This window comes from Sphaerodactylus townsendi, linkage group LG11 (genome assembly GCF_021028975.2).
Source record: "Sphaerodactylus townsendi isolate TG3544 linkage group LG11, MPM_Stown_v2.3, whole genome shotgun sequence".
NCBI classification, from domain to species: domain Eukaryota; kingdom Metazoa; phylum Chordata; class Lepidosauria; order Squamata; family Sphaerodactylidae; genus Sphaerodactylus; species Sphaerodactylus townsendi.
The window spans coordinates 46,610,173-46,754,351 of NC_059435.1; the positions used below are offsets into that span (position 1 = coordinate 46,610,173).

The 144,179-nt window shown below is 47.5% G+C and overlaps 3 protein-coding genes across 4 annotated transcripts; all 3 read right to left on the bottom strand.

Annotated features, from left to right (window-relative positions):
- Positions 1-9,902: 9,902 nt before the first annotated feature.
- On the bottom strand, positions 9,903-12,553 carry ARL4A (ADP ribosylation factor like GTPase 4A). Its single transcript, XM_048511448.1, has one exon. It carries the CDS (start codon positions 12,302-12,304, stop codon positions 11,702-11,704), a length of 603 nt encoding a protein of 200 aa, XP_048367405.1. The 5' UTR covers positions 12,305-12,553; the 3' UTR covers positions 9,903-11,701.
- Positions 12,554-27,157: 14,604 nt separating this feature from the next.
- Positions 27,158-72,793, bottom strand: SCIN (scinderin). 2 transcript variants are annotated; one of them, XM_048511409.1, is made up of 16 exons: positions 72,520-72,793; positions 69,923-70,077; positions 67,238-67,399; positions 64,079-64,228; positions 49,512-49,604; positions 46,556-46,688; positions 45,051-45,139; positions 42,408-42,623; positions 40,988-41,109; positions 40,309-40,399; positions 37,165-37,335; positions 36,261-36,438; positions 35,887-36,008; positions 33,202-33,279; positions 31,610-31,670; positions 27,158-29,973 (listed from the first exon to the last, which is right to left on the bottom strand). In XM_048511409.1, the coding sequence occupies exons 1-16, from the start codon at positions 72,710-72,712 to the stop codon at positions 29,840-29,842; spliced, it is 2,148 nt and encodes a 715-aa protein (XP_048367366.1). In that variant the 5' UTR covers positions 72,713-72,793; the 3' UTR covers positions 27,158-29,839. The 2 variants fall into 2 exon arrangements, with proteins under 2 accessions (XP_048367366.1, XP_048367365.1); XM_048511408.1 differs by having other exon boundaries at positions 37,165-37,338.
- Positions 72,794-85,260: 12,467 nt separating this feature from the next.
- Positions 85,261-115,091, bottom strand: LOC125441300. Its single transcript, XM_048511821.1, has 6 exons — positions 115,043-115,091; positions 112,268-112,741; positions 106,532-106,616; positions 104,964-105,103; positions 102,577-102,657; positions 85,261-85,691 (listed from the first exon to the last, which is right to left on the bottom strand). The coding sequence occupies exons 2-6, from the start codon at positions 112,718-112,720 to the stop codon at positions 85,404-85,406; spliced, it is 1,047 nt and encodes a 348-aa protein (XP_048367778.1). The 5' UTR covers positions 112,721-112,741; positions 115,043-115,091; the 3' UTR covers positions 85,261-85,403.
- Between the last annotated feature and the right edge of the window lie 29,088 nt (positions 115,092-144,179).

Below are 144,179 nucleotides of genomic sequence, written 5' to 3' on the forward strand. Positions count from 1 at the left end.
GTTTAATGCTGCTGCTGGGTTCGTTGTGGTTGGTGGGGTTACTGTGTTATGCTCCTGTTCGTTTGGCTGAGCAACTGAATAGAGTCTACTTTTAATAAGGGTGTGTTAGGAATTGGTTTAAAAAGGTCAAATTAAATTTCAGCAAAGGCCTTGAATTCCTCCCTAACCAGGCTACTGCTAGGCATTTAAGAGGCAAGGCTATTTGTCAAACCATAATTAGCACAGATTAATTGTAAAACTTCCAAATGTGGGGTTAGAAGACAATGTTACAGATATCGCGGACACCCCACCCCCCCAAAAAAGTGGGTTCTAGATCAAATCAAGACTGAACTGTCTCTAGGGACTAAAATGACTAAACTGAGGCTGTCGTATTTGGTCACATAATGGTAGATTCTGCACAGCACAAAAATAACAGGCTGAGGAAGGAAAATATCCCATTCTGGGGAAGAACTTTGCAAAAAGTCTCTTCCCCCAAATGGGCTCGTTTTGTTACATTTATTTGTTATATTTATTTCAACACAGGTTTTACAAAAATTGCCAAACTAGCAATCTTTCTGCAAAATCCTGAGTTTTAAATGCTTCCTGCTTGCCTGTGCGAACTATGGCAGCAGGAAGCATCCAATTTCCCCCTTCTATCCACCAAATGGTGGTCGCCATGTTCAGATGGGGAGATTCTTGGGTGTGGGGAAGAATCTCTTGCTGTTCACCATTCAAAGGTCCCAAGCATGGGGATGGGGAAGGAAAATACTTTCTTTTCTTGCCTGGCTACTGTGTTGCCACAGAGGTCCCCTAGAGCTACACATGCATCCTGGGAACGAAAAGAACGTGTCTCTGTGTGAAGAAGCTGCAGCATTTGCTGCTGCTTCCTGAATGGGTAAGTTTTTTCATGTGTGAAGGGGGAGAGGGGAAAATGGGGTCATTCATAACGAGTTACACTAATTATGAATGAACTGTGCAGAATGCACCAATGAGTAGACAAGAGTCACTGGAAAAGACAATAAATGCTAGGAAAGGATGAAGGCAGCAGGAAAAGAGGAAGACCCAACATGAGATGGATTGACTCTTTAAAGCAAGCCATGGCTTTCAGTTTGCAAAACCTGAGCAAGGCTCTGAACAGAATCTTTTGAAGGACATTGATTCATAAGATTGCCATGTCAGAAGCAACCTGAAGGCACTTAACACGCACAACTGTAAAACAGAACATTCTAGAGTCCTCTCCGAGCTTGAAAACAATTGTAGGCAATAAATAATGCTTTAAGCTGTTCTATAGTTCTATTTTTCAGAAGGGAGCTCCTGAAATCTTAAAAAGCAATTAGGAGAGCTCACTGCAGAACAGCAGGAAAATAATACTGTTCCATTACACTTTTTAAAAGGTTTTCAAATTCCACCTTGAAGACAGTTTCAATTAAACCTTAGATAGATTTTGGAATAAAAAGTCACTAATTCTTTTTTTAAAAAACTGGGGGAAAATTAGATGCATTTTTACAAAACAAAAACTCAACTGGGGGAGGTTTGACAAAAAGATTTCAGAGTGAAAGGAAGCGAAGTACCTAACTTCCCTTAAGTTTGGCAAAGGGACAAATGTGAGAAGGCAATGTAGCAGGGCCGGGGAAGAAAGGCATAAAAAGAGGTGGGAGAGATTTTCTTCCCACCTATGCAGAGGCCTGCTCCAAAGTTGCCTTCCACCTCCCTGATCTCTGGGCAAGGTGGTGCAATGAAGAGGCTTTGAAAGGCCCTTTTCACTGCTGGAGTAGCGCCTGCAAAGATGCCTACAGGTGCTGGCACCAGGCAGGGCTCTGTTGCTCAGGTTGCCCTTCCTCCAGCTGTTGATGAGACCCAGGAGGAGGAGGAGCCTGAGCTGTATTTCAGGGTGAGCTTGGGGGGGACTAAAGTGCTCCAGTTCTGCAGCTCACCCCAAGGACTGAGAGGATGCTAGAGGAGAGACTAGGTGGCTCTTTCCTGGCTCCTCCAGAGTCCAGAAGGCCTTCTTAGGAGAGACAGAGGTAGTGCAAGAGAAAGAGATGAAAGTGCTGCTATTTCAACCCCTTCTCCCTTCAGTATCTCTTTCTGAGCTCCCTTGACACAATGTGCCTCTCCCAAGCTCCTCACAGGTGATGGTTCCATGGGTGCTGGAAACTGCTAGTCAGTGTGGATGCCCCTACACCACTGTAGTATGGAAGCACAGTGCCAACTGTATAGGGCTCAGATCAGGTGAGGGAGAAACCTGGCTCATCTCTTGACTACAAGACTCAGGAATTACTAGGCTGTGCTTCTTTGGGGAAGAAGCTGATGGGATGGTCATGCAGCTGCCAGGTAGCTAAGAGGCAAGTCATTCTGTGACTCTCTGGTGCTCTGCTCAAATGGTCTTCTATAGGGAAGGGATGCAAAGCATCTCTGATGCTTGGAGAGGTTGCTACTAAGGTTTCTGGGGTGGAAAACTCTATACAGACACTCTATACAGACACTCATTTTCTTTAGTTGAAAACATGGGCTTCTGCAGGCTGCATCAGGATACCTATCTCGGTACACTGTCCCAGCTTGCACCATATTGAGTAGGAACATGTTGTCCTCATTTGTACAGTTGTCCTGTACTCATGAGAGAAGTGCGTACTTCATACCTGACATTTGGACGTGCCCTCAGATGCATCTTGTGTATCTCTTGCTGACTGCCCACTAGTGGCAACCTGTTGATATGCTGGGTGTTAATAAGGAAACTAACATGAAGTCACGTAAGAGTCACCAGGCTAGCTATCATCCGTCTCTGCTCCACACTTAAGGTTCTCAACAAGGTGCCCGCAGCAGACAACACCTCTGCCACCACAGCGAAATAGTTAGCAGCGTGGGTAGGCAGGGCTTTCTTCATTGGCTTCATGGTGACCAATGGAAGCCCAAAAGTAGGGTAGCAGCATAGGCATTGGTCCTCAGGTGCATTTACTGTGTGGCCCACCTTTTCCACCTTAAGGGTGCCTTGGGCCTGGGATGTACAGAAAATTCCAGGCTGGATGCCAAGACGAGTGATTTCCATCACCTCCAGAAACACCGGCATCTCACAAGACATTCTCACACAGTGTGAAGGATACTCATCAGCTGCATGAGGAGCTGGTGCTGACTGGCATCCCTGAGGACTGCCTGATCTGCAATGTAAGCACTGCTGGAACTCCACCAACACTAAACTTGAGTACCTGGTGGCGCATAAGAGAGCCCTGACCACCTTGATCTCACCAGCCAAGACAAGTGTGTGACTATCAGACTGTTGAGGTCCTTAAGCCCTTTTAAGGGCTATACACAGTTGTATTGTTGAAGGCTTTCACGGCTAGATTCAACTGGTTCTGGTGGGTTTTCCGAGTTGTGTGGCCGTGGTCACATCTTTGTCAACCACATCTTTGCATAATAAGTTCCACCCAAACACTTACTGATTGGTTCCCCATCCTGGAACATGGACAATATATACCCCAAACATTTCCTTCTCTCTGGACACAGTGTGTAACAGACTTCCCTCTGTGACACACCTCTGAAGATGCCAGCCACAGATGCAGGCGAAACATTAGTAACAAGATCCACCAGACCATGGCCACACAGCCCGGAAAACCCACCACAACCAGTATACACAGTTGCTTTCATCTAACACAACAACATTGGCTCTGGTCATTCCCATGATCCAAAAAGCTTGTAAGAAAATGGTCACATTTCTGGAGCTGACTGCAGACAGTGAGACTTGTTTCCAGCACTGGGTCCACTGGTGCAAAGAATGGAAAATGGCATTGAGACCCTGCCTTCAGCATCTCACCCAGAAAAAGGTGTACATGTGGGTGCCAATGTGTGACCCACATATCAAGGGCAGGGTTGCTGATCATGCTGACCAACTCATTTGCTGGAGAGAAGTGCTCTTCTGGGGCATTGAGTACATACAACCTAACAGGGACATGTTGGCATGAATAGAGAAAACAAGAGGCCAATAGCAGATTTTGTGCTAGGCAGTACCCCCTCCTGCAGAAACCATTTGAGAGGATGAGACACATAAGATGATATAATTGCTGAAATTGCAAAGGAATACCTTGTAGAGCCCTACAAATCACAGACCTCCAATCCACTGAGCTACTGGGCCAGGAAAAAAGACAGTATGACTGGCCATCTCTGCTGTGGTCCAGAGGGTTCTCTCGTGCTCCCTGATGAGCATGCAGAGTGAGCAATTTTCGCCCACGCAGAGCACACTGTTAGCCCACATTGCTCACACCTGCTCCCCTGGGTTCAACTTGTTTTTTTGGACTTGCAGAAGTCCCCACCCCCCAATGCATGAAATTGTTCTGCTAGGATCCTGTGGATTGCCCTTGGTTTTAGGGTTTTTAAAAAAATCTGCTGCAATTTTCTGGCTTGACATTGGTTCTGTTGGGCTTTCCATGCTCCTGCTAAACTAAGCTCCTGTTAAACACTGGGGCAGTTTGTCTTGCAAAAGTACCATTCCTCACCCAAGTTTGTTCTTCTGGGATTCTCTGGTTTGACATTATTTACATTGGTTCTATTAGGCTTTCCACATTGGCTTTTGGTTCTTCTGCAATTCATGGCTTCCAGTTTGGTTCTGTTGGGCTTGTGTGAGATGGGAAGCATTAACCTTACCCCATATGTCCCGAGACTGCCTTACCCCATATGTCCCGAGTCGTTCTTTCCGTTCGACAGAGGCAAATTTACTGGTGGTCCCTTGTCCCTCTAGGATGCGGCTAGCCTCCACCCGGGCCAGGGCTTTTACAGACCTGGCCCCTGCCTGGTGGAACGCTCCTCCTCCAGCTGTTAGGGCCCTGCGAGACCTTGGGGAATTCCGTAGGGCCTGTAAAACCGAGCTGTTCCACCGGGCTTTTGGGGAGGCTGGCTGCTGAGTGCGCCCCTCTCTGTTGCCCTATGTGTAATCGGCTTATCTTAAAATCTGCCAGTCCCCTCCTGGGGTTTTACCGGATGTCATCCACCTAATTTATTAATTATGGAAAGGTTATTGCTGCTACTGTTTTTATTGTATTTATTGTTTTAATTGGGATTATTCTATTGTTTTAGTTGCAATGTATTGTGTCTGGTTGCCTGTAAACCACCCTGAGCCCTTTGGGGGTAGGGCAGTCTAATAAATAAATAACAAATAATAATAATTAATAATAATAATGTTGGTCACTTTCTTGTCCTGTGGCTGCTGCAGGCATGCCTCTGCTTTTGCTGTGAAGAAAAAAGGCTGTCCTCTCCCATTGGAAACAATAGAGGATTGATGGGGGGGTGCACCTTCTTCAGGAGCCATATAAATTGGACCCCTTGACCCAAATCTTCTTGAAACTTCGGAGTTCTGTCAACACCTGCGGCTTAAAAAGCAGTCCCCCCAGACTCCCGGATAACTCCCTCATAGGTATAAACAGCTTAATAAATTCAGGTTCCCAAATAAAACCCCAATCAAATACCACAGTGGAATTGAACATACTGATATTTTTCACATCCAGTATACCTGAATCCAAAAAAATACTGTTTTTTATGCACAGCCCTAGTGGCAACTTAAAAGACTTACATGTTCCAGTGTGAGCTTTCCTGAGTCAGAGCTCATTTCTTGAAATGCAATGGAGAGAAGATAATTTTCTTTTCATTGCACCCAAGGAAGTGAGCTCTCTCAGGAAAGCTCATGCTGGAATGTCTCTAGAACTGCCACTGAACTTTTGTTTCATTTTGCTACAATGTACTAACAGCTACCCCTCTACACATAGACACAAGGCAGACTTGTGAAAGAAGCTTTACTATATTTTGATGCGTACTGCCCTGCATGCAAATGCCGATATTCCAGCTTTGCAGGCGTCAGTGCTTCAGAAATAAACACCCCTGCCACTGTGATGCAATTAAACTGAAGCACACAGCATTCTATAGATAACCTGTCTACTTATTTTATTGGAGAACCATATGAATAGCAAGTTAAGTGCAAGCCCAACCCACATTTTGAACTGCGAGGAGATGCTAAATTTGACAGATATTTTGAACATTTGACACAAGGTCATGTGACAAGATGGTGTAAAAATGCCAGCAGATGATTCGTAGCAAGGCTCCCTAAGGCTAACAGTGATAGTGCTCATCTGATGTTAGCAACAGCAAGGTATTTTTAGAAGCAGCCCTATTGTATGCAAGCTTAAAATACTCTATCTTGCCAGTGCTTTTCAGATAAGCTAATTAGAAACAGAACTTTTGTTGGCAAGTTTACCTAGAAGAGAAGTTACAAAGATTCCCTCCTGCAACAGTGAAACATACCTAACATAGAGCTATGTTTTCCCTCAAACAGACTGGAAAAACTTGGCAAATAAACAGCATTTGAACTACTACATCTCATAGAACAATGCCAGTGTTGTTATGGTAAGAGCTAGAATGATAAAAACAAAACGAACAGTTTCAGGAAGCCTGGAAATAACCCCAAAGAGGCACATGGAGAAACTGAAGTCAAGTTTTAAAAGGTGAAGAGGGGAAAAGAGGTGGCAAGATCCATAAAGGCTGATCACGTGGTCTCAATTCAACAGCAGAAGGGTATGCATCTGATAGAGGTGATTCCAATGCTGCCAAACTTAACAGGAACAAGCAATAAAGCAATTTTACAGTGCAATCCTGAATAAAATCTAAGTCAACTGGAATAATACTAATTAGAACTGCACTCTTAGTTGCTGTGATCATCTATGCACCAGTTGCATAAAAATGGTGTAAATTAATAATGAAAAAGATGGTATGGGCGTGGGGGGAAGAGTTGGCACCAGGAAATAGACAATGGCATTTTAGGAACAGACTACGCTAACAGCTAAGTCCTTATTTTAGAACCTGTGTTTTCTAAAAACAAGAGACCACCATGAATATCTTTTTTTAAAAATGTATGAGTGAACAATACTTTGCTGAATGCTTAAAAATCAGCATTTTGAAGTCAGCGATGTATCCATACATTGTTCATCCTCCATCCAGCCTTATTTTTGATCAAGAAATTCTGACTTTTCACGCACACCTTGAACCCCATTTATACAACCACTGCTTTAACCTCAGACCTACAATAGCAGTTCATCATGTTTCTTCTACTACAATGTAACCTTTGTTTTAAAAAGTTATTGCCATCAAGTGGCTCTTTGATAATACCAAGACCCCAGAATCTTCAAGTACACACAATATTTTTGCTACTACTGGTGCACATTTTTCCACACCCTAAGTGACCGGTGAAGTTCTGAACAGTCAATTGAAAACTAAATTACTACTTTAATTCTCTAAAAGCTTGGAAAAACATTCATAACCCTTTTTAGTTAAATTACCCTTCTGAACTCATTACAGAACACATCCTCCTCAGATTTACCCCTGCATATGTTTACTCCTGCAGACAGAATGCACTATACATTTTCCTGTGTTCAATATTTTTTCCACTGCATTGATGCAGCCTGTGAATCATCCTGAATTACACCCTCCATATGCTACTCCTAACAGGAGACAGACAGCACCCTAACAAGGATTAAGCAACTGAAAAAAAAAGTAGGCATGCTTGCCTATAGTCAGGCTTTTGCCCTGATCCCATGAATCAAGGTTCATGCCCCTAAACTTGCAAAGCATATTCTACATATGGACAAACACACTAGTGAACCCATCTAGCCATGTGTATTTGACTCTTCCAGGTTGACCTGTATACAGTTCATATAGGCTTCGCCTATTTCTGTTAATCCATAGTTTACACAGTTACTGCACTATCCTATCCAGAGTTACTTCCACTTAAACCCACTGAAATGAATGGGAGTACTAGAGTAACTTTCCTTAGGATTGACTATAAGTGTTAATATATGTGGTGAGAATGCACTCCTAAAGACACATCAATCTGAAGAGGCTGAACAGCTAACAATGAGAATTTTCCACAGAATTTTATAAATGTAGATTAATCAGTGAAAAGGAACAGAAAAGGACTGAATGTTTGGAACACCTTAATGTTTACTGAAATCAAATACCTGCAAGTAACTAAAGCATAAGATGCTTAAATGAGTTTACTCATTGCCATCATTATCATTAGCCTTTTCAGCGCAACAAGGTGTCTGTTTGTCAAATCCTTCTCTAACAAAAAAGTAGCCAGACATTTCCACTGAAGCACAGACTACCAATTTTTCTTGAGAAAGTATCTAAATCCCCGGGGAATATCTACACACCTGAGTTTCCTGAACACCCACCCCACACTTGGGACAGATATCAAGAAGAAACTCTGCAGTTCTAATGTTCTCTACAGGTGTTTACAAGAGTTTGAAAAGCAGAGGACATTCCCAACTTCACTGCTACAATGCAAACCTAAATTAGACATCCAGTAGAGCATGCACACCAGAGTGCATTATTTCTTACACCTGTGCTACACAGTTCTGACCATAAAGTGTTTGTGTGTTAGTACATCTGTAGCAATACAAACTCCATTAAAACACAAATATTCCACAGAGTACAGTATATGAGACTATCAAGAGACGTATATGAAATGTACTGAGATCTTACAAAGGTTGGTAAGCCTAATGGCATGCATAATATACTGCTTTCAAAAAGAAAATTCATCACTTTCTCTTCATAACCACTCAGGACTATGACTCTTTTCTTCCTTTTCATGACCATTTTACTGGAAGGTTTTTACCAGCTCCCAAGTCTCCCTGATTTTGGGTGAAGCAGTTTTACTAGAAAGCAACTACCATCTGCTGCACACTTATCTCACCAGCAATGGAAAGCTAAATTGTTTTCCATAATACGACAACCCATTTTTGGGTGGTATTAGACAGACAAGGAACATGGACTATCAAACTCCTTCTCTGCAACTTACTGCTTAAGAAGATTCACTTTCACTAAAACACTGAAATGGAGGGCTAAGAATGGAAAGTCAGCACTCAGCAGACTGGCTCTCTCTAGATCAGCTACATTCAATCTTCCAACACAGAATTCCACTGCCTAGTTCAGGGTTTCCCAACCTGCTGCCCAGGAGCACCATGGCACCTGCCAACACTTTTTCTGAAGCCCCTCAAGTGTTTTAGGAAGCAGGCGGCCAGGTAGAGTTTTTGCCCAGCAAGACTTCTGAATAGCTATTGAAGATTTGGCTGTACAGCAGTCACTACCACAGCACAGGGATTTATACCATGTTATTGAAGTTAAGCTATGGCAAACATTTTTGTGACTGGCTCCACCTTCTGCAGCAGGCACTTTGTTGCTGAGCTCATGGCATAATTCCAGCACGCCTACAGAATCAAAAAGAGTTGGGGACCCGTAACCTAGGTGTTCAAAAATTTATTTTTATGACATGGATTGCATTTGAAGAGTCTTTGCTATAGAGAGCAAAAACACTCCTTGAAATATTTCCATGGGCTCAAGCACATGTTTCAAACAGCAACAGAAACAGTCAAAATTAAACCACTTAAGAGCTCATGACAAATGCAGAGCTATTCAGAGCAAACCTAAGTACTCCTCCCCCACACCTCACCATTTACTATCAAGGAAATGTTTTAAAAGCCCAGCAAAAAAAGATGACAGTGATAGCATCACACGGTCACCTAAATATCACTGTTTCTAGTCTTACGTTTATCTCTGGTAAATCAAGAGTACACAATTAAATGCTATCTGTTATCAGTGGCACAGCATGCAATGGAGCACAAACCGGAACTACTGTTGTAGAACAATATATTCTACAAATGAAAAGAGTAATACTTTGCATTGGATTGTGTGTTTCAGGCCTCAGAATACAAAAGTGGTTATAAAGACAACCAAGATACACAGAACTGTTGTCATGCATGGACAACACTGGATGAAACATTCACAAACAAGAGGTTTTTAAACTAAATATTCACAGCCACCATCACATAAAGTAGACATAAATGATTTGAACCATACGCAGATTCTGGTCAAACATACAGAACATAATGCAAGTTGTCATTAAGTCTTTAATGAGATACCTGTGATTCATAACATTGTCACATTTACAAATCTCACATGAAAAAGGGTTCAGTTTCATGCAGACAATTCTGATAAAAAGCAGGATGTGCACATAGTAAAATGTTTTATCCATTTTGATTTGATGACACATTTGGAATTGGGTTTGAGGTTTAAAGAAGTTATCCACATTTCTATAAATATAAACATTAAGTGACTTTCAATGTCACTAGTGCAGGTACATATAACCAACATACAAAAGCTCCATTGGAAGCTACTTTAATTCTTTCAAAAAGGACCAGGATTTCATCTTTTTTTAAAAAAAGCTGTCACTTTCAGTATTTGAAAACACTAAAGTGCATTTTTGGTTACCTTCTAAGCAGTTTCTGGCTATAAAATTTGATTTTATACAAGTATCAATAAGTTTATTTACTGACATTCAGAGCTGTAGTTATCTCCTCCATAACTGAGAACGCAGACATTTTATCAGTTGTGCCAAGAGAAGGAAATCTTGTTCCCATGTCAGAGATCTCTCATTTTAAAGTGGAATTATCCTAATAACATTTCACAGCACCAGTAGAGAGAGGCTTTGAATTAGCCCTTTAACCTGCTACCCAAACTGCCTAAAGAACTGTTTCTTTAAAAAATGTGTACCAGTAAGAAAAAGAACCTCTTTCTATCTTACACTGTCCCACCCAGTTAACACTGTTTGCTTGACTGTAAACAAGCTTAAAGCATAATTCGAGCAGACACAGGCCCTCTTTAACTTTTGTGTTTTTTTCCACAGTGTCAAAATATTTCAAGTGTACAAAGCTTCAATACATTCTAAAAGTACTGCAAGAATATTAAAAAGAAAGCTGGCAGAACTGGGCACATGGAACTTGCGCATGTTCTACTGAATGTAGCTTTATTTTCAATTACTGACCATCAAATTTTATTGCCATCAATTTCATTTAAAGGTAATATTGCACCGTCAGAATCCTGAAACCCAAGTCCCTTATGGTAATAATTTAGTTTTGCCTTTAATAGTTCAAGGTTTTCTTGGACAGCAAACTTCGCCTCCTAGAACAACCAAGTATGGTTCAAACCCAGACTAGCACTGCATAACGAATCAATGCACGGCTACTTCTCTTTTTAAGAAAAACAAAAATAACCCTACACACTAAGACATGCTATATTATCAGGAAACTCATCCATGCTCTTACATATTCCAAACTTTTCCATCTATTAAGCTTCTGATAACATAACCACCACAATATCGATAGCTCAAATCATCAGAGTGCAAAGTGATATTTTAAGAGGACCAGTCTAAACGCATACCATACAGCCCAACCTTTCATTAAAGAACCCTCCACATTCACAGCTTCCATGTTATGTTAAGGGGTACTATTTTAAAGCTGCATATCTTCATCTACTACACTCCATTTATACAAGCAGTAGTTTGAAAACACCTATATGCCTTAAATGCAATTTCCTTGCAAAGGCACTCTCAAACATATGACTACACCACCGTCGTTTTATTTGGCTATTAAGAGATCCAGGTCACATTTACGCACCCATCTGTTTCCTGATCGTTACCTAACAAGGGAGTTTTTGTTTCTTAAAAAAAAGAGAGAGGAAAAGTTGTAGTGCCGAAGAACTCGCGGGGGAACCAGCGGCCTGTGTCCACAAAGCTTTCCACCAGGCTGGCTGTTCATCAGTTAAGCTGTACAGGATCCAGACAAGCAGGCCAGGCGCTGCAAACGGTTCTAATGAAATGCTGACAAGGAGCTACCCTCACAGCCCCAGCGGCTCATCTCTTTCTCTTCTGCTGCCTCAGCATCTTTCTTCGCTTAATTATCATATCGTGCAGTTTCTCCAGGCCTTCCTTGAGGCCGTCCCCAATGATGGCACAGGTGGGCTGCAGGTGCCAGGGCGTGGAGGCGCTCAGCTCCCCGGTGGCCAGCATCTTCTCCATCTCGGCGAGCGACAGCGAGTGCCTCAAGTCCTGCTTGTTGGCCACGATGAGCACGGGCACCCCTTGGTTCTCCGAGATCCGCGTGATCTTGTGCAGCTCCGTCTTGGCTTCCTCCATCCTCTCCACGTCCACCGAGTCCACCACGAAGACGATGCCGTCCGTGCAGCGCGTGTAGGACTTCCACAGCGGCCGCAGCTTCTCCTGGCCGCCGACGTCCCAGAAGTGGAAGGTCACCGTCTTGTGGTTGCCCAGCGTCACCTTGATCTTCTCCGTGTTGAAGCCTTTGGTGGGCACCGTGTTGACGAACTCGTTGAACTGCAGGCGGTAGAGCACCGTGGTCTTGCCGGCGCAGTCCAGCCCCAGGATCACGATGTGGAAGCACTGGAAGGGAGGAAGGCTCGACAGCAGCGGCGTCTGCTCCGACAGCCCATTCCCCATCGCAGGGGAGGGGCCCCGGGCGAGCAGGGGGCACCAGACGCCCGCCTGCCGCCGCCTCAAGCTGTCGCCCGCTGCGGCTACCGGCCTCGCGCTCCCGGTCACGATCCCTTCCTGGCCACGAGACGAGCGCGGGGTCTGGCGCAGGGGGAGGGGAGAAGCTCGCCGAGAGGCGCCTTCGCTCAAGTCCCGAAAACGCCGCAGCACGAAGCGCCACAGCCTCTGGCCCGGCCGCGCCTCCGCCCTCTCCCCTAACTCCGCGCTCCTCCCGCCCCTTTCACGCAACGGCGGCACACATTGGGCAGCGATAGCTGCGGTGGGCGGGGCATATGTGGGCAACGGGGAAAAAGAGAAGAGGGCGGGCCCAAGCCGAGCAGTTCGCTTTCCTTATTGGCTCCGACCACAGCCGCGCGACAGCCAGCCGGCGGCCTAAGTCCTTTCACTATTGGTCAGCGCGGAGCTGGTAGAAGGCGGGAGGAAGGGAAACGCGGCTCTATTCGGGACCCAACCCCTCTAGACCCTGCTCCCTTTAAGCCGCAAAGGACGTTGGTTCTTCTCGTTTGGGGAGATTCCCCGCCCCACAGATCCAGCCCTTTTTCTGGCGGGATACAACTAGTACAGTGGCAGTCTCCGTCCAGCGCCCCCTAGCAGAAGCCCTAATTTGAAGGCATAAAGCCCATTGGCCGTTTCTTTTCCGCTCTTCCGCGATTTTCCGCCACTCCTCCCAACTGTAACCATGGGAACGATACCCAGAAAAGTCCCTTTTTAATCGTCGTTCCCTCCCTCCTCCCCCGGGGGAAGAAAGGAACTCGCATTTATCAAACGACTCCACTGAAGAAAGCTGATCTCGTAACGTTTCGGACCATTTAACGTTACGCATTCACGTGGCGGCAGGACGTCATCATAACGGGAAAGCCTTCCTATTGGCCCCTGCACGCCCTCGTTTCCCAGCAACCTAATTCAAATGACGCCGGCAAGGTTCTCGGGTTCATAGGCCGCAGTTGAGGAGCCGCCCTGCTCCGCCCTCACGAGGCTGCAACGTGGCTCAGTAGGCACGCCCACCCTGCAACTCCACGGCTCGGCTCCTGCGGCACGCGCGCTGGCCATGCTGAGTACTAAGTCACGTGGTTGGCAGCTTGTCAGTCGTTCAGTACAACTGAAACCGTTCGTTTGTCTCGGCCCTTTTTAGCTGGGACTGCTTCTCTCTGTAGTTCTGTAGGGCATTTTATATTTTCTTCAAAAATGGCCAACCCACTCTTTCCCTCTTGAAAAAACCGTAGTCGGAAAAACTGCTGAAACGTGATAATAACTTGCGAGGTCAAATCCGAAGAGGCAGTATTCAACAGGTGAATGTTCCCCAACCTTGACAAGGCCTCCCCTGCTAAGTTTCCTCCTATTAATCCATTTTACGAGCAGAAGTTATTCCCAAAACAGTTTCCAACCTCTGGTACTGATTAGCAGAAGAGGAAAAGGGAGTAATTGTGATACTGCCTTTGTCCCATCTGTAGAACTTGTTTGTATTGCTGCAATCCTAAATGTTTGTACTTTTCAACAGAACCTATGAACCATGGCTCTATTTTCTAAAGTATCCCAGCAATGTTGCAGCTAAATTCAAGTACTTGCAGAGAAAAAAGATTCTTGGGGTGTAAGCTTTTGAAAGCTAAGGTGTTACTGCAGATCAACAGGGTGATCCTTTGAAACTACTTTTAGTATTAATGTGTTTTTACTAGTTTAGCTGTTGCAGCGTTTGCTTCTAGCATCTTGTGTTCGCTTTCAGAATTTTTGAAATGCTTATGGACCAATTGGGGGGGGGGGGGGGCAACACATCTTCACAGACCAGCGCAGCCTTACACTGTCACGTTTGCCCCTTGCACCCCTGCTGGTGGAGAGGGCAACAGCAGCGAACTTGGAAGTTGGGGTCGCTGCAGAGCTGCACCAGTGTGTGATTGGACGCTGGTGTGGGAGGGATGCTGGTAGGGGAAGGACAGGGCAGATTGTTCCTGGGGGTGGAGCTGATGTAAGTCAGCTTTCACCCTGGCTTTGCAGGCAGGTATCTCATGGCCCTTTTGGGTGGCATAAGTCCATGGAGCCCTATGGAGGACTTTCTAGCAATGTTTTTTTAAACTGTATTTTTTGCCTTCCCATGGTGCCGGAAAACTCTCTGGAAGTGTGGGGCAGCACAATAGTGGCGCCATCCCCAGCTGCCACAGACTGGATGATTGGGCTGTCTGTCTTTTCTCTATGATTCTGTGACTCTAACTGATCAGTCAAAAAACCTGTGATTGCAGTATTCATTTTCTAAAGCCACCCAAGTACCTTCTTAACTTTGTGGAACTTTGGACCTGTGTGTCATTTCACTACACTATGGACACTCCTAAATACGCAAAACAAACTAATCAGGGCATCCTTGTCAATGGGGCAGTTCAATGTTTATGACTCAAACTCGTACTCTGCTTAAGAACTGACTCGTGTCACTGTCTTTTTAGATGTTTCTTTTTTATTTATTTCGATACAAGTATTTCTACACAGATAACAATGTTTGTGTCATTCGCTATACTGAGTTCAGCAGTCTTCAGGGCCTACTAAAGTGTTTAGAAACTTTCTAAACTAAAGTGTTTAGAAACTTGAAACTGGGCTTGCAGCATTTTTATCTCCCACAGTGAGTTCATCTCCTCCCTGTTCTTTGGCTCTGCTTTTAACAGGCATACCAAACAGCAAGCTAACTGCAGAACCTGGGTGTGAAGATGGTCCTTGAGGAATTTGGCTCCCCTAAACTTGATGATTCTTCCATCAGGGATTTATGAAGTCATGTTAGAACAGGAAAAATGTGATGCTGTTGTGACATCTAGCATGGGGGATGGGGCAGTTGGATCTCAGCTCTTTAACTGAGACAAGTATCTGAGCTCTGGTGGGAAGAATCCAGGTCAGCCCCTGAAAAGAGTGCTTGCCATCTAGAGTAGCAGCAAATGACCAGGAAAGGATTACAGGGACCTACAGAACAGCTTTCAAGGGATGAAGTAACATGGTGTGAAGTAACATGGAGGAACATAAAACTCTGAGGAGTCCTTAGGAAGCAAATGCCAGTCCTGTAGATACAAGGACACAATTATTGGACCTGTGATGAAGCAAGGTCTCTAACCCCAGAGGGGATTCTTAAGCTTGTATCATTCTCCTCCATTTACTCCTCACAACAACCCTGTGAGGTAGGTTCAGCTGAGAGAGTATGATTGGCTCAAGTTCACCCAGCAAACTTTCATGGCACGAGTGGAGATTAGAACTGTGGTCTCACAGTCACTAGTCTGGCATAACAACCCTGTGAGGTAGGCTAGACTGTGAGGTAGGTTAGACTCAGGCAGAGTGAGGTAGGTTAGGCAGAGAGTGACTGGCCCAGGGTCACCCAGCAAGCTCCCATTCCATATGTTGGGATTTGAACCCGGATCTCACAGGCTCTAGTCTGACACTCTTAACCACTATATCACACTAACATCAGAGGTATTAAGTGACCAGTACAGCATCCAGCCAGTTTATGCTGCATAGAGATAGATCTGGTTTTCCTAGTCTCAGTCCTGGAAAAGAGACTGCTTGTGGAATAAAACATGGTAACTGTGCATTCACAGTAACTTTACTGCTTGGTTTATTTTTGTTTAGATGAACCTTACAACTTCATGCAGAGCCAAATCTCTTATCAATAACATTTAGAATACCAATAATAGGAGCAGAAATTTGTTACACAAATGCCAAATTCTTAGAAAGTGCAAAATGACTTTGATATTATCATAAAAGAACACAATGCATATAAATGTGATTTAATCCATTTTAAGTCAAATATTTCTTAGAATGAATCCATTTGGATTGTAGTGTTTTTTAAAAAGCATTATATGCCTGGCCTGCAAGGTTTTACAGAGGATTTTTAAAATTACATTTGAAGTAATACGAAGAAAGCAGATTTTAATCACCTGTAAAATGCCTGTTGAATCCTGTGATCCTTCCCATATTTCCTGAATTGTTTTGGTTTTGGAAGTATTGGTGGTAGAAATCTAATATTTTCTTCAGAAAGAACAATATTTATGAGTGGAAGAAGATGGAAGAGCTTAATATTATTGTTAAAAAGATTTTCTCTTGATGGGATTAATTAATTAACATTGCAATCCAATCCACAGTTTAAACCAACTGGCTGCTGATGGGATTGCTCCCAAATCTCTCTTCAATGGCAGAGTCTAGAGGTCTTTGGGTGTAATTAATCTATAGTGGCATACTGCTTCATATTCAGAATACTTCTCTCTACTGCACTAACAGAAATTCAAAATATCGCATGGCAGACTATATGAATGACTTCTACCAGGCAGCCTGGACAGGAATGGCCAAAATGAATATATAATTCAAAATTTTGTTCTGCTGACTGAATGCTGTCTTTTTATGTCCTTTTAGTCCTTTTTCTTTTTTGTGTATGGTGATTAAGTAGAAGAAGACTTTATTTATAGTCAATGACCAGATATTGGTGATTAAGTAAAGACAGCTTTGTATCTGCAGAGTAAATTATATTCATTTGTATTTGCTTCAGTGATAAGCAAATGATAAATTTCTGAATTATTAGGAAGGACTCCGCAACAACATATACTTACTTCTGCGACTGGTGTCTCAAGAACAGTTGATATGCTGTCTATCAAACATGCCTGCAGCCCCAGGGATTATTCTAATCTACTGTCTGTGATTATTCATTGGTTTTCCTTGGCTACAGGGATGCATTTTCTAATTTAAACTGCTTTGAGTATGCCATTGAGAGATCTTTCTTTTGGTACTTCTTTGCTTGGTTGCTGTGGACAGCAATAACCTTCTTCCTAATATTCAGGCCCAAAACTTCTGATTTAACAATAAATTTAGCTTTCTGTCTAGTTAATATCACCTAGGCTGTTTAAATCTTTACTATCATTTCACGTTCATCTGTCAAGCAAAGCCAGTCTTCTTCAATATACTTAAGAATGTAACCTCTATTGAAGATTGTGTTGCAAATCTCTTAATCAATATCTTATGTAACCTGAAATGATGTAAGATTTTAGCTAATAACTACATGCAGTTTATATTATAGATAAATTGGGTTTCCCAACTCCTTGGGAAATACCTGAAGACTTCGGGGTAGATTCTGGAGAGGGCAAGGTTCAAAGAGGGAAGGGACCTCAGCAGGGTATGATGCCATAGAGTCAACTTTCCAAAGTAGTTGTGTGTTTTTTCCAGGAGAACTAATCTTTGTCATCTGGAAAAGAGTTGTAATCCTGGAAGATCTCTAGCTGCCATCTGGAGGCTGGCAGCCCTATATAGGACATAGTCCACATAGTGTGTGTCAACCTGTGTCTGTTTTACAGTCCTGTAAGATAGCTAGGTCCTAACTTCTGTGGCCTGATCTCAGCAGAAGCTACGCGGGGTCAGCCCTGGTTAGTACTTGGGTTGGAAACCAAAGTACCAAGGAAGTTGAGTGTTGCTGAGCAGAGGCAGGTAATGGCAAGCTACCTCTTCTGGATTGCCTTTAAACCCTTCAGGGTTGCCATAAATCAGTTGTAATTTGGGGGCACTTTCCACCACCAAGACAGCTATAGAGAACAGAGAAATCATACCATCCTCACATTCTCGCATAAACAGGCTGAAGAGCAGGGAGGCATTTCTGCTAATTGATAAGGAAACTGCTTGCCAAATCACAGCCAAAAAAGCAATACTTTTGTTTTACATTTTTGGCCTCACATGTGGCGAGACATAGTGATATACAGAAATCACTTATACATAGTTTACATGCTGTTCTGTTTACAGATGATGATGTTGTATGTCCTAAAAGTAAGATCTCTGGTGGGCAAATGGTTCAGGGCAATTAAACTGCATAGCAACAAGTCCCCTCCATGTCTCTAATTACTATATAAACTGCTGGTAATTAGGTGGTAGTTGAAAGAATCACACCATCAGCTGGCTAACATTCAATCAAATAAAACAAACGTCCAGTGGCACATTTATTTCAGCAGTAGACTTTAAGGTGCCACTGGACTTTTATTTTGCTGTAACAGACTGAGATGCTTATCCCTTTGCAATTAAGATTCAGTGGCAGACAAACAGGAGTTGATCACTCGTTATTCAGTTCTTCAAAGCAGGAAGCCAGATGCAGACAGAGCAGCAGACACACAGTTATAAAGGATAAGGAAGACCGGAGGGTTACATAAAATGCAATGAGTAGACTTTTGGAAAGGTGGTATTAAAGATTATTATTATGGCTGATTACAGCCTACTTCTAAAACTGTGGCCATTATTACTTTGGAGATTGTTAATATCTTGAATAAAGTGCACACGAAAAGGAAGCAAAGGATGGAAAAGGCTGATTAGAGTAACATAAGCATAAAAGCTGTCATCTTTTCCTGCCACCTGCCTAAAATTTGTATCAGTATTTTCCAGCCACCGGAAGACTAGATGCTGAACTTGTTTGTCGTTTATGAAAAAATTCTAGATGGCTTCAGAGACCAAATTGAAACTGGTTTTGGTGGGTTTTCCGGACTGTGTGGCCATAAAATCAATCATCTAGACTTGGCTCTGCAGGCTAATGGCTACTCCACAACAGAAATCAGAAGAGCTTTAAGACCAAGAGGACTGAGGAGAAATAGCCCACCACAGGAAATATATATTTTACCATACATCAAGGGAATCACAGATCAAATAGGAAAACTGATGAAAAAACACAACCTACAAACCATCTTCAAAACTACCAGGAAAATACAGCAGATGCTATGCTCAGCAAAGGATAAGGGAGACCCCCTCACTTCTGCAGGAGTCTATCGCATACCCTGCAGCTGTAGAAAGGTCTACATAGGAACTACAAAACACAGCATTCAGACTTGCATTAAGGAGCACAAAAGACACTGTTGGCGTAACCATCCTGAAAAATCTGCAGTTGCAGAACATGTGTTAAACAAAACTAGACATAACATTTTATTTGAGAACACTGAAATTCTGGACAATTCGGAAGGTTACTATGTCAGACAGCACAGGGAGGCCATTGAAATTCACAAACATCAAGACAACTTCAACAAGAAAGAAGAGACTCTGAAAAATTAGCAAAGCTTGGCTACCAGTACTTAAAAAATGGGCTGATAACCCTACCCGCAATACCATGCACTCAACTACACCTTTGCATAGCAAGTTCCACCCAAACACTTACTGATTGGTTCTCCTTCCTGGGACATGGACAATATACCCCACTATGCTTTCCCTTCTCACTAGACACAGTGTGAAACAGACTTTTCTCTGTGATACACCTCTGAACAGAGGCGTAGCCAGGGAAAATGGAGCCCTGTGCAAAATCTGAGTTTTGCTGCCCCACCCCATGTTCGTTTGTGTTTTTTGTATTTTTAGTGTTTTTTCAGTTTTTGGCCTGCAGGGGGTGCAGCTTTTAGGCTAGCAGCATCAAACTTTCAGGGTATCTTTAGGAGGCTATCCTGATGATACCAGCCAGGTTTGGTTCAGGGGGTCCAAAGTTATGGACTTGCAAAGATGTAGGCCCCCTCTCCTATTAGCTCCCATTGGAAACAATGGGGGATGGGACACCTCCTTTGGGAGTCCATAACTTTGGACCCTCTGAACCAAACCTTGCCTAACTGGGATAGTATCATTAGGAGAGTCTCCCAAAAACACCCTGAAATTATGGTGCTGCTAACCTAAAAACTGCACCCCCTGCAGGCCAAAAACTGAAAAACACTAAAAAATACAAAAAAAATCCTGAAAGTTTTCCTTCCCCCCCCCCCAGGCGCTTGCAACGTGCACCACCCAGCCCCCTTGTAGCTTCACCTCTGCCTCTGAAGATGCCAGTCACAGATGCAGATGAAATGTTAGGAACGAGATCTACCAGACCACAGCCACACAGCCCGGAAAACCCACCACAACCAGTTGAATCCAGCTGTGAAAGCCTTCGACAATACAAATTGAAACTGTTGACTACTTAGACCACAAATTATTTTCATACCAAACTCTATTTTCTTTATTTTAGTTATCTGTAGATAGATATAAAATTTAAAAAACAGCAACAAATTCACCCTTACCTTTCTGTAATTAGAGTTCAATCCTAATGGATGTTGGTTTCAGGTAGCCGGCTCAGCTTCCCTACCCATCCCCCACCCCCAGATGTCCTCAGGACGCCTTACTTCTGCTTGAGCTGTCCTTTTTTGAGGACACAAAACTACCAACTTTTTTCTCCAAGGCGTCGCCTCTTGCTGTGCAAAGCCCAGGAGCTGAGATGTCTTATTTTTCCCACCAGACTGTTAAAGCTCTCTTGTCAGTTTCAACTGCCACCAGTGCGAAACATTTTGTGGTGCTGCGTAGATTCTCTGTGCCTGCAGCTTTTTGCTTAAGGTTTTCCTGGGACATTTGCTCTGCAGGCTCGACATGTACATGGTTGTACTTAGGTCATCCTGCCAATTCTGGCAGTGTATAGTTTTCCATTTTTTTATTTTTGAAGAGCTGTTTTTGAAGACATATACACACCATTTTAGAATTGCAGCTGATTTTCATATTGGGTCTTTGTGTCTTTTTAGATGGCTCATCAAAAAATTTGAAAAGGGGAAACTATATATTGCCAGAATTGGCAGGATGATCAGAGTACAACCATGTACTTTTCAGACTGAAAAGGCGCCCAGTATCGGAGCTGGCAATGTCACCAAATAGCTGTACACACAGAGAATCCCTGCAGCACAAAATGTTGGGCACAGCTGACAAGAGGCTTTAATGTTGGGGGTAGGGAGCCTCTTTCCCCTCTGATGACTTCTTTGTCCATGCTTTGGCTATACTGCCCCAACAAAAAATAAGGAGATGGCTTAAAAAAAAAAGACATCCCCAGGATGTCTTATTTGTGCTGTGCATAATCGGCCGCAGTCACAATACTGGCTAACAATAGAAAGGTAAGTTGCTGTTGAAAGTACAGTATGTGCTCCAGATAAATTAATGTGATCTTATTTCTTCAACAACAAAAAGAGGGGCTGATTTCGTACAGCAACAGTTCTCAGTCTTAATGTTATGGCTGTTGTGAATGCAGAGGCATTCACGGTGGCTACAGACCATGCACATGGCAGGTTTCCCTGCCCTTTCTCTGTCCCAGTCCTCCATGGCCGCTATTCCCTCTCATTACAACTAGAGGGCTTTTGTGATTTTTTCCTCCTTAATTTGTAACTGACATGTTGCTATAGTAATACTCAGCCAGCGATTAAGGACACTCCCACCCAAAAGGGGAGGATGGCATACACAAGGGTCTGGGATAGGGAAAATTGCAGCAATATGAATGAAATCAAGAAACAATCTGCAGTTTCCCGTTCATGTAGCATTCCCCACACACACGCACACTGCAATCTTTCTTTCATATTTTAAGTTCTAACAAAGCAGGTTTACCTGAGCAAAGTAAGGCAGATGCCAACATGTGCCCAAAGGCACCACGATATCCTATAGAGGCTTTAAATATAAAAGCTATTCTTGGAGATCCAAGCAAGACCAACATAACCCTGTTATAGTGATTATAGAGTGTGTCTGTGAAAGTACTTTCATAGTAGTACCAGGAATTTTCATAGTAGGAATGTTTCTTGCTCTGGATTAAAGTTAATGTGGGATAAGCAGAAAAGTTCATTTGAAATCAAACATACAGTCTAGCCAACATAACTTTTACATACAAATTACAAACATAGAAAGTGTACAAAAATAAATCAAGCATTAACTTGGAACTCCAGTTTTAAGACAGAGTATGCCATTACCATTGTAATTTTAAAGAGTTCTTAAATGTTAATTGTATTTATCAGCTAGATTAATGATTGTGTCATTTCCATGATGAATATACTTTGGGCACAATTTAATAATATTTACTTGTGCTATTTTGTCAATGGCATAATTGCAATTAGCTTAATACTGAATGCAGACACTGTTAAGATTATACGTTTCTAATAAAGTAATTAACGTTAAAACAACTGTGTGCATAGGTTGATGAATTATAGCAAAAGGGCATTTATTAAATTGGAAATGTGTCTGTGTTTCCCTTGGTGATGGGAAAGTATTAACATTCCATTGGACTCTGTTTTAAGAAGCAACTGACATTAACATTTCTTAAGTTTCAGCTGCTGTTGATTTCAGCACCAGTAAATGCAGAGAACAATGTTAGTTAGTGCTGAGAAAATATAGCAATAAAGCCTGTTGTGCGAAAAAATACAACTAGCTTCAGAAAACTGTTGGTCTGGTCGCACCCCATGTCAACACAAAAATAAAAAGAAGTTTCCTGTTGGAAAGAGCAACGTCCCAGTTTTTCAAGGCATGAGAAAGGGCCAGGGCAGGGTAGAGGGGGACAATCATGTGGCACTTCTGCTCCTTTTCAATCCAAGCTGTCCCTACAGTCCAGAAAGAGGCAAGCTCATGTCATAGGTGTCTTCAAAAGTGCCAAAGGAGGCAGGTGCACATTGCTTCCCCCCGTTACTTTCAGAAGGCTGGTGGAGGGTGTGGTCCAACTGTGCCCTGGCTGGGGACCAGAGAGGGAAAAAAGGTGTTTTGGCTTGGGAGCAGCCCCAAGTATTTGCACTGAGCTTATCTCGGGAGTGAGAGGACACAGCTGTCATGGAATGCTCTGCAGGGGAGGATTTCCTCTTCCACAGTGGAGAAGGACGAAAGGGATTCCCACTTGGCTCACATCTTTCCTTTACCACCTCTGATTATGCAGCCCAGCTGGCCCTGGCAGCTCCTCCAGGGCACATCTTCAACAGCTTCTGGAGTCGGGGCACTTCCAATCAGCTTGCACAAAAAAATGATTCTCCAGAGTTGCCTTGCACACAGGGGTGGTGGCAGCTCTGAACCTGGCAGCAGCGACAACTACTCCTGCACCCATTGCAGCAAATGCTGCCAAAGCTCGGCTTGCCTTCTGTCTTCCAGCCATATTTCACTCCCTCTTGTTTTTGCCTCATGTCAGCATGGCCAACGCCTCTACTCACGCATGCACAGTCATTTAAAAAGTGAGTCATCACCACTATGCCTTGCTTTTATTTTATATATGTATGTGTGTGTGTTTGATTGCATTATATAAGAAAATTGCCAATCAAGTCTTTTATTCTTATGTCAAAGTCAACAGGAATATACTTTATTATGTGACCTCAAATGTAAAATCTGTGTAAGTCCATTATGAGGAAATGAGATGCGTAAATCTGTTTGTTCTGCAATCTGGAGACAAGCTTTAAAAAGCCAAAAATCAGTAAGACTGAAGAAATCTATCTGGACATTCAAAACCTTTCTGCATATGAAGTGTGATGGCTAAAGTGCTAAGTATTCTGGACTACAATATTATACAGTACGTATTACCATTTGTGCTCTTTACGTCCTTTCATACTGTAATGAAACCTGAAATTGGATGGTTTATTCCTTATTAGTGGCCTTCAGTTTTGCAAGATAGAAAGGCTGCTAATAAATGTTATAAATAAATAGATAACTCAGGGCACCATTCTAAGTCTTGGAAGGCTACTAAAAGCCCCATCCAAAAGTGGAGGGGCAAATCTGCTCATGGAAGTGGTGGAGCGGCTGCATCAGCAAATTCACCCTCCCAGGGCACTTACCTCTCTGACGGTGGGATGCGGCATAGGATGTTGTGGCAATGTCAGCGCATTTCAGCCACCGGCATAGCAGGGGCAGACTGGGGGCGTGGTTGGGGCTGTGAAGTGTGATTTGGGGTAGCATAAGCCTATTGCATGCTATGGGGGCTTCTTAGCATTGGGGAGGCTGTCAGCTTGTGAAGTCTCCCCAAACTGCCAGGAAGCCCCTGTAGGAGCGGTTCAACCATGGTGCCATGGTCAACTGCCTGAACTCATGGATGAGGCGGTAAGCCTTATATCTCAGTGTATATTTGAGACACTCTAGTGCCAGTCTGGGCTGAAATTGGGCTGGTGTCACCACTGGCATACAAATAGGTGGTGTCAGGGGTGGAGCAGGACTTAGGGACAAAATAGATATGACAATGTAGTTTCCACAGTAGATATACCACCACCATTTTAAAGCTTAAAATGGGTGATTAAAAATGCTGCAAGGGCCCATAGTATGAGCAGGGCCGTAGGACTTCTTCTTCCATGAAATTGTGTCTTGGCTGTCTGCCAAAGGCTAGTACCAAGTTTTAGCATCTCTCTCTCTCTCAGTTCTCAAGTAATAACAATCCAGAAGTAATCCCACAAGCATAGCCAAACAGTCCATGTCGGGAAAACCAGGGAATTTACAGAAGCCGGTAATACAGCCCAAGGTCAGGAATCAATCAGGAAGATGTCAGCAGGTTCAACATTAGTTGAACTAATTGTGTCCACACCCTGCGACTACTCCCCACGGACTTTATAGCCACACACAAGGAACTCAAGCATACAGCATGCCTCTCAGTGTCATGAAGATTCTATCTAATTGATTGAGATGCATTCCTAGCTCAATGTTCTTGCTACAAGGTATATGTAACCAGCCTGCTAGATATTATCACTGCCATTCTGGGACATTCTTTCCTTGATCTTTGCTTTAAGGCTTTACACTCCGGGTAGATAGCCAAGCTTTTCCCTGACACTTTGGTCTTATGGGAAACGAGATTGTTTCTGTTGCCCTGTGGGGGCAGGATGCCAGGTGGCATCGCCGACCTTGGGGCGCCTTAACTCCAAACCTTGGGAAAATGAGAGCGGGGGATTTACATTGGAATAACAAGTGTAGCAAAAGCCAGGTTTGACAAGCTGGATACTTCGATGCCTATCAATAAACACTGCTGATCAACAATATAGAGTCCATTTGTTCTTTCAGAGTTCAAGACCTAACAATAAGCCAGCAACATTAAGCCAGAAGACTCATCTCTACAGTCAGCCTGCAGCTTGCGCTGAGCAGCCAGGCAAGACTGCCTCTCTGCGCCTGTGGTTCTGACCTTCTTAGGAATCCTGAGGGATTCCAAGTGACTCTGGAGACCTAGAGCTGGGTGACTGGTCAGTCCTGGCTGCCTCAAGAGTCAGGTATTGGAGCTACCTCTGGGCTAACTATTGGCTGCACATCCAGGAGTGCCTGATCTCTCTGCTGATCATCTACTGCCAGCTGTGTGCTAGCTCCACAGGGCCCCTCCTCACCTAAAGAATCCTCAATGTCAGTGGCCCAGACTGTGACATAGGGCTTTATAGAGGCCAGGCGGTCTTCAAGAGCAGTAAAGTGGATGCCCCACAGAGATTTAGGGATCAACAGTAAAGTGAATGCCCTCAGAGGTTTTGGAATCCTTGTGTTCAAGCCTGGGCAGAAAGAAGATTGGCAGCTGACCTTTCCCCCTGGCATTAAGGTATGACTGGCTCAACAGTGGGGCTAGTTAAATTCTATTGTGTCACTCTAAGACAGTGATGGCAAACCTTTTCAAGACTGAGTGCCCAAACTGCAACCCAAAACCCACTTATTTATCGCAAAGTGCCAAGACGGCAATTTAACCTGAATACTGAGGTTTTAGTTTAGAAAAACTCCGAGGCGCACATTACCCGGGAGTAAGCTGGGTGGTAGTTGGTGGCTTTGCTTTGAAGCAACCTTGCAATGCTTTGAATGGGTGAATCACGACCCTAGGAGGGTTTACTCAGATGCAAGCCATATTGCTAGCAACCGAGCTTACTCCCAGGTAAAGGAGTAAGCACAGGCACCAGCCCTCCCAGCCAAGGCCTACCTGCTCGCTGCGGTGCGCGCACATCATGCTCAGCTGCCCAGGCCAGCCTAGATGGGGGGGGCAATTTTCTTTTTCCCCCCCACATGACGAACTCTGTGCACACGTGCCTACAGAGAGGGCTCTGAGTGCCACCTCTGGCACGCATGCCATAGGTTCGCCACCACTGCTCTAAGATGATCTAATCAGCGCTCCATGCAGACCATTACTCACCCTGTGTGCATCTCTCCCTCCAATCAATTAGTAGTCAAAGGAATAGTCAAGGCATTATCTTCAGACCTAACAACCCAGCAAGCCTCTCCTACCCCTTTTTTGGAATCCAGGAAAAGCAACCAATTCTTTGTTTTCTGGCTTTCCTGCCAAAATGCCTCATACTGCCTCAGGATCCACTTTTGGGTATAAAAGAGGTCCTTTGGCCATCATAGAATGTTTGTGTCCTGGATCTGTGCACCCACTCCCACTCATGTGGGTTTTCTCTTTTGCTTCCAGAAACACTGGTCATTTTGTTCCTCAGCATTGCTCTCCGTTCAAGACCAGCAACTATTTCCTTTCCCTAAACCCTATCCAACCTCTTCCCTTTTCTCTTTGTCAGCTCTTGTCATCCTTGCCTGTGTATGCTCATTTCTTGAAATATATTCCTTATTTTAACTTTGAATGAAACCCATTTCAATTACAACTACCAGCTGCTCATTTAAGAATTCTCACCAGCAACAAATCTGGTATACATAGGCCATTACTCCTTGCTCTGTCTCCAGCTAATTCCACCAAATCAAGTAAGGACTGTCATTCCAGATAACAACAGCATGGAGAGATGGGATGGTCTTGTCTCCCCTGGCACTTTCTCAAGTGCCAAAATGCCATCCACAGCTGTTTTGGGATTTGAAAAGGCGGGGGGGGGGGGATTAGTAGCAACACAATTATGGTATAACGTTGATAATCGGAACAATATTTGAACTAGCATTTTTATTAGATCTTATTCTAATAATATATCTATCAATTATAATAAGCTGATTTCATTCAAGGTTACTTCTTCCAGAATAAACCACATTAAACTTTGGAAAGTCTCCTCTGTTGCTGCAAAATGAGAAAAGAATCTAGGAGTATGTTATTAAGTTAAACTGAGTACACAAAACAAAAGGAAAATAGGAAAATCAGTGGAAATAAAAGGAAAATAAATGTTCAGAATTGGCATTTATTAATTATTGTCAAAATAAGGTATATGTGTGTCCAGCAAATTCATTGTTTAAAAATGATTAGATCACTGTAAAACCTCTACAGTCAGGATAATTTATTGCCACTTTATTAAAACACATGTCTTTGATTTTTAAAAAAACACACCACCCAAATCAATACAATAATATAAAAATAAAAGTCCAATTTAGCACAAAGGCGCAAAGATCCAAAAAAGTGGAAGGAAACTTCCATGTGTGGTTCCTTGCTGGATCATAAACAATACATAGAGATCAAATCTGGATGCATCTGGATACATATCCAAGTTTGTATCAAAATAACTGTGAATATCTATTGAACCTCATGTGGGATATAGAATGCACAAGTCCATCCATTGGCACAAGCCACTTAATAGAGAACTTTTGACAGAAATGGCAAACTAATTTAGCAGTTTTCAGAACAAGGAAATAATTGAGAGGACAGAGCTGAATAGTGAGGGTCAGAAGAAAACTCCAGAAAATTCAGTATGTATTCTATTTCTTTGGGGGGGAAACCAGTGAGAGAATTGGGGGAACATTTTTTCTTCTAATTTTCTTTATTTTGAGAAGAAGAAACAGACCCCCCCCCCCAATTGCTTCAAAGCATCTGAATTTTTTAGATCTTTAGGGCAGCTTAAGTGAGCAAAGCTCTACAGTCCTTCTTTGAACAGTGAGTTATCCCTGACTATCTACTGCCACTAAACAAGCTTGGTGCTGCCTCTGGAACAATTTTTAAAATTCTGTTTGTATATTCAGATCTCTCCTGAGTCTTAGCCTCAGGAGCATTTGCTTGATTCATCTTCATATACCAGTTCAGCAGGAATCTTTTATTTCTTCCCTCTGCTTTGTCTACCAGGTTAATTATGAACTTTGGAGACATTACCACATTTATCTCATGTTTAGACCTAGATTTTGCACCCTGAATTTTTGAAGAGTAGAGCAGCTGACCTATTATATTTCTGTCCCACCTTTCCATTATGAAGAAAAACATAAGAACAAATACAAATTGGCAAAAGCGGCCTTGTGGTCTCTTCCTCCCTTATTTTTAATCAAAGTGATTGGCCACTGATGTAGTCTGAGGACTTACTACACAAGACATGAAAGGTGAGTTGGAATGAAGGTTTCCCAGCTCAACTTGCATTACACATCTGATCTAGACTCACCTTCAAAATAGCCGGAAGGGGAAAGGAATTGGCTGCAGCTCACAGGATGGCAGCAAGAAGAGCTTTGGTCTTCCCTCCCATGATATCAAAAAATGGAAGGGGAGCAGCTGTTTGTCCTGCTTCTGGTCCTGTGTGTGTACTCAAAGAGCCCCTCCACAGCCATTTTTGTTATCAAAAGCAGCACAACATAGAAGGGCGGGACAGCTGACATTCTTCCTGACATCATGCCATGCTCCATAGTTGATTCTCTCCCCCCACCCCCCCGCTTCACATACACACACTATTTTGAAGGTGAGTCCAGGACAGATGTGATATTTGAGCTGGCTTGGGGAAGCCCCCAACTCAATTAATATTTCATGTATAGTGAAATTACACCCTGAGAAAGGAGGCTCATAGATGTCATATTGTGGCCCCTATAAATCTACTAATAGTATGAGAAGAGAAATCAAAGTAGTAATATGACATTTTTTGCATAGGGAAAAAATACATATGTGGTGCAAAGACCATAAATTTTGGCACAGAAAGAAAAGGTGGGACATTTTTAGCAACAGAAGCACAATGCTTCACTCTGAAGAGTGGTGAAAAGGTTAAGATAATGAAGAAACATACAGCTGATTGTTAATCAAGGCTTGTTTCTGTTATTTAAGTATCCTGGGACAGTACTGCATCATTTTCCAAGCCTGCACACATTATCAATAATTCTTCCTCAAATTCTACACCAGCTTTTCTTATTCTAGGTCTGAAAGACCTAAATAATCTTCTGCTTATTTCCTCCTCTGGTCATTCTTCTGGAGATGTGGATATTTGTTTCTACCTGGATATCTGGCACCAAGAAATAGATCTTGGTTTCACTGAATGGAGCCAGTATTTTAGACAAGATACACCACATAACATGTTTGCTGCATCTTGTTTCCTGCTGGCCATAGATCCGTTTCCAATATATCATGCTTACAGTGAAGTTAAAATGAGACATCTCTACATCTAAAGAAGGAACCTAAAGGATAGGCAAAAAAATATTCAGGGTACATAGTAGCTGAAAAGCTGGAATGTAGTATGCATGTAAAAGACTGTTGAAAAATCTGGAGAAAGGGTGTTTTTACATCATTCTTTCCAATAACAGCTAGTATACAAGCTCCAGGTGAAAATCTTATTGTTTCTTCTCAAACATGGATTTGGAGAAGGTGGGATTTGTAGGAGCAGTAAGAAGGACAGGACTTCTCCTTTCGTGCACTTAACAATCAGAAATTTTGAAGAAGGGATTCCCAAAAGTATATAGTAAATAAGTATCTATTTTTATAGAATGCAAGTTCTGCTTAGTAATATTTGTGTGTGTGTGTAAGAGGGAAAGATTTTACACATGCACTCAGTGGAATATGGACCATAAGAACTGCATAAACACTGATATACAAGCACGTGCTGAAAACTGCTGGAGAACGGTTGTGCTCTGATAACCTCTTCTATGGCTGCTGCCATCTTTTGCTATTCAGTTTTCCCATCTGTTGGAATCCCAGGCCAAGAACCAGCCTGTGAATGTTGGTGGTTCGTATCCTTGTTTCACTATTACGATTGGAGTACGTTTATCTCGACCAGAAGGATCTGTGTCAATGTAACGTTTGGCTAAAACAAATCAATAATTTGCAACATAGAAAAGTGTTAAGAACTTTTACAATATAATGAGTTGGTCAGAAATCCCAAACCCCGTATCTTCTTTCTCTTCTTTGTAATCCCATCTCCTGTCTACACAGCCTATCTTTTGATCCAAAGAAGCCCCATCTTGGGACATGTTTCTTAGTCATATTGAAGCATGACAATTTTGGAAACTGGCTTCTAGAGAGAGAATTATTGATGAACTTTATTTTTCAGCTGTGCAATTTCAGCTATAATTTTTCTAGGACCTTTTCTACAAAGGGACATGCTTGTATGGTTTTCCTGTTGCTGCCACTGATACAGCACAGAGGCATCCACATGACAAATTTCCCCATTGTGTCCCTGCCCCAGTATCCCAGTAGTGGCAATCCTCCTGTCCCATAAAATCAATGCAGCATTTTCAGTGTTTTTTTTTAAAAAAAAACACAATACGTATATTATGTTTGCTGAATTCCCAGTTTTTTAAAAATCTACCCTTTTGTTGGAGAGATATGCCTTTCTTCTTATATCTCTGCAACAAAAGCAGCAAGAGACTTGCTTTTCAAAAAATGAAAATGGAGAATGCATAAAACCAGATATGTTTATAGCTACAATGAAATGGCTGTCACATGGATGCAACTGGGAAAATCCCAAGTTGTCTGCCCATGTGGTAGCCATCCAGACTTTTTTGTGATCTTTTCCAAAATTTTGCAGTAAAGCAGGTTTAAGAAAGTTTGGAAAAAAAGCTAGGGAAAACCAGGAGATACACCATGCATCACGATGCCATGGGGAAGTGGGGGGAAAAGCTGTTTCCCAATAGAATTGAACCCAGGGCACATAACCAGTGGCAAATAATTCACGTAGTAAAAGTTAAGGGTTCAAAAGAAAAGTTGTGGCATGATATATGAGGAAATCCTATGAGGACAGAGAAGCCATTATTACATAACAAGGAAAATGTAAAAAACAGACTTCACTCGATCTCCTGTAGCTAATCTAAGGGGGCAAAGAATAGTTATGTGACTCTTTTGGGTGACGGTAATAGCTGATGGCCCAGGTTAGCTGGTGTCATCAGATTTTGAAAGCTAAGCAGGTTCAACACTGATTAATACTTGGATGGGAGCAGTGGTGGGATCCAAATAATTTAACAATCAATTCTGGTGGTGGGATTCAAATAATTTAACAACTGGTTGTTGACAAGCACCATTTTAACAAACGGTTCTGCCGAAGTGGTGCGAACCTGCTAAATCCCACCACTGGATGGGAGACTAGAAAAGAATTCCAGGGTTGCTACACAGAGGCAGGAAATGGCAAACCACCTCTGAGCATCTCTTGCCTTAAAAACCCTACAGGGTCTCCATAAATCACCTCTGACTTGACAGCACCTTCCACCCCCACCCATTGAAGCTGAGGCTCTCCACGAGCCATGGAGTAAGTATCACTGCACTAGAGGATGAAGGCCTTCATGGGGCACATGTAGTTTGCTATGCACTTTGAAAAGGACTGCTCAGCACATGTTGAAAACCAATGAGAGGGGAGGGTGTGGGGGAGGTCTGTGAAATTTAAAAAATCAAAATGGGGGTGGGGAGTCCCTGGCTTCTTAAAGACTGAGAATTGTTTGATTTGTTACCTGATTTAACTGACTCAGTACGTTCTGTTTCATTGGCATCTTTACCAATCCAGACAAATACCTAGATATGACAAAAAGAGAAGATACATTGGTAGTGCAAATCTGAAGTAATCTCACTGAAGTCACTCTCCTTTTTCCTCTGTTTTCATGGAGTTATTTTCGCCATCCACTTTCTCAGCAGTTTCTTCCAACTTTTTTTAACTTCATATTTTAAACTGTTCACTCCACCACAGCAATTTAATAAGGCTGACTCTATACCTGCAGCAGAATAAGTTCAAATTAAATTGCAGAGTAGACTACCATTTTTGAATACAGAAAAGGTAGAGGAAAACAGCATCTTTAAACAGTCTCCTGTGGAAAAGACATTCTAAGAACCAAAAACTAGCAATACTAGGTGTGAAATTCCAGATGTCAAGGGCTTCCTCTCCACCAGGAATCACATTTCCTCTATTCTAATGGACAATAGCAAGACACTAAGGAAGGAGAGACTTTTTATAGCATAAACTGCTTTCAAATAATGGTTTCTGGACTAAACTGCCATTTGAAGGCAAGGAAACCTATTAGACAAACAACACTCATCCTCTGTTGCTCCTTCTGGCCCAGCTCTGGGAATCCTTTAGTCCCAATTCCCAGGAAGTCTTTAGTCCCAATTCCCAGGAAGTCTTGTAGCTGCAGCCTCATCCTGCTCCCCCCTTGCTGCAGGACTGGGCCTGGAGGTAGCCATGCCTCTACTGACCCTGCTAGAACAGCCTGAGAGTTCCCCATCCTCCTAGACAGCAGTGCTTTCACTCTTGCTCTGGGAGGCTGGTCTTCTTTAGCTGTGGAGATGCCAAACCTTGCTGGCTGCTCTATTCCTTAGTTTTCTACCAATGCCAACTACTGGTCTTGCCTCCTTCCCTAGTGTTGTTTGCCTCTGCCCTTTAATCACATTCTCCTAGCCACATATGCTTCCTGGCTGTTTTACTCTACTTCTGAGCAAGCTCTTGCTGTGGAGAAGGCCTCTAATCCTACATAGGCTAATTATACCTACCTGCCCCCTTGGCTATCACTGGGTGCCAGACCCTCCTTGCGGCTGAGCTACCATTTCCCTGAAAGCTATTCCTTTGCTCTCTTCTCTCTCCCTACCCCCAACTTGTGTTCCCACATGGGGTGACAGGGGGAGATAGTTTCCAGCCTAGCCTTTTACATGCTGTGCAGGTTTTCCGCTTTCAGAGCGTGTTTAAATGTAGAAGTCTGCAAAATGCGCTGCATCTTGTGAGACAGATTCCATATGAGTTTAAAGAGAACTCCCCTCAATGCTCAGGGAAAAGGGCAGAGATCTTGTACTGAAACTGGAGGTCAATTAAAATAGTGAAAAGTCTTGGTGGTTTCTGAGTATCTCCAAAGATCACCACGAAGTTGGCAGCTTTACTCTCTGAGTCAGGCTTCAGAGGAAAGCACAATTTTTTGGCTGACTACAAAGGCTGGCCAATATTGGCACTGCAAAAATTTAATTGACTCTTCCCTGTCAGGCCTCTATACCCCCATTCTGCTGAGTGTGTAAACCACGCCTTACAAGTCTTACAAAACTACATTGGTAAAATACATCTTACCTGATCCCAAGTATCCAATAGCATGACATCATCTTCAGCTAAATCATCCTGAGTGAATTCTCCAGGAACCTCCTCAATCTATAATACACAGTGAAAATCATTGCTATATTGAACATCTCCCTAAAGAAAACTCCACAGGCTAGCCTAAAATGCTCCCTCACTTATGACTTTATATAAGAACAGGTTTAATGTCTAAGCTGTCTATCTGAAAATATGCATGAGTTTTTAAAAATATACATAAATAAAATGTATACAGGACATATGGAATATGCTAGATATTTCATATTTCTGCATATAATTTCTGGCTCTTTTGTCTCTCATTTGGAATCCTGGCCAGTCTAGGACAGTGTAATTTCTGTGATTTTTAGATAATTTCAAATGCCAAGCAATGTGGTACACATTCTGCTTGGCCAGTCAGAATTCAAGACACTCCAGGGACGCATTCAGACATCACACATAATCATGATGAAGGGAAAAAATATGCATGAATCTAGTAGCTGGGCTCATATACATGCCTTGTTCCTATCTCTCATCCATTCTCACACTAAAAATCTGGGTAAACACCAATGAATACAACCCCCACCGGCTATTTTAAGACCCCAATTCTGGGTTTAATCTCAGCAAGGAATTCTCAGCAGAAGCAGTTCAGAAAGGATTTAATCAAAGAATGAAATGAAGCAAATCTGTTAAACTAACTAGACACCCAGACACATATTATGAAAAACACAATTAACAGATTTTGTTCATAGGACAGAGTACAGAACACTGAGTTTCTGTAAATCAGGGCAGATGTGTGTGGGAATATTTATTAGCACCTACTAGCTGACTAATGAATAAGCAGCTACCCTTTGATACGCTCTAAAGCTACTAATAATGCAATCCTAAGAACACTTTCCTGGCAGTAAATTCCATTGAATAGACCTGAATGAAATTCTGAGTAGAAGAAGAAGAGTTTGGATTTATAGCCCCCTTTTCTCTCCTGTAGGAGACGCAAAGGGGCTCACAATATCTTTTCCCTTCCCCCTTCACAACAAACACCCTGTGAGAGAACCCCAAAGAACTGTGACTAGCCCAAGGTCACCCAACTGGCATGTGTTGGAATGCACAAGCTAATCTAGTTCACCAGATAAGCCTCCACAGCTCAAGTGGCAGAGCGGGGAATCAAACCCAGTTCCCCAGAGTGCACCTGTTCTTAACCACTACACCAGGAAAGCTCTTTAATAGGAAAAATGAAGTAGTCACTTAATATTTATTTATTTGTTTCACTTATATGTCCTTCCTTCTTAGTGGGTACCCAAAGCAGCTGACATCATTCTTCTGTCCTCCATTTTTAACTCACTACACTCCTGTGATGTATAGACTGAAAGTGTGTGACTGACCCAAGACCACCCATGGCAGAGAAATGATTCAAACTTGGATATCCCAGGTGCTTATTCAGCACTCTAACCACTATACAACAGTGACTTATCCACAGTGTCAGGAAGCTTATCTCCCTCCCCTCTTCCTCCTCACCCACTAGTCCTGCAACAATGATAAAATAGGTATGCTATTTTAATCATCACCATATGATTCAGAAAAAAAATCAAGCCCTCTTGTATTATTCCAAAATCTGTGCACAGCCCATGTATTTTCAAAGAGCAAATGAGTCTGGTCTACCCAGAAATGTACTTTGTTTTCATGGCCCCATGTCAAGTTGTTAAGTCAGTCCAGACACATTAAGACTTTAAAAGTTTGATATGTTTTACATTTTGTTCCAGTCACTCTAATCCAGATAATGCCTCTGCATGGCTTGAAAGCTTGTAGAAATTTTCAGCTAACTAGATTTGGCTCAGTTAAAAGATATCCTTCCATATTCTATAGTCAGCATTCTTCAATGGCTTCCCAGTTTTCAACTGTATTAAATTAACACAGAGCTTTGCTATCTGAAGGAATACTATACCATCAAGTCATAACCAACTCTTAGGCCCCTTCCGCATATGCAGAATAATGCACTTTCAATGCACTTTGCAGATGGATTTTACTGTGCGAAATATTCAAATCCACTTGCAAACAATTGTGAAAGTGGATTGAAAGTGCATTATTCTTCATGTGCGGAAGGGGCCATAGTGACCCAATCCATGGGGAGTTCAAGGTAAGAGAGAAGCAGAAATAAGCAAAACATAAAGTAAGGCAGCAATTTGAAGCCAAGCTACTCAGGAGTAAGTCCTAGTTTATCCAGTGGGGCCTTCACCTAAGAAGGTTTTCTTGGGACTACAGCCTACATCATGGTGGCATTCAGAATCGTGGCCTACTTTGGACCTTCACATAGCAAAATGGTCAAAGCAGCCATGGCCACATCTCTTTGACCATGCATATGCTCAACAGGTACAATAAATATATTACCAATTTGCCAAGTGAATGGAGGGGAAAACACTGATCAAACAGAAGTTGCATAAATGGGATAATCAGGGTATATGACTAGAACTGCCAGTGGATGGTGGCATCTCTCTTTAATACCACTAGTCATGAGGCATAATCTGTCTGAATTCCAAGTTGCAATAAATTCAATTCCTGGTGACTGAATAGTCCCTAGCAAAGGATATTTTTGAGTAGCCTCAAATGAGGTTACCATAGCACAGCATGAACACATGCAGAATCACCAGAATCAAGCAAAAATATAGCAAAGAATATCCATCTTCGACCTACAATAAACCTGCCAGTCTTATTCGAACACCCGTAGAGACGAGAAGGGTGGTCTTCCAATTCAGTCTGCAGCTGGGCAGATGTCTGGTATTCTTTCTTTCCACCAAGGGCACTCCAAAATTCCCCTGGAATATACAACACAAAACACAGCATACACTTGATTAAACACCTGCAAATATGTTTGGAGGGAGCAGGCTCTCACCTCCTCTCTTTCCATGGGTTCTCATTTTCCCTTTTTTGTTTGGCATTTCCCACCCTACCACATTCTCTCACAGACATGCTCCCTGTGGAAAACAGAAAGAGAACAGTCTTGAGCCATTCTCTCCAGGCAGGAGAGAGCTCTTGATTGTGAGAGTTCCCATTTCATGGACACCAACCTGGTTCCTGACCTTCTTCAATCCTAGAGGTTCGACATTTCAGGACACTGGCTACGTATTGGGCTCCCTTTTCTTCTTCTTTGCTTGCTCCTTTACCAACCCAGGTATATCCAGCATTTTGGGGCAGTTTCAAAACAAAGACATCATTGGAATTCAATGAAGTTGCACTGACATCAACCTGGAGGAAGAGTGGGATGAAATTCAGGCATCTCCATTTCTTTTTTAACATGGTAGCAAAGGCTAGTGTTGCCCCATACCACAGAGTAAATTTCACAGGTGTTAAATGCAACTGAAAATTTTAAACAAAGATTTCATACATAAAGAGATATAGAATGTTACAAAAACAACAACAACCCCAAACATAGAACAAAAGTTTGTTTTTCCTCCAAATTCTTTAAGGTAAGGCTTCCAATTTAGTCATACAAGATATAAATAGTACTACAGAAGGAATGTGAGCTTTATGAAAATGCTCTCAGTTGAGCAAAGGAATCAGATAAACTAAAATCTATGAATGAAATAAACATTCAAAAGGATGATGATTTTTATGCCTGGGCAACTTACTATTTTCTTCTAGTAAGAATGAGAACAGGAGTCTCGTAGCAGCAACAGATTGTACTGCTAGGCACACAAAGCTTTTGTTTGTTCCTTCATTCTGAATTGTTCTCATAAAATTGCACATTTTTTCCAGTGTCATCTGTATGTCCATAAACTAGCATATAGGGTAATACAAATTATGTATTATTATACCCTTAAATACTATTTAAAAATAGAAATGATTCTGCGAAGCCATCAGCAAAAAACAAAGAACTAAATGTTAATAGAAGCAAACAAAAATTAAACAAACCCAATAACTGTTGGCTTGTCCTTAGTGCTGCTACTTGAAAGATAGATGGGAACTTGTTACCTCTGCAATCCTGGTGATGAATGCGAGGTTTCTGCGAATCTGGAACAAGCGTGTTTGAGGAGGAGGCACCTGCCCACCTTTCTTGGATGTCCCATCCTTGTAAACAATGAGGGGCTTGTCTTTGAATAAACTCAGCAAGTGCAAAGGTTCCTTGCCTTGGGAGACTCGGATCTGCTGAAACACAACAGGCAGACAGAACTGTGTAAGTCTCATGAGAGGCCACCATCTGCCCTGGCCTGAAAGCGACAACAGAAGACGGATGACTCATAGGGCACAGGGCTCAAAAAGAATGCAAAAGTGTTACATTGAATAATTTAAAGGTTTGAGACTGCCAAGGCCATGCAAACATGACACTCAAAAGCTGTTCAGTCTCTCTCTTGCATGCTACTACAAATGTAACACACTCATAACATTTCAGCATGGGTTTCATGCAGGGAATAGGCTGGAATGCCCCTGAATGTAAGCTCTCCTGTCATATCTATTTCTACTTAGTTTGTGTATCTGCCTTAATGTGGACAAACACCAGGACCATAAAAGCCTGTTATGCAATTGGAGTCTTCCCCATGGTAAACATACATTCCCTTCAGGGCAGAGTCTCTGTTATAGACACCTTTTCCCCTCTCCCAAACTCACTGTGCTGCAGATCTGATAATCCCCAGCTCTGCATGGAAAGTAAAGCAGACTGCTCTGCACTATTCTCTCCTCATGTTTTTTTTCACTACTCCCCACATCTCCTACCCTTGTTCCACCTAATTCCACCATTACAGTTCAATGAGAAGGGCCTTTTAAAACCCTTAAATGCATACATCTTTTATTGCAGCAATGGATCATATTAAATTAAGGGAAATGCTGGATCTAATATGAGAACCGAAAATCCCAAAAGGTCCCGAAGGTCCCAAAAAGGGGGTATAAAGGAAACAAGGAAGGCAGTGGTGGGTGGACAAAAGGGCAGTTTGGCTCGGTGCACTTTACAGCAGGGTGATCAGATAAGGACAGAAGGCCACAGGGAAGTGGAGCATGCATAATAGGCCAAAGCTGTCTGGGAACGGAAATGTACAAACTATACTAGGTTACAAGAGCCAGGGCAGTATAGTAAAGTGTCAGGTGTGGATCTGGGAGAACCAGGTCCAAATCCCCACTCTGCCATGGCAGCTTGCCAGACAACCTTGGGCCAGTCACATTCTTAGCCAAGCCAACCTCACAGGGTTGTTGTGCGGATAAAATATTGGAGAGGAGACCCATGTAAGCTATCTTGGGTCTTCATTGGGTAAATTCATAGGGTATAAATAAAATAAATATTAATAAATAAACAAGAGCTGACATTTAAGGACTTAAATAAGAGGGTCTCTTTAAAAGAAAATGAAAAAAAGAACTGATCTATGAAATTTACTGCCACAAAAATGTGCATTAGTCAGAAATTTTTAAAGAATCCGAATTTTAAAAGAAAATTAAATCAGCTCATGGAGGATAGAAATAAAAATGCCCATTCACCCTCACATTCACAGTATCTTGGTATTTGAAATAACCCAGTATTGTCAGTTAATATCAAGGAACTTAATGCCTGGGCCAATGCACTCTTCTGAAGTATCCAAACCACTCAACAGTAAAAATCTGTTCAAGGAGCAGAAACGTTATGAGAAACATTTGGGTTGCGTCCAAGCAACCTTTTCACTCCATGTCACCCAATTTCCTACCCTCTTACAGCCCTAATCCCACAATCTTCATCATAGCATCTTTGGTGGTCAAAAAGGACCCTCTTTTCACTTTTTCACCAGTGGAAAAGTCTGTTAGATCCAGCTACATGCCTTCTCTAGAGCTGGGTTTCTAGCATATGTAAAATCGCTGGAATCAAAAGCAAAAATAGTACTACCTAATCTAGGTTGAAGAAGCTACTGAAGCTGAGTCTACATGTACAGCAGAATTAGTTGATAACACAGACTCTGCCACTTCAAAATACTTGGGAAGGATAAAATACATCTTATGAGTGTTCCCTTTCTATCACCACCCCCTTGCAAGCAGAAAACTAGCACAAAAGTGTTAGCCCAGTTTTGCTTGCTTTGCAGCTTTTCTGTTTGCGGGGAACATTTTAAGACAGGAGAGCATTTCAAAATGTGATCCTCCACCTGCAATCTGAAAAGGCACAGGCCATTCTTCCAGCTTGTTAGCATTCCCCTCCACTTGTGAACCAGGTCTGAGATACAATTTCACAGGAATCCTCCACACCACAATGCCTCTTCTGCTGAGGCTCATCTCCTCTGACCACTGGAGATGTAGGTGTGACCCAGATAGGAGTGAGCCAGAGGATCTCAGCTTCATATGCCATGAATTATGTCTGCAAGAGAGGCGGTTCTGGGGAGGTGCAGCCAGCTTTTCAAAGGAAACTGAGTGTGCAACTTTTAGCAAAGATGTCAATATGTTAAAATCTCATCTCAGAGACTCCTTTTGATTGTCATGTAGGCTGTAGTGCCATCTTGTGATAGGAAAAATGGCTGCACCTTCAGTGGGTTAGGATGATCTCTGCATGCTGAAAACTTCTGTGTACCAAGGATTCTCAAATCCTTCCAACGAATCCCTTTTATCAGGACAATAGCTATGCAAGGCTGCTTTAGGTATAACAAATGGCAGGGCTTGTTCTTAGTCATGGAATAAGCAGTTCCAAACCTCGACTACATAAAGCCAGACCCTGACTACATAAACCAAAACATCCACTTAAGGAAAATGCACCCGAAAAATAAACCAAAGAAGGGGGTGGGAAAAGAGCATCAATTGAATATTGCTGGAAATCTAAATGTCAGATGCTTGGGACATGTACCTGACTCAAATTACCACTTGCTTCCTCCCCCAAACTTTTATAAATCCATAGTGTTTCACCGACAACTGTTCTCTCTTCCTTTCCAAAACTGTTATTTTCTTCTCTATTAGACTGGGGCATTCTTTGGATTGGGAACCTGAGCACCAAAGCATGCACACTGACATCATTGGTAAGTAATAATGGCAGAAGAAAATGCTGATAAATGCAAGCCATCTCGCTTTATACTCCAATAAATTTATAGAGAAACTAGCAAACTTATAGATTGATCGGAGTGTCAAGTTACTTCATATTGTCACTGTCAACACTTTCATGCTCAGTAGGAAGGTACCAACCTGGACAGCCCGTCCCATAAGTGACCGATCAAGCTGAACAGTCAAGAATGCTGAAGCTGTCAGCTCATCTTTAGTTGTGTTTGCCCCTTGCCTATGGATGGAGAAGACACAAATCCGTATTAGGACTTCATGAAGTTTCACCCTAACTCTATAGGGAAGGGCACATGAAACAGTGCAGGGGAGATCTAACTGGGAGAAAGTGTAATTGCTTGGTTTCCCTCAGAACTGCAACCTTTCTCTAATAAGTATTTTAACCCATCTTGTAATAGTTAACCCCATCTCCTCAAAAACTGTCCTCTCCTCAGGTCTGCCCTGCAGGTTGAGGACAAGCTTCCACTCTGGAGGCTATGGTTGGAGGTGAGAACACCAGGAAGGCCTGAACCCTTCCCCACACAATAAATGGGTTAGCATAGATTTAGGTGGTTAGAACACAACATTCGGTCCTGTTCTGAAGATCTACCAAAAATGTAATGCTTTCTGAGTAACTACTAGTACAGGGGTCTGCAACCTGTGGCTCTCCAGATGTTCATGGACTAAAATTCCCATCAACCCCTGCCAGCTGATGGAATTGTAGTCCATGAACATCTGGAGAGCTGCAGGTTGCGGACCCCTGTATTAGAATCACACTAGGGTACAGCATAAGCAAAGTGAAGGTCAGCACAACTTCAACTGAACATACCAGGTGTAGATTATCTGTCCTTTGGGGTAGGTGTACAGTATAATGTAACAGTCGCCACCGTAAAACTGTCCATAGGTCGCAGGTTCTATGGGGATCCTGCCATTGCTTTCAACACGCCAAATCTAGAACAGGATATAAGGATTTGCATTATCAAAATGGATCCTTTGATAAGGCGACAAATGTCAGACAAGCAAATAATATAATATATTGTTGAAGGCTTTCACAGATGGATTCAACTGGTTGTGGTGGGTTTTCCAGGCTGTGTGGCTGTGGTCTGGTAGATCTTGTTCCTAATGTTTCGCCTGTATCTGTGACTGGCATCTTCAGAGGTGTATCACAGAAAAAAGTCTGTTTCACACTGTGTCTAGTGAGAAGGGAAAGTTTAGTGGGTATATTGTCTATGTCCCAGGGTGGGGAACCAATCAGTAAGTGTTTGGGTGGAACTTGCTATGCAAAGGTGTGGTTAAGTGCATTGTACTGCGGGTGGGGTTATCAGTCCATTTTTTAAGTACTGGGAGCCAAGCTTTGTTAATTTTCAGAGTCTCTTCTTTCTTGTTGAAGTTTTAAATAAAATAAATATCTAGGTTTTCCAGGCAGTGCCTGACAACCAGAAAGAGAGTGGAAGAGGAAGGCACAGCAAATTAAAAAATGCAGCTCATGTATTTATCAGACCTTCATACAGTAAATGACAAAGAGTATGTCTAGGAATTATTGGAAACCAAGTTTCTGGCAATTCCAAAAGCTACCCTTTGTCATTTCCTGGACAATATTCCAATAATTACATGAAGCTACTTTTTATTTTTATTTTTCTCTTGTTGCTGCTCAAAGTTGCAGTGGGTAATGGGACATAGGGACAGCGATTCCTCAAATCCACCAGGAGTTTGGGAGTCCTAGCTAAATCCTATGTGATATGGGGAAGTGTACATCACAGAGAGAATGGCAAAAATTGAATGGGCTTTTTTTCTGGAAACGATATCATGCCTCCTAAATGTAACATTGGTCAAAGTATATATTCAAGCAAATATTAGTATTTTATGGATCCAAGGGAGCCTCAACTTGCAGAGGATGATGTCCTGAATTCACTGCCAGCTTTCAGATGTTCCCAGATATCTGCAGTCCATATATACTGTGCTTTCACTTATTTACTACATTTTTATCCTTCCCTTCTCCCAAAATTGCTCATGAAAGTGTACACTGGTTTTCCCTCATCATATTATCCTCAGAACAATAACCCTGTGAGGTATATTAACTTAGAGTGTGTGACTGGCTCAGGGTTGCCAGCAAGCCTCCATGGCAGAATGGGATTTGAATCTCAGTTTCCAAAATCCTAAGACAGGAACTCTGAAAGACTATAAATATAAAGCAAATTTACTTCAGAAAAGAAAAACTGAGTAGAGTGATAGCAAGAAAACACATATACCTCCACTTTTCCTGAGCCATCATCCACCATGTTGTGCTGGGCTGCCATCTGTGGTGACTCATGTAACTTGGTAGCATCAAACTCAATCTGTTCAATTTTTGCCACTCTCTCTGTGACATACACTTTCCCAAAGCCATTACTTTGATCTTTATCCTTCCAGTCTCGAAAGAATTGCTTGAAGATTGGCGTTTCACCTCCTTCGGGAAGAACTTGAATCTGAAATCAAAGACAACATAAGCAGAAGCTAGAAAGCCTAAAGCTGTCTGGGTTCTTAAAGTAAAAAAAGTATGATGATTCACAAAGAAGAGAAGTAGCTATTGATAGGTCCAGTCTCTGAATAGCAATATATCTAATTCCCACACATGCCCCCTGCCTGAGGATACTTAAATCCACAGATGGGGCCACAGTCCTCTCCAACAGGTTTTTCTTCAGATACAGGGGACGCCCTGGGGCTGCAGAAAAAACCCAAAAGTTAATTGTAAAAATATTTTTTGAATGGGGTGTTTACATTTTGTCTCAGCTTGTTGGCAGTAGCAAAGGCACAGCCCAGGAGCTGTGTTAGGCTGGGCAGTAGAAGCACCCACTGAGAGAGAGGGGGAAAGGGAGAGAGAGAGAGAAGTGGCTCTTAGCAGAGGCCTTCGGGCATGCCTGCTCACTAAAAGAAAGAGTAGCTTCGGCAGAAGCTTTGATATACTGCCTGCCCAGACAGTGAGAGATAGGGGGGGAAAGAGAGAAAGGGCAAGGCAGACAGAGAGGGTAAGGCAGCTCCCAGCAGAGTCTTGGGAACACCCACCCACCTATCTGCCCACCAAGACAGACAGAGGGAAAGGCAACTTTGCTGCCACTACAGAACCCAGGAACTGCTAGCAAGCAGGCTGGAAAGTGAATGGAGGGGAAGATGGAATTCCCTTCCCATGAGTTTCACAGCTCACCCCTTGTTCCAGTATATAATAGAGAAACAAACTGGGCCTAATTCTTCCAACTAATCACAGTTCAGGCATCTCTGATATTTGGGGAAACACAGTTCTGTCAACTATGAGAAAGCCAGTCTGGTAGTACTGGTGTATATAAAATAAAGAAGATGAATGTTTTAAGTAGGGGTGCTTTTTTTGGTGAAATACTATTTTCCTTTTTCAGAAAGAGCTGAGAAAACAGTAGTTGTCAAAGGCCTCTATAATGAAATGCCTTTTATTTTAATATAACTATTCCCTCACTCACCACCATTATCGCTTCTGATACTTAAGAGGTGTCTTAAGTTGTTTGCTTTTTTGCCCCACACTTTCAGGTTAGGGAATTTGCCAAAGAAACTCTTTCTTTATAAAATTCACTAATGATGAAGGATGTCTTTTTATAGTTATTTGTCTATAAAGATCAGACATACTTGGCACATGAAAGGCTGTTTGTAGTAAAACTTAAAATGTTTTATTTGTCTTCTTTTCAGGGAATGTTTAAGGCCAGTTAACAAATGGATGAGCTGAGTTACATACAGGAGATATTTTGTAATTCAAGATGTAACTAAAGTGGTTCATGATCAAGTGTTGATACGTTTATTATGTACAGAGACTGATTTCTTTTGGCAGTCACTGCTTCGTGTTATACACATATGCTTCTTCAAACAACAGTACTTAAATTAGAGGACTTAGGAACATATCCACAGCTTCCCAGTTTACTTCTTTAAAACTGACCTGGAATCACTCTTTTCATTAGAGGAATTTCTCTTCATACACTTAGGAAACATACTCTCTACAGTAGAACTATTTCCCTTTATAAATGGTTATGGATCCTGCTAGATGTTAAACCAATTCTCACTCCAAAGGAGAATCATGTACAGACAGCTTGCAGTTCACTTTGTTGTCTCCCACTGCCTGTTAACAACCCTCCTTCAACTGTCAGCTCTCAACTGTCAGTTTTCAACCATCATCTTCAGAATTTTATTTTAAACCCCTGTCACTCAAGGGGTTTTATGAGTTGGACAATTCCTCAGAACGCAGCTGTCTGTCACAGGAATGGGTTGAGATTTTATCTGGGGCTTCCTAGTTTATGCTCATAGGACAAAGTTAGGCACAATACAAAAGAAGAGCTCCCTGCATGTCCTTCAGACACAAGGTTTGCTTGTCTTTCCAAATCAAACAATAGCTTTCTAGATGACCTCAGAGGGCGGGATGCCCTCAGCATAAAAGTTTCCCCTTCAGTCGTGTTCGATCCTGGGGTACCACTGCAAGCAGTGATTTTATAGGCAAGCATTGCTTTCCCCGGCTATTCTTTACCCACTAGCTATGAGCTAGGTACTCATTTACCGACCAAGAAATGGATGGATGGCTGAGCTGAGCTGGCCATGAGCCAGCTGCCAGGATATCTGACCCACAGAGGGCTTGAGCTCCTGACCATGTGAGTGGCAGTGCAAGCACTTAACCACTACGCCATGCAGTTCGATAATGCCCTTAGCATAGTTCACAGCCAACTTCATGTGCCCACAGGTAGAGCCACCACCACCATCCCCTAAGCTCAAGTCTGCAAAAGTGCATTTGGATTGATCAAAGTGAAGATGCTTCCATAGAGACCCTCCTACTCCCTACATATTACATACACATTCTCCTTAGCCCATCCCCTCAGCATCTGGCTACTGGAGTCCAGCTGACATACCTGGGTATTGGCAGGATAATTCATTTGCTGTATGAATTCCTCAGCAGATTTCATGGCCGCTTTTCTCTCATTTGGGTTAGCATCCTTACCTTGTTAAAATAAAAGAGCAGCCAGAGTTACAATAGTGGAATATCAGGCAAACTTCCAGACTGCAATTTTTAAAAAAATCTCGGATACAGGACGTAGTGTTGTATTCGGGCAACAATTTAGCAGCTTGTATGCTGAGAGGGCTTCATGCCAGTGTTTTAAAAAGCTCACATCTGTTAAAACTCACATCTGTTAAAACTGTAGAACGCTGAATTTTCAGTGATCTTGACAATGGTATTTGCTTTGGGCAAAGGAATGTGCAATAATAGCTGGAATGAAACCAATCCAGTTAGTTTCCTATATTATGTGCTTTTTCAGCCAATTCTTACTGATTGCTCCTTTTCCCACAGTGCCAAATAAGCAGGCAGAAGGCCTACCAAAAATAGGTTATCTTCTAGGCATGGTACTCCATGAGACTCAAGGCGAAAATAAAACAGCGATGTTCATACATTTTTATCTCACCCTTTCCCCATGGAACTCAGTTTGACATGATTCTCCTCTACCCCTTTTTCCCTCATAGCAGCCTGATGATGGATAGACAAAAGTGTCCCAAGTCATTCAGTGAGCTTTATGGCTCAGAGAAAATATGAGCAGGGGTTCCGCAAAACTAGTTTGGCACCCTCAGCATTCAAGCCCGAATCCAGTGATTGGTTCTGGGAACCCCAGCTGTAATACCCACATAAAGTTCCCTGGCTTTTTGGAAATCAATTTTAGTGCAGGATGATTCTTTCAAATGTCCAAACTGACTCCACCAGTGAAGAGAAGAGAGCAGGGATGCATCTACAGAAAATGGTGCCTGGGGCAAGCTCTCAGATTGCGCCCCCACCCCCGAAACATCTGACATCTATCTTTTATATAACTGTACCATAATATCAGCTGCACCTTCCTTGCACCTTACAGGTGCACCTTACAAATTAAATGCATCACAGTAACATCTATATGGACAATGTAGTGAACCCATAATGAGAGGGCCCTACTCCTTAAAAAAATATTTACAAATATACAATCTTTTTAAAAATTAAAAATGAACAATCTGGCAAACTACAAAATGTAAAAAAGAACGGAAGCCTTTTTGCAAAAAGAGCTGATGCAAGGGACAAAATGTACACACACTGCTGTGGCCACTTGGGCTCATGGCTACCCTGCCCCCAAATCTATGGCAGCAGGCAACTCCAGCTCCTCACTCCTGAGGGGGGACGGAAGCGGCTGGCCAAACACAGCCCCCCATGTGACCAACTCAAGTAGCACCAGAGCTCCAGGCCCCTGCGTCCCCCCTTGTTGCATATGTAGAATAGAGACCCTGCTAATGTGCAGGAGTTCCTTTCTCATTGGTCTGTAGATCTGCACACAGAAACTGTTAATAATTTCTTTATTAATTTTTTTAAAATCTAAAAAAGAGGAATAGATTTGTTGCCTACCTTTCCATACGAATATCTTTCTAGCTACACCATGATCCAATATAAAACACTCTTCAGACAAAAGCATCGCCCTTGAGAAGGGGTTTTCCTCTGCCACAAGTGACACTTTCATCGACCCACTCGCATCTGAAACCTGACAATACAAGACGTTCATGTTTACACTTGCTCAAAATATAGATGCAGTATGTAAGGACCTTGTCTGGATTATGCTATCATTATGCTTGTATAGCTAACTACTACTCTGAAAGAAGGGACATGTTTACAGAAAACCAACCAATCAACAACCACTGGATTGTTATTGGTAGACGGAGTGTTCATATCGAACGTTTGTATTGAATGTTTAGGATTACTAATGTTTTTAAACCAACTCACAAGCCAAACAGGAGATGTTAAAAAGACAGAAACTTGGCAGCCAGTTTCAGTAGATTTTCTTGTAAATACAATTTGAGGCTGTAATGTGCTTTTCTCATTATAATGTTGCTCTTTGAAGTATATGCAACCCTCAGTCTCCTTTTCCCTCTGAAACATGTGTTTGGAGAGGTAGCTATGATTGGTGTCACTGAGCTCTGTATATGGATACAGATATGGAACAGATATCTTGATGTGAGTTCCTTGATGGACAATGAGGGGAAAATGGGAGTGACTACACAGACTTATAAGGAGAAAGGGAATAGGAGAGCTTTGTTGAAGGATCAAGGGGAGAACTAGAGGATGATGAGAGAGATTCATGAGTGGGTATTCTGAGGTGTTTTTAAACATAAGAGATGGGGGGAGAGTCTGGATCACAGCTGTAGTGAAGGATGTGAGAGAAGTACTTAACCCCTTCCAAGCTGTTATCGCCATAATAGGGGCTTGTTTCTATATTAGGGCTAATCTTAGCTTGTGGGAACTGAATTTCTTTGAGGAAAATAATACAGGGGGAAAGGGTTCAATACCTCCACACACACCCCACTGCAGCCTCAATCCAAACTAGTCTTTAAAACCTTAAAAATATGTTAGGAGAGCCAATCACAATTCTCTGACATCACATCTAGTTGGTCCCTCAGAGGAGAAAGAAGAAAGGGAATCTCAATTGATGGTATGTATTACCTGGTATTAATTTAATATAGTCATCTGATGTTATCAGAGTCTAACAGTTCAGAAAAATTGAAAAATAGCCTTGTCTGATACTTGCTAAAGATACTAATGAAACAGAACCACAGTTGGGATTGTTTTCAGTTGAACGGCAGTGTACCGTTTTAGCTTCATTATGTCTGAGTATGTGCATCTTAATGAGATCCCCTTCTTTTAAAGCTGTTTTTGTCCCACACAAATGAACAATGCAGTAAGGCTCTAGTATCTCTAAATAAACTGCTGCCACAGTTACTTTGAGAAAGTACACAAAACGTTCCACTTTGTTACCAACAGAGGGAGCTGTACTATTAAACTTCATGATTTTTCTGGCTTCTTGTCTCACAGTATGATATACTGATCTTTTCTCAGTTCTCACCAGAGTGTGAGATATAACGAACACTAAACCAGAAGATGGCAAAATTAAATGAAGTTTTTCAGATGGACTGTCTGCCTTAAAAGAGATAAACCTCCACAAAAAAACACAATGCCTTCTGCAGCATCCCTCCCTATATTGATAGGGAAATATACAGACCACACCAGAAACTAGTTACATGGACCGTTTATGGAAAAATGGCTTGATATTGTGGCTTCATAAATTCACTTAAACTGCACAGATCAAGTTGCATTTGCTGATCACATCCAATCGAATGTTTAAATACAAGGCAGAGATTTCAGGCTGTACCTTCTCTCCCAGGAGATACCAATTTTCAAAGGCTCTATGACAGTTCAGCTTATGCCAGCCTTTGAAACAACACTGGTATCCAAGAGATGGTGGGATTCCCCCAATTCTACTGTGTTATCCTGTGATTCCACTGGGCTTGGGTTTGGTTTGTTGTCTTCCAATAAGGAAAGAGAATTTTGGAAAGAAGGCAGCAGATTTTTGAGCAAGAAAAAATGTTTATTCCTTTGGGTTGGATGTATATGTTAAAAAAATTACATTAATGCCTTTTCTGAAAGAAAAGTATTTATTTTTGTTGCTCTTCCATACACAACACCTCTGCTGTTCAATGTAAAAATCAGGTTATTAAATATTGTCCTTCAAAACTTACTCCATGTGTGTGCTAAAAAACATGCTTGTATAAACTTTGCGGGGGGGGGGGCTTTATATGGCAGAAAAATAAAATTGTAATCTTTGGCAAAACAAGAACAAAACAAAATACGAGGACTATAAAACTACGCTTTTATGTCCCCACAAAATATTTTTACTCTAAAATTTTTGTTTTTATGTTGCACAGAAGTGCAATGTTACCTTTGGATTCTGCATCTACTGAGATTAAAAGGTGGCTGCTCTACACTAGCATCATACGGACTCAAACATTACGCTAAGAGGACAAGCTGTGGCATGAAACAGCAATAGGACTAATTCTAAGAGCTGCTACCTCAGAGAAGTGGCTTGGATCCCAGATTTCTGCAGGTTCGGGGTGGGGTCAACTTTCACCAGTTCCTCTATCCTATGAGATACATCCTATTCTCTCCATAAATTGTTCCTGGGGATCCTTCATTCTTCAGGACCAGTAGTTAGGGGTGTGCTTTTAGCTGCAGCAGGAGCGAACAATCAGTAAAAATCACCCCATGGAAATCTATGTGGGATTGGGGATGCCCTTCTTTTTCTCAACAAGGCTAACCTCCTTTGCTCCATCTTTCCACATTGATTTGCTTCAAGTATAAGTCTCTACTGCAGCTGATTAAGCAGCAGATTCACACTGCCATCCTTAGTAGAGTTAGACCCTTCTAAACCCATTGGTTTCAGTGGACCTCAAAAGGTACAACTCAGTTTAGGTTGTCTCTGTTGATATATTACCTATAACACAGCCCTTGGAAAAGGAGAGGATTCCATTCTTACCATGTACAGTTTAGCAATTCTCCTGTTGGTGATGTCAGCAGCTTCATCATCATTGTCATCGCCCTCCTGAAGTTCTGGCTTGCGTCCTAGAACCTTTACATATATACATATATTTTCAAAGGGGTTATATTGCTAGGGGAATACAACATCATAAAGCTTTGATTTCACTCGTACAAATCTCACCCCAGCCCTGAATGGACAAGCCACCCCCCGGTCTCAGCATCCCATTTGCAAGTGGGGGAGAACAATACTGACCTATCCACTTATAATCATGGCAGATATGATGCACATCTTTGTGATTCAGATGAAGGGAAAGCATGTATAATAGACCTATTTATAGTCTCATGCCCAAAGGGCCACAAAAAGACCACTCTGCTGCAGATCTTAAATAGGTGCACACCACAACCATATTCTTACCCCTTTTACATTGTTAACATCTTTGGACAGTTTTATTTCTGCCTTCAGGCAGAAACTGTGCGTAAGGTCATCCTTCGTTTGATTTCTCCTTTAAAGCATCCATTTTGAGGAAAATGAGACACAGTCATTCATTCAAACATGTCTACCCAAGCAAATTTGGCCTGTGCAAAACTAAGCTTCAGGAACAGAGACAAATGGTAAGCCAATGTGGCTGGCTGCTGTGTAAATGAGACATCTTTCACTGATGCCATACTGGCCAGAGAAAGGCCTGTTTAATTTAGCTTCATGTCAAACCAATGAAATGTTTAAGTAAGATAAGTACAATAGATTTGTCTAGAGTAGATTTGCCTAGAGTAGAGGGTTCCTTGTTGTCAATGTAAATATTTGACAAGGAGGAAACTGCTCAAGGCCTGCTGTGCAAAGATAATTGAACAGAACACCTTAAATGTTTCAAACTGCAGGCACCTGAGCAGTTTTTGGCTCAGCAGGGCAAGCATATTCCAAGTTCTGTAGAAAGCTGTACCAGGTTAACCTCAGAGATGATGTCACGTCTCTGCAAACATCAACAATTGACAATAGTTTGCTATATACACATGACCCTTGTCACTCAATGCCAGGTTATATTGATAGATGTTATAACACCAGGAAAAATTCCTAATATTATGTCTTCCAAGAAATGGGCTACTGCAACACCCTTCCTCTGTGGGTGAATCACGTTCAGATATAAACCTTTTGCATATGAAATCAGGAGTGGTTGTATGGCCAGGCAACCCAAACACCTGTCAAGTGTTATCTACTCAACAGCTGAAATGCACAGGGCAAACAGTTCATTTTCACTTGGAAAACTGGAAAATTCATTTGCATGAATAGTGTTGTATCATTAGCTTTGTTCTTATTCCGGGGGAAACTAACAACATTGGTACCTGTTCAACAAACAGTATGCATGTGAGTGACAGTGACAGCATTTGATATCATGAAATCCTCAAACTATGAAATTAGTAAGTATCAAACACCACCATGCTAATTTGACACTGCTACATCCTGCACCGTAATCATGCATGAAAATAATGAATTGGACTACACGTGCAATAAAAACCCAAGGTATTTGGAAGCTGCACAAACGGAGGGGGCGTCAAAAACATTACTCACCCAGGGCTCATTTACCTGATCAGCCCTGTAAAGAATTCACATCAAGCATTGCTACTTTGCAGACATTTCCAACTACCTTCCTAATGCCCACTGAATAGAATTGCCCACAAAATAAGCAATCTGGTTTTGGAAAAGCACTTTACACGGGCAGTTAAACAAGTAGCAGCTGCAGGAAAATCCAACCCAGGCTCAGATGTTAGAGGTTATCTTAGGCATCCTGTTGACATCCAGATTGTGAATCAAAAGCTTTTCAGAGATATGAATGGGATAACAGATTCAAAAAGACAGAACCAGATTGTGATTCAAAAGCTGAACCCTGTATGTGTGCTGGGATGCACATAACCACCACACAGTGAGCTGACAAGGCCATAAGTCAGCGTGTACTTTGGCCCTGAGCTACAGGTTATGTTTCTATGTAAATAAATCATCATAGGGGAAATATATATTTGAAGGACAAGTCTGTAAACACTGACTATATATATATAATTGATTTATTTGGCACACACAAGGCATATGGTTACTATGAACTTGAAACAGGGCCAGGGAGTAACAGGCCATTACCAAAACTCAGATCCAGCCTTGGATGGCAAATGATGCTGCATCAAGAAGAACTGTCCAGTGTACCTGCCCGGATAAACTTGTATACTCAATTTTTTTACACTCTTTACTTCATGTGTAGTCACTATAAACAAGCAAGAACATTTACTTTCTACTATGAAAAGAAACTGCTCTGTCTAGCAACAATCAGCTCTTGCTTCTAGGAAAGAATGGAGCCTTAGTTGTCTCTCAGTGGACAAGGACACATATACAAAGACACAGGGGCTGGGTACTGAACAAGGAAGGAAAAGATTTTGTATATCTGTTCCACCATGCGGGGGTGGGGTGGGTGCTGGTGGAAAGATCTCATCTCAAAAGTTTTAAAAGCAGACAAAAGAGGGTGGTACAAATAAGAAACATTCATGTAAAACATTCAAGATTGTTTATTAAAACATAAGTGATTTAGTTAACATTCTTAATGTCCTAATCTAAATGGGTCAAGATAGCCCAATTTAGTCAGTTCTTGGCTCAGTACTTGAATGAGTCAGCCTTGGTTAGTACTTGGCTGGAAGACCACCAAGAAACTCGAGGGTTGCTACACAGAGGCTGGCAATGGCAAACCACCTCTGACTATCTCCTGCCTTGAAAACCCCATGAGGGGTTGCCATAAGTCAGCTTGACTTGACAGCATTTTCTGCCATCAACATTCTTAATACACTGCAGTTTTTCTGATGCAATGAGTTAAGCAAAGTTATCCATTAACGAAGCAGCGTGCCCTATAAAATGTCCTAAAATAGTAAACATACCAAGTTATACCATTACACACAGTACATTCTACGCCATCTCTTTGAGGGTAATTAACTTATTTTTAGTGGTTAGGTCAACCAATCAGTCACTTCTTAAGAAATACATAAACACCAATGGGAAATTTGATTTAAATAAGCACGTTCTCTCTTAATTTAAACACACCATGACCATGGACAGGCCATTAATTCCAAGGCAGGTCCTTCTATATCTCATAAACTGAGAACGTAACCCATGCAGTACTTTTTATTACGACCAACTACATTATACAAAAAGTTCTCAAAAGCTCATACACTGTTATGTCATTTGGCTGGTCCTCTAGTAAAATGTATTATGTGGAGTTTTAAAGTAGTTACAGATTTTGAACCAGACAATCCAATATTTTCTAATTAAGTAAGACTGAAAAAACTGCCACCAAGCTCTTTGCACATTTTCTTTCCACTGTGCCCTGGTGAAACACTAATACCTGGTTCCCTTATGCTCAATTGCAACCAGAAAATAAAAAAAAAAAAAACCTGATGAACCCAACCGAAAATTCCAGATCATCTGTGCCAGGGGTTGCATATAGATGTTAAACAATATCAAGAAGAGAAGAGAGGAGTGGGGAATCAGACTCGGCTCTTCAGTTAAGAGTCCACCGCTCTTATCCTCTACACCATGTTGACTCTCGTGGGTTGCATACAGCTTGGGGGTTTTTTGCTCAGTCTTGTCCCGTGTTCCTCCTGCATACAACCCCATCACACTTTGTTCTTGTCCATGCAGGTGCTATCAACATAGTACAGACCTTTTGATGGTCAGAGGAGACCCTCCCTCCCTTTCTTCTTCATCAGCCTCATGATTGGAAGTCAAGAAAGACTGCCTAGAAAGTGCAGCTGGCTTGGGTAGAGAAGGTCATGAGAATGGAACCTCAATCACACAAGCTCTCAACCACAAAAAATATTCTTATCATTATGACCGTTTCAAAAACTCTTCCAACAGAATATAACATCTTGCCCACGAGATTCTTGCATGTTGTTCCTTCTTTGCTAAGCATGGGATTGAAACAAATATTTATAGCACACAGATTGAATGCCACAGGACAATAGGTTTCATATTTGAGATTGAATATTGACTCAGCGTAACGAGAAAATGGGATAGGATCATGGGAGGATTAGTTTAAAGCTCCTTGAAAGTATTTGCATAAAACATACAAGGAAACCATGTGTAAAGAAACCGACAGCTATTTACATTAGGGAGACTAGCTGTACATGCTGCAAATAATCAAGTAGAATAAAGAGTGTGAGCAACCTATGAACTTGTCCATGCAGCTGAGCGATAGACACAGCACTACACAAAAACTGCAGAGGCCACGTTCATCGCTTTCAATGATGTAAACTGGAAAGAATGGCAGACGGCCTTCTCTGTGGTGGCACTTCCATGCATGCAGAATCTTCATCTATTGCTCTTCCAGAAAGACAGAAGTTCTACTCTTGTGAATCATCTAATGTGGTCTTGCTATGTGCAGCCTGCCTGAGCATCTCAGGTTTGTTATGAATATAAAGGCAATAAACAGCCCAGACCTTGTGGTGGCAGGCTGCAGTGCTGCTTTGGCGCTGACCCATAACGTCCAGGAGGGCTTCTCGGCAGCACAGGGGGGCTAAAAACAAACAAAAAGCTTCCCCATTACTGAGAAGCCCTCCAGTGGGCTCTGTAGGCTTATGTCACCCCAAAGGATAGTGTAAGCCCAAACCCCCAGTGCCAGTGTTCCAGCAGGCAAAGGTTGGGAGGAAGCCGACTAATGTTAGCTTTGCCCCCAGGGCCATCCCTGACCTCCCCAGCACAGCTTTTTGCATTATTGGACCAAGGCGACGGTGGCGACTTCCAGGTCAGGTGCAGTGGAAAGTATCCCTGCTGGCACATTTTCCCCTTGCATTAGCAAGCTGGGCCCTCCCCTCCCCCCCTAGAATGGGATCCCTTTGTAACTGAACTGCTATTGGTTTTGTAATAGATATGGCCCGTGTTCAGTACGCAGGAACCTGAAAAGCAATAGGTTAAGGCATGCTAAAGCCTTTTTATATTATGCCTTATGAGAGTCCCTTGGAAAGCTAACCCCCCCCCCCCCCCCGGCAACTAGGAAAGTTGTTCACAAAACATGAGACACTGGGTTGGATCCAGCCAGCTTTTTCATTCAGTTTCACCAAATTCTTCCTCTTGCTACAGCCCCCATATCACATGGCTATTGTCCAAGTAGGTCCCAAGCAAGTTTGGTGGTCAAAGGGGACTCTTCTTTATTGGGTGGATCCAATCCACTCTTGACAACTGTGATTCATTGCACAGGTGATCATAGCAGACTCACTTGCTGCTGACAACAGTTCACATGGGTGAAGAGATGGCAAGAGAGAACCAACCCTGGTGGTCACATCTATTTATTTATCATCAAAATGTATTAACTGCATCTCCATTAAAAATGTGGTGGCTTCAAAATCAACAAAAACATTTTTTTTAAGAACAGGAGAATAAAAATAGAAATTAAAAACACTTCCCACAGCTACTTGGCCTACTGCGGAAACCTATGTGTTTCTCAAGAGTCACATGATCTTGCCATGCAACTGTTTCAGGCTCAGAAAATTACTCAGGGGGAATGTTGAAGCCCCCTCTCTACATGTACTATAGTTCCAATCCTGATCCGGCACATCACATACATCAATTGAAGAAAGCCCACAACTCACATGCTTACACCTGAGAGACAGTGGGAGCTCAAAGCCAGTCAAGGTACTCCCTAATATGTGAAGAGGATGCCATGGAAATATTTCAGATATGTGGTAACTAACACATTGGAGACTCATCTAAGGAGCCTTTATATAGTAAAGCATTTAATGTAGCAGGGTATAGGGCTCATTAGCAAAGATTAAAGAATCTAAACCTCTAACAGTAGACATTGTTGGAGGCTTTTGATTAGGACCTGCAAAAAAGTGCATGGGCATTCTAAGTTGGGGGCGGGCGGCAACTCTCTCTGCCTGGCAACTCTTAGTGTTGATGTCCCATATCTGAGGAGCAAAAGATGGATCCAACAACCTACTTCACCCTCCCCAAGTGAATTGCAGTAGCTGAATAATAGCTTATTGTGAAAATGAAATCATTTCGATAATTGTAAGGCAGGAGCTTGGAACTAATTGCTAGGTTCTAACATTGTGATCCTATGCAGAGTTACTGTAGTCTACAGCCACTGAAATCAATGGGCTTAGATCAGAGTAGCTCAGGATAGGATTACAGTGCAATGTTCTAACCTTGTGAGTGCTGGCAAGAAAAAGATATCACAGCATGGATGAGTAGGTTCTAACGTGCAAATTTACTGCACTGTAATTTCATGGAAAGCATTCCCCCACCACCCAAAAACCTGGTAATTATTTTAGAAAGCAGATTAAACACCTAATAAGAGGATGTCTTAGCTTGCCTAAGAAATTACAGAGCATTTGCAACCATTCATTTGAGAACCTCTCCAGAAATTTAAGATTAACGTCATGCTTATCATTTGATATTAGGCAAGTCAGTTAAACTCAGGTTTAAATCTCTGAAGAAGTGCTGCACTCTCACACTGCAGACATCAATCTCAGAAAACAGAAACCTGTATGTATTTACACTCAAAAGAGGTCAAAAGCCAAATGTCTCCCTATCGTGATTGAGTACAGTACTACTTACTGGCTATCTCAGTTTAAAATTAATTTCTCACAGTTTCTTTGTCTGGGGACAGCGGCCTCACATACCTGGCTGCACCTACCTCCAATCTAAGCAGAGGAGAGAAGGTAAGGACACCTCAGATACTCCTTTATAAAACCTGCCTGGAGGTAACCAGGTCTTGTCAGCAAAGCTGGAGGGCAGGTGGAGGCTGGGGAAAGAGGGAAGAAGGATGAAGGAATACCTGGCCCTGGCCCCAACCACTGCTAAGGCACTGCTCATGGGCACACTGGAAAAGAACATGCCAGAAAAGGAATCTACCAGTAATGTGAATTGGCAGAAATTATGCCTCCCGTTAGCAGGAAATTTAGCCTGGATCCAACCCTGCATCTTCTGCTAAAAGTGCTAATGGTGGCAGCAGGACCAGCAAGTGAAACTACACTCCCCCATGTGCTTTCAGTACAGTGATGGAAAGTGCCATCAAGTTGCTGCTGACTTATGACAATTCCATAGCATTTCCAAGACAACCGATATTCAGAAGGCATTTGTTATTGCCCGCCTCTGTGTAGCGACCCTGCGCTTTCTTGATGATCTCCCATCCAACCACTACCCAAGGCCAACCCTGCTTAGCTTCTGAGACATGACAAGAGTGGGTTAGCCTCGATCATCCAGATCAGAGTGTCTTCAGCATACATAAGTAAGAATATCTGAAAAGAGAGGTGAAAAGGCAGTTGTAAATGCATATACACTGGGCAGATTCTGAATGAACTGATGGCCAAACAGCAAGGCTTACTGATAATCACCTTTCAACTTTCCTGCACTCTATGATTCAATCTTAGAGTACAGTATGTTGTCCTGACACAGTAAAGCATGGGAGTTGTTACATCTTGGCTCTGTGTGAATTTTCCTTATTCAAACTATCATGTTAAAAAAATTCAATTTTCAGTTTACTTTTCAGAGACACTAAGCAGAAAGGCTACCATAGATGTAAGCCAAAGATAAGGATGTAAATGTTTACTGTAGATTAACCCAACTATTATCATATTGAAAAGACTCAAATGAATCAAACAATTAAACTGAAGTCAATACCCCCATTGTGCCAGATACTATATAACCACAAAGTGTGAGAAGCAGGTCCAGGGGATCTCCAGCAGTGTTCAAAGATAGGAGTGAATTATTTTCAGTGTCAACTGTGTGAATTCTGAGACAAGCAGCTGACCTATTAATTTTAACAGCATTGCATCACTATAGTATCACACTTTCTGACTTCTGGTTTTGGTTCTTTGAATCAGTGAAGAGATTTTTTCCCTAAAGGATTTTGAAGGGAGGAAATAATCCCAATTTTAAAATGCTCCTACTAATACACATGCACTGAAAACTACAGTACTGTGGAAAAATGGTTAGGAGTTGCTTTTTCTATTGGCCAACTGTCAAAAGCTGCAGATGAGACAACTTTGATTTCCATAGATTGCCTAGAAGACAGTTAAAGTTTCTGTCCTTCATGTTAGGGGAGACCAGAGCCATGGGTGGCTTTATCTGCATCCAGGCTAAAAAAGGTATTTCTTCAGCCAAGGGACCTGGAGTACAGGAACTGGAGTTGTGGGTATGATCTAGAACCAGAAACAGGTGAAACTGTCAAAACAGGAGCCTAGAGTACAGCAGATAAAAGTAACTGGTCTATGTGGACCAGGGCATGATAGAGGGCCAGGCTCCCAATATTTATTTCAAGTCTAGCCAATCTTGATTATTCATTCTGTGTGCTAATCATAAAGACCAAGGAGCTAGTCACTATTTCCTTCTGTGCCTGAAGATAGCCTGGATTACCATGGCTCTGCAATAGGATGAGGTAAAATGAGGCTGCGGCCTCAGGGGGCACATTTGGTGGGGCTGCATTAACCACCATAAACTATCGCCCCTTTGTTCATACTCCCCACTAACCCTGGAGCTGGATTAGCCAGAACTGTTTCCCTTTGTTCATACTCCCCACTAACCCTGGAGCTGGATTAGCCAGCACTGTTTCCCTCCTTGTAGTTCCAGAGGCAACTTTGAGGTGCAAGCCAGACATGCTCAATAGGGCTCCCAAACTCTCAAGAGAGGCAAGAATTTGGGAAGCACCATTGGATATTCATGCCTTGCCACATGGTAAAGACATCTGAGGAATCAACAGGGAAGGAGTGTTAGATGGATTCCACACAGGGCAAATATAACAGGTGTAGGGTGCAACACAAACAGTTTTTGGGGGGCAGGGGGGACTTCACCCAGGTTCCATCCCCAAAATGAGTTTGCCCTGATTTATTTCCCTCAACCTGGGATTTTCAAAAATCACTAAACCATCAATTATTTTGCAAAATTCTGCTCCTGCGCGAATGGCCAGACAGGAAACACTTTATTTCCTTCCCTTCCACCCATTCAGTGTAAGTTCCATGCCGCATACCATCAAGGAGAATCTGCTTGCCTGCTGTTCTATGCAGGTTGCCCAGCAGGTTGTGAGAAGATTCTCTGAGGGATTCTCTGACAGTACATTCCCCCCCACTACCACCCCCGTGGCATTGAGAGTATGATCAATCTACAGGAACATGTTCATTATTGCCCTGCCCTTGCAGGGAGGTCCCGTCTTCTTTTCTTGCTTTTCTTTCGTGTGTTGCACATGTGCAGCTACGCAGGTGCAGCCGATCGGATTGTGGGACGATCAGCCTGGCTGAGGGGGTTCATTTCTGTATGGCTGCAATGTATCTGTAATGTATCTCTGCCAGCAGCTCCATCGGCACATGTGGCCCAGCTGGGCAGTGGAGGCAAACTAAGGTTGCCCCCCCACACAGCCTGCCCCTGGCCACACCAGCACAGCATTTTGCAATGGCAGGTCTGGGTCAGGCACCATGGAGCCACACAGCACCCGGCTGCCAGGGTAAATACCACCAGCATATTTGCCCCTTGGTTATATAAGTGCACGACTGAAGTGATGGCACTGTGTGAAGTCTATTTCTAAAAGATACATTCATTGAAGTCTGACATGCAGCCTTGGTTAACTCCTTGCCAGTCTTTATCAATGGCTTTCATCTTATCAGCAAGTTAATAATGACCTTTAGAGCTGGATGGAATCTATAAGGAAGTTCTTTCTATCTTGGAAAGAATGCCAACATAAAAACCAATTTGTTTGTTGAATCATATGGATCTATTTTCCAAGATAAATTAGAGGGGATCTATGTTTTCTAAATGGAAGACTGTCTACCGTCAATAAAATCCTACCTAGGATCATAGAGTGAAGTGGGGGATCTTGTGCAGGTGTTTATTCTGTCCCTCTTTTGCAACATTTTTCCAAAATATAACTCAAAAGGGGACTGTATTGGAGTGTTATTTAAAACCTCTGCAGCTGTAATCTGGAGTGTATAACAAATTGATACAATGTTTGGAAGGTTTCATATCTCTTCCTCTTGTGACTGCTGCAGTAAAGAGACTGTCCTTGGCATAGAAAGCTCAAAGCCATTATTTCTTCTGAATGACTGCTTTCAGTTTCTCTGCATATGCATATACAAAGAAAGGAACCAAACATATTAGCTGCCTATAACAGGAAACTAAAAACTGCTACAGCCGTTCCCATTTATTTCCTTCATGTATACCTCTTCTTTCTTCCCAGTGGGGGCCCAACGCACACATCATTATCCTCTACTCCAGTTTATATTTACAACAGCCTTGTGAGGTTGCACAGGTTGTTGTGACCTTGCATGTCTTCATACAATAAGCCTAGTTTATGATACAAAAACTATGAAGAGAAATATCAAGATGCTTTAAACATCAAATTCCTTCCTGACCTAATGTGTCTGGACATTTCAATTGTATCTTATTTGCACAATGTCTGTAATGGTCCATCAAGGTAAAACCACCATGCAAGATCAAAACACAGCCAAATCAGCCAAAACAATATACCCATCATCAAACACGCTCTGAAATAAAACTGCCTTAAATAAAACTGCCTTACACACCTTCCTGAATGGAAGAACACTGACTGATTTATATTTATAATATTTATTGAAACAGTTATATCTCACCTTTCCTTTTGTTTCAAGGCAACTTGCAATAATAGTTAAAATATCATAAAAGATAAAATAACCAAAAGATAAAACTAAAGATAAAATAACAAGCCCCAAATTCCTCTCCCCTTAAAAAAGATGCGTAGTATTCAAATCCCTCTAAAGCCCTTGCAAACAGGCAGGCCTTACATTGGCTCCTGAAGATCTCCAAGGGGGTGGGGTCCCCTCAACTCTTCTGAGAGCCCATGCTTCAGTTTGTTCTTCCTTAGCCACCTGACCAAAGCCTCAATGCACCAGTTCAGAATCAAGATGGAAACATCAAGAAGCTTGGGTAATAAAGTATAGAGCTTAGTGTCTTCGGCATATTTGTAACACCTTGTCAAGGCCCTGTCAAGATCTCAGATCTTTCTTGGCTCTTGCCATGAGACTATGGGGTGGGCCAGACTAGGAGGTACCGTGAGAGCTTCACTTGTTATGCTGTATCTCTATGCTTGTCTACTTTTGTTTTTATGCATGCAGTAACTCTTCTCACCCTTCGAGGCAGGCACACCTGGCCTTCATCTCTGTTTTGGAGGCTTTGCATAGCCTGAGAATGTTTTTAGTGATTTCAGAAGTTGTATAATAGAACTCAGTTCCAGCAAGACTTGCGACTTGCTTGTATTCTGTTCACAGTGTTCCTATCAATGAACCATTTTCTGAATCCAAGAGTCCAGTCATTACAGGGAGGTTGATTCAAAGCTCCAGACAATCTCACTCAGCAGTCTTGTATACATATATAAAGAGCATGGGTGAGTAAACAGAACTCTGTAGCATTCTACAGGACAAATTCTGCCCAGTTGATTATACCTCTAGTGAAACACCAAAGAGCTATGGCCATAATACCAACTGTATATTCAAGTCAGTGGATAAGAATGGAGTGGTCAACTACATCAAACGCTGTTGAGAGGTCTAATAATATCAACAGGGAAAACTGCCCCCTATCCAACTGTAAAAAAGACTGTTCACCAGTGCAACTAAAGCCATCTTGGTACCAAATCTAAACCTGAAGCCAGATTAAAATAGATCAGGGGCAAGTGAGTCATGTCGGAAACCTTGGAGCTGCTCTGCTACCACACACTCCATCATCTTCTCTGGAAAAAGTTGAAGACTGTCCTGTAATGTTCACTTCATTCCTAGTCAATGAAGGTATTTTAGCAAAGGTCTTATAATATCTCTTCCAAAGCCCTTGAGAAGGCCCCTTCAATCAAGGAGGAGTTGATAACTTTCACTAATGGCTCCAATATCTATGATGGGCATGGGTCCTGCACACAAGAAGATCCTGACAAGGATCCTGTCAGCATCCAAAGTTAGGATTAGTACAAATCTATCCATAATAAAAGGACAAACAGGCACTTCTGACACCTCAGGTAGTGGATTTGTACACAACTTGGCCTCTAAGTCAGAATGGAGGAGAGAGATTTTTTCAGCAAAGAACTCTGAAGAAATATCACAGCTGGTAGCAGGGGTGGACTACCAGGTGTTATCAAGCCACAAATTACTTTGAACTATTGACCTGGCAAGATTCTGCTGATGCAACGGTGGCTATGAAGAAAGTGTTTTTCCCCATAGACCTCCAAATGGGCTTTATGATGTGCTCTGTATGATTGATCCACCATCTTTTCCCAATGGTTCTCTAGTTGTCTTCCATCTGTGTCATGTTTCCCACCTCTCTTGTAAACCAAGGAGATGGGATCCTCACCGAGTGTGGAAGACAGTGCCAAGAAGCTACTATGTTTGTACCCCTGGTCAGTCCACCATTCCATGCAGTTACAATGAGCACAACCACAGTTGATGCATGGGAGTGTACAGGGAGACATAGTTCAATGGATATGTGGACCCTAGACCATGAAGGGCTTTAAAAGTAATAATCAGCACTTTAAACTGGACCCAGAAGCAAATCAGTAACTGGTGCAGTACTAGAGTTATATGTAACTTTGCTTAGGATGGCCCTTTGTCAGAAACTGAAGAATAAAACCAGCAGTGTCCAAAACCACCAATGATCTTTGTTCAGCTAAAATTACATGTACTGCTCAACTATGGCATCCTTCTTCCCTCACAACTCAGGCATCAGTGAATCATGAATGGCTCACATGTCTGAAGACATCTGCAGTTCTTCATTGTTTGAGCAATTATTAGCTACAATTGGCCTGACAAAAACAGAGGTGCAATTGTCAACAACAATGATGCTATCATGCACACTCCATTAGTATTTTATTAGGTAGATAATGTGTAGGGAAATATGCCAAAACCAAAATTAACATTCCAAACCACTGTAAGCAAGGCCACTTCATTTAGGTATTCAAAAGTTCTGCTTTGCTTCTTGAATTATTTTCCATTATAAATAGAGAAAGCAATTTAAAAGCCTACAGATTATTAACAATTTAGCCCACTGGAATTTGTAACAACTTCTTTGTAATTTGCACTGGTAACTAACAATGTGACCTGCATCCAGGTATCAGCTACCGATTTTCCCCTACAATTGAAAAAAAAATCACACAGACTATTTTAATGAGCAACAAATCCTGGCCTATTTCATAGCTGGCTAAACTAGAAATATTCTTTTTTTTCCTCCTAAAAATGACTGTAACAGTTCAAAATCATCCACACTTTATTATCGATTTACAGTTTTGCAGGGATGACATGATATTTGTCAAGGTTTGTTCTGACTCAAGTGTCTCAGCAAGCCTAGAAGTGCAGTCCCACTGTTTTTTGTCGGGTACAGGGGTACAGCCAAGCGTCAGTAAAGTCTGTCAGCAAAAATAAAAACACCTGTGCCAGAGTAGACAGGTGTATAATAGCACAATCTCGGGTCCATCTTGGTAAGTCAACAGTATTTCAGGCATAGGCCCAAGTAAAATTGAAGTAGATAAAAATTGACACACTCCAGCAACACCATATTACCCCTTTTATCTCCAACATCAGGAAATGCGTATGGCAACTATTTTTGTGGTATGCTCTAGTTGCCCAGAAAATAGGTGATTACTCTGAGTCTTTTTAAGATCCACCAGAAGCCATGAGCTGGTTAGATCTTTATATCCCACTACTGAGGAGGAATGTCTGATCTCTCCAGATCTCAGAAGCTAAGAAGGGTCAGCCCTGGGTAGTTCTTGGATGTCCAGGGTCATTCCCTAGAGGGAAGGAATGGCAAACAGCCTCCAAAGGTGTTCTGCCTTGAAAACCCTATGGGATCGCCACAAGTCAGTGAAACAAATATACCTTCATTAATTCAACCTTCACACTGCTTGGTAGGCAGTTGAGGATTTTGGGCTCCAACAAGTATGCTTCCCTAAAACAATACAACCTTCACATAACTATCCCCCAAATATGTATGCAGATCCAGCATCTCTTCCTGTCTCATCCCTTAGCTAATAGCCACAGGATCATTACAATACTCCCAAGGACATCAACCTGTGAATATGCTCCACTCTACAGAAATACCAGCAATACCTCTGGAACGATATCTTGAGTGCCATGCCATGGAATTTCTGTAAAAATACTTCTGCCTGCAGGAACAGCAGCATCATATAAAAGAGTCTCTGCTATCATCTTATAACAGGAAATAAAACTATGTTGACACTGGAATGCTGTATCTGCCACCAATCAGCAAACATCCACATCACACACCTGTTTTTTCCACTTTCGCAGTCATGGGTCTTCCCCATATCATTCTTGCTTGGTGTGAATGCTAAGAATTGTCTGTTAGGGACTGCTCCCCCACTCTCGGTTGACAGTTCTCTGGGAAAAGAGACTGTAGTGGAAACATGTCCCAAGAACCTGATATACTGCTCACATTGCCAACACTTTCTGTTCCAATATTTCTTCACCAGTGCAACTGACAGGCCCTGTCCTGTCTTATTTCCATGAGCTCCACAGTCAAAGCACAAATTAGTATGGCTGCAAAACTACCAAATGCTTAAATAGAAAGTAAATACACAATACCTTGATGAGCTCTTTTGGCTCGCTTCCTTCATCCACAACAATCAACTGGGCTCTTCCATTCCGTTCATTGTCCCGAATGCCCATGGCCACCTGCGTAGCTTTCAGGCGCTCATATTTATTGCATGCAGAGCCACACCACTGATAGATCTCCTAGAACAAAATATAAATCTCTTCAGTCAGCAGAATTAATACAGGACAGTTTTACAGAATGTGCATCCCAGAGTGTAACCTCGTAAGGACTGGTAACAGTTTTCAGAATAATTCACAGAAAATTCTTAGCTGAAGCAGAAGTTAATAAAGGAAACAGATTTTCCTTCATTCTCTCCCTGTATAACAATAACTTCCAAAAAACTAGGTATTCAAAAATGTCACTGCTCTCCAAAAGAGTTTTTAAATTTTACTTTTCTACTTGTGGTGGTTGGGATTAGTAAAAGTAATCTATCTGATTTCAGAAATGGAGCCAAGCATCCCAGCTCAATGATTTTTTTTAATGCACAGTAATGAATATCGTGAATACAGTACTTTTTATGAACTTGTAAGGCATAGCTTGAATGCAAGAAATTCTCCATTTATTCCAGTGGGTGGATAAGTATTGTATATAATTTGCTTTTGTATGTGGATTTGCTCCCTAGAGTGGAATGAACAAAGCACCCCATGCCCAGAAAATATGGATTATGTTGAATGTCTCCTTCTTGAATCACTTTCAGACAGGCAGCCTCATCCACAGGCCGTGCGCCCAGCCTCGGTTCTGCAGCTACACTGCCCTGCCACTCAGAGGTGGGATCCAACCAGTTCTCACCACTTCTCTAGAAGTGGTTACTAATTTTTTCTGAGTGCCGAGAAGGGATTACTAAAGCAACCTCCCTGCCCAATAGGGACTGGAGGTGCGTGTGTGCGGTGGCGCCACTGTTTGAATCCCACCACCATCTGAACCTGTTATTAAAAATTTTGGATCCCACCACTGCTGCCACTCCCAAATGGACTTCCCAGCCTCCCCACCTCCAAGAAGTTCCCAAGAGCCACACCGCATTTATTCCAGTCAAAAAGCTGGCCCAAGTGGAGGCTGTGGCCCACTGGCACAACACTGGCAAAGGGCAGGAGGGAGCCGATGTTCTCCAGCCTCACCCCACTATGCCAGCAGAGGCATAGGGACACTGCCAGTTTCCTGTGCCACATCTCACTGCTGGGGTAGGGTGGCGACTGCACGGTGGAATTTCATCCATCTGCTGAGATAAGTGCCCCAGAGAAAATGAATTCACCAGCACAGTCTCCCTGCAGCTTCCAGTAGAGGATCCTCCAAATTTGCCCTTCTAAAAGAATTCATGGCAAAGAGCACAACAGAGAAAACTTTGGATTGGATCCAAAAATTACTTCCCATGTAAGCAGTCCGGGCCCTGCCTGAGTGCAACTAGTTGGTTATTTCTGTGTTCCCAGACAGCACCAGCACTGAAACATACAGTTATTCAACTTCAAAATGGTAAAGCACAAAGGGGTATTGATGGCTCAAGTATGAACTCCTAGGTACACTTGTAAGAAAACAGCTGGTTTACCAGTTTCCTTTAATAGCACCTATTTTCCAACACACACAACTCTGAAGAACATTCTGTTCGGGATGAAATTTCCCATGGCCTTCATGTGTTACTGAAACAACTATTCCATGAAGGCCTGGACCAAAAAGAAAAAAAAATCTATGATCTATAAATAGCCCATGTTTTCTTGGTTAGTTCTATTTTTTCATTCCTTATTGGAAATAATACTTTCAAAGTAGCCAAAGCACATGGTTAGGAAAGAAGGAGGCTTCCTAATTCAGAGTAAGAGGAATGCAAGATCCCCACGAGCTATACCAGTGATGGCAAATCTTTTCAAGACCGAGTGCCCAAATTGCAACCCAAAACCCACTTATTTATTGTAAAGTGCCAACACAGCAATTTAACCGGAACACTGAGGTTTTCGTTTAGAAAAAATGGTTGGCTCCGAGGCACACATTACTCAGGAGTAAGCTTAGTGAAGCAACCATGCAACGCTTCAAATGGGTGAATCACGATCCTAGGAGGGTTTACTCAGAAGCAAGCCCCATTGCCAGCAACCGAGTTTACTCCCAGGTAAAGGATCATGCTCAGGCCAGCCTAGATGTGTGTGTGTGTGGAAGGGTGATTTTCCACCCCCCCTCCCACATGATGAACTCTGCGTGAGTGACCACAGAGAGGGCTTTGAATGCCACCTCTGGCACCCATGCCATAGGTTCGCCACCACTGAGCTATACCATGGCAATAAGACCACCAGGGAAGTTTCATCTCCTCCTCCTCCATTCCGTCTTACTGTGATACTGATGGTAGCAGCTGGTACCTCTGGGCCCTCTTCTTCTGAAGACCACCACCTTGGTTTTGGAGTAGTTTATATTTAGTCCCTCATCCTCACAGTACATCCCAAGTTTATATCTATTGGCATCATTTCTGCTCCTTTGTCAGCAAAAAAGCAACATTCAAACGTAACTATCTATTACCCCTTTTGGGGACCATTAAACAAAACAAGTTGATGTTGCATCCATTTCAAAGAAATTAGAGCTCTAAGAAGAAATTTGCTAAACATCTTCTTACTCAATTCTTCAGAGGTTATAGCAAAACGGCCAGCACCAAACCATGAATGTTTGTGTCAACCTACAAACCCTTTTCGGTCATTAAATTTGATCATGTGTATGGAACAAATGTGCTACACATGATCCTTCCAATATGTGTGATCCCCGTGTCTTCTAAAAGTATATGTGTATATTTCAAGGCTACAAGAAAAATATACACATGGTCCTTTTCAAAAGACATATATTAGGAGGATCACATGTAGCACATCCGACCAGGGTGCACGGTTACACATAATCATTAATCCAAGGTTTGAGGCACATGTACCAAGGCATAAAATCTAAATACTGTCCCTTTTAGAAGAAACAGCAATTGTGAGCATTGGGAGGCTTGCTTGCAGCGCATTTTTCCATATGCACAGCACCAGCAACACAACAACTCAAAAGGGCTGTAGTCTGGCTCAATGAGTTAGCATGTGGGAGGAGGGCATATGTGTAGAACACCTAGTTTAGGGTGTTCAATGTACCAATTTTAGGGCTATTTATTTGTGGCTATTTTTGGAAAACTAAATCCTGTGACAACTTACTGTCCCAAGGTCCACGATGAAGCAGTCTCCTTTGTTGAAGCTCTCCCAGCTGAGAGGGACTTCGGTGGCCCTCACCACTCTCCGGCCCTTGATGTGCAGAAGTCTTCGTGCACTTAGGTCATTTGTGATTACATGTTTAAAGCCAGAGGCTACACCACCTGCCTAAATGAAAATTTAAAAAAATGTTAGGTGACCGAATGATTTTATTGTGTCTGGTCAAACCCCTGAAGATTCAGATATCAATGGCTACAATCCTAAAGTTTCCAAAATAATTGAAATGCAAGAGCTGAGACAAGGGAAATCTGCAGAAAACTGGTGAAAAGAAGGGTACTTGACCTCTCCCATATCTGTAGATTCTCATCTGTAAGAGGTCTCCCCCCCTCCATCAGTCCATGCCCATTTCTAGTTTTTGAAGCCCAGCCAAGGAGAAAAGGAAAAACTGCTAGGTGAACATCACCAGGGGACACTCAGGAGCTAGAGAAAGCTTAATTACCATGGTTCACTTGGCAATTCTTCCCTGTAAGGGACTCATCAGGATCCACATTACTGTTATGAAGGAAATGACGAGTTTGCAACTAAATCCCTGCTATTGCTGATAAGCTATTATTATTATTACTACCATCAGCAATATTTATATTCAGCCTTCCTGCTTTTACAAGGACCATCAAGGTAGCTAACAATTTAAAACATACATAATAAATTTTTATTATAAAATAACTGCAATAAAAACAGATAAAACATACATAACTTAAATGACTTTAAAATGAGTTAACATAAATACAAAATATTGAAACATTGGTTAGGAAGGGGGATCATTGAGGGAATGCAAAACAAAACAAAAAAGTCTTCACCCACTGGAAAATGGCAGCAGAAGGGGAAAGACTAGTTAATCAAGGAGTAAATTTTAATCTGTACTTTAAGTTTTGAACCCATTAATTGCACCAATTAATTGATTGAAGTAAAAAGACCATAATCTGAGTTAGATTTCCCAAATTCATCCTGATAACTGGATCATGCTGGCTTTGAATAGTGGATCACAGCTTATATTGTACTAGCGGGGCCCCTGCCACACATTGCTGTGGCAATTGTCCTTCTCATCACAGTCCGCAACACACAGAGATATCCATGCAAGTCCAATGATCCGCAGCATAGCCTTTGGGGGTGGTCAAATGGAATCCCTCTTTCCCTTTTCAATTCACATTGTTATATGGTGGTGTCTTGTTCTTTTAGTATAAGGTAACCCTTTCCATTCCACAACGGAACTGTCCAGAGTGAGAATCCTGCTGTCCATGAGGCTGGTTGACATGCACAGTCCTGGCTTGGGTAAGGCAGAACTGGGGCAAGCAGGCTATCCCAGTCAGGCAGCAGAGGCAGGGTGGTGAAGCGCTCAGATCGAGGCCAGCTCCCTGGGTTCGTAAAGGGCCACATGCAAAAGAAGCAGAGGCAGTAGTGTTGGCTCACTCCCACCCCGCGGATTGTCCTAGAAGAAAAAGGCAAACTCAAGCTCGCTTGTAGTAAAAGAGAGCTGTAGGAAGTGGGTAAGTGGTGGTTGGATTGAGGGAGGGCAGAATGAGGTGTATGAGGATGAGCTGGATGTGTATGAGAGTATTTAATAATAAGCCTTTATTTGGCATAACGTATGAGAGTATTGTGTTGTGTGGTAGCAGTGGGTGAGGCACAGAGAGTGAAAGTTACCTGCGTGTGAGGGGGGGGGAACCCCACCTGACGTCTCGCACAGCAAAGTGTGTATGTGTTTCACTTCCACTCGTATTACCTACCAGTATTACCTATTTACTGTTTTCACTGCTCATCTCTGGCCATCTCTGCGAACATTCTAAGGGCATTCCAAGCCCTCAGGCCACAGACATGCTGCAGAACATTCTAAGGGTGACAGTTAAACACAGCCAGCTTCATGGCCTGGTGCGCCAGGAAAAATACTTTTTCCCCCTGGTATTGAATTTTAGCAATGTGAATATCCGAAAATCTGCCTGCATTGGAAAGGCACGTTGAGTGAAAATTTGAAAGCAATCCATCCAGTGGTTTCGGAGTTAGAGCATGACTCACAAACGGATGGTTTGCTTTTTATATATATAGATGTTTACTACTGAAGGTTTTTATGATGTTTTCTATGAAGCAGATTTCATAATTCCAATTCATTCATTCAGTAGAGGTTATGAATGAATTGTTCTCTCTGTACAAAGGGAATGTTTAATTCCATGGTCAGCACAAGCTAAATGTGGAAACTGCTGATTAACAGAAGCAAGTCACAAACCCTCCTTATGCACAAACAGAACAATGTTCATAAAGAGTCGACACTGAACAGAGCAATACTATGCAAACTTACTCCAGTCCAATCTCACTAAAATCAATGGATTTAGACTGCAGTAACTCTTCATAAGGTTGTACTGTCAATGAACAGATACCAATTTGCAATTAAATGCAGTCATGTGTGGTATGGCTGCGTAATGACAAACAGGATAGCCCACGTATGGCCACATTTAATTGGGGAAGGAAAGTGTCACCACAGCTTCCTCAAGTCTGGACTAAAACAGCATTAAATTAAAATCTGCCACAGCTTCTGCTGTAATGCTTTGTTTGTTCTCTAAATTCTGACCTCAGAAACACAACATTTTTAAAAAGATAACGATTCTAGTAGAATCATCCCACGTGTACACTATGACATACTTTATACTTGATGCCGCCTTTGAAATATCCAACGAACTGTGTAGACTCATATCCCTGGATTTCCCTGTGCTGCACAGGCTTTCCTCCAAGGTAATCATCCATTTGAACTGTAAAGATTGCTGCTGCTGTACTTTCATCCTGACTGCATTCTTTTCCTGAAACAAGAGGGAATTATTCCATTTAGATGAACAGAACCATAGAGCAGGGTACTTACTGATAGTCTTCCTGAGGAATCCTAGAAGTTTTAGTTTGGCAAAAGGGCAGAGGAGAAGTGATGACATCATCCACATACATCTTCTTTTGAATTCTAGCCCACAGTTAGTCATTCTGGAAGGCTGTTTTGGGACAGAAGATCAGAGTGGCCTAACTGCACAACTCCAGATCTAGAAATTCCTGGAGACTTGGAAGTGGAACATGTGGAGGGAAAGCCAGATCAGGAACAAGAGCGGGGGTTGCCTCAGTTGGCTCACTGACCTGATAAGCCCTCTCAAGGGGCATACATTCCAAATACCAAAGGCTTAACACCCCCCCCCTTAACTTCAATCCCTATAAGTCTACCATATTCATCAGATAATACAAGTTCCAGTTTTAACTGGGGAATAATGTAAAACACAGCTCTATTTATGTTTTTAATATCTGCTGAAATGAATTCTTCACCCAAAGTTTTATACATCAAATACTTCATCTTTTTTTTTCTAATATGAGTCTCAGACAGCACCATCCAATGGGCTAGGCACCTGGCTACGGCGCCTCTGCCACATCAGTCTGCCGCTCCCAAGGAGGCTTTCCAGTGGCATGGGGAGGCTTACAATGCAAAAAAAAGCCTCCCCAGCACCAGAAAGCCCCCATTGGGTCTAAAGCCATGGCTATCAGCACAACTGGGGCAATGGCTGGGTGGGAGCTGACTAGCATCAGCTCTTCCCCCAGCCATGCCTCCTGACCACCCAGGCATGCAGAGATGCAGGCATGGCATTCAGTGTTGTATCTCACCACTGTGGAGGGTTGCAGGGGCTGCACGCAAGTAAATCTGCTGCCAACGCTCCCTACAGTGCACACCCCCCCCCCCAATTTGGATGGGGCATTCAAAACAAATAATATTTTGTTTTAATTTTTTCAGAAATATGTTTCCCTCTTTTGTGGAACATTTACTCCATTAATGTTCTCTGCTGATCCAATGAAATGTTTGTCTGGTCAGTGAATAGGAGATCTGCAAGACCCAGCACAGTATAGTGGTTAGAATGCCAGGTTTGCACTAGGGAGGTCTGGAATCAAGTTTCCACTCAGCAATGAACCCACTAGGCAACATTAGGCTGGTCACCCTAACCACCTTTTCAGGGTTTTTATGAGAATAAAATAGGGAAGTTCATATATGTTCCCCTGAGCTCCCTGGAAGAAGTGTGGGATAACATGGTTAGATTAGAAAGATCTCATTAACTTGGATTGGATTCTATATTCTAGTGCCAGACTAGGATCTGGGAGACCCAGTTTCATGCCATGGAAACTTTCTGGGTGATCTTGGGTCAGTGTCTCTCGCTTGCAGACTAAACTACTTCACAGAAGAAGAAATGGAGAGGAGAGTAACATACGCCACTTTACGTCCCTCAAGAGAAAGGCGGACTACTAATGAAATAAAATAATTCTTACAATAAATGTAAAGGAAGAAAGGTTAGATTATTATATAACAGCAACATATGCTGTAAGAAGTGTTTGTAATGGACTGGGCACAGGATACTCTAAGGGGAAGCTTTGTTTTTGAAAAGAAGATGCTGATATTAATTTGGCCAAGCAATCAGACCTCGAAGGAAGTTCTTCCTCCAGTAGATCTAAGTATTCAGCCTCCAGTTGCTTGGCTCCGTTATGCATATTCAGAAGCATTACCAATGTTCCACAATATTAGAGTCATACTAAAGTCGAGACTAGGTTTAAGGAGATATTACTATTAATACTCCATACCCATTTCTTTCAAAAGGGGGGTGTGGTCAAATGTGGGCGGAGTTAGACTAAGGGAAAGAGGGTGGTGCCGCCAGACCTTGCGCAGAAACACCTGAAACAAGTTTCTTCTATTTACAAAACAGGAACGGGGAGGAGTTCGAGTGCAGCTTCGTCCACAGAGCCAACTCAACAGCTCATTTCTGCTCTACAGCCACTCGCCGGTTTCCTGCTTGCCATCTTTGATATAATCCCCCTGGCAGGAAAAAGGGCCGAAGTATCTGAACTAGATTGGGTAATCATACTGTCGGCACTTTCTAGTTACAAATTTGGAATGTGCTGCGGCACCGTTAAGACTTTCAGAACCCAAGCACGTTGGAGGGAATAGCAGAAAGTTGCGCAAATTCATCCATCGGATTATGGATTTGCGCAACTTTCTGCTACTCCGTCCAACGTGCTTGGGTTCTGAAGTCTTAACGCTGCCGCGACATATTCCCCGCGTTTTGCTTTCCCACATTCACATCACATTACTAGCCTGACCAACAACCAGAGGAGCGCTGGGAGTACCGTCTGCGGAACTCCCCGCTTAAGCCTCGGCTGCGAGGACGCGCAAATCTCCCCCTTCAAGCGCTTCTGCCCCGAGCCCATCGGCCCGACAGCCCCCTTACCTAGCCAATAGTGCAAATTGTAGAAAGTGGCGTTGCTCTGCTTGACGGTGTGAAGTACCAAGTAGGCGTCCCCCACGTAGAAGTTGCCGTGCAAGGGCGCGGGCACGGGCACCAGATCCAGCTTCTCGATCCTCCAGATCTGCAAGCCAGCCTTCTGCCCGGCGCTGGCAAACTCTTTGTGGTATAACTCCATCGGGTGCCGAGGGCGAGAAAGTCTGCGCAAGGAACCGGCCAAAAGGAGCAGAGGAGGCAAAAGAAGCGCGCCCTGCCCAGTCTTGAGCCGCAGCTGTGAAGAGGCAAGGCACTAAAGCGGCTCCGGTTTTTTATACCGTGGGCTGCGTTCACCTCGAGCGGGGCGAGGCCTCCCTGCGCCGGCGGGCGGATCTTTGCTTTATTGCCCTCTCCAGCGCCAGGCGCTCAGCTGGCAGATCGGCCGGGGAAAGCCCTGCAACGCCCCAGCACACCTAAGCCCGGAGGGAGGAGACGCGTTGCAAAACCAACCAGCGGCGGGGAGGGATGCGAGCGCCGCTCGGATCTGTTCAAAGACCGTTTGTGTCGGGGAACAGGGAGACTTTTCACCGGGCTCCAAGCCGGAAACCTCTCCTCTCAACCGCAGCCTTGTTTGCTCCCATTGAGGGGCGACTCGTTGGCAGAAAAACTCCCAGGCAAACTTATTGCATCAATAGGGAGTATAGTGTCCAGATCGAGGGAAGTGATTGTACCACTCTACTCTGCATTGGTCAGACCTCTTCCAGAGTACTGTGTTCAGTTGTAGGCACTGCAATTTATGAAGGATATTGACAAGCTGGAACATGTCCAGAGGAGGGCAACCAAAATGGTAAAAGGTCTGGAATCCATGCCCTACGAAGAGACAATTAGGAAGCTGGGGATGTTCAGTCGGAAGAAGCGAGGAAGGTTAAGGGGGGACGTGATAGCTGTGTTTAAATATTTGAAGGGATGTCATGTTGAAGAGGGAGCAAGCTTCTTTTCTGCTGCCTCAGAGACTAGGACACAGAGTAATGGATTCAAGATGCAGGAAAAGAGATTCCACCTAAACCTTAGGAAGAACTTTCTGTCAGGTTTGTCCATGGAATTCACTGCCTCGGAGAATGGTGGAGTCTCCTTCTGTGGAGGTTTTTAAACAGAGATCAGATGAACATATGTCAGGAGTGCTTTGTGTGTTCCTGCATGGCAGGGACTTGATGGCCCATGTGGTCTCTTCCAGCTCTGATTCTATGAATGCCTTTCTAGAACAAAAAGGCACTGGTGGTGAGATTTATTTTTTCTTTTGGCTGATTCATGGTGACCCATAAGGTTTTCAAGGCAAGAGGTGGTTTGCCATTGCCTGGCTCCAAATCATGCCCCTGGTATTCCTTGGATTGTGAGTCTGTGTCTTCTAGGTCAAGGGCACCCAGCAAGCTTCCATGGCGCAAGTGTGGTTTTGAACCTGAGTTCCCCAGGTCCCAGTCCAGCACCTCAACTACCACACCAGCTCTTGTTATGGTGGAAAAAGTTGTTGAGATACTCCTTTTCAAAAAGTCTTGAAGTCATTGCCAAAACTTGTCTCAAGTAATAATAAAAATAGACCTTCTCCTAGCACAGACAAAGAGCTAAATCCTCAGAGATTTGGGGGGCTGCCTCAGGGCTTTTCCGGGTAGCTCTGAAATTGTAAAACTCTCCTTTTGCAAAGTCATTAAGGCAAATTCAAACTTGTGTTGGAGGAAGTTGACTTTTAAAAAATCCACCTAGACCCCCATCGGCACAGTTTGTTCTTTCTTGCAAAATACTCACTGGGCCATACCGGCATTGTGCTCTGGAATTGTTGGAATTGGATCGAAGGGCCTCCATAACCACATTACTGTGCCCTTCCAGGCCAGCCACTCCAGACTGCACAGAGAAAGTGGAAGCAGCTGTCAAGGGTTTCAGATTAATCAATGCAAGTGACCAAGTCCTCCTTCCCTTCAACAGCCATAGTAGCAAGTGCTAGGCAGAAGGTGGGTGCAAAAGTTTGTTAAGAGTCCTCTCCCTAAGCTTTAAGGTGTTCCTGCTATTATCTCTACTGCTTTGGGCAGACAACATCAATGGCTCTCAAAACTCTTCATGCCAATGGCTGTTGGAAGTGCTTTGGAAATGCTGAATTACAGTCTACTAAGGCTGCAGAAGTTTAATAACCCTCTTCACTGACAGATATTGGTGCCACACAGTATTAGTAGTAATGTTTTTGAGGAAATACCCCAGTAGACTTTGAGGCCTTCATTTTGCACCCAAATATTTATTCTCTATGGGAGTGGGGGATCCTCACCCAGGGTCTTTGTGACTCTGTGCCTCCTCAAGTGGCTAAGTAGCAAATGTTAGATACAGAGCAGAGATGTTATTCAGAGTTTATTATTTTCCCATGAGACCTTGCTACCACTACTGGTGCTGTTCTGTTAGGTGTGGTGGGTAGATGCTCGTTCTGTGGTAGATGCTGGCAGAGGGCCAAAATAAACACAGTGGGAATAAGCTCATTCATATGTGTCCCATTCATATTTAATGCAGGTGGTGGAGGGGGATTGCGGGAGTCTATTTGTTACAACACATTAAGTGCATGAATGAGTGGTTCTAAGGTCCACTCCTTTCCTCCTTTACCTCTGGGTGGGATAACGAAATCAGATATGTCACTTCTGGCAACCAACATGGCCTTTCATTTTCAGATCACAGTAACAGAGATCAAAAACCTTGGGATTCATGTTTCTGCTCCACTCTCAGCACCCAATATAAGTTATGTTGAATCTGTATTGGTAAAATAATGCGATTATAAACTTATAAAAGAAGGTTGGTTAACTTGATCTTAACCTACCTTCCAGGGTAAAGTCAGTTTATACCAAAAAGGTTCCAAAATTTAAGGGAGTACTCATTTTGAAGCAAAGCAAGGGGTGCCTCGATGTATGATCAGGGGCAAACAGAAAGTTACAAATCAATATCAGCAAGTGGACAATGCAAATATGTTCATTCTGTCAGCACAAGAGCATAAATATTTTTGAAAGGTCCAAAATGTATATCAGTAACTTCTACATGCACACAATTGCATGTGTAGTCATATGTTTGGAACATGCAGTTGCTGTTTTGCACAGAGAACTTTCCAATTACCATGAAAGGTACATGTGGATTGACTCTATAAAGGAAGCCACGACCCTCAGTTTGCGAGACCTGAGCAATGTTGTTAATAATAGCACATTTTGGAGGATGTTAAGTCATACAGACATGACTTGACAGCACTTAAACCACATATGTGGATTTTGCAAGTGCAACATCTTAACCACTACACCACGCTGCCTCTCCAAGGCAGACATTATCCCCCCACTAAAAAAAACCTCCAGAGCTCTTGCTTAACTGTTGTTCTCATCCTGAAGATGCTTACCTGTGACTTCTGAAGAAAGAGATAATTTGTTTCAATCTCTTCATCAGCGATTGCCAGAACTTTAAACTCTCTGCTCCCCCACAGCATCTTTCTAAAGAAGTTTTTACAAGAAGATGAATGCTGCACAAACACTGGAAATGGGGAGGGTTAAACACCTGTGTCCTTGATAGACTGCACTTGGTAGACCTTCCTACACTAAAGCTGCCAACCTCTGGGTGGGGCCTGGGGTTCTCTCAGAATGAAGACTGACCTACAGGTCAAGATTTGTTCCCCTAGATAAAATAGTAGCTTTGGAGATTGTGCTGTATGCCTTCGCAGCTCTGCTGAGCTCCCTCCTCTCTCCAAACTCTGCCCCCAAATCTCCTGGATTTCACTATCTAGAATTGGAACCTGTATCCTACTGTAATGCCTGATTGCCCTGGGCCACGGGTCAGTGGTGGGAGTCAAATAATTTAACTGTTTGTTGACAAGCACCGTTTTAACAACCGGTTCTGCCGAAGTGGTGCAAACCTGCTAAATCCCACACAGCCAGTAGCAGCCCAACTTTCTAAAATCTTACATTCCTCGCCATTCTGGTGGGTGAGTGTGTAGACTGAGTTTGTGACCTGACTGTGTGGGCTGAGGTTTGTCACAGTTTCAACATATGCTCAGCTCTTTAAAGTAGTCCATACTTACTTCACCACAGTGGGCTAGAGGTTACTCAGGAAATGTACGTTGCACTGCAATCTGATAGCACAGGGAAACAACCATCGCATGACTGCTTTCCTATGTGGTGGGCCCATCTATCAGTCCACATGCTCACCACATCACTGTGATCATAGCCGTTGGCCTTTGGCTCCGTTTGTAACTCCACCCAGTTCACAGCATACCAAGTAAGATTAAGTTTTCAATATTTTTTTTTGTTTTCTCTGCAGCTATGTTTCCAGTCATACTTAAACATCAAGGTGGTAAAAGATTTGGAGTGTCTAGTTTGCTTTTAGCGGTGTATTTAAACTTGGAGAAGATTGTAATCCTTCAATTAAGGTGTGGGTATTGGGTGGATTCCCAGCTTAATTGACTTTATCTTCTGAATGCGTTTTCTGAAATGTATTATATTCTAAACACAGATCACACCATGCTCACATTTTTAGGCTCTGTAATTGCAATATAGTCTTCAAACATCTCAAGGCACTTTACAGAGATCATTAGTGCCCACTATTTTTCTAATATTAAACTCATCTTGTAAGGATGGGTTATGGCTCTGTTAAAAGTCCTTCTATAGGTTGCTTGTGTATGGTGTAGCACAGGGCAATTTTCTCTATATATCATTTTTTGCCTTTAATGGAATATGGTAACAGAGAGAAAAATTTACTGGCAAATGTGTTGGTTGGTTGGTTGGTCATGAAAACACTGGCCCTAACAACAAACTGACATGCAAGACACTGATACTGACGTGACTTTTTGGGCAACTGGAAGAGAATGAGAAAGGAAAATTGTTGTGTGTGATTTAATGTACATCCTGCATCTCAGCAAGTTTATAAGATTAATTTAAAATAAGTCAATGATAAAATGCGAAACATGTCAATTACAAGATAGCTATGCACAATGAGTAAATAAGGTAACCATAAACACAACAAGCAAGAGGTTAATTATCACCCACACACTGGGGCCACATTTCACAGGATGTCAAAATTAAGTAAAATCCCAGCCTCATTCCAAAAATCAATCAAAAATTGGGTGAACAAGATCTCTTGAGCCCTGGCATCAAAACACAAAATGTTAGATGCCAAGGAGCTGTTACAGAAAATGTACTATCTATGACAGGGGTCTGCAAACTATGGCTCTCAGATGTTAATGGACTACAGTTCCCATCAGCCCTGCCACTTGGCCATGCTGGCAGGGGCTGATGGAAATTGTAGTCCATTAACATCTGGAGAGTTATAGTTTGCAGACCCCTGATCTATGGGCATCACTCACTTTTTTTTCAGAAAATCCAGGGCCCCAGTACTTTTATTGATCAAGTTAATTCCACAAAAATCCCTAATAACTGTGCCACATAATCCACCATGACTATCTCCTGTACAGCACCTACTGACGGAAGTAAATGAATGTTGTATCAAATTCCAGGATCTGGAAAACTCTTCTACCCCTAGTCTGTTGCACATTCTCAGAGCTTATTACAGTATACTGCACAGGTTTCTCACCTTTATCTTACAGTATTTTATTTATGCCACACAGCTTACCTTTCACTGTGTAAATATGTGTCAAAGGTGTGACCTTTACCCACTATAAATACATACTAGGCTTATTTTTACTATCTTTTAGGTATTAACAAAATAAAAGTAGTTCCCCAAAGTGCTAATTGTGAGAAGTATCTGATCTATGTAAATGACCCCAGAGACCCATTCTTCTCTCCCATAGAATTCTCCCTATATTTAGGGAAATCTGAGAAGAGGAAATCTATAAACACATTTGGGATAGAACGATACCAACAGCTAGTAAAATCCTTTTATAGTGCACAGTGAAAACAACAAAGGGGGGGGGGGACAACCCAAAATAATTTTAATTAAGAACCAAAGAAGGTTAAGACAATGTAAATATGGACCAAGTATCTATAAGTTAAAAGCATAAATATAAACAAGTACAAATATATGTGTATGTGTGTTCATTACAATATTTCTTTTAAAAAATGTCTTGGCCCAAATAGTAGCCTCACAAGTGTACATAAAATAAAAGGACCATTAGTGACCTTAACCAGATATGCTTCAGCCCATTGGCTTTCCTCAATGGTTGTATTTTTTTAATATAAAAAGGTCACAGATATTAAAACAGTACATTAATAGTCTCAAAGCTAGGCTAAGGTGAAATGTAATAATTCTCTGTGACTAAAGGCAGAAATAATACACTAATACACTAGTATTGGCTCCAGACATCACTACATCTTTTGACCAAAAGAGAAAGGAACCTAACTGAATTATCATAAAAGATATAAGTACCTGACCATGGCAGCAAAATGTTAAGTAAGAGATCTGCTGCCTTTGAGTTTATGTTTATGCTTTTAATGTATAGAGATTGAGCTCATATTTATATTGTCCTAACCTTCTTTGGTTCTTAATCCTGTGCACAGTAAATACCTTTCTAAGCTCACAGATGTCAGTGGACATAGAGAACTTTTCATAGGATGGACTACTTTGCTTTATAGTGTTTCTATTTGTTTGTGGTTCACAGCTCATGTTTTGAAAAAGTAAGCTGCATTAGCAAAGAGGCCAAGAAGAAAATCGTATTTAATAGTGAACAAGTGGTATGCAGTAATATGCAACTGAAGCAGAACCGTCTAATTTATCCCAATTAATTCTTGCTGTACAGTCGCTTTCCCTGTTTTGTGAAGGTTAATAATGTTCAGACATTCAGAAAATGCTGGACTGCTTCACAGTATCAAGAGAACAGCGCAGACTTTGTGTGAGTGTTTCTATGGCTGTTTCCGCATGGGGCAGAAAAAGTCATCCCTGCTATGAAAGCATAGTGTCGGCAAGCAGGGTGGAGACATACACTGACTGCATCCACATGCTCAGTTCCAGTGCCAACTGCTTACTCCTCCACCATCCCTCCCCTTTGCAGTCCAGTTCAGAAGCAACAATACAATTGCAATCATACAGCCTGTCCCCCCCCCCCCAGCTTTTTTTCCTTCTCAGCCAAGCTTCAGAGCTCAAAATATCACAGCTCAGCTGGGGGTGGGGGGCAAGTTTAGAAAGGCTAAATGGAGGAGGAATGCATAACTTACCCGTTCCACACATGCAGAATAATGCACATTCAATCCACTTTCACAACTGTTTGAAAGTGGATTTTGCTATTCCGCACAGTAAAATCCAGCTTCCAAGTGCATTGAAAGTGGACTGAAAGTGCATTATTCTGCGTGTGCGGAAGATGCCTTAGCTGTGCCTCTCTGGTTGAAGACAGGGGCATTCATGCATGCACATGAATGCTCTGCATGGATCCCTTTTACCCCTACTTTTTCTGCTTTGTGCTGTATCAAAAGGTGTTTTGAAAAACAAATCCAGCTCCAAGGAGGAAAGTATGGGAGCCACACATGTCATACTAAGAAATTAATATGATGCCATAGAGAATGCAAGATTTTGAATACCTTTAATGGCATATAAATAGTTTAACATTAACATTGCAAGATAATAACAGCCTTTACAACTTCTGACGAGTTAAAATAACACCATTTAAAAATTTAGCCACCGCTTCCAACAGCTCGTAGTTGTGGCTGTTTAAAAGATATATAACCTTCTGTTTATCTGTAATGCCTTCACTTCCATGCAGGAAGGGGATTATGTGCTTCTTCCTACCTATCTCATAAAAAGGACAATCCAACAGCATATGAGATACTGTTTCCACAGAACCCATGCCACACGGGCATTTCCTTTCTTTATGTGGAATTCCAAGGTGGCGTCCAGGTCTAAAGGAAGAAAACAGGGCATTACACCTAGCTAAGGTGATTGCCAGGGGCGTAACAAGGCAAACTGTGGCCCTGGGCAAAACCTGAGTTGGATGCCCCCCCCCCCCCATGGGCGGCCACTCCACCACGACCAAATTTTTTTTGCACCAGGACATTGGTGCCTGCAGGGGGTGCATTTTTAGACATATCAGCACCAAAATTTCAGCGTGTTATCAGAAGACTGTCCTTATGCTTCCCCCCAGGTTTGGTGAGGTTTGGTTCAAGGAGTCCAAAGTTATGGACTCCCAAAGGGGGTGCCCCTATCCCCCATTGTTTCCAATGGGAGCTAATAGGAGATGGGAGCTACAGTTTTGAGGGTCCATAACTTTGGCCCCCCTGAAGCAAACTGCACCAAACCGGGGGGGTATCATCAGGGCAGTCTCCTGATTAGACCCCGAAAGCTTTGAGACTGTGCCTTCAGAAATGTGCCCTCCCAGCCTGCAACCCCCATTGACAGCAATACAGAAAACTTAATGCAGAACAAAGATTCTTGGCCAAATTTCTGGGATGTTCCTGCAGGGGGCGCATTTTTGATGTATCGACCCTCAAAACTGTAGCCCCCATCTCCTATTAGCTCCCATTGGAAACAATGGGTATGGGGCACCCCTTTTGGGAGTCCATAACTTTGGACTCCCTGAACCAAACCTCACCAAACTTGGAGGGTAGCATAAGGACAGTCTCCTGATGATATGGTGAAATTTTGGTGCCGCTAGTCTAAAGACCGCGCCCCCTGCAGACCAAAAATGGAAAACCACTAAAATACCCAAAAATGAACCTTGCATTTTGATGCCCCCCACAAGGTGGTGCCCTGGGCAGCTGCCCACCTTGCCCAATGGACATTACGCCCCTGGTGATTGCTCTATGCCACCGGGCCTCAACCAGGAGATAAAGACTACAATTAATCTATCCACAGGTATTCCCAGAGAGATCAGGGAACAGGTTTTATTAGCTTCCTCTAGCATCTGTTGAAACTCTCTATCAAAAAGTCTCTTCTTGATAGCCCCATAGACCTCTGTTAACATTAGCAGGTCCTCCAAGGAAATGCCCAACTCATTAAGTTTGGCTTCGATTTTAACCCACCACTAGGTTGTATGGAGGATGGAGCGTCCCTGGGATGTATAGTCCAGTTAATCTCGATTAAAACAAATCCTGGCCCAAAACTTGAATGTACGGCACCATGCCAGAGTTTCTAAGCACAGGGCCGCATAGGGAATAGAATGGGGCAAGCCAAGGATTTTATACAGAAAGTATGACTGGACCCTTTCAACCTCTCTGCTCCATGCCCCTATCCAGATGGGGATCCCATAAAGGATTTGTTGACTTACTTTGGCATTAAATGCTCTCAACGCCACAGGGATGTATCCTCGGCCTTTCCCAAAGAGGAAGTGTATAATGGCTGAGGTACTTAATTTAGCAGCGGAGATGGCCCGATTCCTATGTAGTGTCCATGAGGCCCTATGATGATAGGTACATAGAGAATGTCTTTTAAAAATGGGGCCATCCATCTAGCCAAATGTGGAAAAGTCCCTGCGTGGAAGCAGCCTCTGTTTGAAATAAGGCAGGACATTTGTTCAGTCTTGCACATAGAAAGCAGAGTGAAAATCCCTTGGGGCCAAGGCTTGCAGATCTTTCCCTTGATTTCAACTAGATGAGAACTTCAGTAAGAGGATCATGGAACTCTGTAATCTTAAGCACTGACTTAACCATTGACCTCAGTGGACTTAGAAGGGTATAGCTCTGCTTAGGATAGCACTGCAAAAGCTTAGCACTAATTTAACACCCCCTTCTTTTCACTGTCATTTTTCTTAGCTAGAAAAATAGGTAAGCTTAAATAGACTTTTCCCAAAACCATTTATATTTAACATCAGGCTGGAAAATATAGCAGTATATTTAGATTTTATGTTTCCAAAATTAAAAGCAAAGAATGGATTCACTTACAAATTCAGCATCCCTTCAGCAAATGATATTCCCACCCTATTTTTCGTGGGTTTTGACCTCAAATTGGTATAATGTATGTTAATTAAAATGCAAAATTGCCTTTCAGGATGTCTAGGTGAGACAATAAGTATTCTTTTCTGCTACTGGCTGAAGTGGTAGAAACAACTAGGCTGTAAACTAAGCTATTGGTCTGTCCAGGTGCAATTCACCACCAAATTGACCCAAGTGTCTGCTCGAAGTGCCACACCTGTGAAGGTTAGCATATAGCAGGAGGTGACAGGCATTTCTTGGGATGCTTGTTGCCTCTCAGGCCCATGTTACTGCCCTTTGAGTGGGTGGGGCCAGTACAGGACGGATGTCCCCACTCATGGCACTGCCACCCAAGATGAGCTGTAGAACATCTCTTTGTAAGTAGTACGAAAGGAAGATGCAGGGGGCAGCAAAACGTATTGAGCTGGCTCTGAGTTTGCCTGGAATATGTGAGGAGGATAAAAGGGTTTAATGTGCTGCATGATTATATTTGCAGCCCAAATGGGGTGCTAAGAGCAAATCATTCCACTGAATTTGGTGATCTCGAATGTGGAGCAAAAGGCAATGCAAACTACTGAAGTGATATTTTATCCAAGAGTTACATTTGTACTGAGAGGTGTGACTGCTTCGAAGAAAAAGGATTTGTCATGCCAAACTCTGAAACATGTTGGTTATTCAGTGCTGATGAGGCCTCTTCCCTGTGTGGGTCTTGGAGGCACTGCCCTCCTTTTAAGGGACTGGAGGGAGAGCTGTCAGACTGGTTGAAGTGACATTTACTGTCCTAGGAATGGGAAGGAATGTGGCACTTCCTTCCTACATTAAACACCCAAGAGGTGCTGAGAGCCGTTTCAGAAGCAAAGCTTGTTTGGTAGGAAACGAAAGTACTAAGGGAGATCCATTTTTGCATCCATGCTTTACATGGTTCCTGTTTCCAGATATTAATAAGCACATTTACTGGAAAATTCAGTACAGTTCTTATGCCTTTTCAGCCTGCTCTTGACTCAAGGGAGCAAAGGGAAATTGCTTTGATGCTAGAAAAACTGCTGAGAACAAGTTCTCATATTTGCGTAAAAAGTCTGAAGACCAAACAAGGAGTTCGTTCAGTCAAAAATATACGGACTGAATTATGGATATGGATCACTGTTGTTGGACAGGCTTACTTCTGCCTCGTGTACATGTTAAAGTACATCAACATTTGGATCAAGGCCTGAGCCCAGGGACCTCTACTAACAAAACTAAAAATGTTCTGGATATAACTCAAAGACTATTATCAAAGCATATTGCCACAACTTATGCCTCAGCATTTTTCTGTGCAAAGCTGGAGCAAACCCACTGAAGTATACACAACTCTATGTTGACAGCTTCTCTTGTGGTGTCCTTTCTTGTCTCATTCTGTGCTTGTATGGATGAGGTTAGCAGGATAATTTGCTTCATGTGTTTGTGCCAGCACCACTGACTTCAATGGGTTTAGAAGGATGTGACTGTAAGAATTCCAGCACTAAGAATCATCAGGATATAAAGACACTGAGGAAAAATGACAGATCAGATTAAAAAGGGGGACTTAAAAATTCCACGGTTTGTGGCCAACAATAAGCACTAGCCTGTGACTGGACTCGGGGGATTCCAGGGCATAGAGACAAACCAACAGTTGCTGATATAGCCTTAGCAGTGGCACACTTGAATTGATACTTATCCAGGAATATCATTTTCAGAATTATTAGTGGGTGCACTGGTAGACTGGTTGTTCAACTTACAGGGTTATTTCACAGTGGGCCACTGTCCTAAAGGGCCAGTGGTGGACTGGAGCAAGTGTAACTCAGCTCTAGCAACTGTGATTCAGGGAAGCCTCAGGGGGGACTTGCCTCAGACTTTTCATTAGCAAACAGTAGTTGGAGTCAGTCCACCAGTCATCTTTTCCCAAAGGGTTGCCAGTTTTCAGGAAGAAGCAATGGCTGAGTGAATACTCATTGTTTGCACTGCTCAGCTGAATGACGCCAGCAGCACTGGCTTGTAGCATTATACAGCCTTGTTCCAGAGCCACATGTACTTTCCAGTCCTCTCCTGAATAGGTTCCTGTTATTCACGAAGCAATGGGATATTTTTAGCTTTCTGGTTAACGTTGCAGCCACTCAGAGTGATTCTAGAAGGCCAGGCTGCCAAATTAGCTGTAGTTGTCACTCTTTTCTATAAGCACACACTGCATGGCATTCAGGTGTGTGGCATGTGGGAATTATCTGATTCAAGCTTAAATTGCTTTACTGCATTGACTATATATTCAGAACCCTCCCCAAGCAGAAGGGTCAAGAAATGTTCATTCAATGAGGCTTGCTTAGTTTGGATAGACAGTCTAATTCAAAAGCTATTAACTATAACTATGATCATATTGACCAGAGATCTGAGATTATTCTGTGAAGTTAGATTAGAAATCTACTCACCCATTTCCACAGTCTCCCTCTGACTCAACAGACTACATTTTCATTTCCCTAAAAGCTTGCCTAATCGTAGTGATTCAAGTGTAATTTTAGCATCTCATTCACAACCTTTCTAGATTTTTTTCCACACAGTAATTATACATGGTACCCAGTTTCTGCACAGGATCCAAAGATCTTTTCTGAAGGCATCCAATGTAGGAAACCCCATGGTCGCCAGAGGTAATATTCTTCACAAACTTTACTAGATTTCCCCCTAGATTTTTCCTTCTGAAAATGGTGTGACACATTACAGGCTGCAATCCTAAGATCACCTTCCTGGGAGTAAGCCCCACTGAACAAAATAGAACTTACTTCTGAGTAGACCTGCTTAGGCTTGCTCCCTTACTCTCAATATTGTATTCTGAGTGCCATTTGGTAGAGGACAGTGTTATGTAAATAAAACCATTTATTGTATTTCAGTATGTTGGGTTTTTTTTACAATTGCTATGTTCAATGAGCCAGTGAAATAAATGCCAGGATTTTTGCTCCTGCAGCACCCACAGCACTGCTGTCATTAAATGAATATTAAAGGCTAGTAACAGGAGTCATATAATACCTCTCAGTTGCTCTATAATTTGCATCTCAGCTCTTCAACACTCTGAACTATCCCTGCTGGCAATAAGTAGCCCAGAGGCTGTGATTTTATGTGTGTTACAAGTCTAGTCTGTGCTGGCCTCATCCAGCTGCATGCTCCTGTAGATGGCAACATAGGAAGTATCTCGTTTTGCAGGCTTTCTTTGTGTATCTTCTCTTCCAGCTTCGTTGCAGAGTCCCCCTCGATAGAAACAACTGTACTTGGTCTCTTTTGGCCTGCATTGGCCTCTAGCTTCCTGCTTTCCTTCTGCTTCTGCTTTGCCTAGAGAGGAAAATAGGACAAGCCTCCATATTCTGAATATATCCCAACATCCAGAAAGTGTATCTGGACCTTTGAATCAGCTTTAGGACTCATTAACATAATTATGTGCATACAGTAAAGGAGTCAAGAATGGACCACTTTGTTCCGTACCCAGATTTATACAACAGCCAAGACACCAGAAACCTGCAGTCTGGTGAATAAGAAATGGAACAGGAGATGGCCTTTAATGGTCTGCTGAGCTATAACCAAAATCCAGCTTTGCTTCAAGGATAGTCAGGTCTTGCGCTACAAATATGTCTACACTGATATTGACTGCTAGGTGGGAGTAAGGGAGGAAAGGATCTTATAAGGAACCAGGAACCTTAAGCTGGAGCAATTTATAGCTTCCCTCCCAAGTACAAATTATAAGAAAGCTGGAATTAAAAATGAACCAAGGATTGATATACATAATTTTGATCAACTCACCAGCAGGGGAAAAGCAACATGGTCTAAATATCCCTTGTACTGAGCATTCTATCCCAGTAAGGCTTCTTAGGGAAGGTGAATCCAGTTGGTTTAAGTTAAGCATATTAAGCATATTTAGCATATTAAGAAGAAGAAGAGTTTGGATTTATACTCCGCCTTTTTCTCCTGTAAAGAGTCTCAATGCGGCTTGCAAACTTCTCTGCGGCTTGCAAACTTCTCTTGCGGCTTGCAAACTCCTGGGAGGTGTGTCCGGCCACCTGGGAGGTGTGTCCGGCCACCTGGGAGGTGTGTCCGGCCACCTGGGTGGTTTGTCCGGCCACCTGGGAGGTTTGTCCGGCCACCTGGGAGGAGTGTCCAGACACCTGGGAGGTGTGTCCGGCCACCTGGGACGTGTGTCCGGACACATGGGAGGTGAGTCCGGACAACTGTGGGGGGTGTCCGGCCACCTGGGAGTTTTGTCCGGCCACCTGGGAAGTATGTCCGGCCACACCTGGGAGGTGGGGGGGGGGGGGGGTGGGGGGGGGGGGGGGTGGGGGGGGGGGGGGGTGGGGGGGGGGGGGGGTGGGGGGGGGGGGGGGTGGGGGGGGGGGGGGGTGGGGGGGGGGGGGGGTGGGGGGGGGGGGGGGTGGGGGGGGGGGGGGGTGGGGGGGGGGGGGGGTGGGGGGGGGGGGGGGTGGGGGGGGGGGGGGGTGGGGGGGGGGGGGGGTGGGGGGGGGGGGGGGTGGGGGGGGGGGGGGGTGGGGGGGGGGGGGGGTGGGGGGGGGGGGGGGTGGGGGGGGGGGGGGGTGGGGGGGGGGGGGGGTGGGGGGGGGGGGGGGTGGGGGGGGGGGGGGGTGGGGGGGGGGGGGGGTGGGGGGGGGGGGGGGTGGGGGGGGGGGGGGGTGGGGGGGGGGGGGGGTGGGGGGGGGGGGGGGTGGGGGGGGGGGGGGGTGGGGGGGGGGGGGGGTGGGGGGGGGGGGGGGTGGGGGGGGGGGGGGGTGGGGGGGGGGGGGGGTGGGGGGGGGGGGGGGTGGGGGGGGGGGGGGGTGGGGGGGGGGGGGGGTGGGGGGGGGGGGGGGTGGGGGGGGGGGGGGGTGGGGGGGGGGGGGGGTGGGGGGGGGGGGGGGTGGGGGGGGGGGGGGGTGGGGGGGGGGGGGGGTGGGGGGGGGGGGGGGTGGGGGGGGGGGGGGGTGGGGGGGGGGGGGGGTGGGGGGGGGGGGGGGTGGGGGGGGGGGGGGGTGGGGGGGGGGGGGGGTGGGGGGGGGGGGGGGTGGGGGGGGGGGGGGGTGGGGGGGGGGGGGGGTGGGGGGGGGGGGGGGTGGGGGGGGGGGGGGGTGGGGGGGGGGGGGGGTGGGGGGGGGGGGGGGTGGGGGGGGGGGGGGGTGGGGGGGGGGGGGGGTGGGGGGGGGGGGGGGTGGGGGGGGGGGGGGGTGGGGGGGGGGGGGGGTGGGGGGGGGGGGGGGTGGGGGGGGGGGGGGGTGGGGGGGGGGGGGGGTGGGGGGGGGGGGGGGTGGGGGGGGGGGGGGGTGGGGGGGGGGGGGGGTGGGGGGGGGGGGGGGTGGGGGGGGGGGGGGGTGGGGGGGGGGGGGGGTGGGGGGGGGGGGGGGTGGGGGGGGGGGGGGGTGGGGGGGGGGGGGGGTGGGGGGGGGGGGGGGTGGGGGGGGGGGGGGGTGGGGGGGGGGGGGGGTGGGGGGGGGGGGGGGTGGGGGGGGGGGGGGGTGGGGGGGGGGGGGGGTGGGGGGGGGGGGGGGTGGGGGGGGGGGGGGGTGGGGGGGGGGGGGGGTGGGGGGGGGGGGGGGTGGGGGGGGGGGGGGGTGGGGGGGGGGGGGGGTGGGGGGGGGGGGGGGTGGGGGGGGGGGGGGGTGGGGGGGGGGGGGGGTGGGGGGGGGGGGGGGTGGGGGGGGGGGGGGGTGGGGGGGGGGGGGGGTGGGGGGGGGGGGGGGTGGGGGGGGGGGGGGGTGGGGGGGGGGGGGGGTGGGGGGGGGGGGGGGTGGGGGGGGGGGGGGGTGGGGGGGGGGGGGGGTGGGGGGGGGGGGGGGTGGGGGGGGGGGGGGGTGGGGGGGGGGGGGGGTGGGGGGGGGGGGGGGTGGGGGGGGGGGGGGGTGGGGGGGGGGGGGGGTGGGGGGGGGGGGGGGTGGGGGGGGGGGGGGGTGGGGGGGGGGGGGGGTGGGGGGGGGGGGGGGTGGGGGGGGGGGGGGGTGGGGGGGGGGGGGGGTGGGGGGGGGGGGGGGTGGGGGGGGGGGGGGGTGGGGGGGGGGGGGGGTGGGGGGGGGGGGGGGTGGGGGGGGGGGGGGGTGGGGGGGGGGGGGGGTGGGGGGGGGGGGGGGTGGGGGGGGGGGGGGGTGGGGGGGGGGGGGGGTGGGGGGGGGGGGGGGTGGGGGGGGGGGGGGGTGGGGGGGGGGGGGGGTGGGGGGGGGGGGGGGTGGGGGGGGGGGGGGGTGGGGGGGGGGGGGGGTGGGGGGGGGGGGGGGTGGGGGGGGGGGGGGGTGGGGGGGGGGGGGGGTGGGGGGGGGGGGGGGTGGGGGGGGGGGGGGGTGGGGGGGGGGGGGGGTGGGGGGGGGGGGGGGTGGGGGGGGGGGGGGGTGGGGGGGGGGGGGGGTGGGGGGGGGGGGGGGTGGGGGGGGGGGGGGGTGGGGGGGGGGGGGGGTGGGGGGGGGGGGGGGTGGGGGGGGGGGGGGGTGGGGGGGGGGGGGGGTGGGGGGGGGGGGGGGTGGGGGGGGGGGGGGGTGGGGGGGGGGGGGGGTGGGGGGGGGGGGGGGTGGGGGGGGGGGGGGGTGGGGGGGGGGGGGGGTGGGGGGGGGGGGGGGTGGGGGGGGGGGGGGGTGGGGGGGGGGGGGGGTGGGGGGGGGGGGGGGTGGGGGGGGGGGGGGGTGGGGGGGGGGGGGGGTGGGGGGGGGGGGGGGTGGGGGGGGGGGGGGGTGGGGGGGGGGGGGGGTGGGGGGGGGGGGGGGTGGGGGGGGGGGGGGGTGGGGGGGGGGGGGGGTGGGGGGGGGGGGGGGTGGGGGGGGGGGGGGGTGGGGGGGGGGGGGGGTGGGGGGGGGGGGGGGTGGGGGGGGGGGGGGGTGGGGGGGGGGGGGGGTGGGGGGGGGGGGGGGTGGGGGGGGGGGGGGGTGGGGGGGGGGGGGGGTGGGGGGGGGGGGGGGTGGGGGGGGGGGGGGGTGGGGGGGGGGGGGGGTGGGGGGGGGGGGGGGTGGGGGGGGGGGGGGGTGGGGGGGGGGGGGGGTGGGGGGGGGGGGGGGTGGGGGGGGGGGGGGGTGGGGGGGGGGGGGGGTGGGGGGGGGGGGGGGTGGGGGGGGGGGGGGGTGGGGGGGGGGGGGGGTGGGGGGGGGGGGGGGTGGGGGGGGGGGGGGGTGGGGGGGGGGGGGGGTGGGGGGGGGGGGGGGTGGGGGGGGGGGGGGGTGGGGGGGGGGGGGGGTGGGGGGGGGGGGGGGTGGGGGGGGGGGGGGGTGGGGGGGGGGGGGGGTGGGGGGGGGGGGGGGTGGGGGGGGGGGGGGGTGGGGGGGGGGGGGGGTGGGGGGGGGGGGGGGTGGGGGGGGGGGGGGGTGGGGGGGGGGGGGGGTGGGGGGGGGGGGGGGTGGGGGGGGGGGGGGGTGGGGGGGGGGGGGGGTGGGGGGGGGGGGGGGTGGGGGGGGGGGGGGGTGGGGGGGGGGGGGGGTGGGGGGGGGGGGGGGTGGGGGGGGGGGGGGGTGGGGGGGGGGGGGGGTGGGGGGGGGGGGGGGTGGGGGGGGGGGGGGGTGGGGGGGGGGGGGGGTGGGGGGGGGGGGGGGTGGGGGGGGGGGGGGGTGGGGGGGGGGGGGGGTGGGGGGGGGGGGGGGTGGGGGGGGGGGGGGGTGGGGGGGGGGGGGGGTGGGGGGGGGGGGGGGTGGGGGGGGGGGGGGGTGGGGGGGGGGGGGGGTGGGGGGGGGGGGGGGTGGGGGGGGGGGGGGGTGGGGGGGGGGGGGGGTGGGGGGGGGGGGGGGTGGGGGGGGGGGGGGGTGGGGGGGGGGGGGGGTGGGGGGGGGGGGGGGTGGGGGGGGGGGGGGGTGGGGGGGGGGGGGGGTGGGGGGGGGGGGGGGTGGGGGGGGGGGGGGGTGGGGGGGGGGGGGGGTGGGGGGGGGGGGGGGTGGGGGGGGGGGGGGGTGGGGGGGGGGGGGGGTGGGGGGGGGGGGGGGTGGGGGGGGGGGGGGGTGGGGGGGGGGGGGGGTGGGGGGGGGGGGGGGTGGGGGGGGGGGGGGGTGGGGGGGGGGGGGGGTGGGGGGGGGGGGGGGTGGGGGGGGGGGGGGGTGGGGGGGGGGGGGGGTGGGGGGGGGGGGGGGTGGGGGGGGGGGGGGGTGGGGGGGGGGGGGGGTGGGGGGGGGGGGGGGTGGGGGGGGGGGGGGGTGGGGGGGGGGGGGGGTGGGGGGGGGGGGGGGTGGGGGGGGGGGGGGGTGGGGGGGGGGGGGGGTGGGGGGGGGGGGGGGTGGGGGGGGGGGGGGGTGGGGGGGGGGGGGGGTGGGGGGGGGGGGGGGTGGGGGGGGGGGGGGGTGGGGGGGGGGGGGGGTGGGGGGGGGGGGGGGTGGGGGGGGGGGGGGGTGGGGGGGGGGGGGGGTGGGGGGGGGGGGGGGTGGGGGGGGGGGGGGGTGGGGGGGGGGGGGGGTGGGGGGGGGGGGGGGTGGGGGGGGGGGGGGGTGGGGGGGGGGGGGGGTGGGGGGGGGGGGGGGTGGGGGGGGGGGGGGGTGGGGGGGGGGGGGGGTGGGGGGGGGGGGGGGTGGGGGGGGGGGGGGGTGGGGGGGGGGGGGGGTGGGGGGGGGGGGGGGTGGGGGGGGGGGGGGGTGGGGGGGGGGGGGGGTGGGGGGGGGGGGGGGTGGGGGGGGGGGGGGGTGGGGGGGGGGGGGGGTGGGGGGGGGGGGGGGTGGGGGGGGGGGGGGGTGGGGGGGGGGGGGGGTGGGGGGGGGGGGGGGTGGGGGGGGGGGGGGGTGGGGGGGGGGGGGGGTGGGGGGGGGGGGGGGTGGGGGGGGGGGGGGGTGGGGGGGGGGGGGGGTGGGGGGGGGGGGGGGTGGGGGGGGGGGGGGGTGGGGGGGGGGGGGGGTGGGGGGGGGGGGGGGTGGGGGGGGGGGGGGGTGGGGGGGGGGGGGGGTGGGGGGGGGGGGGGGTGGGGGGGGGGGGGGGTGGGGGGGGGGGGGGGTGGGGGGGGGGGGGGGTGGGGGGGGGGGGGGGTGGGGGGGGGGGGGGGTGGGGGGGGGGGGGGGTGGGGGGGGGGGGGGGTGGGGGGGGGGGGGGGTGGGGGGGGGGGGGGGTGGGGGGGGGGGGGGGTGGGGGGGGGGGGGGGTGGGGGGGGGGGGGGGTGGGGGGGGGGGGGGGTGGGGGGGGGGGGGGGTGGGGGGGGGGGGGGGTGGGGGGGGGGGGGGGTGGGGGGGGGGGGGGGTGGGGGGGGGGGGGGGTGGGGGGGGGGGGGGGTGGGGGGGGGGGGGGGTGGGGGGGGGGGGGGGTGGGGGGGGGGGGGGGTGGGGGGGGGGGGGGGTGGGGGGGGGGGGGGGTGGGGGGGGGGGGGGGTGGGGGGGGGGGGGGGTGGGGGGGGGGGGGGGTGGGGGGGGGGGGGGGTGGGGGGGGGGGGGGGTGGGGGGGGGGGGGGGTGGGGGGGGGGGGGGGTGGGGGGGGGGGGGGGTGGGGGGGGGGGGGGGTGGGGGGGGGGGGGGGTGGGGGGGGGGGGGGGTGGGGGGGGGGGGGGGTGGGGGGGGGGGGGGGTGGGGGGGGGGGGGGGTGGGGGGGGGGGGGGGTGGGGGGGGGGGGGGGTGGGGGGGGGGGGGGGTGGGGGGGGGGGGGGGTGGGGGGGGGGGGGGGTGGGGGGGGGGGGGGGTGGGGGGGGGGGGGGGTGGGGGGGGGGGGGGGTGGGGGGGGGGGGGGGTGGGGGGGGGGGGGGGTGGGGGGGGGGGGGGGTGGGGGGGGGGGGGGGTGGGGGGGGGGGGGGGTGGGGGGGGGGGGGGGTGGGGGGGGGGGGGGGTGGGGGGGGGGGGGGGTGGGGGGGGGGGGGGGTGGGGGGGGGGGGGGGTGGGGGGGGGGGGGGGTGGGGGGGGGGGGGGGTGGGGGGGGGGGGGGGTGGGGGGGGGGGGGGGTGGGGGGGGGGGGGGGTGGGGGGGGGGGGGGGTGGGGGGGGGGGGGGGTGGGGGGGGGGGGGGGTGGGGGGGGGGGGGGGTGGGGGGGGGGGGGGGTGGGGGGGGGGGGGGGTGGGGGGGGGGGGGGGTGGGGGGGGGGGGGGGTGGGGGGGGGGGGGGGTGGGGGGGGGGGGGGGTGGGGGGGGGGGGGGGTGGGGGGGGGGGGGGGTGGGGGGGGGGGGGGGTGGGGGGGGGGGGGGGTGGGGGGGGGGGGGGGTGGGGGGGGGGGGGGGTGGGGGGGGGGGGGGGTGGGGGGGGGGGGGGGTGGGGGGGGGGGGGGGTGGGGGGGGGGGGGGGTGGGGGGGGGGGGGGGTGGGGGGGGGGGGGGGTGGGGGGGGGGGGGGGTGGGGGGGGGGGGGGGTGGGGGGGGGGGGGGGTGGGGGGGGGGGGGGGTGGGGGGGGGGGGGGGTGGGGGGGGGGGGGGGTGGGGGGGGGGGGGGGTGGGGGGGGGGGGGGGTGGGGGGGGGGGGGGGTGGGGGGGGGGGGGGGTGGGGGGGGGGGGGGGTGGGGGGGGGGGGGGGTGGGGGGGGGGGGGGGTGGGGGGGGGGGGGGGTGGGGGGGGGGGGGGGTGGGGGGGGGGGGGGGTGGGGGGGGGGGGGGGTGGGGGGGGGGGGGGGTGGGGGGGGGGGGGGGTGGGGGGGGGGGGGGGTGGGGGGGGGGGGGGGTGGGGGGGGGGGGGGGTGGGGGGGGGGGGGGGTGGGGGGGGGGGGGGGTGGGGGGGGGGGGGGGTGGGGGGGGGGGGGGGTGGGGGGGGGGGGGGGTGGGGGGGGGGGGGGGTGGGGGGGGGGGGGGGTGGGGGGGGGGGGGGGTGGGGGGGGGGGGGGGTGGGGGGGGGGGGGGGTGGGGGGGGGGGGGGGTGGGGGGGGGGGGGGGTGGGGGGGGGGGGGGGTGGGGGGGGGGGGGGGTGGGGGGGGGGGGGGGTGGGGGGGGGGGGGGGTGGGGGGGGGGGGGGGTGGGGGGGGGGGGGGGTGGGGGGGGGGGGGGGTGGGGGGGGGGGGGGGTGGGGGGGGGGGGGGGTGGGGGGGGGGGGGGGTGGGGGGGGGGGGGGGTGGGGGGGGGGGGGGGTGGGGGGGGGGGGGGGTGGGGGGGGGGGGGGGTGGGGGGGGGGGGGGGTGGGGGGGGGGGGGGGTGGGGGGGGGGGGGGGTGGGGGGGGGGGGGGGTGGGGGGGGGGGGGGGTGGGGGGGGGGGGGGGTGGGGGGGGGGGGGGGTGGGGGGGGGGGGGGGTGGGGGGGGGGGGGGGTGGGGGGGGGGGGGGGTGGGGGGGGGGGGGGGTGGGGGGGGGGGGGGGTGGGGGGGGGGGGGGGTGGGGGGGGGGGGGGGTGGGGGGGGGGGGGGGTGGGGGGGGGGGGGGGTGGGGGGGGGGGGGGGTGGGGGGGGGGGGGGGTGGGGGGGGGGGGGGGTGGGGGGGGGGGGGGGTGGGGGGGGGGGGGGGTGGGGGGGGGGGGGGGTGGGGGGGGGGGGGGGTGGGGGGGGGGGGGGGTGGGGGGGGGGGGGGGTGGGGGGGGGGGGGGGTGGGGGGGGGGGGGGGTGGGGGGGGGGGGGGGTGGGGGGGGGGGGGGGTGGGGGGGGGGGGGGGTGGGGGGGGGGGGGGGTGGGGGGGGGGGGGGGTGGGGGGGGGGGGGGGTGGGGGGGGGGGGGGGTGGGGGGGGGGGGGGGTGGGGGGGGGGGGGGGTGGGGGGGGGGGGGGGTGGGGGGGGGGGGGGGTGGGGGGGGGGGGGGGTGGGGGGGGGGGGGGGTGGGGGGGGGGGGGGGTGGGGGGGGGGGGGGGTGGGGGGGGGGGGGGGTGGGGGGGGGGGGGGGTGGGGGGGGGGGGGGGTGGGGGGGGGGGGGGGTGGGGGGGGGGGGGGGTGGGGGGGGGGGGGGGTGGGGGGGGGGGGGGGTGGGGGGGGGGGGGGGTGGGGGGGGGGGGGGGTGGGGGGGGGGGGGGGTGGGGGGGGGGGGGGGTGGGGGGGGGGGGGGGTGGGGGGGGGGGGGGGTGGGGGGGGGGGGGGGTGGGGGGGGGGGGGGGTGGGGGGGGGGGGGGGTGGGGGGGGGGGGGGGTGGGGGGGGGGGGGGGTGGGGGGGGGGGGGGGTGGGGGGGGGGGGGGGTGGGGGGGGGGGGGGGTGGGGGGGGGGGGGGGTGGGGGGGGGGGGGGGTGGGGGGGGGGGGGGGTGGGGGGGGGGGGGGGTGGGGGGGGGGGGGGGTGGGGGGGGGGGGGGGTGGGGGGGGGGGGGGGTGGGGGGGGGGGGGGGTGGGGGGGGGGGGGGGTGGGGGGGGGGGGGGGTGGGGGGGGGGGGGGGTGGGGGGGGGGGGGGGTGGGGGGGGGGGGGGGTGGGGGGGGGGGGGGGTGGGGGGGGGGGGGGGTGGGGGGGGGGGGGGGTGGGGGGGGGGGGGGGTGGGGGGGGGGGGGGGTGGGGGGGGGGGGGGGTGGGGGGGGGGGGGGGTGGGGGGGGGGGGGGGTGGGGGGGGGGGGGGGTGGGGGGGGGGGGGGGTGGGGGGGGGGGGGGGTGGGGGGGGGGGGGGGTGGGGGGGGGGGGGGGTGGGGGGGGGGGGGGGTGGGGGGGGGGGGGGGTGGGGGGGGGGGGGGGTGGGGGGGGGGGGGGGTGGGGGGGGGGGGGGGTGGGGGGGGGGGGGGGTGGGGGGGGGGGGGGGTGGGGGGGGGGGGGGGTGGGGGGGGGGGGGGGTGGGGGGGGGGGGGGGTGGGGGGGGGGGGGGGTGGGGGGGGGGGGGGGTGGGGGGGGGGGGGGGTGGGGGGGGGGGGGGGTGGGGGGGGGGGGGGGTGGGGGGGGGGGGGGGTGGGGGGGGGGGGGGGTGGGGGGGGGGGGGGGTGGGGGGGGGGGGGGGTGGGGGGGGGGGGGGGTGGGGGGGGGGGGGGGTGGGGGGGGGGGGGGGTGGGGGGGGGGGGGGGTGGGGGGGGGGGGGGGTGGGGGGGGGGGGGGGTGGGGGGGGGGGGGGGTGGGGGGGGGGGGGGGTGGGGGGGGGGGGGGGTGGGGGGGGGGGGGGGTGGGGGGGGGGGGGGGTGGGGGGGGGGGGGGGTGGGGGGGGGGGGGGGTGGGGGGGGGGGGGGGTGGGGGGGGGGGGGGGTGGGGGGGGGGGGGGGTGGGGGGGGGGGGGGGTGGGGGGGGGGGGGGGTGGGGGGGGGGGGGGGTGGGGGGGGGGGGGGGTGGGGGGGGGGGGGGGTGGGGGGGGGGGGGGGTGGGGGGGGGGGGGGGTGGGGGGGGGGGGGGGTGGGGGGGGGGGGGGGTGGGGGGGGGGGGGGGTGGGGGGGGGGGGGGGTGGGGGGGGGGGGGGGTGGGGGGGGGGGGGGGTGGGGGGGGGGGGGGGTGGGGGGGGGGGGGGGTGGGGGGGGGGGGGGGTGGGGGGGGGGGGGGGTGGGGGGGGGGGGGGGTGGGGGGGGGGGGGGGTGGGGGGGGGGGGGGGTGGGGGGGGGGGGGGGTGGGGGGGGGGGGGGGTGGGGGGGGGGGGGGGTGGGGGGGGGGGGGGGTGGGGGGGGGGGGGGGTGGGGGGGGGGGGGGGTGGGGGGGGGGGGGGGTGGGGGGGGGGGGGGGTGGGGGGGGGGGGGGGTGGGGGGGGGGGGGGGTGGGGGGGGGGGGGGGTGGGGGGGGGGGGGGGTGGGGGGGGGGGGGGGTGGGGGGGGGGGGGGGTGGGGGGGGGGGGGGGTGGGGGGGGGGGGGGGTGGGGGGGGGGGGGGGTGGGGGGGGGGGGGGGTGGGGGGGGGGGGGGGTGGGGGGGGGGGGGGGTGGGGGGGGGGGGGGGTGGGGGGGGGGGGGGGTGGGGGGGGGGGGGGGTGGGGGGGGGGGGGGGTGGGGGGGGGGGGGGGTGGGGGGGGGGGGGGGTGGGGGGGGGGGGGGGTGGGGGGGGGGGGGGGTGGGGGGGGGGGGGGGTGGGGGGGGGGGGGGGTGGGGGGGGGGGGGGGTGGGGGGGGGGGGGGGTGGGGGGGGGGGGGGGTGGGGGGGGGGGGGGGTGGGGGGGGGGGGGGGTGGGGGGGGGGGGGGGTGGGGGGGGGGGGGGGTGGGGGGGGGGGGGGGTGGGGGGGGGGGGGGGTGGGGGGGGGGGGGGGTGGGGGGGGGGGGGGGTGGGGGGGGGGGGGGGTGGGGGGGGGGGGGGGTGGGGGGGGGGGGGGGTGGGGGGGGGGGGGGGTGGGGGGGGGGGGGGGTGGGGGGGGGGGGGGGTGGGGGGGGGGGGGGGTGGGGGGGGGGGGGGGTGGGGGGGGGGGGGGGTGGGGGGGGGGGGGGGTGGGGGGGGGGGGGGGTGGGGGGGGGGGGGGGTGGGGGGGGGGGGGGGTGGGGGGGGGGGGGGGTGGGGGGGGGGGGGGGTGGGGGGGGGGGGGGGTGGGGGGGGGGGGGGGTGGGGGGGGGGGGGGGTGGGGGGGGGGGGGGGTGGGGGGGGGGGGGGGTGGGGGGGGGGGGGGGTGGGGGGGGGGGGGGGTGGGGGGGGGGGGGGGTGGGGGGGGGGGGGGGTGGGGGGGGGGGGGGGTGGGGGGGGGGGGGGGTGGGGGGGGGGGGGGGTGGGGGGGGGGGGGGGTGGGGGGGGGGGGGGGTGGGGGGGGGGGGGGGTGGGGGGGGGGGGGGGTGGGGGGGGGGGGGGGTGGGGGGGGGGGGGGGTGGGGGGGGGGGGGGGTGGGGGGGGGGGGGGGTGGGGGGGGGGGGGGGTGGGGGGGGGGGGGGGTGGGGGGGGGGGGGGGTGGGGGGGGGGGGGGGTGGGGGGGGGGGGGGGTGGGGGGGGGGGGGGGTGGGGGGGGGGGGGGGTGGGGGGGGGGGGGGGTGGGGGGGGGGGGGGGTGGGGGGGGGGGGGGGTGGGGGGGGGGGGGGGTGGGGGGGGGGGGGGGTGGGGGGGGGGGGGGGTGGGGGGGGGGGGGGGTGGGGGGGGGGGGGGGTGGGGGGGGGGGGGGGTGGGGGGGGGGGGGGGTGGGGGGGGGGGGGGGTGGGGGGGGGGGGGGGTGGGGGGGGGGGGGGGTGGGGGGGGGGGGGGGTGGGGGGGGGGGGGGGTGGGGGGGGGGGGGGGTGGGGGGGGGGGGGGGTGGGGGGGGGGGGGGGTGGGGGGGGGGGGGGGTGGGGGGGGGGGGGGGTGGGGGGGGGGGGGGGTGGGGGGGGGGGGGGGTGGGGGGGGGGGGGGGTGGGGGGGGGGGGGGGTGGGGGGGGGGGGGGGTGGGGGGGGGGGGGGGTGGGGGGGGGGGGGGGTGGGGGGGGGGGGGGGTGGGGGGGGGGGGGGGTGGGGGGGGGGGGGGGTGGGGGGGGGGGGGGGTGGGGGGGGGGGGGGGTGGGGGGGGGGGGGGGTGGGGGGGGGGGGGGGTGGGGGGGGGGGGGGGTGGGGGGGGGGGGGGGTGGGGGGGGGGGGGGGTGGGGGGGGGGGGGGGTGGGGGGGGGGGGGGGTGGGGGGGGGGGGGGGTGGGGGGGGGGGGGGGTGGGGGGGGGGGGGGGTGGGGGGGGGGGGGGGTGGGGGGGGGGGGGGGTGGGGGGGGGGGGGGGTGGGGGGGGGGGGGGGTGGGGGGGGGGGGGGGTGGGGGGGGGGGGGGGTGGGGGGGGGGGGGGGTGGGGGGGGGGGGGGGTGGGGGGGGGGGGGGGTGGGGGGGGGGGGGGGTGGGGGGGGGGGGGGGTGGGGGGGGGGGGGGGTGGGGGGGGGGGGGGGTGGGGGGGGGGGGGGGTGGGGGGGGGGGGGGGTGGGGGGGGGGGGGGGTGGGGGGGGGGGGGGGTGGGGGGGGGGGGGGGTGGGGGGGGGGGGGGGTGGGGGGGGGGGGGGGTGGGGGGGGGGGGGGGTGGGGGGGGGGGGGGGTGGGGGGGGGGGGGGGTGGGGGGGGGGGGGGGTGGGGGGGGGGGGGGGTGGGGGGGGGGGGGGGTGGGGGGGGGGGGGGGTGGGGGGGGGGGGGGGTGGGGGGGGGGGGGGGTGGGGGGGGGGGGGGGTGGGGGGGGGGGGGGGTGGGGGGGGGGGGGGGTGGGGGGGGGGGGGGGTGGGGGGGGGGGGGGGTGGGGGGGGGGGGGGGTGGGGGGGGGGGGGGGTGGGGGGGGGGGGGGGTGGGGGGGGGGGGGGGTGGGGGGGGGGGGGGGTGGGGGGGGGGGGGGGTGGGGGGGGGGGGGGGTGGGGGGGGGGGGGGGTGGGGGGGGGGGGGGGTGGGGGGGGGGGGGGGTGGGGGGGGGGGGGGGTGGGGGGGGGGGGGGGTGGGGGGGGGGGGGGGTGGGGGGGGGGGGGGGTGGGGGGGGGGGGGGGTGGGGGGGGGGGGGGGTGGGGGGGGGGGGGGGTGGGGGGGGGGGGGGGTGGGGGGGGGGGGGGGTGGGGGGGGGGGGGGGTGGGGGGGGGGGGGGGTGGGGGGGGGGGGGGGTGGGGGGGGGGGGGGGTGGGGGGGGGGGGGGGTGGGGGGGGGGGGGGGTGGGGGGGGGGGGGGGTGGGGGGGGGGGGGGGTGGGGGGGGGGGGGGGTGGGGGGGGGGGGGGGTGGGGGGGGGGGGGGGTGGGGGGGGGGGGGGGTGGGGGGGGGGGGGGGTGGGGGGGGGGGGGGGTGGGGGGGGGGGGGGGTGGGGGGGGGGGGGGGTGGGGGGGGGGGGGGGTGGGGGGGGGGGGGGGTGGGGGGGGGGGGGGGTGGGGGGGGGGGGGGGTGGGGGGGGGGGGGGGTGGGGGGGGGGGGGGGTGGGGGGGGGGGGGGGTGGGGGGGGGGGGGGGTGGGGGGGGGGGGGGGTGGGGGGGGGGGGGGGTGGGGGGGGGGGGGGGTGGGGGGGGGGGGGGGTGGGGGGGGGGGGGGGTGGGGGGGGGGGGGGGTGGGGGGGGGGGGGGGTGGGGGGGGGGGGGGGTGGGGGGGGGGGGGGGTGGGGGGGGGGGGGGGTGGGGGGGGGGGGGGGTGGGGGGGGGGGGGGGTGGGGGGGGGGGGGGGTGGGGGGGGGGGGGGGTGGGGGGGGGGGGGGGTGGGGGGGGGGGGGGGTGGGGGGGGGGGGGGGTGGGGGGGGGGGGGGGTGGGGGGGGGGGGGGGTGGGGGGGGGGGGGGGTGGGGGGGGGGGGGGGTGGGGGGGGGGGGGGGTGGGGGGGGGGGGGGGTGGGGGGGGGGGGGGGTGGGGGGGGGGGGGGGTGGGGGGGGGGGGGGGTGGGGGGGGGGGGGGGTGGGGGGGGGGGGGGGTGGGGGGGGGGGGGGGTGGGGGGGGGGGGGGGTGGGGGGGGGGGGGGGTGGGGGGGGGGGGGGGTGGGGGGGGGGGGGGGTGGGGGGGGGGGGGGGTGGGGGGGGGGGGGGGTGGGGGGGGGGGGGGGTGGGGGGGGGGGGGGGTGGGGGGGGGGGGGGGTGGGGGGGGGGGGGGGTGGGGGGGGGGGGGGGTGGGGGGGGGGGGGGGTGGGGGGGGGGGGGGGTGGGGGGGGGGGGGGGTGGGGGGGGGGGGGGGTGGGGGGGGGGGGGGGTGGGGGGGGGGGGGGGTGGGGGGGGGGGGGGGTGGGGGGGGGGGGGGGTGGGGGGGGGGGGGGGTGGGGGGGGGGGGGGGTGGGGGGGGGGGGGGGTGGGGGGGGGGGGGGGTGGGGGGGGGGGGGGGTGGGGGGGGGGGGGGGTGGGGGGGGGGGGGGGTGGGGGGGGGGGGGGGTGGGGGGGGGGGGGGGTGGGGGGGGGGGGGGGTGGGGGGGGGGGGGGGTGGGGGGGGGGGGGGGTGGGGGGGGGGGGGGGTGGGGGGGGGGGGGGGTGGGGGGGGGGGGGGGTGGGGGGGGGGGGGGGTGGGGGGGGGGGGGGGTGGGGGGGGGGGGGGGTGGGGGGGGGGGGGGGTGGGGGGGGGGGGGGGTGGGGGGGGGGGGGGGTGGGGGGGGGGGGGGGTGGGGGGGGGGGGGGGTGGGGGGGGGGGGGGGTGGGGGGGGGGGGGGGTGGGGGGGGGGGGGGGTGGGGGGGGGGGGGGGTGGGGGGGGGGGGGGGTGGGGGGGGGGGGGGGTGGGGGGGGGGGGGGGTGGGGGGGGGGGGGGGTGGGGGGGGGGGGGGGTGGGGGGGGGGGGGGGTGGGGGGGGGGGGGGGTGGGGGGGGGGGGGGGTGGGGGGGGGGGGGGGTGGGGGGGGGGGGGGGTGGGGGGGGGGGGGGGTGGGGGGGGGGGGGGGTGGGGGGGGGGGGGGGTGGGGGGGGGGGGGGGTGGGGGGGGGGGGGGGTGGGGGGGGGGGGGGGTGGGGGGGGGGGGGGGTGGGGGGGGGGGGGGGTGGGGGGGGGGGGGGGTGGGGGGGGGGGGGGGTGGGGGGGGGGGGGGGTGGGGGGGGGGGGGGGTGGGGGGGGGGGGGGGTGGGGGGGGGGGGGGGTGGGGGGGGGGGGGGGTGGGGGGGGGGGGGGGTGGGGGGGGGGGGGGGTGGGGGGGGGGGGGGGTGGGGGGGGGGGGGGGTGGGGGGGGGGGGGGGTGGGGGGGGGGGGGGGTGGGGGGGGGGGGGGGTGGGGGGGGGGGGGGGTGGGGGGGGGGGGGGGTGGGGGGGGGGGGGGGTGGGGGGGGGGGGGGGTGGGGGGGGGGGGGGGTGGGGGGGGGGGGGGGTGGGGGGGGGGGGGGGTGGGGGGGGGGGGGGGTGGGGGGGGGGGGGGGTGGGGGGGGGGGGGGGTGGGGGGGGGGGGGGGTGGGGGGGGGGGGGGGTGGGGGGGGGGGGGGGTGGGGGGGGGGGGGGGTGGGGGGGGGGGGGGGTGGGGGGGGGGGGGGGTGGGGGGGGGGGGGGGTGGGGGGGGGGGGGGGTGGGGGGGGGGGGGGGTGGGGGGGGGGGGGGGTGGGGGGGGGGGGGGGTGGGGGGGGGGGGGGGTGGGGGGGGGGGGGGGTGGGGGGGGGGGGGGGTGGGGGGGGGGGGGGGTGGGGGGGGGGGGGGGTGGGGGGGGGGGGGGGTGGGGGGGGGGGGGGGTGGGGGGGGGGGGGGGTGGGGGGGGGGGGGGGTGGGGGGGGGGGGGGGTGGGGGGGGGGGGGGGTGGGGGGGGGGGGGGGTGGGGGGGGGGGGGGGTGGGGGGGGGGGGGGGTGGGGGGGGGGGGGGGTGGGGGGGGGGGGGGGTGGGGGGGGGGGGGGGTGGGGGGGGGGGGGGGTGGGGGGGGGGGGGGGTGGGGGGGGGGGGGGGTGGGGGGGGGGGGGGGTGGGGGGGGGGGGGGGTGGGGGGGGGGGGGGGTGGGGGGGGGGGGGGGTGGGGGGGGGGGGGGGTGGGGGGGGGGGGGGGTGGGGGGGGGGGGGGGTGGGGGGGGGGGGGGGTGGGGGGGGGGGGGGGTGGGGGGGGGGGGGGGTGGGGGGGGGGGGGGGTGGGGGGGGGGGGGGGTGGGGGGGGGGGGGGGTGGGGGGGGGGGGGGGTGGGGGGGGGGGGGGGTGGGGGGGGGGGGGGGAGGGGGGGGGGGGGGGTGGGGGGGGGGGGGTGTGTGTTGGGGGGGGGGGGGGGGGGGGGGGCGGGGTGGGCCCCAGGAGGGGCTGGGGCTCGGGGGGGGGGAGGGGGGCGGGGGGGGGGGGGGGGGGGGGGCCGGGGGGGGGGGGGGGGGGGGGGGGGTGGGGGCCGGCCACCAGGGAGGTCTGTCCGGCCACCTAAGAGGTGTGTCCGGCCACCTGGAAGGTTTGTCTGGACACCTGGGAGGTGTGTCCGGCTACCTGGGAGGTTTGTCTGGACACCTGGGAGGTTTGTCCGGACACCTGGGAGGTTTGTCCGGACACCTGGGCGGTGTGTCCGGCCACCTGGGTGGTTTGTCCGGACACCTGGGAGGTGTGTTTGGACACCTGGGAGGTGTGTCCGGACACCTGGGAGGTTTGTCCGGCCACCTGGGAGGTGTGTCCGGCCACCTGGGAGGTGTGTCCGGACACCTGGGAGGTGTGTCCGACCACCTGGGAGGTGTGTCCGGCCACCTGGGAGGTGTGTCCGGCCACCTGGGAGGTGTTTCTGGACTACTGGGAGGTGTGTCCGGCCACCTGGGAGGTGTGTCCGGCCACCTGGGATGTTTGTCCGGCCACCTGGGAGGTGTGTCCCGCCTCCTGGAAGGTGTGTCCGGCCACCTAGAAGGTGTGTCCGGCCACCTGGGAGGTGTGTCCGGCCACCCGGGAGGTGTGTCCTGCCACCTGGGAGGTGTGTCCGGCCACCTGGGAGGTGTGTCCGGCAACCTGGGAGGTTTGTCCGGACACCTGGGAGGTTTGTGCGGACACCTGGGAGGTGTGTCCGGCCACCTGGGAGGTGTGTCCAGCCACCTGGGAGGCCTCCCAGATAACCTCCCAGATAACCTCCCTGTTATCCTCTCTGCATAACAGGCACATCGTTAGGTAGGTGGGGCTGACAGGTTTCATGTGTAGGAATGGGGAAACAAACCTGATTCACCAGATTAGAGTCTACTGCTCATGTGGAGGAGTGAAGAATCCAATTGGGTTCTCCTCTCTAGATTAGAGTTCACTTGTTCTTCATCACTACACCACCCCCTTACCTTTTGCTGCCACAGTTTGCTTAACACTTCCTCCACTCGTTCTATAAAGGCACTGTGTGCACGTCGTTGGTCTTTGTGCCTCTGAAGGTAAAAATATTTTAAGAATTATAGAACTACTTACAACAGAGGTTTCCAGACTGGCAGCACTGTAACTAACAGAGGCGGGGGATCCCCCATTGTGGGCCCCTTCCCTCCACTGCTGTCCAGCAGTGAACTGAGAACTAGCTGGTGATGTGTCAAGGTCACTTCCAGCATTCACCAAAAGTGATGTCATCACATTACCAATAGAGGGCTTCTACCATCGAGTTTTTGCTCAAATACCAGAGCATCACCTTGTTGTCAGTGACTTGATGAGATCACTTCAGTAAGAGGCAGAAGTGACTTCAATGCACTTTCTACAATATGAGAGCTAGGCCTCAGTTCGCCACTGATAAGTCTTCCCGCCCAGTTGCCAAGGAGTAGTACCTGGCAACCCTACTATCAGTCCAGTCCTAAACAGAGTTATATCCTTATGTCCACTAACTCTAAATAACTTTAGAAGGATGAAACCCACTTAGGATGGTACTATAAATGAGGATGCACAGGTTTTTTTAAAAATGGAAGAGCCTTGCTCTGATTACAACTTTCTTTCAACACATTTCTTAGATAACAAAATGGTGCACTTCAAATAAGAAATATGGACAAAAGTGTTTTATTGACTGCAGTTTGTTTACCAGGAAAGTCCACTCAAAACAGCTGATTGTTCTGAGATGTGTTCCAAATTTCCCTGTAAATGCAACAGCTGTGTGAAAATGAAAGAGAAAAACCTTGCTTTTCTGATTCAGTATTGTTGTGACGTGAAAGGGTGAGGAAGTGAAAGCTGGAAATGGAGTTATAGAAATGTGGCAATTCAGCCGTGTTATGTAGTATGGAGAGAAAGAAAAAGCAGAAATGTGTGGATGAAAAGAACTAAGGATGTTTTGAGTCTTTTTGTTTGGTAAAAGCTAGAGAAAAAGAAGGATTCTTGGCATGGGATTGGTTGCCTCTGTAGGACTTGATGGCTTGGAAAGAGCAACAGAAGAAGGCAAAGCAATAAGAGTGCCTGCTAATGATTTCTTGAATGGCGTGGATTTCCACAAACCCTTCCCCCTCAATGCCACCCCCATGTCCAAAAAACTAGATACATTTAGATCCAGGTTCCCATGTAGCTACAAAGTTATGCAAATAACTCCTCAGCAGGACCATTTTGGCTCAGGAGATCCTCTTTCCTTCACACTGCAGCCCCAACTGGTCTCCCTGTAGGGGCTTTTAAAATGATGTTCCATATAACTGCTGTATGGCTGCAGAAAAAGCAACTCAGACCTGACTTGTTTGTCCAGGACTCTGAGCTGCTGCCACCAGCGATGCTGCCTCTACAGTAAGAATCAGCTGAGGCCCCAGCTTCAGGACAGTCCCAACAAAGCGTCAGCACCAGCAGCCACAAAGGCGGCAAAGGCAAGGCTGTGAAGAGTCATCCAGGCCTAGGGAAGCCCAGCAACAGCCCAGGTGTAGGGGTCTAGAGAAAGGTGGGACTGTAAAAGCCTACAGCCCATCCCAGCCAGCCCCAGAGCCCAGCCAGTTTGGAGGAGGGGCTGGAAGATAGGGTAGTCAACTTCCAGGCAATGCCTGGAGATCTAGAATTATGACTGATTTCCAAACAACACTGATCAGTTTCCTTGGAGAAAATTGTTGCTTTGGAAGATGGACTTTATGGCATTATACTGCTGAATGTATGAATCCATGGCATTATAAGTATATGCCATTATATGAGAATATGGCATTATGTGTCTGTGACTATATGGCATTATTGTATGGAATTATACTGCTGAGGTCCCTCTTGAAGAGTATTATACATTTCAACACCCAGCCCTCAGCCTTTGGACTTATAACAGGTGTGCCCTTGCCAAATGGGTTGAAACTGTAGGGCATGTACTACTACACTGTTTCTATTTTAGTAGCATTCGTTCATAATATATCACACCAGTGTTAGCGAACTCCCCAGGTAGATCAGAGCAGTTTTTCACTTCCCTGTTTCTCTCTCATCTTTCTTCAGAAATAACATGCAACATTGCAAAATTTTGTATGAGAGCGTGCAGGATATGTAAACAGATGGTAACTCCATTAACAAGGCTGGGTTATAACTTATTCAAACCCATTTCAAAGCTGATTTTATATTGAAATAAACTGAATGAAGTTTCACGTAAACTGTAAAAACATACCTTTTCTACATTACATTTTTGTAGATTAAAAACTGAAAAGTTATTAGTTTTGCTGAAGCAATTAATTCTTTCAACAAAATCACTCCCAGCACCTGCAGGTTTGTTTTCAAAGGCAAATTCAATGGAAGACAAAAGATAAATTGTACTAACTGTAAAGGAACAAGGTCTAGCAGGCCAAGGTTCCTTTGGTAGAATTAACTTGGAATCCCACTTGAGTTCCCGAGGCTTATGCGTAATGAATCTTCCTTTGGATCCTCTTTTTTCTTCTTTCAAAGGTTGAAGTCCATAGACTTAAGCAAAGAAAAGACACACTAGTCTTAGTACCTCTATTCTAATTAAACAGGAAATTGTGCCACCTTAATACAACCTTTTATTCTAGCATAAATTGCTGTGCACTACAGGCCACTTCTTCAGATGCTATTTAGGTTCAAATCTCCAGTTGTATCACGGAAGCTCACTGGGTGACCAGGGACCCTTTATACTTTCTCAGCCTAGCCTATCTCACAGGATTGTTGTGAGGAGAAAATGGAGGATGTGTCCAGGGTTTCTTGTAACTGATTCCAGGTTGTTTGCACAAGAACAAAGCAAACTTAACGTATCTTTTGAAAGGGTTTAGAAATGCATTTGAATGCCATCCGGAACATTTTTACATTAAAGTGAAATGTCAATCATGGTCCCCATTCTACTGGGGACTGGGGCTGGTTTTTAAAAAAGACAGAGTTGGAGATTAGAGGTGGGAAACTGGTGCCCTGCCTGCAACCTGCTTCACAGTGAAAATGCACTACGATCCAATTAGTAGTGTGGGCTCTGACACTGGCCAGGGTGTGGTTCCATGGCAGAACACCAGCTTTACATGCTTAAAGTTCCGGGGTCAGTCCTCAGCATATCACAGGTAAGAGGTACTGGGAAACACCTTGCTGTGTCCAAGACCCTAAAGAGTTTCTGCTCGTCAGGAGAGACAGTACTAAGTTAGTACTACTCCTAAGTACTGAGTCAGTACTACTCCTGCCTTGCAAAAGGGCAGCCAGAGCACCCTCAGTCAAGTGGTGCCTAGGGCATGCTCCCTGGCTTGCCACATGCTAGTTATGTGCCTGCTTTCATGGCTTGAAGTGTCTTCACCCTTATATTTATTAGTAACATCAGCATTTGACAAGGGTGGCCATATGGACTCAAAGGAAGGGGGGCTTATGGCTTCAAGTGGAAAGCATATATGAAAGCTACCCCAGAGCCCTTAAGGGGAAGGGCAGCCTAAAAATGTAATGAAAAATAAATGTGCTTTCAGCTCTATGCCTCCCTAATGGTAAGCTGGAGTGAGTACATGCAGCAGAAAGTGTCCTGCACCCTCTTTCTGCTCCAAGCACCCTCGTCAGCTGAGCACCAGGGATTAGGTGAGAGGAAAGCTTGAAGCAGATGGAATCTGTGATGTACTTTCTGCAGTAACATTGCAAGATCTCATTCAGCATTTTTTTCTTTTGAGTGGGACTGAGTTTTCTGTTGTGGGGCTGTTTGAACAATCCTTTTTTAAAAGTTCTGGGACTTTATTCAGATTTGTGGAAACATCTACCTTTTATGAAAATGACTCCATTGTACAGACCTTTTGAAATGCACTCTGATATCCAAACTACAGAGCTGTACATATCCCATGACAATTTTTTTTTCATCCACAACAGGGAAAATGCATTATTCAGTGAATAACTTATGTATCAGCAAATCCTTACCTGTGCTTAAATGCTGTGTTTTGAACTTTAGATTCAAAGGATCTCGGGCATAGCTTGTCACAAAATCTGGAATACTTGTTTCAAACTGCAAAAGGGAAGGCGGGGGGGAGAAAATAGTGCAACATTACATTGGCATTTTGAAATTCAAAAGCACTTCGTGAAAGAAATGAACTGTGTGATCTTATGACAGGTACAAAACAGGTCAGACCACTAATCCATTGGATTCGGCATGGCATGGCATCTCTAGGTCTTTCCTAACTCCTGATGCCTGAGCATCTTTATTAGAGACACCAAGGATTGAGTTTGAGATTTCTACCAGAGGCCTATAAAAATTCTCAACAGACTTTTTAAAGGCCAAATTCATAGGCAGGATTGCAATAATCAAAACTGTCACTGGAAAAAAAAGGATCAGATTTGCAGCCTGATTCACTCGTCAATGATTTAAAAATTGATGTGCCATAATCATCACTCCCAAGCTGCTTTCACCCACTGTGGAGAAGGAATAGGGGTTCCCCTAAATTGGGGGGTGGGGTTCCAAGCAATTTAGGAAGGATTTGAGCTAGGAAAACAGTATAAGAGGGAAATAGCCTGCAACAAATATTCTTATTTCTTTATAAATAAATAGGATGGGTGGAAAATAATGTTTATTTACTCCTTCCTTTCTCTGCATTTTGTTGCCACCGGGAATTTAATTCCAACCCCGTTTTTATTTCCTCCTAAAGTAGTGTGTCTGAGCTTTAAAGCAGCTTTGAAGGGCTATGTGGTCCTGAGGAAATTACTAGTGTGGGATTCCAGGTTAAATTTAACAAATTGAAATTTGAGTTATATATTTGCTTCTGTTTAAAGGTTTCAAGGAATAATTTATAATTAAAAAAGCCATCGGAGGCAACAATGTCTGCTGAGGTGACTTTCATTTCACATCCAATCTCTCGCTCCTTTACATCTCTGAGACCATTTCAGGATTTAACTCCATCTCTAGTCTCTCAATTGGGCAATTCTACACTTGTACACTTTGTATAATGCTAGGCTGTTAATATTCTCAAGCCCCTTTCTCACTCTAAGTGTAGCACAGATTGACTCAGTCTTTCAAATCAGCACAGACTTTTCACAGTTGCTTTCCAGTGACAACCAGTAACCTCACTCTCTCAACCCTTTCATCCCCCTTCCTTCTACAACTTACCTCTCTTTTTTAAAAAAATGCACACAACATTTTAAATCATTACCTAGCCCTTCTCCCTCCCTCTCAATCTCCCTCCCTTCACACTGTGGCTTCCACATCTGCTTTTGTTTTTTAAAAAGCTGTCAGGAAAAAATAATCATTGCCCAAAATTAATTGAAAAGTATTCCAACTCTCCAGCCTGGCTTCCCACTAAAAGGTCCCTGAAGCATCAGTGTAAAAAATTATAAAGCTGGGTAAGGGAGGAAAGATGATGGCATGTCCTAGATGTAACACCCGAGACAGCTAAGGAGGGAACAGGAGAGGAAGATTTCATGCTGCAAAAGAGAAATCATTCAAAGTCAAAGGTTCAGACATGGCTTTCCTGGTAGAGCTACTAGAAAGCACAGCTGCACAGTACCACTGAAAGCCCTTCCTTTTGTAAATAAGAATACCGGATTCTGGAAGAAACTGCTTTTCAGAAAGGGGTGAAAAAACCCGCACCTGCTGAAACTGCTGTTTTCCTATGAAAAATTCCTGTAAATTGATCACCCACTCTTCTCTCTGCCTTGCTCTAATAAAAGCTTAGACAAAAAGGGAAAGTAGGATGATGCTTATGTTTCTATCCCCCTTAACTGTGTGTGTGTGAATTTCCCCAACAGGCTAAACAGAACCCACCAGGGACCATGTTCTCGCTTTGGGAACATGGTGCAATAGAGAAGGTTAAAGCCCCTTCCTCATACCTGTGCAATCCAAATTGTGCATTGCACATGTGGGAATTGAGGAGATCCCACAACTTATGCCTCACTGTTGCACAGTACATATGGTGGTGATCCTAGACCCAGTGTGTGTACTGTGTAATTCTGCTCGACCTATGGGGATACATGAGATGAAGGCAGTGGTGGGATTCAAATTAACAACCGGTTCTGGTGGTGGGATTCAAGTAATTTAACAACTGGTTGTTTACAAGCACCATTTTAACAACCGGTTCTGTCAAAGTGGTGCAAATCTGCTGAATCCCACCACTGGATGATGGGCCCTAGACTCAGCATGTGTACTATTCTTGTGATTCCCAGTTAAAGACCAGTAGTTTACAGAACCACCAAGTACCAAGAAATATTTTTTTTACAAAGAGCTCATTATGCTGCCAAGCTAGCAACATGCTTCATAACCAGATTGATAACTTTCTGTGCCTTCAAAAGTACAAAAGTCATTAACGTGCCTGTTCGAATAGAATCACTTCCTGATTTAAAGGCAGAAATTAGTGATCCAGTAAATCCAGCAACATCTGTATAGGGAAATGCTAATCTCATGTTATCAAAGCACCTAAGTTAATCATCCACATATGTTATAGATACAGTCCTTAGGCTTTTATGACACACACACAAACACACACTGAACTACCTTTTGACCATATCATACAATTTTTACCTTGGCTTGCTACCTGTTCCTTCTTTAGAGAACCACTATTTATGAGGATCCCCTGACCTTCCTCAAATTCCTCAACAGAAGTTGTAGAAGTCAGAGAAGGGTGCTAGGAGAAGGAGAAGGTAGGAAAAAATGTGCCTCCATGAGCAGGGAGCTTGTAGGACCCAATGCAATGAATTGTTTAAAATTGGAGGGGCATTTTTATTATAATTAGGAATTATGCTATAATTATAATTAGGAATTATTATTTTTAACAAAGCAGTAACACTGTTCAGGTGTATGAAAGTTGTCTCAGTAGTTTAGATATTTATAGTTTACAGCGCAATCCTAAACTGTTGCCCCCTAACAGGCTGTACTCAGGATTGTCTTGTTAGTTTAGTTGTTTTAGCTACTGCCCATCACTGATCATTATTGTAACTATTATTAATGCTGCCCAAAGTTGCTACATGTACAAATCCTCAGTCTTACTTAAGTGTGGGACATGTCCACTATCGAGAACTTATAGAAAGAGATTTGGTAGGAGAGCTTCTTTTTCTTATTTATTATGCCTCAAAGAAAGGTAGGTGAGTTAAAACAGAAGGCTCAGTTCGATTAAAAAAAATCTTCTAAATAATAGAAATGTAACATTGTCCTTTGCAGGACTGTTTTTGAAATAGCTCCTGTGGTGAAATATATGCAAAAATGTAACAGCATACACACAAAATGCAGCATAATCGTTTCCATGTGTGTGTCTCTTAGAGCTATTTCAAGAGCACTTCAATGGAAGAAAGTGTTATGTTAACAGAAACTCTTATCCTACTTGTGACCTCAAAAGTACCTTGAATAAAAATGATATTATGAATTTTTAAATTCCATGAAGAAGGCTAATCAGCTCATTCGTACCATGACTGAGGAGATGAAAACATTATAATGGGGGATGAATTAATGAATTAGGCATAAACCATGCATGTATGTATGAAAGGACTGGAGTCTCATACAAAAAGATGTCAAAGCTCTAGTCACCTGTGATTGATTATAAATGTTCCAATAGCCAGAGCCCAGAAGCCTTCTGAGAATCTCTGAGTCCTCAAACATGTTTCCTGAAAGCTATCTGGAGCCAACTCAGCTACAATGTAAGCGAAAATATCCACAATATTGAATTAAATTGGTCAAAATTTTTGTTGCAAGAGTGCCATCTAATGGAGAAAGTTAATTGTCGTTTAGGTGGTGGTTGTTTTTTTAAGTTAATCCCATCAAACAGGGAATGTCATTGCCTTTGTGTTCTGAATAGCAGCGATCTTCACTCTACAGTTTGGGACTAGCTACCCACAATCTTTGCATCCTATTCATGTCTGTCACAAGGACTTTCTATCAAATGTGTGTTATGTCCCCTGCTGGGAATTCAAATGCCAGGCACATGAAGGCCTGATCCAAACAGTGCACAGGGAAAGAGAGCTGAACTCTACAGGCTGCCTACAAATCCAGAACCCCAAGGCTGAAATTGTTTGTACTTAGGAGTGAGCACCATTAATACCCATGAGGGTAAGTTCTGAGAGAGAAAAATGCATGCTATGTGGACCTGCCTTTGCTCACATTTGTGCCACGCTGTCTTTCCTTTTCTATTATGCCTTTCCTAAGCAGTTTTTGTAATAGCCTATTACCCTAAATTAGCTTGAACTTGCCAGAGCTTGGAAACTAAACAGGAAAACCACTCGGATGAAAGTACCATCAAGGAAGACCTTGGTTGCTATGCAGAGAGAGAAAGGCAATGGCAAACCAGCTCTACTCATCTCTTGAAAACAAGGTGGAAACTTCATGGGGTTGCCATGAATAGGTTGCAAATTGATGGCACTCTTTACCTTACCCAACGTAGCATCTCCAAAATATACAAACGCAAGATCTTTTGGGACCTGCCATGGTCTTTTTTGGCCTCTGTTAATCAATAAAACATCAGTGACATAGATGTTATATAAATGTAGTAGAATGAATTGCCCCTAGGAGTACCTTTAAGAATGGAAATAAAAGATAGTCCATTGCAATGCTTATGACAGGTACCACTTTCTTGTACTCCATTGCCTTTACCTTGTCGTTCCACTTTCTGTATTGTTTATACCGTGTTTCCCCAAAAATAAGACAGTGTCTTATATTAATTTTTGCTCCCAAAGATGCGCTATGTCTTATTTTCAGGGGATGTCTTCTTTTTCTGTGTTCTGTTCGTCGGGCATGCTTCCAAACAAAAACTTTGCTACGTCTTACTTTCGGGGGATGCCTTATATTTTGCACTTCAGCAAAACCTCTACTACGTCTTATTTTCAGGGGATGTCTTATATTCGGGGAAACAGGGTAGTATACCTTGCCTTAGATAGTTTTTTATTCACATTGTTCTCTAATTCTTTAATGCATTGTTCATTGGTTGTTTTATGCTCTCTGATTTCACTGCTTATATCTTATAATTTGCCTTGAGTTTTAGCAAGAAAGGCAGACTATAAATAAAGTAAATAGATAATGAATACATAGTCCTTATCCAGAATTAAGTGGTGCATATATTGATTGCCAAGATGGAGAAGGCCAAGCTGAGACAGAATAAGAAACCGAAAGTGACAGAAATGGGTGGGGGAGTCTATGTGTGGCTATAAGAAAATGTAGGCTCAGATTGTTGACATAGGGAAGAAGGTCTCCTGCCTTCTCCCCAAACGCAATTTTCCTTCACCAACATACTGTTGTGGGGAGTTATTTCACCATCTTTGTTGCTCTGGGTGCACAGAATACTGCACATGGAAAAATGGGGGGAAGAAAAGCTCTCCTCCAGAGTTGTTTAAGCACAGGGAAATAATGTGGAGGAGAGGCAGAACCCTTTCCTCCCGCAACATCAGTGTTCTACGTTCATTGGGTCTCCTTTATTTTAAAAAAGCCATTCTCCACAGCTGCTGTGTGGCTTTGGGGAACCCGAGTTGTGTCCAGGAAAACCCAGACCCAACTCTCAGTCATACATCAGACGTCATCTGACTTCCTGTCCCATGCTTTTAGCTCACTAGGCCTCATGCTGCCACCTGAGGCTTCAAAGTATAGCCTTGATCTAGAAAAGATGAAGCCCGCAGCTGCAGTCCATTGCCCGAACCCAATTCAAGGCTTCCCTTTTCAAATGCTCGTCCCAGTTTCACCCAAACCTTTACCTGTCTAAAATCATATGGTTTGGGATCTTGGTATTTGCCAGACTTAAACTTCCCCTTCTTCACAAACATCAACTGTGCTTCATAGGGGCCTATATGAGGAAACTTGGTGATTATCTTTGGCGGCTTCTGCTGTTCTATGACTGGGAGAATCCACCTGGATGTTATTCTTTGCAGATCTTCACAAAGTGTGTTTGTTGTCGTCTTCTCCCTCTTCTTCGGGTCTTTTTTAGATTTTCCTACTGGCTTCCTGACAATGCCTGGAGTGATATATAGTTTATAGCTAAAGTCAAGAGGTTCCTTGGTCCAGAATTCCCTCTGAGATGTTGGGAGTCTGGTTTGCTGCGATGCATGAACTTGATTTCGCGCTAATGCTAGCTCCAGGTTTGTAGTAAAGTGTCCTTTTGAATTAAAGGTACATTTGGAATAGATTCCACTGTGGATACTGGGCAACATTCTGTACTTGCCCTTCTACACCTATATGCAGAAAAAAAGGTAATATTACTGATTATTCTTAAGGATTTCATATCCACAGTATAACATTATATGTTATATAAATGTAGTAGAATGAATTGCCCCTAGGAGTACCTTTAAGAATGGAAATGAAAGATAGTCCATTGCAATGCTTATGACAGGTACCACTTTCTTGTACTGCAAATTTTCTATTTGTGTCAGTAACTGTTATTACTGTATAGAAACATTCAAGTATTGAGATGTAATGAACTGTGGTCTGAGATAGGTTGCCAACATGCAGGTTGGGCCTGGAGATCTCCCAAAATTATAACCAATTTCCAGACTACAAGGATAAGTTCTCCTGGGAAGAAAATGGCTGCTTTGGAAGGCATTATACCCCACTGAGGTCCCTCTCCTCTCCAAGCCCTGCTCTCCTCAGGCTCCACCCCCAAATCTCCAATAACTTTCCAACATGGAGTTGGCAATTCTCGGTCTAGAGCAGGGGTTGTCAACCTATAATGCTCCAGATGTTCATGGATTACAATTCCCATCAGCAATTGGCCCTGCTGGCAGGGGCTGGTGGGAATTGTAGTCCATGAACATCTGGAGCACCATATGTTGGCCACCCCTAGTCTATAGGCAACAGGGTCATCATGATTTTCTCTGTTTTGCCTGGTTTTCTGGCTCCTGTGAGCTTTCTTAAGCCCTCAACACAACTTCTTTGACATTTAGATTTCTTAAGAGCGATCATGTGCTTAATGGAGAATTTATTTTTACAGAGAAGAGGCATTAGTCCTGCCTAAAAATTCTGGGAGAAATTCAGGTCTCAGGACTGGAGGGAAAATTCTTACTAATCTCAAGTAAGGAGGCAGGGACCTGGGATACTTTTGAAATCCTCCTCCCCATGTGCTCAGTGAGTATTTTCTGGAATTGAAAAGCAAGATAGCTACTGTGCATGGCGAACATGCACCTATGCAGGCAATATGGATTTATTGGCTTGATCCATGGTCTGGAACAAGGAACTAGGAACCAATTCCAGGTAATCACATTAAGGACTTGTTATTTTTCTTGCCTGACTTCCCTTTAGTCCATTAACCAAGAGGGATAGTTTTCTATGGCCAAAGTTCAGATAAACTGTTCATTATTTTGAGATTATTAATCTTTGTTGTACTTTCTTGTTGTCTATTAAATATAATCCTTTATTACAAGTTCTTAAACTCTTCCAGGGGTTCTACATCTCAGGCTCAGCTGTGTGGCCAAATAACATCTGTTTGTGAAAAGAGGTGCTACTAAAGGAATTAGAGGGGAAGGGGTAGAACTCTCCTCTGATTAAAAAATATCTCCCAAAGGAAGTTGGCGACAGACCTGCAGGTATAATAGATGGATAAGAAAGCGAAAGAAGGGGTGCAGATTTGCCTGTTTCCCAGTAAACAACACCTTAGCCGGGATCCCCTTCCCATCCAAGCACACTGTCCTGTTTCCGTTTACAGATACCACTTACCTGCTGGGAGCAGGAGGACTCTGGTCGAGCAGCAGAGGAAACAGGGAGAGGAATGGTCATTTGTGGCAGAAACACTGGAACTGATGCTCTAGAAAGCCCTTGGATCAGTAGGGATCCCAGAGTGTCATATGATGTAATTACGCTGCTTCTGTTTTTTTCCCACTGGAAATGACTTCAGGTCATTGTGATTATGCCATTTCTGCCCATCCCTGCCACTGCAGCCTCCCATCTGGCTACCTTATTTCCATAAGGTGGCTTTAAGGAAAAGGAAGAGCATCCACATGATAATGGAGGAGCATCCACATGCTCCTAATGCTGCACACCAGCACAGACCTAGGAGAACTAGAAAGATTCCAGGTAAGCCCCTGAGACGGGGAAGCCAGCAATGTGGACAGAATAGCCTTGGCTGTGTTTGTAAGGTTTCTCAAATATAAATGGATTTTGTGATTAATTTATCTAGATTATATAAATGTTGCATTTTGCACTGTTTTTGAAGTTTGTTAACTGGAAGATAATGCAAAAAATAAAGCACTGATAAGAAGAAATATGGAAAAAATAGGTTCCCTCAGTGCCCAAATGTAGACATATTACAGACATACAACTCTGCTCCAAACAAATGAAGTCAAGTTTAAAATGCAAACTTTCTTCTTCAACTGGGCAATCTGCTCTGGATAATATGGAAAGAAGCCTCCAACTTTGTACATAATTCCCCCCATATTAGTATGGGATTTTTTTAACACAGCATAATCATGGTTATTAATAACAGTAAAATTGCAACACAGACATAAATAATATAGGAGACAGATCTGAAGAAATCTACTCACTCTTTCTAAAGTCAAGTTCTTTTTCAAACTTTCCGTTCTGTATCACAGAGACTTAGTTTTTTCTTCACAGTGCTAGAGGAAACTAAGCAAAGAGAATAACTCACAGTGATGTTTGTTCAGTTAGATATTGTGTTTTTTGCTGTACAAAGGAGCCTGACCACATAATTGCATTCAGCCCATCTGGGTTGCTAAGAAACAAGACAAATTTGCCTGAAGACTTCATTCAAAATTCAAAAAAATGAAAACAGTGCCTCTGGTGGATGCATGAAACCAGCTTGAAACCTGGTAACAAGGCCACAAGTTCAAGGTTATTATTTCAGATGCTGGAAAATAGAAAGGTATGGGAAGGAAATATAATCTAGGGGAAAGGAGCAGCATCTAAAGGGTTCTTGAGAAAAGACACAAAGCCCAACTATTATTAGTATATTATAACCTCTCTCAGGGCCAAATGATATATGATATGATATGATACATGAGCACTTCAATCAGCTGTTGTGAAGTTTTGAAACAAAGCTGTATGTAACTTTTTAAAGAACTGTAGGGGGGATGAATTGAACTGGACACTGTAGGGGGTGATGACCTTCCCCCATAGCAGTCTTCTGATTTGAATTCTTCTCCCCCCAAAATCCAGTGTTTGCTTTGACAGATGTCCCACCATCTTCTCTTGCTTGGCCCTTACATACAGTCAGTGGTGGGATTCAGCCTATTCGCACCTATTCGGTAGAACCGGTAGTGAATTTTTTGTGTAGTTCAGAGAATGGTTGTAATCCCACCACTGAGTCCTTTCAGAACCGGTTGTTAAATTATTTGAATCCTACCACTGCATACAGTGTTTTGTATATTGGTATTTCTATAGTTGAATTTCAGTAGAACTCCTCACATTAAGGTCCGTTCATCCAATTTTACAATAGGACCTTTGTTTGGTATATAACGTTCCCCGCAAGCCTTGTCAAGTTCAATGGGTTCACCACATCACTGTATTTTTTTTAAAGCCTCTAAAATAACTGATTGTCCCAACATGGAAGAGAGTATGGGAGGGAGATGGGCAGTTTAGTAAGAGGAACTGCTGTGTTGTGGATGGGAGAAGGTGAGGAGGAGTGAGAAAACCCAAGGAATTCTTAATGCTTGGGGATCTTCTTCACTTTTCCTGCAAAGGAAGGAAAAAAGTTACAACTGGATATTGATCTGTCCTTTGCTTTTTTCAAAGGATGCAGTATCAGAATAAGCACACTTTCAAATCGTAGCAATGACATTGGGGTCATATATTTTGTAGGACACGAAGGCTTAACTTGCCTACCTCTTTTTCTTCTTCCCTCAGGTTTCAACATTTATTTATTTATTTAAAACAAATGCCTGTCATGCTTTTCTCCCAGAGAGAGGTCTCAAGGTGGCCTACAGCAAAAATGTTAAAAGCAAGAATTTAGAAAATACATATAAAATTACCACCAAGGATACCCAAAGGAAAATGACAGCCAGCTTCCTAATCAACTGACACATTTAATCAACTACATGCCTCAAATGCTCTTTTCAACTGTTGTTTTACTCCATTTCCTAAAAATGAAAAGGGTAGGCACTTTCTTGACTTATCCGGAAGGCTGTTCCACAGTGTAAGGGCAGCCGTACCAAAAGGCCACAACCCAGCAGACTCGGTTAAAGCTACACAAAACTATATTATTCACTATAACAAGAGGTAGTGGTGATCATTAACTTAGGATGATAGCTTAAAAAAGAAGTCTAGACAAATCCATACAAGTCAGATATTATTAACAGGTATTAGCCACAAGGGCTACATTAAACTTCACTGTTAGAAGTACTTTGCTACTGAGTGCCAAGTGCTGGGGAGGAGCATGAAATGGGAAGCTGTTTGCCTTCTCTGAGTTCCTGAAAGCAACTGATAGCCACTATGGGAAATAGTATTTTGAACTAGATGGGCTAAAAGCTTCTTCAGTTAGTCTCCAAACTGAGTAATTTATCACTGTTATCTAAGGGAGAGGGAAAGATTTCTACATCTTTTCACCTCATTCTTTCAGTGTCTATTCTGGAAGGTTTTTCCCAGGGCAAGTCCCTGAAATTGAATCAAAAGCCTCTTTAAGGTCTAAAAAAGCAACATGTAGCTTCACATTAGTGTTCCGGCTATATTTGTTAAGTAGATGGTTAAGAACAACACAGTGATTGAGGATAGTTTTACTGTGTCTAAATCTAATTTACTCTAGACCTAGTACATTATTTTGAGACATCTAAAGGGTAAGTTTACCTAAAATATGCTTAGCATATAATTTTCCAATTACAGATAGAAGACTGATGGGCCTATAATTTGTTGGCAACATCTCCCTTTTAAAATATGGGAACAATTATCCCACAAGTTTAAGCAGTTGGGACTAACCCAGTTTTGCCTGAGATCGTAAATAGGGCAGCCAGAAGAGGGGCCCACCAAGTAAATGTGCTTTAAATAATTCCGGTGGTAAAGCTGATCTATTAATAATTCTATTACTGGTGGCCATTCAGAAACATTCTCCAGGGGAACTTGAGAAAATTCTGAAGATCTCTCTCTACATAGAATAGATTTAGAAAGTATTGGTACCAAGTATGAGAGCAGATACATGATGTGGAATAACAGCCTGAACGGCTGTTATTTAGTGTGGGGTTGTTTAGTGTGAGGGCCTGGATAAATTAGAACATAAGAACATAAGAAAGAGCCTGCTGGATCAGACCAGAGTCCATCTGCTACTCGCAGTGGCCCAGGTGCCTTTGGGAGCTCACATGCAGGAGGTGAAAGCAATGGCCTTCTGCTGCTGCTGTTCCCAAGCACCTGGTCTGCTAAGGCATTTGCAACCTCAGATCAAGAAGGATCAAGATTGGTAGCCAGAGATCGACTTCTCCTCCATAAATCTGTCCAAGCCCTTTTTAAAGCTATCCAGGTTAGTGGCCATCACCACCTCCTGTGGCAGCATATTCCAAACACCAATCACACGTTGCGTGAAGAAGTGTTTCCTTTTATTAGTCCTAATTCTTCTCCCCAGCATTTTCAATGGATGCCCCCTGGTTCTAGTATTGTGAGAAAGAGAGAAAAAATTCTCTCTGTCAACATTTTCTACCCCATGCATAATTTTATAGACTTCAATCATAATTTTATAGACTTCAATCATATCCCCCCTCAGTCTCCTCTCCAAACTAAAGAGTCCCAAACGCTGCAGCCTCTCCTCATAAGGAAGGTGCTCCAGTCCCTCAATCATCCTCGTTGCCCTTCTCTGCACTTTTTCTATCTCTTCGATATCCTTTTTGAGATGTGGGGACCAGAACTGAACACAGTACTCCATGTGCGGTCGCACCACTGCTTTATATAAGGGATGACAATCTTTGCAGTTTTATTATCAATTCCTTTCCTAATTATCCCCAGCATAGAGTTTGCCTTTTTCACAGCTGCCATACACTGAGTTGACATTCCCATGGAACTATCAACTCAGACACCCAAATCCCTTTCCTGGTCTGTGACTGATAGCACTGACCCCTGTAGCGTGTATGTGAAGTTTGGATTTGTTGCCCCATGTGCATCACTTTACATTTTGCTACATTGAACTGCATTTGCCATTTCTTAGCCCACTCACCTAATTTATCAAGTTTATCAAATTGTTCTTTCACCTCATTCACGATTCTATTACTTGTCTGTATTATACCTTGTGATAAAATATCTTGACTTTTTAATTACTAAAAAAGCCATGGAGGTAAACAACCAATTTTGATTGAGTATGCAGCTCTGAGGAAAAAATCCATCTCTCAAATCACAGATTTCCCATGAAATATGCAGCTTGCCTTGAATCAAAATAAAAGCATATACTATCTGCATAAATACATTTAATTCCTTATATATTTATAAACCAATTTCCCCCTTTTCCCCTTGTTTAGTGAAAAGTGCAGAATTTACAGTGCAGAATATAAATATAGTCATCTAAAATAATGTTATGTACATATAAACTGAGAACATGTAACAGCATCAGATGAGTCTATTCCAAGATTTTGTATGTGAGCAATTCTATTTATGATACATATCTAAATGAGAGGGTTTGTGTTACATTATATTCAAATTATAATATATTGCTTTTTGTGGATTTGAGATTAAAGGCATTTCAGGACTGTAAGTTTTCGCCACTAGATGGCAGGATATTACTTGCCAAAATATAAACGGTTGAGAACAGAAAATACTAATGTTCCCCAAAATCATCTATCTATATAAATTTACTAAAATCTGAACACCAAACGTTTGTGACAAAATCAAAAGGCAAGAATGTCCAATTTGGGAAAGATAAAAAAGGAAAGATATGCTGATGGAGGAAACTGCTTGGGATCCTCTGAAAGTACCACTAAGTTTAAAAAAATGTTTAAAGGTCAGAAAACAGGGTAAACATTGGTGTCTGATGGAAACAATTCCGTACTGAAAGGCTCATCACAGAAATTACCTGCTAGATCACCAGAACATGGTACAATAACAGACACCCTGCCTTGCCAAGCTGGATCTAGAAAAGCGATGTATCTAGGAGAATCCCCATTCAGCCATCAAGCTTGCTGGGCTACCTTGGAGACACACACACTATACCTCACAAGATTATTGGAAGAAAGATTGTGGCTCAGTGCTAGAGAACATATTTGCATGCAGAACTCCCTAGGTTCAATCCAATTTGGATTCCAGAAGCAAGCACTTTATTCCAGGGAGATTTGCAGAGCCAGTCACAGTAGACAATACAGAGCATGATAGACCAATGGTGTAACAGTATAAGGCAACTCCATATGTTCATATGCCTAATGCTCCTTGGAAGTTAGATAAATATATATTATTAGATCATATCTTTAATACCATCATGGGCTACACAATATTATCTCAACAATCAATAGTAAAACCATTCTATAACTCGGGCATGTTATATAAATTAGTGGGAGTTTAGTGAGTCTCTCTCTCCAATGTTGTTTTATTATTTTATTATGCTTGCTATCCCACCCTTTCCCAGCCATAGTCAGGCTCAGGGCAGTTAACACACTAGATTCCCCAAGATATTCCTGTATGTAGGCTAGTAAAATGTGGCTAGACAAAGCTACTGTTAGATGGATTTGTAATTGGTTGACTGACTGAACCTAAAGGATGCTCACTGATGGCTCATCTTCATCCTGGAGGGAAGTGACTAGGGGGTTGCCACAGGTCAATATTTTTTATCAATGACTTAGATGATGGAATAGAGGGCATGCTAATCAAATTTGCAGGTGATACCAAATTAGGAGGGGTAGCTAATACCCCAGAAGACAGGGTCAGAATTCAAAATGACCTGGACAGATCAGAGAGCTGGGCCAAAAGTAACAAAATGAATTTCAACTGAGATAAATGTAAGATACTGTACTTAGGCAGAAAAAATGAAATGCTCAGATATAGGATGGGTGACACCTGGCTTGACAACAGTATATGTGAAAGGGATCTGGGAGTCTTAGTAGACCACAAACTGAACATGCGTCAGCAGTGTGATGTGGCAGTCAAGAAAGCCAATGCAATTCTGGGCTGCATTAACAGGATGCAGTGTCCAGATCGAGGGATATAATAGTACCACTCCAATCTGCTTTGGTCAGACCTCACCTGGAATACTGTGTCCAGTTCTGGGCACCACAATTCAAGAAGGATATTGGCATGCTGGAACAGGTCCAGAGGAGGGAGACCAAAATGGTAAAAGGTCTGGATTTCATGTCCTATGAGGAGAGGCTTGGGGAGTTTGGTATGTTTAGTCTGGAGAAGGGAAGGTTAAGGGGGTGACATGATAGTCATGTTTAAATATTTGAAGGGATGTTATGTTAAAAGATGTAGCAAATTTGTTTTCTGCTGTTCCAGAGACTAGAACAAGGAATAATGGATTCAAAGTAGAAGAAAAGAGATTCCACTTAACATTAGGAAGAACTTCCTGATAGTAAGGGCTGTCTGACAGTGGAATACACTGCCTCAGAGGGTGATGAAGTTTCCTTCTTTGGAGGTTTTTAAATAAAGCCTGGATGGCCATCTGTCAAGGGTGATTTGTTTGTGTATTCCTGCTAGTCAGGTGGTTGGACTTGATGGCCCTTGTGGTCTTTTCCAACTCATGTTTCTGAGTCTGTGATTCTATAATAATACCATACAATTCTATTTAAAACATAGCAAGCAAAAGGATGTGTTCCCAGGCTGGAAAGCGTGAGGAAGCTGATTAAAGTCAGCTCTGCTCCTGGAAATGTCCACCTCAATGCCAATGCAGGCTCCTGCAACGGAGGAGCACCACTTACACTGTGTGGACTGGCAATGATGCCAGTGCCGGGCTCACACGGACTCTACAGCTCTTTGGCCCTCTCCTTTGGATTGCACTGTTAAATAGGCTGCGTCCATGTAGACCAAGGGAGAATTTTTTTACTTGTTGTGAAAGTGAGACAACAGAACACAGAACATCACGCATGGCAAATAAAATGCAACAAGCAGAAATAACAAAAAATAACTTGATTCATAAATGAGTTCTAGTAGCCAAAAGAGAGGATATTATTGTTAATACTCATATGATAGGAATATTACTATGACAACCAGTTTGGTGTAATGGTTAAAATGTTGGATAGGATCTGGAAGACCGTGGCTCAAATCCCGCTCTACCATGAAAGCTTGTGGGGTTGTGATCTTAGGCTAGTTGCACACTCTCTGCCTGATATCTCAAATATTGTTGTGAAGATAAAACGGAGGAAAAGAGAAAGATGTAACCTGTTTTGGATCCCCACTGAAAAGAAAGGCAAGGCAAAAATAAGTAAATAAATAAATACTATTGAATTGTACACATTCTTGTTTTGAAAACAACTAAGCCTTACATTTCTGACAAACAAAATAACCCCACAGAGGTGTACTATTCAACATCCCATGTGATATTTGGAAATTACTTCTAATTGTTACTAATACAGTATAAAATTACTTACCACTACTTACCATTAAATCAATTACATTCTCATTCTTAAGCTCTGAATATAATGGATTTGGATGTTCACAGGCTGTAGGTTAATTGGAACCTGCAGTGTTCAAAGGGCATAACATAGTTTTCCGGATATATTTACTGCATTATCATCTTGCGTGTGTAAATAATTCAGCCCATTTCCTGTAGTAACTTTGTCATTTTACTTCTCATTTTTCCTGGTATTTTCTCTACTGATTTATACATCCTTCTATATTCAATTTCACATACACAAAATGCTTGATTACACAGACTTCCTCCAGTTTCAACAGCCATATATTTAACTGTTATTTGATGACTATTCATCTCCTGGGGCTAGAGGATTGGGAGATTTTGTTACAGGTAATTAAACAGGATGTTTGTGTCATTTTCAGCCACAAATTCTGCATTAATTCCTACAGTCCAAGATTCACATGCTTAACCCAGCTGTAGCTCACATCTTCAATGCTTATTTTTTCAAGTGTTATTATGTTAAATGTCAGAAACCTTACCTTATAGCATGCATTAGAAATTTTAGATACCAAAAGGTAAGAACATAAAAAGCAGAGTAATCCCTGTCCTTAACAGCCAGCACTATGTGTTTAAAAAGTGGTTTCAACAAGCATTCAGTACTTTGATATTTCATTGAACGTTAAAGGAGTTAAAATAAAACATGGTTTAAAAATGTGTGGTGGATTTGCATAGGCATTAGAAATTTTGGAGGTTTTTTCAATGTAACTCAGCTGATGACCACTAAATACTCTGTTTTGGTCCAATACATGTATTGTTTAGATATATGGACAGGCTGTAAGTAATGTCAGCATGGTATAGTGGTTAAGAGCCGGTGCATTCTAAGCTGGGAAACCGGGTTTGATTCCTGCTCTGCCACTTGAGCTGTGGAGGCTTATCTGGTGAACTAGATCAACTTATGTACTCCAATACAGCTGGGCGAGTTGGGAGCTCTCTCAGCCCCACCAACCTCACAGGGTGCTTGTTATGAGGGAAGAAGGGAAAGGAGATTGTAAGTCCCTTTGAGTCTCCTTACAGGAGAGAAAGGGGGGATATAAATCCAAACTCCTCCTCCTCCTCCTCCTCCTCCTCCTCCTCCTCTTCTTCTTCTTCTTCTTCTTCTTCTTCTTCTTCTTCTTCTTCTTCTTCTTCTAATGCTCATTATAACCTGTGTGGCATAGTGTTTAGAGCATCCAACTTGCACCTAGGAAATTTGGATTAAAATCCCTTGGCTCAGTCAATCTCAGCCAAGTAGGGTGATTGTGAGTACAACATGGGAAGAACTATACATGCTGCTCTAAGCTTCATGTAGGCAGGGTGGGTTAAAATGTAAAACGAGATTTGGAACATTTTAATGGCTACATAGATTTTGATTGCTTCAGAACAGTGTTCTCTTTGTCAGGAAAAAATGGCAGAAATACTGTTTGCATTTTTAAAGCAGTAGAACACAAATGCAAGAAAACTTACATTAACAAAACATATGTATACGTCTTAAGGGGATATCATTCAATGAAACATTTGAACTAAATGATGGTCTGCAAAATCTGTCTTCGTTTAGCTGGAAGAGAAAAGCAGACAACATTAACCACTCATATTAAGTTCAAATCACAATTCTGGGAATATTGTGTTGTCCACTGGGGACACTGATGAAATTTCTACATTTATTTGCCTTAGTTTCAGTCCTGCTACAGATACGCAGGCTGTATTATCAATTAGGACTGAATACAAGCTATCAGTCTTTGGCCCATGTTGTGCCATTTGGCCTCAGTTAGACTGGAATATTATTGCTATTCCATGTTTTGATTCAAAATATATGCTAAAAGCTTGGGAACAAAGAATATAACAAAGTCACTTCATACCTTCCAACACACTCTCCCTTGCTTTCCTATTCTCTTACCCCAGACAGCCAGAATACAGACACCATCTCTGTCTTAGTACTGGTTCCTTGTACAGGAATGAAACAAACAAGAACAATTCCCATTGGATAACAGAGGGGAGTTATCCAAAATTCATACCATGGCTCTACCAGATGATGCAGGGTTCAATCTAAGATGAGCCAGTGACCCCACAAACTCCTATTCATGACAAGCAGTTCTAAGAAAGATCACCAATGACCTCACAAAGGCCAGTTACACATAAGCAAGGTCAGGCAAAAGAGCAACAATTTCAAGTGTTCCTCACTGCAGTCCTTAAATGGTTTTCTCTAGAGTAGCCCCTATCAAGTCCCTGACTTGTATGGTGATAGGATTAACATATATTTGGGGATGCATCACTTTATTCAGATTCCAAACATGCCATGAGTTGTCCTGGCAGTAGGTCTGGAGATGGTCCTTCTGGCAGTGGCCTGTTCCAGCAATGCCACTGTGACAAGCGGAGTGGCAGGAGTGGCAAGGTCAGCTTCATGGACAACTCTCTGATTCTTAAAATGCTGCTACTGATTTGATGGAGGAGTGAGGCCATACCCAGGAAGACAGACATGTGCAGAGAGCAAGCAGGTGTGGGGTAAATGTCAGTCTAAGCAGCAATTCTGTCAGGGAGCTGGCACACACAAGAATCAGCCAGCCCACCATGCTGATGGGGGCCAGGGACCAATACTGCTTCTGCTGAGATACAGAACTGTCAGGGAGATATGGAAGTCTTGTGAGGCCAGGGTTTGGGGGACAGAACCTGCAGTGGCTGCCACGGTTCTTTTTAAATCCCTTGAAGCTGTTAGAAGTGAAGGGCTTTGCGCTGCATCCTGCCTCAATGACAGGGGACTGATCAGTCAGATAGCTAGAGAAGGTCAAAACATTGGGGACTTTTCCCCTACTGTTCTGACACTGGCATGTAGATTGCGACTCTCAGAAACTTCCTTCCCTCCTCCTTCTCCTCTACACACCACCATTCTTGCACAATCTTGCACTGTGTGTGCAGAGAGGCAGAAAACATCTTTTTCCAGCCAGCCAGTTAGATTAGGCAAGAGAACCTATCTCTTTGCTTTCCTATTTAGAATGGAGTTCTCTAATAAAGATTCCTGATATTAGTTTGAAACTGCCAACTGGCTGCAAGTTTCTTTTGATCTCAGCACACACACATGTCTGGGTTCACTGTGTCCTGCCTCTGCGCACTTTGCTGTAACGAAACGGTATCTCTTACCAGAGAGAAATAACAACAGAAGCCAGGAGCCAAGAAGAAGTCCAGGTTAGAACTTTAGACAGCAAGCAAGCAAGCAACCTACAAGGAGGAGGAGGAAGGAGGAAGCAGGGAAACCTCCTCCCATTCTTTACTGAGGCTTCAAGGGAGGAAGTCTTAGCCCCACAGTAATGGACATGGCTGACTGAGGGACAGAGGCCACTGCTCTCCTTCCCCCATCCACTAGTGCTGCAATCAGAGTTGGTGTGGTAGAAAGTATGACAGGGAAACATGTTTTTTCTACCATTTAGAGTACCACTGGGGACTATGGTTGGCCAGAACGTCCTGTTATGTTCTCCTGCATTTTTGGAGATGAACATATTCCTTCTGCACTATTTGCCAAGGCAAACACCAGTTTCACAGGTGGTGAACGTAAAACACAGAGCTCAGAAATAGAAGTTTTCAACTTAATCAAGCCAAGAAAAACTCTATCTTTTGGAAGGTGCTGGCTGCTTCGTCTCATCTCACAATCTACGTAGTTATTTTGGGAAGTTTGGACAGTGATATTATTAGAAGGACTGTGCTGTTTCAGCAGCTCCGCAAAAGGGATCAGATGATGTGTGTGGATTGCCATTAAAGTGCCAGGTTGGTTACTCTGCCTTTTCAGGGAGCTCCGGGATGGAGGATTGTTGTGACTATCAGGAATGGGCAACATTAGTGTGCCTGCTTCAGATGCTCAGCATCCTTGCAACTCACATTCTGTCAAGATACTGTACTTTAAATGTTAAGTGCTTTTTTCCAAAATATTCCCCCCCCCCCCCCCAGTTTGCAGAGCCACAAAACTCACTGGAAATGTGATGCTAAATTGACATTACCCAATCCTAATAGTCTGATAAAGCACAACTGAGGAAATGGCAGTGTTCATTGTCAAAGGCTGGCAAAACTCAGTATTTGAGAGATCTGGTGTTTCAGCTTCAGGTTCAAAAGGACATCACAGGCCCAGTGGTCAACGACCAGAACTAACTCAATGTCTACAGTCAATGCAGGCACAGGAAAACTGATAAATTCAGTTACCACTTCTGTCCAACACTGTATCTAATAGTAAACTGGCTGTCCTCTGTATGGATAACAAACCCCATATAACAAGGGCTATTACAGATAAATGCTTCAGAGGAGCCTAGAATAAAGAAGAAAGTTTGGATTTATACTCCCCTTTCTCTCCTGCAAGGAGACTCAATCAAAGAGGCTTCCAAACACTTTCCCTTCCTCTCCCCGCCACAGACACCTTGTAAAGTAGGTGGGGCTAAGAGAATTCTGAAGAACTGTGACTAGCCCAAGGTAACCCAGCTGACTTCACGTATAGGAGTGGGGAAGCAAATCCAGTTCACCAGATAAGAGTCTGCCATTCAGGTGAAGGAGTGGGGACTCAAACCCGGTTCTCCAGATATATACCATGCTGGCTCTCAGAAAACAGTGACTTTGGAAATTAGGATGTTATGGGTTTTCCGGGTTGTATGGCCATGTTCCATTAGTATTTTCTGCTGACGTTTTGCCTGCATCTGTGGCTGGCATCCTCAGAGGATCTGGTGGCAGTAAAGCAAGTGGAGTAGATATACCTGTGAAATAGCCAGGGTGGGAGAAAGAACCATTTGCAATTGTTAAAAGTGTTGAAGGTGCAGTTAGCAAGTGTAATTTGCTTGTGTTAAGTAGAATTCCTTAATTTTAGTAGTTTTATGAGGGTCAGTCTAAAGATAATGTTCAGAGAAAAACTCAACTTAATTACATTACCAGCATGATTTATATACAGTACAAGTTGACTAGGAAAATGGGAAAATCTCACTTTACAGCAGTATTGCTATAGAACAGACATAACCTGATTCCCTCAGATTGTACACGATTCCATGTATGCTTTTCTGATCAACTTAATTTGTTCTGCAGGGTATGTCAATTTTTGGCTGCAGTATGGCCTTCTTTTCTTGGAAGCAATAGTGAGTTGTGAAGTCCAAGCCTCTGGATTTCTTCAGTAAATAATATTGTCACAGAATAAAGAAATACACCATGGAAGAACACTCTAAAATGTATGAACAAACCTCCCCCGCTAAATTCTTTTCCACTTTAATTTTGTACATTTTCTACTGATACTATAAATGTTTATACTAACCTGTTCCAAATTTTTGTGGCTGACAGAGTGCCAACAGCAATCACTGTCTACTGTGAAGTTACTCCACTGTCTATTTCTGGGCCTACTTCCTCAGGAAGAAATTTCCGGAAGTAGCCACAATGCATTTCCCCTATCTTGACATTACCCTTCTTTTTTGACATAAGTTTTGCTCATATAGCTGCTGTGGGAAGAACATAACCTTTATTTATTTTCATAACTAATTGCTTGTGTGCAGACAGATGTACCTTCATCTGTCAGCTGTAGAGTAAGCTCTGCTTTCCCCTGACTTTGATCAGTGCTTTCAGTTCCATGTTGTTACTTTTTGATCCAGAAAAACTCAGACCATTTGCTTGATATTACAGGTGTGATATGGATGGAAATGAAACAGAACTCATGTTATATCCAACATTTCCGCAGAGGTAAGAATGAGAGACCAAAAATTGCCACAATACCCCAAGTACTTAATCTTCTTGAAGAAAGAAGATGTTTTTCAATGAACTCTACAGAATGAACTCCACAGATGCAGAGATGGATCTTAGGGAGGCAGGAAGAAAATCTCTCCCCAGGCACCAGACACCTGGGTCACATGGGTGTACATTTGACCAACCACTCCCCTCCTTCCAGGAAGGCAGTCTGAGTATGACCTTGGTTGGCAGGCAAGCCAGCAAAGCTACCCCCCCCCCCCCGAGTTGGGTGCCAGGCAGCAGGAGATTGAATTTTGATCGTCTGACCAAGCAGCTGTGGCAACAAGAGGTGAAGAGGCAGAGACACGTACTCATTTGTGGTATCTTGGAAACACCAAGAGGAACCTGGGGCAGCAGCTTGTCCTGCCCTGCCAGCATGGAGTGAAGCATGAAGAGGAACTGCCCACTCCAGGGAGCTAGAAGGTAAGCGGTGGCATCCCCGCCTCAGATCTTCCAGGTGCAGGGGTCCTCCAGCCTGCCTTTCATGGCAGGTGAGGGGAGTGGCAGATTTGGAGACTCCATGGACCTCCAGTGCTGCCGGCCATCTGTCCTCTACTTGGGGCAGGCTTCTGTCACCCAGGAAGGTAGGCAGGCAGTGGAGGCTCTGCCCGCCCCTGGGCTCAGTGGTGCCCTACTGAGGCACCAGGAACTGCAGCATCCACGCTACTGATGCTGGGGAGGGCACAATTTCACTGTTTGCCCTGGGCACTATTTATTGTAGATACACCTCTGCACAGATAATATGCCACAATACTTTCCTCAAGTACTGGCTGTGAACAAACAATTTTTTCTCTGGGGCCCACGAAAACACATTTCAGGAGCAATGTCAATAGAAAATAAACTTTTCAAACTCCTAGTCTTCGTGGCTGTTAATTTTTTCAATTAATTGCATAATTGACACATTTTTTTAAAAAAAAAGTTACATTCCTTTAGAGAAAATATGTTTAAAATTGGATCATTACCATGAAATCTAATACTTGGGGCAAAGCTTCTTTCACCACGTCCAGAACTGTCCTTTGCTCCTTCTGAACCTTCTAATATTTTTTCTGGTGCTGCCACTGCATCAAATACTACAACAAACACATTTTCAGATATTTTCCATGCTGCATAAGAAATTCATTGATTTATCTCCAGCAGAAGACAGCTCTCAGCAGAGGTGTAGCTCCAAGGGGGGCGATGCACTAGGCGGGCGTCCCTGTGTGGGTGTGACAAGGACGTTCTGGGGGCATTGTGGGGACATTCTGAGGCGGGACAGGGGTGGAGAATGCACCGGTGCACCGGACACTTTTCTCCCTTGCTACGCTTCTGACTCTCAGTCCACATACTCAGGTCTTAATTGTCTACAATCCAGAAATTTAAACATTCTTTGTGAAAATCACTTATTTTGTGACAATTATCCTGTTTTACACTTCTTTCAGGAAACTACAGGTTAATTTCAAAAGATCTACCAATTGTAGGTGCAGGGATACATCTAAAAAAAAATTATTACCCTCTAATGTGTCTCTACCCTGTGCTTTCATTCTGCTCCATGGCAAAACATTACAAATTCTTCAACAGACTCCTGAATGTACCAAACATGACCAATAAATCTTCTCCTGCTTCTGTAGACTCTAAAATAGATCATATAGACACACACAGAGGAAATTCTAGCAAAAGATTGCATTTCTGCTGTCACTGAACTTGGAATTCCTTTGTGTTCATTTACCAAGGAAATAAGTATAATTTCATGACCTGCCAAACAGACTTGCATCATTAATTACAGCAAATAACTCTCATGTCTGATGAAGTTATGATACACATTTTTTTCACATGTGGTTTGGGAATTAAGTCAAATCCATTAAGTACAAATCCTGAAGTGAAAATACCCAACAATGTAAAACTACAAAGTACGGTAAGAACATTCAGAAAAGAAATGATAAGATTTTCTTCCGAGATGACAAATATGGTTATTCCAGAGGAACAATAATCACAACAATTAGCTGGTGGGGAGGATGGACACAAAACTAATACTGATGCAATGACAGCTAGTTGCATAATCAATACAAAAGTTGCAAATAATAGGCCAATATTCTAAATACAAAGTAAAACTCAAGTCAGTATAAAAAACAGAAATTAAAAAATCAGTACACATAAACAAACATAAGATCATACAAACATTAAAACTGCAAACGAAAGCCTACTTCCTCCAAAGAAGAGCTTTCATAATTCTTTTGCTTTTGTGCTCCATCCTTAGAAAACTGCATCTATAATGCAAAGGAGCATTCATCTGGGCTATCATTTTCAAGGGGGAGAGAAAGCGGTCTTGCTTGATATGTCTTGCTAATTTTAGTCCAAGGGAGTTAAGATACATTTGCAGAAGGCAACAAAACTATATTTTAAAGACGAAAATGTCAGTGTTCAAGCCAGTCTAGAAGTCATACTCCCTGATACTGAATCCTTTCCTGTAACACTGTAAGTATGGCAGAAGGGAATGAAAGCACAGTGGTGACCCAGGCACTGACATTAGCCTTTGGAACTCATAAGGTAAGTTCTGGTTTGAATTAAACCTAGTGGATATATTTCATTGAAAGGAGTGTGAATAGAGAGACATGGTCTGGAATACTGATTATTCAAGTCAGCTTGTAGGTAGTAATTAAATATTACAGATTAAATCTAAATAAAATTTAAAAATCCAAAATATCCCCCCCAATAATTTGTTCTATCCCCCCCTCCCCAAATGCCTTACCGTCCCCTCCAGCCTTCCGGTGCGTTGCACTGGCCAGGGGACACCCCCCCTCTGCCCTGCGATTCCAGAGCTGTCGCGCAGGACAGGGGGGCGTGTCCGCTGGCCTGTGCGATGCGGCGGAAGGCCGGAGGGGACGGTAAGGCATTCAGGGGCAGCGCAACCTCTACGCAGGCTGTGCAGTCTTCCCCACCCCTACCGGGATCGTCTGTGTAAATAGCTGTGCAGAAACGGCCTAAGCTTGAGTTGATAGCACTTCTATATATTGTGTAAATACTATTTGTTAAGTATTGTTTGTGTATTCAGTCTTTTTGACTGCTAGCCATTTCTTGAACAAATAACTCATGTTCCATTGACGTTGGCTGCATAAGCATCTTTTGTTGCATGGACAATAAGTTTCAGAGGTGACATGCAAGCACATTCATTGCGCAGAATATTTTTATTCAATTTCCCATGTCTTCCCTAATTCTGTCTCACCGAATGGTAACAATATATTTGGGCTATAAACCTCATCAAAGAAGACATGGGTATCCCCAGTATCACCCTCCTTGGAAGATACTTTCCCCTCTACCCATTATTCATCCAGTTTACTAATGAAATATGTTTTGGCTCCAATCCAATCCAGTTTGAGGAATATCCTGCTATTTCCCTCTCTATCATAACACCCTTTGAGTATAGATAGCTTCGCGGACTTCCAAAATTTGGTTTGGTTTTGACTGAGGTACTGGTGGAACTGTGTATTGGTAACCTGTGTAAGAAGCTTCATTGCCCTTGAAACTAACACAGATGCAGAGGCATACCTAGGCAAACTGGAGCCCTGGGCAAAACCTGAATTTGATGGCCCCTCCATGGGCAGCCACCCTCCCCCACCGTGACCAAACAATGATTTTTTCCACCAGGTCGTTTCAAAGTCACCACCACATTATAGAACATCCCCCAACTCACAAATCTGAACATCAATGGGCCATGCCACACAGCAGAAATAATTTTTGGAAAACATTTTCAAAATGCTTTCAAAATGTTTTATTACTGCTATGAAAACATTTTATGGTGTTGTATCCAGTCCCCCCAATTGGGGGAACTGTTCTGGGCTCCCTTGTTTAAACAAGTGATGCTGGAATCCACCCCCAAACAGCATCATTTTCAATGGTGTTTAAACTAGGGGGCCCAGATTCTCCTTTTAAATCCACCTTAAAGGGAGAATCTGGGGTCCCCAGTTTAAACAACATTGAAAGTGACGCTATTTTGGGGTGGATTATCCCCCACCCTGAAACAGCATCCCTTTCAATGTTAAAACTGGGGACCTCATATTCTCCCTTTAAATCCATGCTGAAAGGGGGATGAGGGCACTCCCTTTGGGAGTCCATAACTTTGGACTCCCTAAACCAAACCTCACCAAACCCGGGTCATATCAACAGGAGAGTCTCCCAAAAAATCCCTGAACTTTTGGTGCTGCTAGCCCAAAATATGCGCCCCCTGCAGGCCAAAAACGGAAAAAACACTGAAAATACAAAGTCCCCCACAAACGAACCTACATTTTTGTCGCCCACCACAAGGTGGCGCCCTGGGCAGCTGCTCACTTTGCCCAATGAGAGGAACGCCTATGCACAGGTGCCCAGAACACCATATTGTGTTTCCATTTTGCTTCCTCTATCACTGGTTTTTCCTTCTTTCTGACAAACCTTCCAGAAATCTACTTCTTCCTTAACCTCCCCCCAAATCTCTCTTCGGACCAGCAAAACTAATTTGGTCAGAATTTACAATAACATCCTAAGCAAAGTTACACTATTCTATGTCCACTGAAATTAATGGGATTAGAAGGCTGTAATTCTGTTTAGGATCACACTGTTGGTCAAGTTAGGTTTGTAGAACTGTTAGTGGGTGTGATTGTTCCTCACACTTGTATTCTGTTTACCAATTCCCTATGCTATTATTTTTCATAATAAGCACTAAACTTTACACTTATTTCTATTCATTTCCAAGAATCTGCTTACTTCATATGAGGTGTTGCCTAAATCTTAGACCCTGATATATATCTGGCAGAAGGTAGACTTGTCCCTGGAGGCATGTGTGTATGTGTGCTCTGGACATGTTACAAGGCATGCTTCCATAGCCAAGATACATATCTTGTAAACCTTTTGGGTAATAAAACAATTCACCCAGACTTCTTAATTGATCTGGGAAATTGCATTCTCAAGAAGCAGAAACCATGTATATTCTTAAGTCAGTCATTCTAAATTAGTCAGCTCCACTTTTCAGGCACTACAGCAATTGTGGGATACAGTAGGCCACACAGCAAGGATTCATTGTGGATCATGCAAACCAGTGGATCTTATAGCTTCAGTGCAGAAAACCAGACTCCTGTTGGATGATGACCTACAGCTATAAACAAAAGTTTAGGTAGAAAGTATTGCCAGGAATCAAGTGTTTCCAGACATGTTTGGCTCACCTTCTCTGGTGGCAAGCCATTATATTCAACAATGACTTCCATTGTGTGGATTACAAGGAAGATAACTTCGAAGTCCTTCCAATCTTCCCTAGGAAATTGTCTTCCCAGGGAATACACTGCCAAGAACAGACCTCTACAGAAGAATAAATGACTTTAATATTTTCTTTTACATTATTTAAATTATGTATCAATTTGGGTGGTTTTTCCCCCAAGGGTTTGTGCCCTTGCTGGTTTGTTCAAACTTGGCTGGATTTTAATACATTTATAAACCTTGAAAGTTCCCATTGTACTTTTGTATTTGTATCAACAGGGCAAATTAAGTGCAGCTGCATAGTAGTTCAAAAAGCATATTCCATGCAATTTCTGCCAAGTTATTCTTCTCTATCCCAAAAGCCAATCAACATAAGTTTGAATACATAAGGTATTCCATATCTGAACTTGGCAAACTTAATCAGGTATCTTGTGTCCTTTGAACATTTTATCTGATACTAAATACTAGTAACACATATTAAGGATTTTATTTTTTTTCTCCTAATGTGTGTTTTAAATTGGATGGAAGATATTGTAAAGTAATTAATTTTCTATATATATCTATGTGTATATGTGTGAATGCTGTTTGCATGTGCGTTTTATAAATTTTGATAGCCCTGAGCTTGCAACAAAAAATATTTTTTCTGAACAATCTTACAAATAGCAGATGCCAAGGAATAGAAGGAAGCACAAAATATTACTGCTTTGTGGTCCTAAGAGCTTTAGATATGATTCAGTAGCCACATATATTGATGCAGACCCATTAAAGTAGTCACAGAATTGCTCCCAAGTGCAAAATTTTCCAGCTAGCTGCTGTGGATGCTATATTCAGCATTCAGCTACATAGCTAGTGGTTGGCCATCAGTGTGTACAGGTTGTGCCCACTTAGCTGTGGATAGAAAAGACAACACTCTAATTCAATAATTTATGTCAGCTCTTAGCAAGAAAACACTCTAATTCCATAAATTTATCTTAGCTCTTAGCAAGAGAAGAATCTTTCTTTCTTTGTGATTTATTACTTTCCAATGTTTAGCTTGGAATAGAGGTCTTTTCTTTAAATCTCAGAATTTAAATGCAACAGTTTGACAGCACCTTTCAGTGGTGTCTTCTGATAAATAAAAACAGGACAAACAGTCTACTGTTTGAATACTGTTCCGTATGCTGCTCAGTCCTGCTCCTTAGCAATTCATAATTACTCATGCAGATTTCTGTGGCTTGAATAGTAAAGGTTTCTAATCTTTAAGTGTTTGTTGCTCTAATAAGATTGGCTGAAGCTGTCCAGCAGAAATTGTATTTTCTTACTCAAATGGGCTTTAGAACCTCTTTGTCTGAACCTCTACGAACGAAAGATTCTATCTCACCACTGACATTTCAAAAAGTTGCTAGTGCTTAGTTATGAACAAAGCATGTGTTGTACTCACAGTCCACAGTGTTAAAATATTTCTGCAAATTGTGATTGAAAAGTGAAGCCTCAGAAATCCCATCACTATAGGAGGTAGAGTGGAAGGAAGTGTAATTTTACCAAATATAAATAAAAGTCACAAAAAGGTGCTATTGTATCTTAGAAATGCACTTAGGATGAGAAGATATATTGAAGCCTACTTCCACAGCTATTTTTTAAAAATTCCATTTGTAGGGAAACATCTATTAATGCATTTTTTTAAAAAAAAATGGTTATAGTCAGTTGACCTTCTTTAATTTCTATGAGTGTTTCCAATCCACAGTAACACTGTTTTGCCTGTAGGTACTGGGAGGATCCTAGCACAAATCCAAGGAATACCATGTCTACCTATACTTGCACACCTAGAAGCTATGATGAATCTAAGACAGGCTACATGCAAAATGGACTATGTTTGCAGAAATCTCTTTCCAAGTCTCAACTTATATATTCTGTTGCTCAGGCAGACCAATCCAGAGCCCCTAACATCAGCTCCAGTCCCTGGAATGCTCCAGCCCCACTCCCAAATGACAGTGTCCGATTGGGATGCCAGCACAACTCTGCAGTGGGCCAGACTTCCAGCTTTTGCTGCCACAAAGCTAAGGGGTGGTCAGCTGCTGACACCTTTGCCTTGTTCATTGGCATGGGTGCCCACTGGACTGGTGGTGGGGGCAAACACATTGGCACAGCCTCGAACTGCCTCCTCAAGAGGATTCATCCCCTACTCTGAATTGGCCCATTGGTTTCATTAGTACATCTGGATACACAAGGGTTTTCTATTGGCACAAATAATATCAGGAGGGGGTCAACTGGGAGATAGGGTTTATTGCCCGCAGATCAAATCTTCTGATCTAACCTCCCTCCAACTACAATTGCTATTAATTAAGATTTAAAATGTCTAAGCTAATTTAGTCCAGGATTTAATAACCTAATTCCAAATACTTGAACTACCTTATAACCTCTAATGCTGACTAATGGTGTCATCCTAAGCAACTCTACTGAAATTCCTACAGAAGTCTATTCAACAGGTCTTATTCCCAGAAAACTGTTCTTAAAATTGTAATGTTAATCACTGTCCCTGTATTGGCAGCAACTCTTTAGGGGTATATAGGAACAAGCTGACATTTGTGTCTGTGTTGTAATCACATGTGATATTGTCCATGAAAGCATCTGTACACTTTCCAACATGGAAAAATATGCTATTAGGAGAACAATGGTCCAGTGACCAAGTAAATAGCATTGTTTATCATTACAGTCATTCCAATGCTGCAAAAATAGAATTAACTTAGGTATCTTTGAATGGACCAGTCACTTGGGGCTCCTTGTATCTCTTCTGTGTTAAATGAATTCCATAGCTGCAAATGAAGGAGATGTATCAACTCTTCTGGAACATAATGATTAGAATCATGAGCTGATTTATTGTGACTATTTATACTGAGGCCTCTTTCTCAGCTTTAATTAGTATACTATATAGAAAATCTGTTGCAGAACTGAAGAGGTATCACAAGTTTAGCAGGTCTCCAGCCTGACTGCCCTATTTGTGTAGAGATTTCTGGCTCACAATTTGGATGCAACCATCATTTGTATTTTCAAATGGGACTTCAACATTCAGATCAGAATGTTGTTGCTGCATTGCCTAAACATTCACAATCCAGTTAAAATACTCCTAACCATTTGTATGGATAAACCTAAGCGTGAAATAGGCAAAAGTGTTTATAGAGTTATTTCGAACATGCAACGATCCTATGAAAAACACCCTTCGGATTTAAATAGAAGCAATTGTAATAATACACTAACAAAGCAGGCTAGCAGAGACTGGATTAGGAATTGCCATTCAAGAGGCAGGATTGTACCCACTGCTGTTCTTATTCCTCAACATATGAGTAATCAGTTGAAAATCTGAACACAGGTGTAAGCAAACAGATTGTGGATAGTCAGCAAACCTCTCTTTTGCAGGATTCCCAGTTTGGATGTGTACCATTATATACTTTATACCATTACACTTTTGGCTGAGCATATGGAGGTGGGGGGTTGGATGCAGGGGCATGATCTTTCTCCCCCCCTTCACTTGTTCAGTCCACACACTTTTTAAGGGATAAACAGAGCCAACAGAATTAGAATAGGCACTGCTATGATGCAAAACCAACCATAGCTGTAAACTGCCCATAACAAACAGTACTTCTGGCTATACATCCTACTTCACTACTTGCCATGGCCTCTCTACACAGGACCAGTGGTCGGAATCAGCAGGTTCGCACCACTTCGGCAGAACTGGTTGCTAAAATGGTGCTTGTAAACAACCAGTTATTAAATCTGAATCACACCACTGCACAGGACCATACAAAGTGAAAATGGGCAAAAGGCAGAGGTGGGATCCAGCAGGTTCTCACAGGTTCCCGAGAGTAGGTTACTAATTATTTGTGTGTCCCGAGAGGAGGTTACTAATTGGTGATTTTGCCACGTGATTTTTGCCTTAGTTACGCCCCTCCTCTCAGCAGTAGCGTTCAGAACTTGAAGCAGTCTAACAGGAGGTGAACCGGCGTGTGTGGCAGCCTGCACCTGCGTTTCCCACCCAAGGACCAGCGCAGTGGCTGCATCCTTGCCACAGCCCCGCCCAGGAATGCCCTGCCCCCAGAATGCCCGGCCAGGCCCCCGTTGTGTCCCGCCCAGCCCCATTGGCACTACGCCACAGTTTGAATCCCACCACCATGGGAACCTGTTACTAAAATTTTTGGATCCCACTACTGGCAAAAGGGCTTTTCTTCACAGAGTAATGGCAGAGTCTTTGCACACAAGGAATTAGGCATTCAGCAGAAGGTTTTCTGGATGAGAGGATGATATCTGCAGACTTGAGACCTTCCTATTTTTCTAGAAATTAAGCAGTCGCCATAACAATTGACGTTGCTGTCTTGCACTTCCACTTTAACGTTCATCTGACAAGATACCAGAAGGTCTCCATACATGATGTTGACACTGGAATTCTAGAAATCATAGACCAAATAACCCACTGCATCTCTAATATGATCCACTTAAATACATTTTCTATTATGCACCTGTGATTTTTGTTAAGACTCTCCTAGAGGACAAATGTCCAAATATTACTCTTGCGGTTGCTAAATTTCTGTCTTTAGCAGCAAGGATTAGGGTTTCCACATGTAGCCTGGCTTGTGAGATTAATTGCTGACAAATTGACTAGGTTTAATTTGAACAATTTTAATTTTGTATTTTTCCAGAATGTATTTTAAACTTGTTAAATTATTAGTTCTTTTAATATGTTTTTATGGGTCTGTTGACTGTAAATAAATATGATGATGATGATATTGTGCAGCTAAAGAAATATTAATGGAGCAAAGCTTAGATCTATCAGTTTGTGCAAGTCCCTTCCCTACCCTTCTACTGTTTGTAATATTAAGTTTTTATTGAGCATGTATAGCATACTCCCTGCTGTTCTGATCTTTAAAAACTACAGATTTTTGAAGACATAATTTGTTTTCAAGCTGGTAAGAATTAGACATGCATGACATAAATTTACCATCAAGCTTATTCAGGCATTGCCAGAGAAACTAAAATTGGGAGAAATGTTAAGCAAGACTACATGTGCATGTAAGATTTCTTAGTAAATGTTGGTTGCTTGTGGCCATCACAGACAACGGAGCTTTTAGTTGCTATTAGAATGGAACAAGTATGAAATGGTATTACCACAATCCTGAGTTACCTATAGTTTGCTTTTTGTGCTCATAGAAGAAGCTTTCCATAAGGAGTCGTGGAATAGCTAATCAATGTGATCTCCTTATCAGGCCTTCATTTTAAATAACCAGCTTGTTATAGCTGTTTCTTGGATAAAACATATGGAGGCGTTTTTTTAATTTCCACTTTCAGTATTCCTAGCAACCATACAATTACAGGATGTTTTTATCTTTGGTAACATTTCCACTATTTAAAAAAGCAAAATACGTAAATGAAAAGATGTGAAGTTTATTATGCACCATTATGTCTACGCCTGCAGAAACTAGAAGAGTTTATACTTCACTTTTCTCAACCATAAGAAGTCTCAAAACAGCTGACGAACACCTTCCCTTCCTCTCTCTACAGCAGAACCCTTGTGAGGTAGATGAGGCTGAGATGAGAGAACAGTGACTAGCCCAAGGTTTCATGTGTAGGAGTGGAAATCAAACCTGGTTCTCCAGATTAGAGACCATTGCATATGTGGAGGAGTGGGGAATCAAACTTGGTTCTCCAGATTAAATTTCACCATTCTTAACCACTACACCATTCTGGTTGTTGTGCACAAAATGCAGATGGGAGGTATGTGGTTTGAGATCCACCAGAGTTGTGTCATGTTTTGGTGGTCTTTTTAAAGGTTAGCTTGAAATGTGACCCTTATTAATGCTGATCTGGCATGGAATACTTGACTAATTCAATTGCTTTTCCCACTGTCCCTTAATCAGTGAAACTGAATGAACATAAATAGGGTCTTGCTGAATCAGACCAGCATTCTGTTTCTAAAAGTAGCAAGCCAGATGCATCAAAGAAGCTTTTAAGAAGGATCTACATCTCTGGGAAGATTATGAAAGGATAATTCATGTATTAATAGTGGGTGATTTCTGGGCTTCTTACAAACCTCTGGTTGGCCACTGTGAGAAACAAGAGGCTCAGCTTCATGAACCTTCAGTCTGGTCCAGGGGGTCTTCTTACAATTTTATGGTTGCTTACATACTGCTATGATCATTTTGTTTGGGTTATATTAGGAAAACTGAATCCCATGTGATTTTGCAAAATATTTTGTGAAAATATATGACTTGTGCAGGTCCGGTTGTGCAGGTCTGACTCTGGGGGACAGGACTCGCAATAATGGGTACAAATTATGGGCAGATGGGTACTGGCTGGACATTAAGGTTTGGCCCTTTCCGCATGGGCCAAAAACGACGGCCTGGGGGTGGTAAAAACGCCGCCCCCAGGCCGCCGTTCGCACACAGCAGCGCCGACCTGACTGCCCTCCCCCTCCCCCAGGGCGGCATCAGGCCGCCCTAAACAACAACCCTTTAAAGGGTTGTTGTTGGGGGGAAAAGCGTCTTCCCGGCGGCGCGGTGCGCTGTCTCCCTGCCCCGTCCCACTCACCTTGTCCCCGTCGTCGCCTGCTGGCCGTTGAAGCCCCGCCCATGCTGTCCTCCGACCCCTGGAGGTCGGAGGGCAGCGTGGGCGGGGCTTCGACGGCCAGCAGGCGACGACGGGGACAAGGTGAGTGGGACGGGGCAGGGGGAAGAGGCGGCTCCGTGCGGAGCTGCCTGCCGTTTGCCGGCCTCTGCTGAGGCCGTCCGCATGCGTGCATGCGAACGGACTTCGCCTCCACGCCGGCGGAATTCTCGCCGGCGTGGAGGCGACAGGGAGGCCGTGCGGAAACGGCCTTTGTTTGTTTTTCAGTGAGAGCAATTCAGCAGTAGAATTGGCTGCCTAAGGAGGTGTTGAGCTCTCTGGAAGTCTTCATTAGCAGCTGGATGAACACCTGTTGGAGATGCTCCAGGTTGATTCTGCATTGAGAAGAGGGTTGGCTAGATTGGCTGTGTTGCCTCTATGATTCTGTGATAATGTTCCTGGTCTGCCAGCTTGGAAATCAGATGGAACTGGAGATGGTGCTAGTCATTGTGACGAAAGGCTGAAGTGCTGAAACTGGATTTGGCTGACCCAGATTCTAATTTCTGCTCATCTATGGAACTCATGGACAGCCTTGGGCAAATCGCTGTTTCCCAACCGTCCCCTGAGTCTCAGGCAGAAAGACAAACTATTTAGAAAGTAAATAAATAAATCTCATGAGGATGCTGTCAATCTAAAATTCTTGATCTCCTTATAGGAAAGATGCAAATGTAACAAAACACCTGCATTGTATTGAAATTAATGGAAATAATATTAACCAATAACACCTAAAAGAAAAAAAAATGCACTATGGGAATGTTAAAGTGGGTTTGGGAGGTCAAGGAGAATGCATCAGGGACAGTGTCTGGGTTGCATGTGGGAAGTTATCTCCCTCCAGTGAGTTTAAATGTTTACAATTAATAATTTTTACCATTTCATAGTTGTATTATGATTTATTTTGTGAGCCACCTCGGGCAGTGCATACAAATTCTAAATAAATAATAAACAAATATATATGGTCATAGTTAGATTGAGGATGTGGATTGAACTGGGCAAGATTCAATTTTACCAAAGAGAAAGCTAAATTAAGCCAGAACAATAAACAGGATGAACACAGGACAACATAATAAAAGTTTAGTTAAGAATCTAGGCAAAATCTCATTGTTTAATTTGTATAATCAGATCTCTATCTGCAAAGCCCTTTATTGCTGTCCTTCATCATCTTGTTTTTCATTACTTTTGGGAACAGAAGCTGCCAATCAGGAAACCTCTCTCTGTGGCACAATAAGATGACCAAAGAAAACAGATCCCCTGAAGGGAAATTCTCCTTTTGTCTTGGTCTGAAAAAGTCAGTGGTTTCAAAGCCTTAATTGTACTCTGAAAGCCATCATTATTCCTGTTCTAAACAGCATCCTCTACAAGAAGCAACCTGTTCTTAAAAATATACAGCCACCTGCACACCTCCCATATGATCCCTTGATAGGAAATTTTTCAACTCTGCTCTAAGGTGAAACTTTTAGAGGCTAAAATAAATGGGATCACTTAAAATATTCTTATAAAAGGATGAATCAGTGGGAAAAGGCCCTCTCTATGTACTAAATTTTCCAACAAGCCAGAATTCTCATACAAACCATGGTCTGCCTATGAAAACTAGACAGATCTAGGTTTATTTTTTAATCATGGCTCCACCTTTGCGAAGAAATGATACTTCTAAAATCTGCTGAAACATTGATTTCATATTTTAAATGTGTTTAGGATCTTTAAAATGCAAAATAAATTAATTCCATTAGACATCTACAGAGTGGCCTCAAGTAAATTCTCCCACAGCAATAGGAAGACAGGTGGGAGTTATAAGATATGAAGTGCCTGGAATATTTTGCAAGTTTGATGAGTATTTGTTATCATCTGAAGCATCTTATTTCCTAGGAGCGCTGTATGGCATGTTTTGCTAAGACTAACTCCTTGTGTGGTTTCTTTCTGCTACTGGTTTGACATATTTTCGTACTGCAAGAAGATTTTACAGCTCAGGAATACAGAATATATTATGCAAACATTCTGATGCCTGATATCCCCGGGTATAGTATTCATTCCTAATATCCTGGAGAGCTGCTGAAAATGTTGGATTTGACAGATTATTGGACTGGCTCCATTAGTTGGTTAGTTCGATTAATGGAGTAATGGAGTAATGGAGCCCTCAGAATTGTAAACAGGTAATGAAATGTAAGAGGTATAGTAACATTTCTATGCAAGCCACAAAATGCATGCAAGGTACACTGCCCATTCACAAAGCAATAATAAGTGATTATACAACCTCTGCTAGGCTTGCTAATAAAACTTTTGTTTATCCATTTATGTCCTTCATTGCTTTCTAATGGGACCTCAAACTGGCTTACATCATTCTGCTCTCCTCCACTGTATCTTCACAGCTACCCTGTGAGGTAAGTAAGGCTGAGAGTGTGTGACTACTAGCCCAAGGTCACCCAACAAATTTCCATCGGGATTTGAACCTGGGTCTTCCAATATGCTAACCACAACAACACACTGTTTTTTTACTTCCTTAAAATGTCACTATAGGGCTATTTTGCCCATAAGGAGTTTGTACAATCCAGTCTATGCATATTTACTTAGAAGTAAATCTGACTGAGTTTACTGAGGTTTAATCTTATGTGCACAGGATTTCAACCTTAAAGAACTGTTCTAACAGGATTTTTATTGCTTTTCTTGATGTGCAAAGATAAATAAAAACCAAACAAACAGGCAAAAAGGAAACAGGAGCATGCGTAGATTTAATAATAATTAACTCTGGGGAAAAAAGAAAACAGGCAAGTATAGATTTTTTAATAATGAACTCCAGTTATCTACGAATGTGCTAAGTAACTGGACTATTTCTGTCGCTTGCTAAAGCTTTTTGACAAAGCAAGAGGGACAGTTTGCTGCTAGAAGAAAATTGCCCTGGCTGAAAAGGTAACAAGGACAGATTGACAGAATAATTACCTTAAGTTGTCCAGGAGACAAATATGCATGAATCAGCTCCCCTAAAACCTGCTTTTCAGATAATACTTTGGAAGTGGAGATATTGTTGTCTGATGATTAATGCTGCTCACTGGTAGCTGGTGCTGTAATCAACATGCCGGATTTCTAAGAGACCCTCCAACTTTTAAGAAAATTTGATTCTCTCTTTTATGGGGTATTGAAAGCACTGATTTAAAAAGAACACACACACACACTCATTCCGCACATGCAGAATAATCCACTTTCAAACTGCTTTCAGTGCTCTTTCAAGATGTGCGGAATGGCAAAATCCACTTGCAAACAGTTGTGAAAGTGGTTTGAAAACGCATTATTTTGCGTGTGCGGAAGGGGCCAGAATTCAGCAATGCTGGTATGAGACTTGTTCTGTTTAGCACCTAATACAAAGGCAGAAGCTAACATATGGGAAAGATGGAAAGAAAGGGATATTCTAAATATGATATATGAACATTAATTTTAATATTCAAAGACCACCTGTCCCTTAAAATCATCCAGGCTACCTTCAACCAACAAAACTACAGCAAACCCCACAAGTCCATTAAAACTATACCAGAAGCAGCAATCACAAAGAACATCAAGACGAATCATTCCCAAAGCACCAAGATGAAAAGCATAAGTTGATGGCTGATGATAATATAGTTGGTACCATGAAATATATCCCATAAATTTGGTGTCCCCACTGAGAAGACCCCCTCCCCACCCACTATCCACCTGGAGTTCTTAAAAATTCAATTCTCATGGCATACAATCTTTTATATCATTTCAAACTGACACTATATAGGAAAAAAATGGTTGAGAAGTACAGTGTTCATTGAAAGTTACAACCCATTTGGGACCACGCAGTGGCAGAACCATCCAATGCTAACACTGCTCTTGAAGACATCAAACTCCCAGTACTTAATGACGCATTGGTCTCCCCAGTACACACATCCTCTGGGGTTTGACTTCAGGCACTGGACAGTGTGATTTATCTGGAACATTTCCATGTGCCTGCAATATCAACGTATGGCAAAATATGGTAAGGGGGAAATCCCTTTAAAGAGAGGACATGAGAAAGGATGGGTAATTTGCAACATCAGTGCATTATACGAGGCTGCTTTAGACTATGTAGCTTAATATCTATACTGAACAGCAGGACCTCTCCAGAAGAAAAAAATATTTTCAAATACCTGCTACTACCAAATACCTGCTACTACCAGGCACGGGCAAGAATTGAAACTGGGACCTCCTGCGTACCAAGTGTATGTTCTTACCATACAGCCGCAGTCCCTCCCTGAACAGTAATCATGCTGATCTAACCCTTGCTAGTCCTGTCTAACACTATCTGTATAAAATCACATTCTTTTCATTCTAATTACCGGTAATCCACAATAATAACATTAAGCATAATCCCTCTGTTTCTAGAAGGAAACAGGATGGTGTAGCAACATTAAAAGCAAAGACATTTTCAAAAAACAAAAGCCAGCCACCAGCACCAGATGCTCTTTTCCAAGTGATAATATCAAAGTTCATAATAAATAAGTGGAACAATGGAGAACAATGAGGAGATCACAGGAGGTTAATAAACAGCAAAATACATGTCATTTATTTATTTGTTAGCCATAGGCCATACAAATGGCATCAGCAAT

Excerpts from the sequence above, each read along its gene's own strand:
- ARL4A (XM_048511448.1), bottom strand. The coding sequence starts at position 12,304 with ATGGGGAATGGGCTGTCGGAGCAGACGCCGCTGCTGTCGAGCCTTCCT.
- SCIN (XM_048511408.1), bottom strand. The coding sequence starts at position 72,712 with ATGGAGTTATACCACAAAGAGTTTGCCAGCGCCGGGCAGAAGGCTGGC. Across the intron at positions 67,400-69,922 it reads AAGGCGGCATCAAGTATAAA|GCAGGTGGTGTAGCCTCTGG; the intron begins GTATGTCATAGT and ends ATTTTCATTTAG. Across the intron at positions 46,689-49,511 it reads GAATTGCTAAACTGTACATG|GTTTCAGATGCGAGTGGGTC; the intron begins GTAAGAATGGAA and ends TTGTATTGTCAG.
- LOC125441300 (XM_048511821.1), bottom strand. The coding sequence starts at position 112,720 with ATGTTGCCCAGTATCCACAGTGGAATCTATTCCAAATGTACCTTTAAT. Across the intron at positions 102,658-104,963 it reads CTAGACCTTGTTCCTTTACA|AGGCACAAAGACCAACGACG; the intron begins GTTAGTACAATT and ends TTTTACCTTCAG. Across the intron at positions 85,692-102,576 it reads GCAAACTGTGGCAGCAAAAG|GCAAAGCAGAAGCAGAAGGA; the intron begins GTAAGGGGGTGG and ends TTTCCTCTCTAG.